The sequence below is a fragment of the Heloderma suspectum genome, chromosome 11 (assembly GCF_057233095.1).
Source record: "Heloderma suspectum isolate Gila_16-S chromosome 11, 16-S_ref, whole genome shotgun sequence".
Taxonomy (NCBI): domain Eukaryota; kingdom Metazoa; phylum Chordata; class Lepidosauria; order Squamata; family Helodermatidae; genus Heloderma; species Heloderma suspectum.
In genome coordinates this window covers 27,471,624-27,593,519 of record NC_139468.1, presented here as the reverse complement: position 1 = coordinate 27,593,519, position 121,896 = coordinate 27,471,624, and the positions used below count along the sequence as shown (strand labels likewise).

Sequence of the window (121,896 nt, the reverse complement as noted above, 5' to 3'; positions counted from 1 at the left end):
CAGATTTTCTCCAGTTTTCTGAATTTGAGCAAATTCGCAAATCCCCCCAAAATGCGCATTTTCATGCTTTAGCCTATGGGGGAAATGTGCATTTTCAGTCAGTTAAAAAAAAAAAAGGATTATTCTATGACTAAATTTCCATAAAATTCTGGGAAGAAAAAAAAAATCGGTCTCCAAGTGTGCAGACTCTGTGCGACTCTGGAAATGTTGGTCCACTGCGGAATCTGTGGCTTGGATTCACAGAAATCCAAACTCATTTGGTTCCATTGAAGATTTCTCTGACATCCCTAGGTACAGCTGGGGGTGTTGTGCATCAGTGGGGGTGTAGCTAGGGGCATGGCCCAAGAGCCCCTTTCTGCATTTATTGTCCCTTCATGCAAGTAACACTAGCTACATATTAGCTACCAAGACAAATACAAGGTCTTACTGTTGATATATAAAGCCCTGAACAGCTTGGGACCAGGTTACCTGGCAGATCGCCTCCCTAGTACAGACCTGTGCAAGCATTAAGATCATCAGTGGAGATCTTGCTGGTGGTACCACAAAATGCAACCAGGAAGCGGGCCTTCTCCATGGTGGCACTCAATTTATGGAATGATCTCCCCCCTGGTATTCAGGAGGCGCCAACTGTATCATGCTTTCGGCGCCAATTAAAGACCTATTTCTGCTCGGGTCTTCTCTGAGTGAATGTGCTATCCAGTCTGTTTGTTTGTAATTATGGTGTTGTTTTAATTGATCTTAATGTTTTTATTCATGTTTATATTAATGCTTTAGCAATTTTTATGTATTTAATTGCATTTTTTATGTATTATCATGTATATGTATTTGTATATAATATATAACGTGAACTGCTTAGAGGTATTTTTAAATATGTTCAACAGTAAATAAATCTATTAAATAATTAAAATGCAGTGGTATAGAGGTAAATTTTGACATGCAGGCACTCATCATTAGAGTTCCCATAACCACACCCTCAAGGTGAGTCCAGAATGCAGGCAGCTGTGTTGATTCACATCTGCCTATCTGCTGTCTGTCTGTCTGTCTGTCTGTGTGTCTTATTCGTTTGCATGTCTATAAATGTGTTGCTGGGAAAACCCATTACAACCCCACACCAAGCTACTGTGAGGATTCCAGGTAAGCTCAGAGGAATGCTGCTGGGGAACACTGGAAGTTGTGGGATTTTTTTCTGTCTAAATGTGCATAGGATTGCTCCCTCACCACATTTTTATCCTGCTTTTCAGACAATTATTGTCGCCCAAAGTGGCTCATGCAATTAAAAAAAGAAAAAGACAGACAAGCCCTGTTATCAGGCTTTTAGAACTTTTCTACATGACACTGTTAATTGGCTGTTAATTCGCTGCATCTACTTTTGGTTTTGTCACAGAATTGAGCTCTGAGCACTACACGAGTATTTCCTTTCCTGCTTTTCTGCTACATAACCTCTAGGTGGCATTGTGGTGTAGTGGAATAGCGCAAATACACAAGAGGAAATCATGCTTTCTTTCACATTCACAATTAAATGCCACTTTTTCCCTGCTCTAAAAAAACTCACTGAAAGTGAAAATGGAGGGTCATGACATCGTCTAAAAAACCTGTAAACAATTGTGAGTAGGGAATGTCAAGCACACGATACATGCCCCATGTAGAAAAGCTCACAAACTAAAATGACATGACACACAAGGGAAGGGGAGTGGTGGAGGGAAAAAAGAAGAGGAGGGAGATCAGTTTTTCAGGACTAGAACAAGGTACAAGCAGGCATTTGAAGGCACTTCAGGCCAGGCTTATCTTCCAGTGCTGGTGTTCCTGCTCTTCTTCTTTTGGCCAGAATGTTCTTTCCCTTCCTCCTGCAAGGGCAATTGTCAGTTGGAGCTGAGGGTTCTTTCTGGCTGGGAGGGGCAAGTGAGTACCCTGCAACTGTTCCTTCTCTGGTGGATGGATGGGCTAAGCTGGTCTCCCCCTTGGCTTGATGCTGTTCTTGGAAAGCAGGGGGTACACCCTCCCAGTGGCTCTCCATTTCCTAGCTGAACATAAAAGGGCACAGTGGGGGCAGGGGAAAAGAGGGCTTGAGAGCAGTCAAGTGGGAATTTGGAAGGGAGCATTTAAATTCCTCTCTGCCTCAGATATTAGTCAGAGAAGAACTTTTGGGGTCAAAATGCTTGCCTTGTGCTGAGGTAGCATTACGAACTCACCAAGGTTCGTATTTCTAAGCTAGGAAGAACGAAGTTCAGTGGCATTACTGATCAAGAGAGCTGGACTTTGGCTGCCAGGGTCGGGGGGCAGATCAGAGTTCAGATCCCCACTCACACATGAAGGCCACTGAGTGACCATGGTCCTGTCTCTCTCTCTCTTCACCTAACCTACCTTACAGGGCTGTTGTGGGGATAAAGTGGAATAAGCCACATTTTTGTATGCCAACCTAAGCTCAGTGGAGGAAGTGTGGGAACAACAACAACAACATAGCCCTTTTCAGGTTAGGCAAGAGAGGAGCAAAGAGAAAGTGCATCATATGAGGCAGCAAAATAACATTGTGTAGCTTGCTACTTGGGGGAGGCTTGCCTAGTGGTTAATTGCTGCTTGCCCCAGACCAGCCTTTTCCCAACCTGGTGCCTACCAAACAGTTTGGACTACAACTCCTATCAGCCCCACCCAGCATGAGCAATAGTCAGGGATGATGGGAGTTGGAGTTCAAAGCATCTAGGCAGACACCAGGTCAGAGGAGGCTGCTCAAGATAGTGAGGACTACAACTTCTATCAGCCCCAGCCAGCATGAGCAATAGTCAGGGATGATGGGAGTTGGAGTTCAATCTAGGTGGGCACCAGGTTAGGGAAGGCTGCCCAAGGCAAAGAGCAACTTACAAGCCTGCATTAATTATTCTGATTGTGAGTACAACAGGTCACTTAACGGCTAAGAAACGAAACAAAACAAGATCAGACTGCAGTACCCACTGGCAAATTTGTGACATCCAGTCACTAAGCCAGACAGCCTACATGCCATCCACCGCGGGACATCTGCAGGCGAGCTCCAGAATTAGGTAAAGTTCATTACCTTTTGGCTTTCTCAGGGGGAGGAGAGAAACAGGAAGGAGGCGGGGGGGGGGCAAAAGGAAGGGGCAAAGAGAGTAGCTGTAAGTTAGAAGAAAATAAAGAGACCAGCACTTGCTAGGGTAGTTTCTAACCTTGCAGACAAGTCCTGGAACCTGGGAAGTCACTTTAAAAACGGCCTCCAAACTAGGGGTAGGGAAGCTCAGGCCTGGAGGTCAAATCTGGCCAGGGCTGGCATCAAAGGTCGGCAGGGGCCCACGGACAGGAGCCCCCTGGACTTGCTCCTCCTCTTCCCCATTGCAACTTGCTTGTTCACCAGCCTCTGGCTCTGGCCCAGACAACAGCGGTGGCAGAGGGAGGAACAGCAGAGGCCCCTGCCTGCTGGCTCCCTGGCTCTCTGCCTGTCAAGCAAGCAAGTGGCAGCAAGGATGAGAAAGAGGAGGAGGGGCAAGAGCCGCTGGTGACCATGGTGGTGAGAAGATGGACTCACTGAGGGAGGGGCCCATGGAGGGTGGCTTGCCCAAGGGCCCTTCAAAACCTGAAGCCAGCACTGCATCCAGCTCGGGGTGGGGTGGGGTGGGGTGGGGCAATCTGACCTTCCAGAGTTCCCCAGACAGTCCTGCCCCCTTTCCCTGGCTCTGCCCCCTTCCCCCAGCCCCCAGTCATTTGGAGATTTCCTGGCTTTTGTGCTTGTTTTGCCCCATTCTAAATGGTTGGAAGTTTTTGTTGTTCAGTCGTTCAGCTGTGTCCGACTCTTCCTGACCCCATGGACCATAGCACGCCAGGCCTTCCTGTCCTGCGCCCTCTCCCGGAGCGTGCTCAAGTTCATATTCATTGCATCGGTGATGCTATCTAGCCATCTCATCCTCTGCCATCCCATTCTCCTTTCGCCTTCAGTCTTTCCCAGCATCAGGGTCTGGTATTGTTTGTACATTTGCTCCCACCCATTTTGCCCTCCACTAGAATGCGACCCCTGAGAGCTTCTCTGAAATTGAATTCGGGCTTGGGCTGAAAGAGGTTCTCCACTCCTGATCTAAGCATATGCAGAGTATTTTCCTCTTTGCTGCCACTGCCAGCTTCCACGTATCTAGGATTAGAAGGTAATATCAAACAGGGTGGGCAGACTTTAGCCTTGAGGGATCTACTTTTTTTTTTTTTAAATTAGAACCACATGATTGAAGCCTGGTGCAAAAGCCATACACTTGGAATTAAAGAATTCAGAGCCCAAGAATTTGTTCTGCTAGAGCAGCCATCCCCAACCTGGTGCCCTCCAGCTGTGCTGGACCCCAGGATTGAGGTGGCCTGGTCTTGAATGAGTGATTAAAAGTTAATAGCTTTATAAATGACCTGCTCCAGATAGAGATGGAAAGTGCTAGAATTGGTTTGTTAATATGGATTGATGCAGCTGCCTGCATTTTCGAACTCTCCTTGGGGGCGTAGCTATCCGACTGTCACAATGACTGCATGCATGTCAAAATTTACCACTACGCCACTGTTCCTGAGAAGAGTAACAATGTGCTCCTAGGCACGTCTACTCAGAAGTAAGTCCCACTGAGGTCAATAGTACTTACTTTCAGAAAAGTCTGCATAGGATTACAGAGTACATTTTGAAGCCATGAGGTTTTAGAAAGTGAAACTTTCAAAATGTGTATCACTCCAGGTTGTCACTTGCAGATACAGAAACACACAGGCTAAGGATGGGAGAACCAGGGATTTTTGAGATTGCCAAAATTCTCCGATCTTCACTTTGAAGCTCACTTCAGCTCGCTCCCATTCTCGTTCGTGATCTGTTTTTCTGTTTGTTTGAATGTGGAAAGTGTGCATTTTGCATGTGGAAAGTGTGCATTTCTGTGCACATTTTTCAAAAGCATGCACTTCCCCCCATTGGCTAAGGCGCAAAAATGTGTGTGTGTGTGTGTGTGTGTGTGTGTGTTTTAAATGTGCATTTCAAAATACACATTTTTGGGGAGATGTGAACATTTTTCAAAAAAATGCGCTCCCATTTGTGTTCGTGTTTAGGGTTGTGAATGAGGCAGGTTTGGATGATTGGCACATACAGACTCACACCAGGAATCTTGTGGAGTCTTAAAGATTAACAGATGTATTGCGGAAGATGGCGTTTTGTGGAGTCTTAAAGATTAACAGATGTATTGCGGAAGATGGTGTTTTGTGGATTCAGGCCCATTTAATCAGATAGGCAAAGTGTATCCTCAGTTGGCAGATATGTATATAGGTACAAAGAGGAGGGTGGGGTGAGAGGGGACATGAAACAGTGAGGCCCAAAGGGCATGTAAATGAGGCTGTGACATTGCTATGCAAATGTATACAAGATAAGCACAGAGGATACATTAGTGCACATATGCTTAGCTGTGACCCCGTAGCTGCCCCATGATCAGCACAAAATCAGCAACTGTGTACTCCAGAGATACCAGCCGCTTCCTGGCTTATCAGTCTCCACACTTGCCCTCCTCGATATGCTGAGATGCAGAATGCAGAATCTGTTTGGCTATGATGCTGAAGACGGAATCTGTTCATCTGTGATGCTGAGTGCACGGAATGCATCCAGCTTCTTAAGGAGGTCTGAGGCATGTGCCCCACCTCCTTCCCTCTAGCTGGTACGAGAGAGTGTGCAGATGAATGAAACTAGCTCTGAAATGGCCCTGGTTTCTCCTGTTCCCGAGTGGCTGCGATGACTGACAGCCCCACGGCCACGCCCCCGCCTCCCGAGATTGCATAAAATGCATGAACTTCCCCCAGCAGCCGGGACTGTCAGTTTGTACTTCTTGGCTCGTGCCACTCCTGTGTCCTGCCACCTTCACTGAACCAGCAGCAGGCGAACGACGGACCAATGGTCAGGACTACTCTGATGGCTAGGAACACTGATATGCGCTGGCGCCTGCCGCTGGTTTGTCTCCTTTGGGAGGTGGCCATGATTGTCCTCTTCGGCATCTTTGTGCGCTTCAACCCCGAAGCCGATGTGGTCGGCTGGGAGAAAGAGAAGCATGAAAAGAACATCACGAGCGACGCTGAGAATGACTTCTACTTCAGATACCCATGTGAGTAATAATGGTGTGTGGCACCCATGTGAGGGCTTCATTTATTCATCCCATTCAATTGTATCCCGCCCACCTTCTCAGGAGCTCAGATTGGCATATACTTGTAAGCAGGGCCAGCGTCAGGGGTTGGTATGGCCGGGCACCTGCCAAGGTTTCACACCCCAGCAGGGGCCCATGGAAAGAGCCCCCAGGAGTTGCTCCTCCTCTTCATCATTGCAACCTGCAATGAGGGAGGGGGGCCATTGAGGGGGTCTTGCCCAATGGCCCTGAAAAACCTGGAGCCGGCAATGAATGTGACTTCCCATTATTGCTATTCTAATAGGGGATTCTGTGACCCTCAGCCCTAGCCTGCATAGGAGCTGGGATGATGGGAGCTGTAGTCCAGCCACATCTGGAGTGCCACATGTTCCCCATCTCTGTTTCAACATCTGCATAGTGCGTAGAAAACCTTAGGTGCTTTATCAATGGTACCAATTTTATGATTCCCGTCCCCTTTCAGAACTTAAGCATGTTTCCTCTTGGTCCGTTTTCAGCATACGTTTCTGCCTACCTTTCCCCAGTTCCAACTCAGCACCAGAAGAAGTAGGTTGCTGCCTACAAAAGCTTCTGCCATTTTACAACAAACACCTTACAAAAACGTTCATCTCCAGGTGCCATCAGACACATGTCTTTCTCTGAATTGACTTGAGCTTCCTTTGTGCAAAACGGCATCTTCATTTTGTCTTTACTCCCTGGAATTCGGAGCATCATCCTAAACTTTGTCCTCAGTGCTTTGTTGCTCGCCCTGCTGAGTCAGGAGGACGCGAATCTTGTTCAGAACATAGATCAACCGTGGTGCCTTCAGGGTAGGACTTGGGGGCAGATCTCCAGGGTCCCCCTCAGCAGAAGGAGCAGCCCCCTCCCCCAACATTGGCTTACCACATTCTGAACTGAAGTAATACACGTTGCCATCTAAAAGTGGAGGCTGGTGGCTCCGAGGTTGGTGGGGATGTGAATCCGCTCTGGGTTTCAGTCAGAACCAGTCGGAGCACTAAAGGAGCTATCCAAGGTGCTGAGCCTATTTTAGGGATTGGATTCAGCATATTGAATGGCTCCTTTAGAGTTCTGACTGGCTCTGACTGGAACTTGGGGCGGATTCACCACCCCACTGACATCGGAGCCATCACTCTCCACTGCATCTAAGGAGGAGGGAGCCATGTAGGACAACTTGAAGTAAGCGAAGTAATATACATTACTGTCTAGAGAAGAGACCCCCATAAGACCACTACATCCAGAGTCTAAAATGGCTTAGGTCCACCACTCCAGGACTGATCCGATTGTGGGATGAAATCATTCTGCAGTTCCTTCTCTCATCGACCTAGGATCTCGGTCCCCAATTAACTCCTTTCTTGCTCCTTTGGGGCATTCCTTGCCACCTAGCATGTAGTGGTTGTGGTGCAATGCATACATGCAGTGCCAGCTCCAGGTTTTTGGGCCCCCTCAGTGAGTCCATGGGGTCACGAAGAGTCGGACACGACTGAACGACTGAACAACAACAACAACAGTGAGTCCACCTTCTCACCACCATGGTCACCAGCTGCTATTGCTCCTTCTCCTCCTTCTCATCATTGCTAGTTCCCCTCTGCTCCTCACTGGTTAGGCTGCATCTTGAGTACTGTGTCCAGTTCTGGGCACTGCACTTGAAGAAGGATGCAGACAAACTGGAGAGGGTTCAGAGGCGGGCAACGAAGATGGTCAGGGGACTGGAAACAAAGCCCTATGAAGAGAGGTGGAATGAACTGGGCATGTTTAGCCTGGAGAAGAGAAGACTTAGGGGAGATAGGATAGCACTGTTCAAGTACTTGAAAGGTTGTCACCGGGAGGAAGGCCAGGATCTCTTCTCCATCATTCCAGAGTGCAGGACTTGGAATAATGGGCTCAAGTGACAGGAAGCCAGATTCCGGCTGAACATCAGGAAAAACGTCCTGACTGTTAGAGCAGTACGACAATGGAACCAATTACCTAGGGAGATGGTGGGCTCTCCCACAATGGAGGCATTCAAGACGAGGCTGGACAGCCATCTGTCGGGGATGCTCTGACTTGGATTCCTGCAATGAGCAGGGGGTTGGACTTGATGGTCTTATAGGCCCCTTCCAACCCCACTATTCTATGATTCTGTGTTTGGTTGCTTGACAGGCAGACAGCCAGGGAACAAGTCAGCAGTGGCATCTACTCCCCCTTCTTCATACCACCACTGTTGTCTGGGCCAGAGTGAGACGCAGGTGAACAAGCAAGGTGCAAGGGTGAAGAGGAGGAACAACTCCCAGGGGGTCTTGACATTGGGCCCCTCCTGGCATGTGGGCCCTTGGCAGAGGCCCAACCATGCCCACCCTTGACCCTGATCACACAAATGGAAAGTTTCACCAAAAGGTCAATCTGCTCTTAGGGCAGGGGTTCCCAATGCAGCACCCGCAGCACCTCCAACAGCACCCGCACAGCTCTTCACTCCCTGCCCGCTTCAAAATCATTTTTTTAAATAAAAAACTGAAATACATTAGAGTGCCAGGTTCTCTTTCCAGTTCCTGAACCTGCCATTGATCAGCTGTTCAGTGGGGAGGAAGAGAAAACAAGGCAAAGGGGCAGGGGGGAGAGAAAGAGTGAAGCTAGAGGCTACAAGTGGAGAGAAACAGCAAGCTGAAGAGATGGAGGAGAGAAAAATAGCGAGGCTTGGAGCTACGAAGGGAGAGAAAGAAGGAAGAAAGAAGCTGGGGGAGAGAAATAGTGAGGCCAGAGGTTGGGAGTGGAGAGAGAGCAAGAGCAAGGGGGAAAGGTCTGTGTGGGCGGAAAGAAGACTGGGTGGGCCAGGAAGCAACTCTGTCCATTTCTCCCTCCCTCTCAGCCTCTAGCCACAATATTTCTCTCCCCCCACCCCCACCCCCCTCTCGCCACCACTTCCTGACTAGCCAGGCCCCACGGCAGTCATTATGTGACTAGCCACATCCTCCATGGGAGCCATTTTGTGGTGGTGCCCACAGCAATTTCTCAAATTCCCAAATGTGCCCACAGGTCCAGAAGGTTTGGGGACCCCTGTCTTAGAGTGTCAGAGATGTAATAGCAGGGGTCACCCAGGCTGCAGAGCTGTGCAGCCTGGATATATGCAGAGCAGACTGCCTACTAGTAGCAAGGTGGAACATTAAAACATTTTTGCTACTTTAACCAGGGCTGCTTCTTGTACAGAGAGAGAGAGAGACAGAGAGAGAGAGAAAGAAAAAAAAGTTCAATTCTAGTATCATTGTTTGTGTGTGCCTTTTGCAACCAAGTAAAGTTTGCTTTGCCAAGCCTTCACTTTGTGGACTCAGTTATTCAGCCATTCTTCCTAACATCCCCACCCCTGTATGAAAAGATAAAGAAGGAAGGAAGAGGAAATCAAGCACTGGAAGAGCTACGCCTTCATTGGCCAATGAAGGCGGTCAGGTTGTTCTTCCCTGTGCCGTAACGTTCTTCCTGGGGGGCAGGGACTGCAGCCTCCCAGTGGCCCTTGGCTCCCTGGCTAGTGGTGGAGGCTAGAGCATGCTTCACTTCAGCTCTGCAGCTCCAGGGCAACTGGGAGTTCGAGCAGAGTTTTCTTCCTGGAAGGGAAGGGGAGAAGCAAGCTCCCTACAGTTATGTGAAATCTTCACAGTGTGCAAGGAAACCATATTCCCTGTTAAGCCCCCAGTTGATCCAGTCAAATTTCTGTATGAACTCCTGTTCAGCTTTCCCACCTTTCCTGCATTCACACAACTCGACCTTCCTAAGAATAGTAACTTGGAAACCTGCAACACTGTGTCTAGTGAGATTAAAATGGGTGCTCCCTGGTTTCTTGCTGTCCTTGCTCTTTATATCCAACTTGTGACCGACCGTTCAGTCTTTGCCTCTGTCCAATGTAAACTGAATCTGGGTATAGCTACTTACGCCTGCATGCAGATCCTGAAACCCTGTGCTGATGGGTACTTTGTAGAACAGTTTTGAGAAAGCTTTGAATCTCAAAGGAATCATTGACCACAGGCAGTTAGGGAAGCATCACCGAAGGCTTCCTGAGCTGAGAAGGCTATGTGAGTTTCCTCCTGGGGAAGGATTGTACACCCAGTAGAGAGAGTCCTTCTAGTCACTAAGGTCAATTGAGGAGGATGAGTCATAGCAGGAGCCATAGCAGGATAGGGGTGGGCTAAGGTAGTTCGGGATCTGCTCATTAAGTCCAGGGTCATTTTGGACCCTGGACTTAATGGTTTTATGGGGGCTCCTTTTAGATAGCCATGTGTATTCTTCCAGTTGTGGAGCACACTCCACGCATTTCTCTTTAACCCTCAGGCACCATTCTGTGGTTTACAACCGCATCTACTTTCCTGATATGTTAAAATGCTAGCCGACCCTGATTAAAAACAACAACTCTGAGCACGTGCCATTTTGCATTTTAAACCCACTTAAATTATATTACCTTAATGACTACAGGAATAAAATGGAGTTTGCTTCAGCCACCCTGATACCCTGCCTGCCTGCCCGCCTGCCTGCTCCCGCTCTGTCCTGAATCTCCCACCAATCAACTTCATGGGATAGCCCATTGGATTCTCCCTCTCCAAATGTCTCCCTATCCACATTCTCCACACCATGCATAATCTTGCACACCTCTATCATGTCTCCCCTTCCTCGCTTTTTTCCCAAGCTAAATAATCCCAGCTGTTGTAACCTTCCCTCACAGGGGATTTGCTCCAGCCCCTTGATCATTTCAGCTGCCTTCTTCTGCACTTTTCCCAGCTCTACAGTCTCTTTTTTTTAGATGCGATGACCAGAACTGTACACAGTATTCTAAGTCTGGTTGCACCATAGATTTGTATAAAGGCTATTAGTATCTCTGAAGTATCAGTTTAGTGCTCTGAACTGAGTCCTGTAGTGCTCTGAACCGAGCACTAAACTACATGCTATGTTAAAATGCATAGCGGGTAGCTGATCCTAAACTTTTTTCTTTTTCTTTTTGTGTAAGCGTGGGGGCCCCTGATCCAGATCACGACCACCATGCATAGCTAGGGGGGTTAAACCTTCTTCCACAGCCACTTTCTCCCACTACATTTGCCCCCACTCTCCACATGGAGGCTAAAGAAAAGCACCTCCATTGGTGCCCGTGGAGGTTTTTCTTTCTGTAGCAACCCCACCCACACACACGTGTGTGTAAGAAGGGATGAATTTAGCGGGGAAAGCGGCTGGGTGGGAAGGTTTAATGTCTTCTCCTCATGCATGGTGGTCCTGATCCAGATTTGGGTCCTGCATGCTTACACTAAAGTAAACAAAAGTTAGGATCAGCGACATGCTACGCATGTAACATAGCATGCAGTTTAGCCCTCAGATGTACTTGTAATTGAATATATGCAAGCCTTATGGGTCATGAGGTTCAGTAGATAACTAACCTCACTCTTTGAGCCCCTATTTTGCACCTGGCTCTGTAGTTGGTGGACCTTGGTGTTGTAATACTCCCCCCCGCCCCAAGTAGATCCTGCAAGCCTGAAGTCTGCCCATATCTGCTCTAGGGAGCCAGTAACGTATGTGCTCCAAGATGGTGTTTGGATTCAAAATGAAACTCCTAGAAACTTGGGGCTTCTCCACACAGGGCTTTTATCCTGCTATTGAGATTGGTTACTCATGGAAGTTTGCAGGTCCATTACATGACATCAGCAGCAGGGCCTCTCCTGTGCTAAATGACCTTTATTCCATTTTTTAAAAGATTGGAGTTAATGCGCTATCAAATTGCAGAGCATTGGGTTCTCTTGTGAAAAGAGAAAATCTCGCAATAGGAGGCACTAGACCACAGTGCCATCTAGTGGTTTTATAACAAAACATATAGAACAGCAGATAAGGGGGGAAAGGCAGGGGGGAAGGGAAGCATGTGTAAAGGGATCCCGTCATGATCCTGCATTTAAAACACAAGCAGAAAGCCCCGGTAAAGTTGTGGGATTTTAGCCTGGTGTAGAAACGCTCTTGGGCCAATGTGTCTCATGAGCCAGGGGGTAGCAGGACTCCCACACAGAGAGAGAAAACCGACAATTGTAATGGATGAGGCTGTCATGTTGAACCTCTTCATCTAGCCTGGAACTGGCCCATCTAGGATTGTCTCTTGTGACTGGCACTGGTTGGGAGAGAAAGTTCTTTCCCAGTCTTCTACTCCGAACCCTTCCACTGGAGACACAAAAAGCTGAGACTGGGACTTTCTGCATGCAAAGCATGCGCTCTCAACCTATGGGCCCTCCTTGCTTCTGGGCATACTTGAGAGTAATCCCATTGCAGTGGAGGCTGGTGGCTCCGGTGTCACTGGGGCTGTAAATCTGCTCTGGGTTTCAGTCAGAACTCTAAAGGAGCTATCTAAGGTGCTGAACCCATTTTGGGGATTGGATTCAGCAGCTTGGATCACTCCTTTACAGTTCTGACTGGTTCTGACTGAAACCCAAAGTGGATTCATAGCCCCACTGACACCGGAGCCACCAGCCTCCACTGTCCCATTGCATCCTCATAACAGTCCTATGAGATAGATTAGGCTGAGAGATCGTGACTGGCCCAAAGGCACCCGGTGACCTCTCCGGATGACTTTTCTCAGTCCAGGTTGGCACTGTAGACACTACATTGCCCTGGGTCTCTCCTCAAGTTCATTTTACAACACTGGAAGCCCCAGTTGGGTTTCTGTAAGTGTTAAAAACATTGCTTCTAATGATTCCCCCTAATAGTGAATTTGGGTGGTTGAGAGCCAACACGACTGGAGCCAAAACAGGCCTGCCAAACAAGGAAGCATCAGCATGCTCTGGTGAACCCTGAGGTATCCCAAGGAACAAAACATTAGAAAAACGCACAAAGGGGGCACAGCCTGCCCCCAAAGCCCACTGAGGATGAGCATGGTTAGTGGCCTCCAGGAGCCATGGAATGTTGAGGGAATGTTGGGAAAGAAAAATGGAAAACCGAAACGGTGGTTTGGGAGTGAATGGATCTGCCCTAGCCCTTCACAGTCTCTCCTATCCTGGGGAATGGCACGGTTGGCTGGTTGGAACTAACTGCGGTGTGAAGAAGTACTTCCATTTACCTGCTGATATCACATGCATTGGGGCGGGGGAGAAGACCCACTACAAATAATAATGGACAGTTTTGGACTACAGCTCCCATAATCCCTGACTATTGGCCATGCTAGCTAGGGCTTATGGGAGTGGTAGTCTAAAACATCTGGAGAGCACCAGGTTGCCTAGCCCTGCCTACCTTTTTATTAAGAGCAACTAAGAAAGTCACAAAGAATTGAGTATGCTTTGGAGTTCATCAAAATTCTCAATCAGGGTGGATGTTAAGTGCGCTAAGGAGATACAAGGGTTGTTGGGCAAGATGATAACGCTCAGACCTGCAGATTAGCATTTTGCAGACTGCTCAGCATGAAACCTAAACATGTTCAGTCAGAATCAAGTCACATTTGAGTTCAGTGATAAATATGTATAGGATTGCACTTGTAATCTGGTTAGGGCTGGCTGTGGTTGGTGCAACCAGATCCCCACCTGCTGACACTGAAGGCTACAGGGAAAGGGTAGCGTCTTTGCACTCCCTTTGAAAATATAAATGCCAGCAATTATTGACTGTCCTAATGCTGTTTGGTACATGTGGGCCCCTTGGAAGACAGATGTAAAGAGAAACAGGTCATCTTTATATTAGCAAAGTTAGAGATAAATTTTAGGTAGTGCAATTGCTGTCCACATGTATTGAATGACTGCATTATTATTATTATTATTATTATTAATCATCCCCCCAATACAACTGCTTTAAGGTACAAAGAATAGAAGCATGTAACACATAAGGTCAAAGGGTACATTTCCCCATAGAAATCTGACTTATTTAGGTCTCTGATAATATTGAAGGACTGTATGATTGTATTTGTACTTAGCTTCATTTGCCCTACTCTCACCTATATGCCTGGCTCTTGTGCCTGGTTCTTCTCTGTAACAGTCCCTCGTGTACAGGAGGTTAACGGATGCATCGGAGTGTGCTGGCTTTGGCTAATTTGGACAGAGGCCCTAGTGGAGATGAGGTGAAGCTGGACTCAATTCAAGCATTCTAACTTACCTGGCACTACCCCCAAGCTATGTGGCTGGGGGGAGCAGAAAAGCACTTACGGGGGGGGGGACTTGTGGCTCTCCCAATGTTTTGGCCTACAACTCCTATGATTCCTGTATTGCCCCAGCTATAGGCTTCGAAGTCTTAATTTAGAGGTGCCAAGATAGTGATAAATCAGATTCAGGTTTACTTACAAGGAGTACTTTATTGAGTAACTAACAGCACACAGGCGTATCCAATGGTTGGATCAGACAGCTTCTCTGAACCCAGAGCCATGGGGTACAATGGGTTTTATAGCATACATGTTAGCAATGAGGCAGCATGACAGCAGCAAGTGCCCCCTAGTGTTCATTCCCAGCATAGACTAGCTGAGCTTGGTTCCCAGCACAGCCACCTGCCCCTTTAAGACAAACAACCTTCACTTCCCAGGCAAATCTTGATAAGACTCTCTCAGGCTCATTAGTATGGAATGTGCCTGGGACCGCTACTATTGGCTCTTTGACTCATCCTGGTAAATCAAGAGGCTTGTTAGGGAAAACAGCCTGCCAACTGACCAAAGTCAGAGAGCATCTAAGTGCCTCTAAAACTACTAATAGCTTAGTTCAGGCCTGGGGCCTTACAATCCCTCATTGCTGCCTAGGCTGATGGGAGTTGTGGGCCAAAACATGTAGAGGGCCATAAGTTGCCCTGATATACCAGTTTGGGAGAAGCTGGGGGCTCCTTCTCATTTTTTAAAAAAAATTGAGACAGAGGGTTAGGTTCTGGGAGTGCCTACTGCCCTGCTTTAAATGCAGGCACTCATACATTATATGAATTAGCATAGGTATTTGTAACCATCTTGGTTTTACAGAATTAGGGTGGCAACCTATGCATGCCAGAGGACACACAATTGCACAAAAGTTGTTTATCCTCATTTATAGGTATCGATGCAAATTTTGATACTATCGCTATACCTTAAATAGAAATATCACACATGATCTCACCATCACTGGGTGAGCAGGTGACCTGTGTGCCTACTCAGTCAGCTGTCCAGCTGTTAACTGTGGATGGGCACCATCAAGGCCCCCTGCTCTCCCAGGTTCTGATGGCACATTTATCTTTAAACCAGACTTGGACTGGACAGCTCTTCAAATAGTGGACTTGGTGCCCTCCAGAGGTGTTGGGCTCCAATTCTCATTGTCAATAGGCAGTCAATGTAACTGGTGGAGAATAGGTTGTCCTGCTGGGTGGGGATGATGGGAGTTTTAGTTCCCTCTGGTAGAGGAAAGACTGAACTCTGATATCAGACTGTTGTCAAGAGCTGAGGCACTTGGGTAGAATTGCCGGCATCATAGAAGGCCAGCCCTGAGTAGGGACTTCTGTCACTTGAACTGGATGTGTTGCCACAGGGCGGTTTGCCTGATTCATGAGCTGCCACTGTGGGACCCCAAGAAGGGGATCTGTTTTTTCTGTGACTGGCCTTCCCCCAATTTCCCCAGTCACCCAGCACTTCTACAATGGCCTTGACACTTCGTTATTAACCGAGTCCCAACCAGTTGTGCTTGGGAAAGTTGCACAGCTCTTTCCTTGGGTTTCGTAAATAAAACACCTCACTTCATTAAACACCAGTTTGAGATGAGAATCGCCTCGTTCCATCAGTCCCTGGAAAGCTTTGCTACCTAGTCCCACGGCAAGAGAGCTCCTGGATTAAGCCAGAGACTGTTTAATCATTAAACGTCTTCGGATGATGGCAGTACTGTTTCAACATAATTCCTCCTTCTCCTCTGGGGAGTCTATGCACAAATGTAATATTAGGGGTAGAAAGATGCTTGATAATTCATTGACTTGATCTTAGATGTCAAATGTCCTCAAAATGTTCTTTTTGTTAAGGAATACAATTCAGACCAAACAACCTTGTTTACTTGCCACAATTGACCAGGCGAGTGGATTTTACAAACTTGATAACAACAACAGCAACTAAAATCCAGTGCCCTTGTTTTGTAATACCCACCCCACAGAGGCCTACCTGGTGCCTACAACAGGGGTGGACAACTTGTGGCCCTCCAGATGTTTTGACTACATCTCACATCATGCCCCACCATTGGCGATCCTGGCTAGGGATGATGGGAGTTGTAGGCCAAAATATCTGGAGACCCACAAGTTGCCCACCCCTAGCCTACATAGTGATCTTTTCGGCACCAGGTGAAGACATTGTTATTCTCCCAGGCTTTTAAATCTTTCAATTTTAAACATGTATTTTTAGATCCTTGCACTGCTGTGGTCCCTGCTGTTCATTTCACATTGGTTTTATTCTGTTGTTGTTTTAATTTGCAATAAATTTTACATTGGGTTGGATCCCAACTTAGTCATACGTCAAGTAGACCCATTGAAATCAACAAGTCTATGACTAAGTTGGGATCCAACCCATTATCTTTCATTATATTTGCATATTTTATACTTTTAACCTTCTTTTGTGAAACATCCAGAGAGTTTTGGCTATTGGGTGGTATAGAAATGCTATTAATAAAGAAGCTAACAAAGAAATCTTCGATACAAGAATGTGCAATTTGACAAGATGAGGAATGAAGGTGCTCCAGAAATGGTATGTCCTTCTCTTTTTTTGCCAATGTTTTGTAGGGTAATATACATGAGGATAGCCAGAGGCATTTGTTTTGAAGTGATGCTTTCTGCTCTCTTTTTTAGCAGTGTTGGAATTTGCTGTAATAAAGAGAAGTTGTGAAATTCCCTGTAGAAACAGAGGAATCATTTTGCCAGAAGATAGTTACTCTATTCCTAATCCAAACAATTGGCTTCAATACCCAGATGAGACAGCTAAGGGAAAACACACCTATGTACTCCAAAAGCACTTTTTAATGAAGTGATCCCAGAAGCTGCCCACATAATAAATGAAGACTTAATCCATCTTCAGTCTTGAAGTAAGGCCTATTTATCTGATATATTTGTTTCTTTAATGCATGGTCATCCCACCTTTTCTCCAAAGAGGGGCATAGCATGCATGAGAAATGTATGCTTGACACAGCTTGTGCTGGCACCAGGTTTTTGAGGGCCCTTGTGGAAGGTACCTTCGATGTGCCCCCTGCCTCAGTGAGTCTACCTTCTCTCCACCATTGTCACCACCTGCTATTGCTCCTCATCCTCTTTCTCATCCTTGCTACCACTTGCCTGCTTGATAGACAGAGAGCCAATAAGCAAGTAGGCAATGCGGTTAAAGCTGCTCCTTCTCACCACTGATGTTGTCCGGGCCAGAGTGAGAAGCAGGTGAACAAGCAGGTTACAATGGCAGCTTGGGACTGCAATACCTGACCGCACGCCTCCCCCGAAATGAACCTACCCATGCGCTACATTCAGCATCTAAGGTCCTCCTCCAAGGTCCTCCCCCAAGGGAAGCTTGGAAGGCAGCAACAAGGGAGAGGCCCTTCTCAGTGGTGGCCCCCCATTTGTGGAAGGGGCTCTCTGATGAGGTCCGCATGGCACCAACATTGTTCTCTTTTCGGCACCAGGTTAAGACCTCTCTCTTTTCCCAGGAATTTGGCAGCACACAATGAGTTTTAATCAGTCCTGGATGTGTCTTTAGTTATGACTGATAGTTCAAAGTTGTTTTTAGTTATATGTTGTTTGTGCATATTGTCTGTGTGCTTTTATGTAAATGGCTTTTAAACTTTTTCATCCTCATCCTCATCATCATTTCATTTATATGCTGCTTTTCCACAGAAAGTGCCCAAAGCAGCAATACAACAACAACATTATAATGGGACCTCATTACAGTCATGAACAACTCATTTCACTGTTACTAACAAAATACCATTTCAGATTAATTGCAAAATAGGCAAAATCAAACATTGCAACACAATATGAATTAATATCTTTTAGTGGTGTGTAAACCAGAGCCCAATAAACTAAATATTGTATAAATATTTATATAAATATTTTATATTGTATTTAACATTTTAACTTCTTTAAACCACCCAGAGAACTTCAGCTATGGGGCAGTATAGAAATAATAATAATAACAGCAACAACAATAATAATAATAATAATAACAGTGATGAAGAGGAGGAGCAGCTCCAAGGGGCTCTTGCAGTGGGCCTTTCCTGGGGTGTGGGCCCTCAGCAGGTGCTGGCCCAGGTCACAGCTTATTGTTTATTCTAAAGAAGGGGCAGGCAGACGTTAGATTGGAATCTACGGTAGGTCTTTGGATATTTTGCATTATATCTCCAGGGCTTTCTGACTCCTAATAGTTTAAAAATTGCAAGTAAAAAAAATAAAACATTCTCTGCCTTGGGTAGTTAACCTTGCACTAATCATTTCTTTCTCTGAGTATTAGTTGGTGTCCTTTGATCACATCTTTGCAGAACTCTGCTGTCCGCTTTTAGAGTGTGTTGTGTAAGAATTCCTGATCTTTAGTAATGGAGGGGGTCAAACTACACAGTCCATTAAAAATGCAGCAAGCAGTGACCCTCTCTTTCTGATTTACTCTAAAGCAGAGTTCCCCAACCTTTTTGAACCTGTGGGCACTTTTGCGAATTTGAGGAAGCGCTGTGGGCACCACCACAAAATGGCCACCAAGGAGGATGTGGCTAGTCACATAATGGCTGCTGGGGTTGGGGACCTCTGGCTAGTCAAAACAGGTGTAGCGGGGAGAGTAATAGTGAGGCTAGAAGCTGGGAGGGAGGAGGAAATAGCAAGGCAAAAGGGTAGAGGAGAGAGAAAGAACAAAGCTAGAGGCCAGGGGGGTGGGAGAAACAGTGAGATAAAGAGGTGTGGAAGGGAAATGGTGAGGCTAGAAACTGGGAGTGGAGAAAAACAGCAAGAAAAAGGAGGGGTTGGAGAGAAAAAGCAAGGCTAGGGGCTAGGAAGGGAGAAAAAGAGCAAGGCTAGGGAAGGGAAGTGGAAGAAATAGCAAGGATAGGGGTTGGGTAGAGAGAAAATAGCAAGGCTAGAGGCTGAGAGTGGAGAGACAGAGAGAGACCAAAATGGGGGAAAGGTCTGTATGGATGGAAGAAGATTGGGGGGGGGGGGGCAGGAAGCAACTCATTCCTTCAAAAGCTCTGAACAAAGAGCTGCGCTGCAAGAAGACTTTTATATCATACATTTTGTTCAGGCATAGCAGTGAGATAATATGACAGGTGCAAGCATTAATCGTGTGTATTAAAGCTTATCTACAACTTTCTCAGCATAGCCTAGTAGTGCTTAATAACATATTTGGCAAAAGCAAGACTATCATCATTTTCGCAGCATGGACACCTGTAGCTTAAGATAAACATAGCTCCACTCTCTGGCGCATCCTAGGCTCTGATAAGATAAATGGTACCAGAGCTCATTAGCTCTGGAATGCGCTGAGGGGGCACTACACCGGCCTTTGACTCATCTTATGAGCCAAGAGGCCCAACTGCAAGGAATTGCAACTAATAATGAACCAAAGCAGAGAGCATTATGGATCTGTAAACCCCTCTAAGATTACTGTTAGCTTGCTTACAGGCCTGGGGCCCTACAGGGGAACAAGTGATGCTGGGAGTCTTAAGAGGTATCACAAAATGGCTGCCATGCTTCGAAAGTCCGATTCTAAATCCAGAGCTTACACATCCCTACTGGTAAGTATCTTGTAGGGTGGCCATGTGTCCTCTTTTATAAAGGACTGACCTCTATTTGAAGGCACCCTCTATTTGAACAGTTGTCCCATCCATGTCCAGTTTAAAGATAAAGAACCATAAGAAGGGAGTGCAGAGGCCTTGAATCTGCCTACCAACAGGTAGTACCTGGATAGCAGACTGAATTAGCATATGCAAATTTTATGAAAATCTGTGACCTTTTTTTTGGTGATGTATTTCCCTTTTTTTGGCGATTTGTAAGCGGCCATCCTAAGCAGGCTTGTTTTGATCTGTTTCTGAGTGCTTTCTGGCAGGAATGGGCATTTTATCTTACTGGTTATACAGCTCCATTTCCTAGGGAAGGCACAAATAAGGAACTGAATGAACTAATCTTGCCTTCTACAACCCAGGCTCCTTTTCAATGCATCAGTTTAGACGGGGGTGATGCATGTGTGTTTACTTGGTTGGATGGAGGGGTTTCCCAGGCCAATGATGGAGGAAACTTTACCCCCATCGCCAGCTTGCTCACCTGCCTAAGGACCTCCTGGACCACTGATAATTGCCAAGTTTCATTTTACCTCACTTGGGCTGATTTCTATCTCAAGAAAAGGGCAACAAGATTAGCTGGAGTTCTATAACCTTTTTTTGCTATGCAGACCGAAGTGTCCCCCAGGGGCATGGGTTGAAAATAGCTGTTCACTCACTGTGAACCTTATTTAGTGGAAGTGTCCAGTATATCTGTGGTAGGTTTTAAGCCTTTTGTTGAAAGAGAAGAATATACAACAATGAAGAAGAGGGACTTCAAGTTCCAGCCTTTTCTGACCTCTTCTAGTGGTTTCTGAACAAGAACTCTTCCATCCGGGATTTTAGGGACCTGCTGACTTTTCACATAATCCAGAGCATGCTGGCTTTCTTTTAAGAAAATGCTAGAGCTTCTAGTTCCTAATTTACAGGCCCATAATACGTAGTATTAAATCGTATAGCATATTTCAAGTGTTTTATGCACATCGCATTGCATGCATCAAGAATATAAGGAGAGCCATGCTTGATTAGACCAAGAGTCCATCTCATCCGGCATTCTGTTCACACAGTGGCCAACCAGATGCTTGTGGGGAACCCACAAGAAGGGCATAAGTGCAAAAGCACCAGTGCTGGCTTTCCAGGTTTTTGAGGGCCCTTGGTCAGTGGGCCCACTCCCTCAGTGAGCCTCTCCTCTGAATAGCTGCTCTTGTTCCGCCTCTTCTTTCCCATCACTGGGCTCTTGCTTGACAGGCAGAGAGCTAGTGAGGAAGCAGGCAGCGGCAGTTAAAGCGCCTCCTCCTCGCCACCACTGTTGTCTGGGCCAGAGTGAGAAGCAGGTGAACAAGCAGGTTGCCATGGTGAAGAAGAGCAACTCCAGGGGGCTCATGTCAGTGGCACCTACTGGAGTGTGGGCCCTTGGCAGGTGCTCAGCCTTCCTCCTTTAACACCAGCCCTGAATAGCACGCTCCCTCTCATGTTCCCCACAGCACATTGTGAAACTATGGAATTCGCTACCACAAGACGTAGTGATGGTCACCAATTTGGATGGCTTTAAGAGCGGATTGGACAAATTCATGGAGGAGAAGGCTACCAATGGCTACTAGTCTTGATGGCTATATGCTACCTCCAGGATCAAAGGCAGTGAGCCTTTGTGAGCTACCTCCAGGATCAAAGGCAGTACACCAGTTGCTGGGGAACATGGGCGGCAGGGTGCTGTTGCACTCATGTCCTGCTTGTGGGTTTGCCAGAGGCATCACGCAGTGCATAGTTCAACTATGGAACTTACTTCCACAAGATGTAGTGATGATGACCAATTTGGATGGCTTTAAAAGGACGTTAGACAAATTCCTGGAGGAGAAGGCTACCAATGGCTACTAGTCTTGATGGCTCCGTGTTACCTCCAGTACCAGAGGCAGTGAGCCTATGTACACCAGTTGCTGGGGAACATGGGTGGGAGGGTGCTGTTGCGCTCATGCCCTGCTTGTGGGTTCCTGGTCAACAGCTGGTTGGCCACTGTGTGAACAGAATGCTGGACTAGATGGACCCTTGGTCTGATCCAGCATGGCTCTTATGTTCTTACGATGTTGGACTAGGAGGAGCCTTGGTCTAACCCAACAGAGCTTAACTTATGTTCTTGTTCTCAAGGCACCATGTGATGTTGTCAGCATCAACTGATGAGCATTCGGGGGTGTACTAGTCCTCAATGTGAAGTGAGTTGCTTGCTAGACATGCAAATTGGTGTGAGATAAGGGGGATGGGTGAACATGCATGTCTGAATCAACTTGAATGGAACTCCTTTCTTTAATGCAGCATTCCAAGATGTCCATGTGATGATTTTTGTGGGCTTTGGCTTCCTCATGACATTTCTTCAACGTTATGGCTTTGGAGCTGTTGGGTTCAACTTCCTCCTTGCCGCCTTTGGGATCCAGTGGGCTCTCCTGATGCAAGGCTGGTTCCATACCTTTGAGCATGGGAAGATACTCATTGGAGTGGAAAGGTAAGATTGCATGGTTGGAACTTGAAATATCAATTTCCTTCTTGGCCTATAAGATTTTTATATGATACATTGATAAAAAAAAGAAGAAGAGAAGGTTTGTGGTATTTGAATGTAAAAATGCAATTTTGGTGGGGTAGAGGCTGGTTGAGATGGAATCTTTTATCTTTTACATAGCCAAAAAAATATGTAAGCTTTGGCATTTTGCAGAACTTTTAATTGGGCAAAATGCATGTTCAGAACATTAAAAGGTAGCATTTAAACTCAGAACAATAATCTGATACAGCCCCTCTTGGGACTGTACTACTTTAGATGAAAATGTGTATAGGGGGTGTCACATGACCGAGTGTGCCTCCCTGTATGTAAAGTTCCCTTCATGTAAAAGTAGCTTATCAGAAGGTTTCCCTGGGGGGTAACCTATTTTTCCAGTGGTGGGGAACTTTGACACAGCAGAGCATACATGCAACGCACACACATACACCTGTGTATTCTGAAGTGATGCAATCCCAGCAGAGCTGAGCCATGTGCTTCTTCTGAACATGTCGATCATCCCTTGGTGAAAGTACCCCCCCCCCAATCCACATGTTGTAAAATAGGCAACTTAAGAGGAGCAAATCTGGGTTATCTCCTGAAGGTGAGCTTTGAGTTATTATTTATGTAGCACAGAGTTTTACCAGGTAAGATAAGCCAGAAATATAGGTCTCTGCCCCAAGGAGCTTACAATATACAGTTTCACAGCAGGGAACACCAATGAGGGAGCAGGGAAGTTAAAGGAGATGAAAAGGAGATCAGGAAAGGTGAATATCTGCATGTGGTGTTTTGATTATCTCTATTTCCCTGGGAAGTTGAGGGCCTGCTGGTCCGAAGGGGTACAGCTTATGGGACAGATTGGTGTATCTGGCTTTTTTATCCCTCCTTGACTCTCCTCCTCCTCCTCTTAGCCTAATTGATGCAGATTTCTGCGTGGGTTCTGTTTGCATCGCCTTTGGTGCCGTCTTGGGCAAAGTCAGCCCCGTGCAGGTGCTCATCATGGCCTTGTTCCAAGTGACCCTCTTCTCTGTGAACGAATACATTCTGCTGGACCTGCTCCATGTAAGACAATTCAGACCTGTCCCTCTCTTTGACGATCTAAGTAGCCTAGTGCCTGTCTATTACTTATCTCATTTCTATCCCTCCCTCAAATCAACCCTGTGAGGTAGGAGAGGCTGAGAGACAGTGACTGGTGCAGCCTTATTCAACTGGGAGCATGTCCAGATGTGTTGGACTACAACTCCTATCATCCCCAGCCAGATAAGAGGGGTTGCTGTCCAAGACATCTGGAGGGGGCACCAAGTTTCAGAAGTCTGGTTTAAGGGTACTTATAAGAATGTACGAAGAGCCGTGCAGGACCCGACCAAAGGCCTGTCTCAGCTTTCTTCAAGCTGGAGCCCTCCAGATATGTTGGACTACAACTACCATCATTCCCAGACCGAATGTCATCCAGCATTCTGTCCCCACAGTGGCCAGCCAGGTGTCCTTTTGGGGCCCACAAGCAGGGCATGAATGCAATAACATCCTCCCACTCATGCCGGCCTTTCCCAAACTGGCATCCTGTAGATGTCAGAACTCCCATCATCCCCAACCAGCATGATCAGTGGCTATGCTGGCAAGGGATGGTGAGATTTGTAGTCCAGCACATCTGGAGGGTGCTGGGTTGGGGAAGGCTGGGCAACACACCAACTTAGGACTTTTCTACCCGAGGCACTTATCGTGCTTTCATCATGGTTGTATACAGGTTTATTAGACAATGTCGTGACTCTCCAGTTTCGCTTCTGTGTCTAACCAGCACTTTTGGCCAGGTTTTTTAGAGCAGAGAAATATGGCATTTAATTGTGAAAGTGAAAGAAAGTGTGACTTCCTCTTGTGTATTTGCACTATGCCACTATACCATAGTGCAACCTAGAGGTTATGTAGCAGAAAAGCAAGAAAGGAAATGCTCCTCAGGTAGTGCTCAGATACTTAATAGCCTCATATAGAAAAGCTCTCAGAGAGGGGTCTTCCCTTGACCTACCTGGAAATGCTGGGGATTGACCTTCAGCATTTACAGCATGGTGCTTTACCACTGAGCTACAGTGCCCTAATTCTGTGTCTTTAACAACAGCCAGCCAGCCAGCCAGCCAGCCAGATGTTTTTAGAAAATGAAGCTTTACCTAAGAACATAAGAAGAGCCTTGCTGGTCAAAGGCCTGTTGGCCAGCATTGTCTTCCCACAGTGGCCCACCAGATGCCTGTGGGAAGAGACCACAAGGAGAATATTTTATTTTATTTATTTATTTATTTATTTATTTATTTATTTATTTATTACATTTCTATACTGCCCAATAGCTGAAGCTCTCTTGTCAGTTCACAAAAAGGTGTGCCATAGCTCTCTCCAGCTCGTGTTCTCCAACCACTAGTATTGAGTGGCACACTGCCTCCGATACTTGAGGTAATATACAGCCCTTATAACTAGTAGTCATCAACAATGTACGATAATTTCATTTCAGTTCATTAAACATCAGAATTTGCCCAGTTCGCACCCCCGAAAGTGAGCACATTTTCTAGGCAAAGCTTGAATATTTCCAAGCTTGTGTTTGTGTTTGCAAAATGCATTTGTCAGAAACGGTGCACTTTAAAAAGGCCCAATGAGAAATATATATATATATTTTTCGGCAAAACTCAAATCCTTCCAAGCTTGTGATCGTGTTTGCAAAATGCATTCATCAGAACAGGCGCAGTTTAAAACTGCACAATTAGGAAAAAGAAGATGCATTTTCTAACTTTAGTCAATAGGGCAAATGCACATTGGGGGGGGTGCTTAAAAAATGTGCACCCAGATGTGCCCTTCTCCTATCTGAACAACTATAGCAACAACAGCAACAACAAAGCTCACATTCAGGAATGGCAATGAGGTGGACCAAGCTCAGAACAAGCGGAACTCAGAGAACGTTCTGCTCTCAGAGCTCGGAGAACAAGCAGAACTCGAAGAGCTCAAGCTTCGTTGATTTTCCCATCTCTAGTAGCCATTCACAGCTTTTTCTTCCACTCGGTGAGCTTATGGCTGAGTGGGTGAATTGAACCCCACAGTTCCTCCTGCTCACCCACTGTCAGCCCTTCCATTTGGCCCAGCAGGAGAAAGTGAGTGTCTGAGCACTGATGCAGCTTCTCTTCCTCCTCCGTGGGATCAGATCCAGTGAGGAAGAGCAAACAGTGGAGGAGACCAGCAGTGTAGTGAAGGGGGAGCACAACTCTGGGACCTTTTCTCAGAGCATGAGTGATGACCTCATCTGCCCACTATGCCAGGGTGGTTGACAGACCTCCCTTCCTCTGGCTAGGAGGCGATGACAAGGCATTCAAGTTGAACTGTTGTTTGTGGCAGATGAGCATAAAGAATGGGGAATGCCTTAAGGCTGGATTGGGACCCCAGGCCTGAGATTCTGTTGTTGTTGTTCAGTCGTTCAGTCGTGTCCGACTCTTCGTGACCCCATGGACCACAGCACGCCAGACCTTCCTGTCCTGCGCTCTCTCCCGGAGCGTGCTCAAGTTCATATTCATTGCATCGGTGATGCTATCTAGCCATCTCATCCTCTGCCGTCCCCTTCTCCTTTGGCCTTCAGTCTTGCCCAGCATCAGGGTCTTTTCCAGAGAGTTTTCTCTTCGCATTAGGTGGCCAAAATATTTGAGCCTCAGCTTCAGTATCTGTCCTTCCAATGAGCACTCAGGGTTGATTTCCTTCAGGATTGACTGATTTGACCTCCTTGCAGTCCAGGGGACTTGTAAGAGTCTTCTCCAGCACCACAGTTCGAAAGCAACAATTGTTTGGCGCTCAGCCTTCCTTATAGTCCAGCTCTCACAGCCATACATTACTACTGGGAAAACCATAGCTTTGATTAGATGGACCTTTGTCGGCAAGGTGATGTCTCTGCTTCTTACTATGCTGTCTAGGTTTGCCATAGCTTTCCTCCCAAGGAGCAAGCATCTTTTAATTTCATGGCTACAGTCACTGTCTGCGGTGATCTTGGAGCCCAAGAAAGTAAAATCTGTCACTGCTTCCATTTCTTCCCCTTCTATATGCCAGGAAGTGATGGGGCCAGATGCCATGATCTTCATTTTTTTAATGTTGAGTTTCAAACCAGCTTTTGCACTCTCCTCTTTCACCCTCAACAAGAGGCTCTTTAGATCCTCTTCGCTTTCTGCCATTAGGGTGGTATTGTCTGCATATCGGAGGTTGTTGATAATTCTCCCAGCAATCTTAATTCCGACCTGTGATTCATCCAACCCGGCATTTCTCATGATGTACTCTGCATATAAGTTAAATAAGCAGGGTGACAATATGCAGCCTTGTCGTACTCCTTTCCCAATTTTAAACCACTCGGTTGTTCCATGTCTGGTTCTTACTGTTGCTTCTTGGCCCTCATACAGGTTTCTCAGGAGACAGGTAAGGTGGTCTGGTACTCCCATCACTTTAAGAATTTGCCACAGTTTGTTGTGATCCACACAATCAAAGGCTTTAGCGTAGTCAATGAAGCAGAAAGAGACGTTTTTCTGGAATTCTCTTGCTTTCTCCATGATCCAGCAAACGTTGGCGATTTGATCACTAGTTCCTCTGCCTCTTCGAAAACCGGCTTGTACTTCCAGTAGTTCTTGGTTTGCATACTGCTGAAGCCTCGCTTGTAGGATTTTGAGCATCACCTTGCTGGCATGTGAAATGAGCGCAATTGTGCGGTAGTTTGAACACTCTTTGGCATTGCCCTTCTTTGGAATTGGAATGTAAACTGACCTTTTCCAGTCTTGCAGCCATTGTTGAGCGTTCCAAATTTGTTGGCATATTGAATGCAGCACTTTAACAGCATCATCTTTTAGGATTTTAAATAGCTCAGCTGGAATACTGTCATCTCCGCTAGCTTTGTTGTTACTAATGCTTCCTAAGGCCCACTTGACTTCACTCTCGAGGATGTCCGGCTCAAGTTCAGTGACCACACTATCATGGCTATCAGGGACATTCAGATCTTTCCTGTATAGTTCTTCTGTGTATTCTTGCCACCTCTTCTTAATCTCATCTGCTTCTGTTAGGTCACTGCCTTCTTTGTCCTTTATCATGCCCGTCTTTGCACAAAACGTTCCCTTGAGATCTCCAATTTTCTTGAAAAGATCTCTAGTCTTTCCCATTCTGTCGTTTTCCTCGATTTCTTTGCACTGTTCATTTAAGAAGGCCTTCTTGTCTCTCCTTGCTATTCTCTGGAACTCTGCATTCAGTTGGATATATCTTCCCCTTTCTCCCTTGCTTTTCGCTTCCCTTCTTTCCTCAGCTAGTTGTAAAGCCTCATCAGACAGCCACTTGGCTTTCTTGCATTTCTTTTTCTTTGGGATGGATTTCGTTGCTGCCTCCTGAACAATGTTACGGACCTCCGTCCATAGTTCCTCAGGCACTCTGTCTATCAGGTCTAATCCCTGAAATCTATTCCTCACCTCCACTGTATATTCATAAGGGATATGATTTAGGTCACACCTGAATGGTTTAGTGGTTTTCCCTACGTTCTTCAATTTAAGCTGAAATTTTGCAAGAAGCAGCTCATGATCTGAGCCACAGTCAGCTCCAGGTCTTGTTTTTACTGACTGTATAGAGCTTCTCCATCTTTGACTGCAAAGGACATAATCAATCTGATTTCGATATTGACCATCTGGTGATGTCCATGTGTAGAGTCACCTCTTGTGCTGTTGGAAAAGAGTGTTTGCTATGATCAGCGTGTTCTCTTGGCAAAACTCTATTAGCTTTTGTCCTGCTTCATTTTGTACACCAAGGCCATGCCTGCCTGTTATCCCGGTGATTTCTTGACTTCCTACTTTAGCATTCCAATCCCCTATGATGAAGAGGACATTTGGTGTTAGTTCTAGAAGGTGTTGTAGGTCTTCATAGAACCGATCAACCTCAGCTTCTTCGGCATCAGTGGTTGGGGCATAGACTTGAATTACTGTGATGTTGAATGGTTTGCCTTGGATTCGTACTGAGATCATTCTATCATTTTTAAGATTGTACCCCAGTACTGCTTTTCCCACCCTTTTGTTGACTATGAGTGCTACTCCATTTCTTCTAAGGGATTCTTGCCCACAGTAGTAGATATGATGGTCACCTGAATTAAATTCGCCCATGCCTGTCCATTTTAGTTCGCTGATTCCCAAGATGTCGATGTTCAATCTTGCCATCTCATGTTTGACCACCTCTAGCTTACCTTGATTCATTGATCTGACATTCCAGGTTCCTAAACAATATTGTTCTTTACAGCATCGGATTTTCTTTTCACCATCAGACACATCCACAGCTGAGTGTCCTTTCAGCTTTGGCCCAGCCGCTTCACTCTTTCTGGCGCTACTTGGAAATACCCTCTGCTCTTCCCCAGTAGTATATTGGACACCTTCCGACCTGAGGGGCTCATCTTCCGGCGTCTTATCTTTTAGCCTTGTGATACGCTCCATGGGGTTTTTTCGGCAAGAATACTGGAGTGGGTTGCCATTTCCTTCTCCAGTGGACCACATTTTGTCAGAACTCTCTGCCATGACCTGTCCGTCTTGGGTGGCCCTGCACGGCATAGCTTATGGCTTCACTGAGTTACGCAAGCCCCTTCGCCACAACAAGGCAGTGATCCATGAAGGGGATTCATGGCTATCCCTGGCTTTAGAAGAGGGAGGGGTGCAGATCTCTGCCCTGGACCTACAAAAAACCAAAGGCAAATCTGGCCTTTGTGGAATGTAGTTGCACAAGCAGGGCATGCTTTGATGGATGGTGTGGAAAGAGGAAGAGATTACTCAGACCATCAGATAAGGGAATCGGATAGGACAGTGACTTGAGGGCTTAAATAGAATGGGCATGTTTAAAGTAGATTTTGAAAGCATACGGGATGTAAGGATAGCTTTTGGAATTGGTGGGTCCACCCATTTCACAGGCACTAGGATGTGAGTGGGCAGAGATCAGTTTTGCAGGATCTACTTTTTTTACTCGAACCTCAAGATCTACCAACCAATGCCTGGTGTAAAAGACATATGCTTAGAATTATGAAATTCTGAGTCCAGGAATTCGTTTCAAGTACCAGAAATGAATGGAGCTCACAGTCCTTCTGCACAAAAATCCGTTCCTGATCATGTGTTCTTAGTTTCAGCAGTATAATTTAAGGTAGGGGGTGTGGAGAGCCCAAACAACTAGGAGTCTGAAATCCTTGATCTCCTGCAAATCACCCAGTAGATCCAGATTTATCTTTCACCCACCCCTACACTACCACATCTGGTTCATTTACTCAGTGCAGGTCAATTTCATCTCTGTGCCCAATCATGTTGAAATGAATCGATCCCAGGAAATTGATAACCTGATTAATTCACCCCCAGAAATGGTGGGGGTGTTGGGAAGTAAAAAGAAGCCCTTCTTCACGCAGTACATAATTAAACTATAGATTTTGCTCTCGAGGCTTCTTATGGTTCTTTGGACTGGAAAGTTGTTCAAATAGATCAGGGGTGTCGAACCTCTTTCAACCTGAGGGCTGAATTCCATTTCAGGGAAGCTCTCAGGGGCCACATCCCAGTGGTGGGTGGAGCCAAAGGCAAAGAGCCAAAGGGGTGAGAAGAAAAGACCAGCGTATTCTAGCTTAAAGCTCTTACTGCCAAGAACTAAGACTTAGGAGAGGTATTTCAACCTTTTAGTGTGTGTGTGTGTGTGTGTGTGTGGTGGTGGAATCCACACAAAAGCCAAGGAACCACCAAGAGGCTATTAATGGGCAGAAACAGATGCTGGATGGATCAGATGGAGCTTTTAGTCTGATGATCCAGGCCAGAAGGGCGTAAGAAGATAAGAACATAAGAAGAGCCCTGCTGGATCAGACCAAGGGTCCATCTAGTCCAGCATTCTGTTCACAAAGTGGCCAACCAGTTGTTGACCAGGAACTCACAAGCAGGACATGAGCGCAACAGCACGCTCACACCCATGTTCCCCAGCAACTGGCGCACATAAGCTCATTTGCCTCTGGTACTGGAGGTAGCACATAGACATCAGGACTAGTAGCTGCTGATAGCCTTCTCCTCCAGGACATTGTCTGACTCCCTTTTAAAGCCATCCAAATTGGTGGCCATCACTACATCCTTTGGTCGAGAGTTCCATAGTTCACCTATGCGTTGTGTGAAGAAGTCCTTCCTTTTATCTGTCCTTTTTTTAATCTTTCCTGGAAGTTCTTATATGCACAACATCCAACTTGTTTTCCGTTCTAATTGTGCTGCAGGTGCAGAAATCTGTCTGACTAAGGGTCTTGGAGAACGTCATCACACACACACACACACACACACACACACAGTGTGTGAACTATTTCTGGGGCTGAATTTTTCTTTTTCATCAGGTCAAAGACGCTGGTGGATCCATGTCCATCCACACATTTGGCGCTTACTTTGGGCTTACGGTGACTGCCATTTTGTACCGACCCAACCTGGAGCAGACCAAAGACAAGCAGGAATCTGTCTACCACTCGGACATCTTTGCTATGATTGGTGAGCTTTTGTTTTAGTGCTTCCTCTCCCCCGCCCCGCCCCGCCCCCCGGCACCCAAAGGTGACTTCAGCTTCTATTGTGGCAGCCATGCTTACTGAAGACAGGCTGCTCATGAGAAGAAGGCTCCTTTTCTCCATCTTTAACATGGCTAAAAGTAGCCCAGCAGACAGTTTCAGGAGGAGGAGGAGGAGGAGGAGAAGAAAAGGAATCTTTTGGAGATGAACAACACTGTGCTTCTTTGTTAGCTCTCATGAGCAACATGTTTATATACAGATATGTGCCATGAGAGCATAGAATCTGATGCTTGGCACATTTTTTTCTTTTTTAAATCCTGAGAATCTCCCCATTTTAAAAACACACAGGTCCCTAGTCCTTATGATCAAAATTAAAGGACAGCATGGCTCTTCTACTAAGATGTCTCCAAACTACATACCTACACTGTGGAAGAAAAGCAGTCTTCACTTTCAGTTTTGGTTAAAGTCTTTTATTCAGCAATGCTGGGAGGAGAATAGACCCACAGAGATTGACCGTCAGTTCTGAAGTCCTCTCTGAACGAACCTCAAGCAGATATATTTATAGTACAAGCTGTAGTTACACTTCTGCTTGTTTACAAAAGGGCCTTACAAAACAACACAGAGTTACATTAAGAAAGACAATGCTGCTTAAGCCTCAAACATTTGCAGAAGGGGAAGTTATACATACCAGATGTGCACAATCAACCATTGTCTTTTCTTCCTGGAATGCACTGAAACAACCCATTCAATGTTTCTTTGGCATTCATTTCCTTGACACCTAACTGAATTCTTTCTTTTGTCAGTTTTATTGTCCAATCTAGGCCTAAAGTCAGGAAGCATTTTTTCTGCTTCTACACACACACACACACACACACACACACACACACACACACCACATCTGAACCCCATGAAGTCTTTGGACTGTACCATTCTTATTTTTGTTAGCCACCTTGAGTTCCTATTTTGGAAATTAGGCAGGATATAAGTTTTTAAAATAAATAGAGATACATAAATTAGAGTATCTTTGTAAAGAAAGTGAAGGTATGATATTGGGAGACAGTGGGTGTGCAGGGCTAAACTAGTAGCTTCAGTAAGGCATCTCTCTGACTCTTTGTCTCTCGCTTATTGTGTTCCATTCTCTTTCTTTGGTTGCCCTTTCCTCATCATAGCCTCCCTGTGGGCTTCTTAGGGCTCAATCTTATGCATGTTTAGACAGAAAAATGTCCTATAAGAGCCAGTGTGGTGTAGTGGTTAGAGTGCTGGACTGGATCTTGGGAGATCTGGGTTCTAGTCCCCACTCGGCCATGAAGCTCACTGGGTGACTTTGGGCTCGTCGCTGACTCTCAGCCTAGCCTACCTCACAGGGTTGTTGTTGTGAGGATAAAATGGAGAGGAGGAAGACTATATAAGCCACCTTGAGTTCCTTGTGAGAGGAAAAAAGGTGGGATATAAATGTAATAATACATTTTAAAACATAATCTAAAAACTTGCCAGCACGCCCCAGCCAGCATGGATGGCTGGGGGAATACTGGGAACTGTAGGACTTTTCCTTGTCTAAACATGCATAGGATTGCAGCACTTTGGTGGTCCCACTTGCTCTTGCATCTAGAATGGCGAGCTAGATATTGGTCTGATGTGAAGCTGAGATGGAGTTTCTCAGAATAAATTGTTTTCGAAAAAAGATTCTGAGATTTTTCACTTTTTTTCTCACCCCGCCTCCACCCCTGGAAACCCCCAGATGAAGTCCATTTTGCACAAAGGCAGCCACTTTGCAGAATTTTCTCCAAATATTCTCCATCATTTTTTTTTTAGGTGGCAGCTGCTATTCTTCCCATGCCCCCAATGCCATAGAACAGGGATGCAGAATCTCATGCACGTGGGCCAAATCCAGCCCACCTGAGGTCCAGACCTGGCCCTCCAGAGCTTCCCAGCCACACCCCCTTCCCCTCGCCTCACCCCAACCACCAATCATTTGGTGGTTTCCCAGCTTTAGTGCAGTTTTCCCTCCATTCCAAAAAAGCTGAAATGCCTCTCCTGTGGCGTAGTGAAAGGCAGTAAGAGCTCTAAGCTAAAATAGGCTGGGTTTTTTGGTCATTTTGGCTCTGCCTCTTTTGCCTTCTGCTGGAATGCAGCCCCCGAGAGCTTTCCTGAAATGGAATTTGGCCCTCTGGCTGAAAGAGGTTCTGTACCCCTGATGCAGAATGACGCTTGGTCTGGGCATCGTGAAGGGCTGCAATGGAGGCTGGTGTCTCCAATTTCGGTGGGGCTGTGAAGCCATCCTGAGTTTCAGTCAGAACCAGCCAGAACTCTAAAGGAGCTACCCAAGGTGCTGAACTCTATTCTCCAAATAGGCTCAGAACCTTGGAATGCTCCTTTAGAGTTCTGGCTGGTGCTGACTGACACCCAGAATGGATTCACAGCCCCACCGAAATCAGAGCCACCAGCCTCCACTTGAGGGCTGTCAACATGGCAGCAAAAAGGAAAACTTAGTGAAAAGAAGAAGTGCTCTTACCTCAGCTAATGGTGAGCCCCCCTCCCCCCAAAAAACTGTAGGAGATCTTTTCCTTTCCCTGGAGAGATCTGGCAAAATGATTCTCCTCCCCCTATTTCTCTGCCCAGAAATAGGGTGGAGGATTTCGAGAGACTATCAGCTTTTGGTCTGATGTAGCAAGTTAATGCTTTCCTTCTCTTTCAGGCACATTGTTTTTATGGATGTACTGGCCCAGCTTTAACTCGGCTATTTCCAGTCATGGGGATGGTCAGCACCGAGCTGCCATCAACACCTACTGCTCCCTCGCTGCCTGCGTCCTCACCTCAGTGGCCTCCTCCAGTCTTTTGCAAAAGAAAGGCAAGCTGAATATGGTGAGCAAAGACTGGTGCCCTTCACACTGCCCCCAGCTTGCCCACGGGACACCTATGTATGCCTCCTCCTTTGCTGCATGTGTAGTATTTCTTTTAAGGATTTATTCGCAGCATTTTTACCCTGCTTGTCAGCCTGAAAAGGGCTCCCAGGGCTTCTTCACACGGCGCTTTATCCTGCTATTGAGATTGCTTGCTCACAGAAGTTTGTGGGTCCTTTAGACGACGTCGTCAATCTTCAGGGCATCCCCTGCACTAAATGACCTTTATTCCATTTGTAAAAAGATGGGAGATGATGAGCTATCAAATGACCGTGCTTGAGTTCCTCTTGAGCTCCCTCCTGAACAGAGGAAAAACTTGCAATAAGAGGAGTAAGACCACAGCGCCATCTAGTGGCTGTATAATGAAACACATGGAAGACTCGGATAAGGGGGGAAAGCTGTGTGTGTGGGGCGGGGAAGGAAGAGCATGTAAAGGGAGTCCGTTGTGATCCTGCATTTAAAACGGAAGCAGAAAGCCCGTCTTAAATGTGGGATTTTAGGCTGGTGTAGAGATGCTCCCAGAGTGGCTTACCAACATTAATACTGAGACAATCCCTGCCTTCAGGCTTACAATCTAAAACACATGACACAAAGGAAAAAGGATTAGTAGGGAAGAGGAAAAAAGAAAAACTCAGGCACCCGTTCTTAGTTTCAGAGTGCTTATAGGTGTTTTTTTCTGACAGGGAAGGGCAAAACAAGCTCCCTGAAGCTGTTCCTTCTCTGGCTGATAGAGAGGCACCAGTTTGGTCTCCCCCTTGCCATGCAGTTCTTCCTGGGAGGTAGGGGTGGGTGCAACCTCCCAGTAACCCTTGGTTCCGTGGCCGATGAATGAGGCCAAGAGTTTGCAGACCCAGGGAATGGTCAGTTGGAGCTGCGTGTCCTCCTGGCAAGGAGGTGAAGCAAGCTCTTTGCAAGTGCACCCTCTCTGGCTGACGAACGGGGCCAGGTTGGTCTCCCCTTGCCTTGATGTTCTTCCTAGGAGGCAGGGGGTGCATAGAAGAGTTCTACTGGATCACAGCAGGCATAGGGAGGTGAACATATATCTTGTCTCTAGTAAGTAATTATTTGGGTCTGTGGGAATGGTAGAGAAATGTATACCATGAAGTTAAGGTTTCCAGAATTCTTGAGTGTACTGGTTTGTAAACCACTGTCCAAGGATCATCAGTGGTGGTTCCACTGTAGTGGAGCAGGAACATGTGGGAGCACGGCTCCAGTACTTTTTTCACAGCAGGAGCGATGACTCAATCTGTGGGAGCGGTTATTTGCCAGTGTTGTAAGCTAACTTAGCTAAGGGGTTTGGAGAATGGACCACGATCCCTTTGTTGGGTAGGCTAGGCTCAGACAGTGACCGGCCCAGGTTCGGTCACACAATGAACTTCATGGCCAGTGCTGCCAGTTCCATGTTTTTGAAGGCCCTCTCAATGGGCCCCCTCCCTCAGTGAGTCTACTTTCTCACCACCATTGTCCCCAGCTGGTATTGCTCCTCTTCCTCTTCCTCATCATTGCTCCCACTTGCTTGATGGACAGGCAGGGAGCCAGGGAGCCAGCGGGCGGGGTCATCTCCTGCTCCTCCTTCTCACCACCATTGTTGTCTGGGCCAGAGCCAGAGATGGGTGAACAAGCAGGTTGCCATGGTGAAGAGGAGGAGCAAGTCCAGGGGGCTCTTGTCAGTGGGCCCCGGTGGGGCCACTGACAAGGCCACTGACAAGGGCACCTGCCAAGGGCCCCGGTGGGGGGTGGGCCCTTGGCAGGTGCCCAGCGATATCTACCCTTGACACTGGCCCTGTCATGGCTGATCAGGGATGAGAACTCAGGTCTCCCCAGCCACATATATATATATATATATATATATATATATATATATATATATATATACACACACACACACACATACATATATATATATATATATATAAAAATATAAATATAAAATTTATTGCATTTATATCCCACCTTTTTTCCTCTTACAAGGAACCCAAGGCAGCTTACACCATCCTCCTCCTCTCCATTTTTCCCTCACAACAACCCTGTGAGGTAGGTTGGGCTAAGAGTCTGTGACTGGCCCAAAGTCACCCAGTGAGCTTCCATGGCCAAGTGGGGACTAGAACTCGGATCTCCCGGCTCCCAGTCCAACACTCTCACCACTACACCACACTGGCTCCATATATAATCTACCTATGGATCAACAAAGTGACCTACATTTTTGGACTTGTCTTGGGGGTGTGGTTGTGGGGGGGCTGTCAGGATGCGCTTCAGAACTATCACTACAAATAATGAGGATAGTAAAAAGGTCTTTACGGAAGAGCATTTCTCATTAAATACTGAAGAGGCAGGTGTGTGTGTGTGTGTGTGTGTGTTGTTTTTAACTGAAAAGGCTTGCCTCTTTAGCAGCCAAGGGGCTTCCATGGAAATTCAGGAATGGAAGGGCCATGGACGGAATGAAACAGACAGAAACTTCAATAGAAAGAAAGGTCAGACAAAAAGTACAAACATAGCTGGAAAAAATTGAGAAACAATGCACAGAATAATAGTATAGAAGATATAAGTATTCATAACACAGCACACCAAAGTCGTATCCAGTGACCCAACATGGCAATAAAACAGCAGTAAAACTTGACAAGCTCCTCCTATGAGTGGTGAAGGACAAGAGCGGCTGCTTACTGTAAGCAAGCCAAGATGGACAATCCAATACTGGTGCACATAAATGAATGCCTGATGTGTTTCAACTCTCCAGTGGCACATTTAAGGATATAAGCAGACTTCTTTGGTATAGATCCAGAAGGCACAGTATCTGATTATCAGGGCACAAGCTCCTGTAATTAAACAAAAATATTATAAATGCTCATCTCTTTAGGCCAGCTAGATCTAGAAGGAAACTCTTCCAATAGAAAAATCCAAACAGCAATTATATATCACACTGATTTCCACCCATCTATAAAAAAGTATATATCCCTGGCCTTTCCTACTGTCCTTCATAGGTTGTGATTGTACAGTTAAAAGATGTTTTATTGCACTGTTTGGTCACTGTATATGACTTTGTTGTATTCTGGCATGGATTTTTATATATTCTATGGCAGGGGTCCCCAACCTTTTTGGACCTGTAGGGAATTTGGGAATTTGAGGAACTGCTGTGGGCACCACCCCAAAATGGCTCCCATGGAGGATGTGGCTAGTCACATAATGGCTGCTGTGGGGGCCTGGCTAGTCAAAAGTGAGCTAAAGAAGTTTGTGTGTGTGTGTGTGTGTGAGAGAGAGAGAGAGAGAGAGAGAGAAAAACAGTGAGGCTAGAGGCTGGGAGGGAGGGAGAAATAGGAAGGCAAAGAGAGGTAGAGGAGAGAGAAGGGCAAGGCTAGAAGCAGGGAGAAACAGCAAGGTAAAGAGGTGGGAGGGAGAAATGGCAAAGCTAGAGGCTGGGAGGGAGGGGGAAATAGCAAGGCAAAATAGTAGAGGGGAGAGAAACAGCTGTCAGGGTGGACACTGAGTCCATAGAATCCCAGAGTAGTTCTGATTCTGAGGAAGAGCAGTCGCTCCTGGGAGAGGAGCGCGCTCCTCTTTCCCAGGGCCAACAGCTGACGGAGATTCCTCCCACTGGCATTCCTAGCTTAGATAGCAGTCCAGGGAGTGACAGAGCGCGGGAAGCAGACTTGATGGACGCGTGACGCCGACGCAGAGAGCGGTGCCAAATGGAGGGCGCGGAAAGGAGGCATAGTGCCCGGTTGGCGCGCAAACAACGGCTGCGCCCAGAGGATCCAAGGGAAAAGGGGAGGGACTCTCCCTAGTCCTTAAGTTCAGGGATCTGCTAGTAATTCCCTTTCAAACGGGGACCAACTGTTCCAACTTAGGGCATGCTCATATCTAGTTGCTAACGGTAGAGTTGTTAAGTTGTAAAAGAGGAATAAAGCTTTGAAAAGAATCCCTTTGTCTGTGTCTGGACTTGGCTACTGGATTAGACTGAGAGAGGCCTCCAAGGAGCCCTTGACAATAGCAAGGCTGGGAGTGGGGAGAAACAGCAAGGTAAAGAGGTGGGGAAAGAAATAACAAAAGCTGGAAGTTGGGAGGAAAGGGAAACAAGAAGGCAAAGGGGTAGAGAAAGAGCAAGGCTAGAGGCTGGGAGGGAGGGAGGGAGGGAGGGAGGGGGAAATAGCAAGGCAAAAAGGTAAAGGAGAGAGAAAGAGCAAAACTGGGAGGATGGAGAAACAACAAGGTACAGATGTGGGGAGAGAAACAGCAAAGCTAGAGGCAGAGAGGGTGGGAAAAACAGGAAGGCAAAGGGGTAGAGAAAGAGGGGCTAAGAAAAGACTGGGGCGGGTAAACAGTGAGCTAAAAAGATATAGTGGGGAGATAGAAATTGCAAGACCAGAAAGGGAGAGAAAGACTGCCCTAACCTTTTCCAAGGTTTTTATTAAAAAAAAAATTTTTTTTTGCAGGGGGCAGGGAGTGGAGAGCTTTACAGGCACCCTTGGAGATCTCCAAGGTGCTATGGTGCCGACAGGCCCCGCGTTGGGGACCCCTGTTCTATTGTATTGTTCTGTGCATAGCTTTCTCAATTTCTTTCAGCTATGTTGGTAGTTTTCATTCTGACCATATATATATGGATGGTTTGGGTTTAAGTGGTCAGAATATTATTCCTCCTCGTTTGACTTGGGTACCAAGTACACAGAATCAGGTTCTGGAGAGGAGGAGGAGGAGAATCTATGTCCCCTTGGTGGGCTGCAGCTGATTAAACACACCCACTTGGTGCCCTCCATTTTTTCCATTAGAAAAAAAGAAAGAGATATATGCACTATTGTCAGGAAAATTGGTGTCCAGAAGCAGAGTCCTGGCAGAGTGTTGCTTACTCTTGCCTTCTCCTGATTATGTTTTATCAGACTGGGTTATAACTTCAATTGTGTTGTAGCTTCTGTTTTATACTGGTGTTTGTTTATTTTTTGGAACCTTTGCTGTTTTTATTACCGCATCAGGTTTTTTAGTATATAAATTTTGTTATATGCATGTTATTGTTGTACTCTGCCTTGGAAGGGCTCCTGGCCTGAAAGGCAGCCTAGGAATATTTTAAATAAATTAATTAAATAAGGTAGCTGGAGCAACTGCTCCACTGGAGGGGGAGGCCTTGGGGGGCAAAGGCAGGAGGCTTGGCAAGCTGGTTGAAGAGGCTCAGCTGGCTTGAAATGGCCTGTAGATAGAACAGTTCTTGAGACCCCGAGAGCTCCAGGAACAGCGAGGACAGAAGGAAAAGTGTCTGAGCTTAAGGCTGTAATCCCTACCTTGCGAGGGATAACAAATGTGAGCTTTCCTTTGAATGGTGACCCTTGTAAGAATTCCACAGTGTCTTTGTAGCATGTCCTTGCACAGAACAACTACCTGTGCCTACCTGTGCCAGATAGATCCATCAGGAACCCAAAGTATTTGTGACTTTCCTTTTCATTCCAGCCAATAATCCTGTTTGTTTGTTTGTTTTACTAAGGACCAACCAAGCTGTGAAGTTTGTCATGTAGCTCTTAGCTGATTTTAAAAAAGCGCTAGCCAGTGCAAAGGGGAGGTGAGATGGATCAGGACTGTTTAATGCACGGAGGGGGGCTTTCAGCCATTGCCCCTGCCATGGCCCTGACCGGAATCACCTCCTCCCCATAAACACCTCCTCCCTTGTGTTCCCAATGAGAGGAAAGCTCCAATTGGCGTCTATCAGGACGGGGGGGGGGGAGGCTTAACTCCTCCCTCCCCACATGCCACCATTCCAATCCAGTTTGCTCCTCACCCCCAGCCATCTAATTATTTTTAAATAATCACCTATGCCAGGGCAAATTGACTGACAAATGTCACGTTTCATTTGGCCTAGGGTGGCCACTTACAAATTGCCCCCAAAAAGGAAACGCGTCACCAAAAGAGAGGGTGGCAAAAAGAAAGGTAATTGATATATATCCATGCAAATTTAGAAATAATTATTGTAATTGAAATAGAAATACAGTACATCTCACCATAGAATTTTGCCAAGACAACTCACTGTGCATAACAAACACTCTCTTCCAACAACCTAAGAGACGACTTTATACATGGACTTCACCAGACAGTCGACACCGAAATCAGATTGAGTACATCCTTTGTTGCCAAAGGTGGTGGACATCTATGCAGTTGGTAAAAACAAGACCTGGAGCTGATTGTAGTTCAGATCACGAACTTCTTATTGCACAATTTAGAATCAGACTCAAGAGAATAGGGAAGACCCACAGATCAGTTAGATATGAGCTCACTAATATTCCTAATGAATATGCAGTGGAGGTGAAGAATACATTTAAGGGACTAGATTTAATAGATAGGGTCCTGGAAGAACTATGGACAGATGTTCACAACATTGTTCAGGAGGCGGCAACAGAAAACGTCCCAAAGAAAAAGAAAACCAAGAAGGCAAGATGGCTGTCTGCTGAGACACTGGAAGCAGCCCAAGAAAGAAGGAAAGCAAAAGGCAACAGTGATCGGGGGAGATATGCCCAATTAAAGGCAAAATTCCAGAGGTTAGCCAGAAGAGATAAGGAATTATTTTTCAACAAGCAATGCGCGGAAGCGGAAGAAGATAATAGAATAGGAAGGACAAGAGACCTCTTCCAGAAAATTAGAAACATCGGAGGTAAATTCCAGGCAAAAATGGGTATGATCAAAAACAAAGATGGCAAGGACCTAACAGAAGCAGAAGAGATCAAGAAAAGATGGCAAGAATATATGGAAGATCTGTATAGGAAGGATAATAATATCGAGGATAGATTTGACGGTGTGGTCAGTGAGCTAGAGCCAGACATCCTGAAGAGTGAGGTTGAATGGGCCTTAAGAAGCATTGCTAATAACAAGGCAGCAGGAGATGACAGTATCCCAGCTGAACTGTTTAAAATCTTGCAAGATGATGCTGTCAAGATGATGCATGCCATATGCCAGCAAATTTGGAAAACACAAGAATGGCCAACAGATTGGAAAAAATCAACCTATATCCCCATACCAAAAAAAGGGAAGCACCAAAGAATGTTCAAACTATCGAACAGTGGCACTTATTTCACATGCCAGTAAGGTAATGCTCAAGATTTTGCAAGGTAGACTCCAGCAATTCATGGAACGAGAATTGCCAGATGTACAAGCTGGGTTTAGAAAAGGCAGAGGAACTAGAGTCCAAATTGCCAATATCCGCTAGATAATGGAGAAAGCCAGGGAGTTTCAGAAAAACATCTATTTCTGTTTCATTGACTATTCTAAAGCCTTTGACTGTGTGGATCATAACAAATTCTTGGTGGTATGGGGATACCAAGTCATCTTGTCTGCCTCCTGAGGAATCTGTATAACGCCCCCCCAACCCACAAAAAACATGCGGGACGAAGTCCCCGCCGCCCCCAACCCACAAAAGGCGTGCGAAATGGAGCACTTACCTGCTCCCGTCCGCGCTGCTTTGCGAATGGCGGCCGTCCTGCAGCCACCATTCGCTTCGTCTTCATAGCTGTGATAGGCTATGTAAATACTTACATAGCCTATCACAGCTAACGCAGGGACGCCATTTTCATCCCTGCGGAGGCCGTGATAGGCTACGTAAGTATTTACATAGCCTATCACGGCAGGGGGGGAAAAACCCAGCATACGCAAATGGCGGCGGCTACTGCCATTTGCGTATGCTCGGTTTTTCCCCCCTGCCGTGATAGGCTATGTAAATATTTACATAGCCTATCACGGCTCAATACAGGGACACAAATGGCAGTGGCTATGACAGCCGCCATTTGCGTCCCTGCAGGGCTGCCCAGCGGCCAGATGTCTGGCTGCGGGTGGCCGGGCAGGATTCCGGGGGGGAGGACCAGATCGCCTCCCCACCCATCGAGGATTCCGGGGGGAGGGACGGAGCGCCTCCCCCCCCCGGATTGCCCGGTGCAGAGCCAGGTAGGTGTTTCGTACATCCCTACTTTGGCCACCTAATGAGAAGACAGGATACCCTGGGGAAGATGCTGATGCTAAGGAAAGTGGAAGGCAAAAGGAAGAGGGGCCAACCAAGAGCAAGGTGGATGGATGATATTCTGGAGGTGACGGACTCGACCTTGGGGGAGCTGGAACAGCTGACAGGAAGCTCTGGCATGGGCTGGTCCATGAAGTCACGAAGAGTTGGAAGCGACTGACAGAATAAACAACAACATCTCACCATAGTGTGGAAGACTGTGACCCGGGGACCTGTGTGCTGGCCCTGTTCAACCTGCTGTTCAGGTACTAACTCTTGATGGGCAACTGTTCTTACGGTTCTTTCTCTTTAAACTGGAATTGGACAGGAGAGCTCTTCGAATAGAGGATGCCTTCAAATAGAGGATGGCCTTCTGTAAAAGAAGACACATGGACACCCTAGTTGGTACCAAGTCATCTGAATGACTTCAGTGTGCAGAAAATGAACCCTTGAGAATAAGGAGATGGAGCCAAATCCCCCCCCCCCCCGTGTGTATGTGTAGCTTCTCTGGATTCTTGAGAATTATTCCATGGTGGAATAACCATTGTCTGGTTGCAAACATATGTTCCACTTCCACGCAAGGTATTCAAGCAGGTGGCATTGGCCCAATTTCAGGCTCTCTTGGATGACACTACTCTGGGTCCCTTTCAATCTCGTTTCTGGCCTGGGTTTGGCACTGAGATAGTGCTCAATTCATATTTGAATTAATAGGGCACGTTTCTGGCTAGGATGGCCACCTGAGAACTGCCAAAAAAAGGACATGGATCACCAAAGAAGAGGACACCGATTTGCATAAAATTTGCAAATGCTAATTTCTATGTGCAGATGCAAATTTAGAAATAATTATTATAATTCAAGAATCTCACCATAGTGTGGAAGATGCTGACCGGGTGACCCCTTTTGTGCCCTGCTCAGTCTGCTGCTGTCCAGGTGCTGTTGATGGGCAGCTTCAAAGCCCAGCTCTTCCTTCTGATGGTTCGTTATCTTTATGCCAGACTTGGACTGGGCAGCCTCTTCAAATAGAGGACACTTTTAGAATAGAGGATCGTCCTCTGGCAGCCCTTCAAATAGAGGACTGTCCTCTGTAAAAGAGGACACACAGCCACACTGTCTGTAGCCCACCTTGCCAAAAAGAGGCTTGCTTGCTACCATTTTCAGATAATTTTTTAAAAAAATCATAACAGTAAAATCAGGAACTAAGCAGAGTTGCAAAAATGAAGACAGAGCAGCGCCTAGGGAATAAAAATCAGAGTTCAAACTGGCAGGCCTAAAAAGCCTGGGAAAGTTTAAAGAAATGGTTAGCCTGATGCTGAAAAGATAAGAGACGAAGCTCCAGGCAAAACTCCCTGGGGCAGCACAAAAAGAGGAAGCCCTATCCCTCACCTCTGAAGGATAATCCTCAGATGAAGGAACTTAGAGACAGACATCTGAGCTAATACTAAGATGGCCACGTGGCCTGATTTATAAGGGTAGCCCTCTATATGAAGCAGTCGAGTCTGGTGGCTCTAATTTCAGCAGGAGTGAATCCACTCTGGGTTTTGGTCAGAACCAGCCAGAACTCTAAAGGAGCTATTCAAAGCGCTGAATCTTATCCCCCCCCTGCCAAATAGGTTCAGCACCTTGGACAGCTCCTTTAGGGTGCAATCATTTATGCACACTTAGTGTTGTCTTTTGTCCTCTTTTGGGGTGTGCGCATGATGCGTTTCCTCTCTTTTGGAGATGTGTAAGTGGCCACCCTAGGTAATGCACAGGCAGTGGTGCTGCCAGGGCAAGACTATGGGTACCACATTTCCAACTAAGCAAAGCAATATTCATTACCACTTAAGGAGGAGGAGGGGGTGGGAGGCTGGAAGGCCAGTGAGGCCAGAGTTTTAAGAGGACCTAACTGCACCACAGCATACAGGCTCATGTAGGTGAAGGTGGGCCATAAGGTCCTTCAGCAAAGATCAGCACTGAATGGACTGCGGTGTTTGCACAGGTCCACATCCAGAATGCCACCCTGGCTGGTGGCGTGGCAGTGGGAACGTCTGCAGACATGATGCTGACCCCGTATGCCTCCCTCATCGTTGGCTTTATCTGTGGCATTGTGACAACTGTTGGGTACGTCTACCTCACGGTAAGGGCACCTCTGAATGCTTTAGAGCAGACTTTCCCTCCCCCTCCCAGATGTGTTGGACTACAACTCCCATCATCCTCGCTCTCATCACTGCTTGTCATTGTTTAGAGGGGGCAGGGGAAAAGGCAGCCACAGCAAGGAGGCGCAGGGCCGGGTGGTGGGGTGTCAGCATGGGAGCTGGCCCTGCTTGGGTAGTGGGCCTTGGCAGGTGCCCAGCCATGCTGATCCCTGGCGCCTGCAAATGAGCCAACAATGCAGAAGTGAGGCTGTTGCTCCCCTTTGCTGGGAAATCAAAATCCCTCCTCGTTGTTTCACATCAGCCACTTTCAGATGCAACGGTAAACCGGCATTCCGGGGGAATCCTGGCTTGCTGTGAATTCTGTCGTATTGATAATGCACACAGGTCAAAACTAGTCAGAAATAGGAAAGCTTAGCAGGTTGTCTGAACTGAGGCTCCTGGCTTGTTGCTCCACATGATCAATAACCATATTTGCCGTCAGTGCCAGCTCCAGAGTTTGGGGGGCCCTTGGGAAAGGCACTCCAATAGGCCCCCTCCCTCAGTGAGCCTATCTTCTCACCACTTGTCCCCAGCTGCTCTTGCCCCTCATCCTCTTCCTCATCATTGCTACCCCTTGCTTGCATGACAGGCAGAGAGCCAGTGAGCAACCAGGCAGTAGCATCTCCAGTTCCTCCTTCTCACCACCACCATTGTCTGGGCCAGAATAAGAGGCAGGTGAGCAAGCAGGCTGCAGAGATGAAGAGGAGGAGCAAGTCCAGGGGGCTCATGTCAGTGGGCCCCTGCTGGGATGTGGGCCCTCGGCAGGTGCCCAATCATGCCTATCTTTGGCACCGGCCCTGTTGGTAGTCCTGCCTTCCACAAATTTCCTTGATTCGATAGTGTGACTTAGGAAGCTGGTCCTATATATGGACCTAGTCTCCAAGCATGGATCCTTATATAGCCAAAATGGCACCATCTGCACACAAGAAGTAGGTATCAGTAGGCGCAGGGGGAACACCAGGGTTTGCAGAAATACCACAGACACAGACACTTTTAGAAGATAAATCCTAAGGAGGAACGAAACCCCCAAAGAGCCCAATGAGAATTAAAGGCAGGCATCAGTGAGATCACATCACTCCAGGGCCAAAGGAGTTGCACTGGTTACCAGTTGTTCTCCAGGCCCAATTCAAGGTGTTGGCATTGACCTTTAAAACCCTATATGGTTCTGGCCTGGTCTATCTTAAGAAGTGCCTCCAACAACACCAGGGATGCCACTCATTGAGATCAGCTTCGGTAGGCCTTCTAGGGAGGACTAGGACTAGGGAGAGGACCTTTTCTGTGGTGGCCCCCACTCTGTGGAATTCCCTCCCTAGTGACCTCCGCCATGCCCCCTCCTTGATGAGCTTCCACCAGGCTTTAAAAACCTGGCTGTTCAGGTGGGCGTTTGGGGTGGGTTAGGTGTTTTTTAGAGCAGTGTTGTTTTGTTATGTTGTTTTGTTCAGTTGATTATGTAAATTCATTGTATTTCATGTTATTAGTATTGTATGCCGCCTAGAGTGGCCAGATGGGTGGCTAATAAATCTAATAAATAAATAAATAAAACTGGCTGACTGTTGGGGAGATGGAAACAGAAAACCAGGCGGAAGGGGGAATGGCATGGAGTATCCTGGAAGAGGGCGTGGCTGGCATCCTAAGCAGGAGCACTCCACGCTGCCGCATTTTGTTGCAGTTCCGCACTTGTCAATATTGAATCGCCATGTGTTGTCCTTGTGTCCTTCCTGCCAGCCTTTCTTAGAGTCCAAGCTCCACATCCAAGACACGTGTGGCATCCACAACCTGCACGGGATGCCAGGCATCATCGGAGGTATTGTGGGGGCTGTCACCGCTGCTGCTGCTACCGAGGGTGTCTACGGCAAGGATGGGTGAGGAGGAGCAGAGGAGCATCTCTGGAGTGGGGTTGTGTTTTGTATGTTTTGAAGAAGGAGGAACGATGGGGGGATATGACTGTGGACAGTCTAGTTTATAGAATGACTGGTGTGTGTGTCTGGGGGGCAGGGTCACATTTTTGCTAAACTCATCCGTGCCGCTAAGCAATAGGCTTTTTCTGAGTGGGGGGATTTTATGTGGATGCATTTAAGGAAGAGTATCATCATAATCAGTGGTAGGAAAACCCAATGACCTCCAGATGTTTTGGACCACAGCTCCAATTTGCCTGTCCCTGACCATTTGCCATGCTGGCTCAGGGCAATGGGATTTGTAGTCCAAAGAATCTGGAAGGCACCTAGTTGCCTACCCTTGGTGTAGTGGTAAATTTGGCTGTCTAGGTGCTCATCATGACAAAGGAGAGACCCAAAATGCAGGCAACTGTATTGATTCATCTCTCTTCCTCTCTCTCTCTCTCTCTCTCTCACTCCCTCTCTGTATTATATATGTATTTTGTAAAGGTAATGGGGGTTAATTACCCACTCAAGACCAAGCCACCACAAAAGACTTCACATTACAACAGGGAGAGCTCACAAAACTCTATTGGGGTTTTCTGCCTGAGGCATTTATCATGCGCTTGTCATTCCCTACTCATGGTTGTCTACAGGTTCTTTAGGTCTTGTTGTGACCCTCCAGTTTCACACTTTCAGGGAGTTTTTTTTCAGAGTAGGGAAAATGCGACATTTAATTGTGAAAGTGAAAGAAAGTGCGATTTCCTCTTGTGTATTTTTGCTGTTCCATTATACAACCTAGAGGCTACGTAGTGGAAGAGCAGGAAAGAAAAATGCTCTTCATGTAGTGCTCAGATCTCAATTCTGTGACAAAACCAAAAGTGGATACAGCAGATTAACAGTGGATTAACAGCCTAATGTAGAAAAGCTCATTGTTGCTGGGAAAATGCATTGTTCTGTGAGGATTGCAGCTAAGCTCAGAGAGAACAGGGAATCCTGAGGGAGGTAGTAGCTGACATCATCACCTCTGCTAATCAAGAAGTCCTGGTGCTTTGATACTTTGAACCCCGGCTCCACTACACCCCTCGCCATATGTTAACTAGCAGCCCAACATCTGAGGGAGACCTAGGCAGGCTCTGCAAAATGGCAGAGATGATTCCAAAAGAGCTTTGTTTTGTGGTTTCCCTTGACGTGGAAGAAAGCCTCACTGGCTCCTCTTTCCTTTTTGCTTCCCTTTCCATCGCAGGCTCATCCGTGTTTTTGACTTCACGGGAGACTACAGGACTAGGACGCCCAGTGTCCAAGGCGGTTTCCAGGCAGCTGGCATTGCTGTGTCGCTGGGCATGGGCTTGGCAGGGGGAGCCATCGTAGGTGAGTGGCGGAGGGCCATCTTTTCCTGCAAGGAGGCCCCCTCTCCCTTTCAGTCCTTGGCATCTCCAGTTAAAAAGATTCAGGGTGGGGCTGAAGGGAAAGATCCTTCTTCTCCTGAGACCCTGGGTGGCCACTGCCTGGCGGGGAAGAGAAAGCTGGGCTAGGCTAGATGGACTCACCTGGTGTGAGGCAGCTTCCTGTGAGCATGTGACAGATGTGGAGGAGGAAATGTCACAGCAAGTTCCGGTAGGGCCAGCCCTATCATTAAGCACAGTGAGACATCTGCTTCAGGCAGCAGATGCTGTGAGGTAGGGTAGCAGGCTCCCAGCCTTTCCTCTTGCACACACACACACACCCTACCCCAGCCTTCCCCCTCTCTCAGAGGTAGAGCTGTGTGTGGCACATGTCTGTTCTGCACCCCTAAACTATCCTGCTCTGTTAGGATGCAATGGAGGATGCTACCCCGTTACCAGTGTTGAAGATTCAACTGCCAATCCAGTCTGGTTAACTTGGGTAGGTTAACTTTGGGCTGTTTTACCTACAAACAACCCAAAGCATCTGGGTTTGGACGTCACACAGCAACCTACAATTAGGGATGCTGGAGAAATTCAAGATGGACTAAAATGAGCTGGGATTTCTATGAATCTGACCTGCAGAATCCACTATGGACTGGCCCCCTCAGGCCACACAGAATCCATGGACTTTCAGTTCTTTCTTTTTTACTTTCTGGAAATTTATGCAAATTTATTCATAAGAAAATACGCAAATTTTTGCTGAGACTGGTAAATATACATAGGGGAAAGCTGAATGGAATGAGGGACAAGTCGCTAAATGTTACATACTAAGATAAATTATGTAAATTGTTGCGAAACCTCTTACAGAATTATTTGCATATTTTTCTGCACACACACACACACAAAGAATCCGTCAGTGAAAGGACAACGGAACAAAAGGTGCCTGACAATCTGCAAAACACACACAGAACCGATTTCACACACTCTGTACATCCCTACCTACAGTTGGGCTGATTGGAAGCTGCATATTTAAAGAGACAAGGGCAGGTGATACGGCAAATTGTGGGTTAATCAACCCATGATTTGTCACCATCACATGCAAACAGGTCCATTGAGTACACAGTGGCATGTCTCTATCCCTTGGTGAACAGCCATTAATTAACCCATGCTTTGCCGCTGTTACATGCGAACCGGGTCATAGTGAACCTGGCTACTGGCAATTTGGATAGCGTTTCTCTTTAGTCTTTCCCTCCCTCTGTGAGCCATCAGAGAGGGAAGTCTCTTTTGTTCGTGTGCTTTGTGTGACTGACCTGGGGAGGGCAAGGGGTGGGGTTAGTTTGGCTTTGGCCAGATCGAAGTTGAACCTCATCCAGCCTGCACCCCCCTGTACCCCACCCCCGGTTCTGTATTGTCTGTCCCAGTGACTGCTGCCCACCATTTTAGTTCTATACAGGGATGGGTACATCTGTCCGTTTCACTTTCTCCTGCATTTGAATTTTTAAAAATCTCAAGTTCTTTCTCTCCCCAATATGAAGGACTTTGAGAATGATGGTAAATTCTTATCAAAAACAAACTGAAACAAAACTCTCACCCATCTGCAGCAGCCCACATTCAATAGGTGCAGCTATTCCCAGCATGGAAAGCACCATGATGTACCTGCCCTTCATGCAGCTGTTAAAGATGAGGAGCCTATCAGAAAAAAAGAGGTGGCGACCCTGATTCAGCACTAACATGGTTGAATACACTGGGATTAAAAGCCAGGCTTTTAAGAGCCAAGCATTCAAAGCCCTGAGCCTGAATAGATGGATCTGTCACTTTCGGTTGTCACTTTCGGTTTCTCCTGCATTCAAGTTTTTTAAAATTTCAGGTTCTTCCTCTCTCATATATGAGGAACTCTGAGAATTCGGGTACATTCTTACAAAAAATTAACTGAACTGAAATTCTCACCCATCCCTAGTCCTATGGCAATCCTTGCTTCTGATGTTTCACTGCTGCTATCTTGTGGCACGTTGGGATATGGCAAGAAAGTTAGTGGCGATGTTTCCGCTCTTCCTTCTGCAATGGTTGTCTGCCACTCATCCAACAGTCTTGTTGTACAGAACAAAGCTCTTGAGGGGTTTCTCCTCTTAGGTGATCTCTTATGAATCCTACAAAGCTGAGGGATGAAAGTGAATCTCCTCATGGTTTCTAGTAGAGGTTGATGCTCTGTAACCCAACTGGGCTATTGAAGAACCATCTTGCCCTGAGATGGGAGGCCAGTGGGGAGGGAAGAGGAGACGGAACAACCTGTCAGATTACCTGATTAAAAAGAGCAATCTGAAAAGACCAAGCCAGAGCCCATATATACATATGATTAGCCTATGACAAGCAGGAATGCAGCGATTACAAGGCAAGTCTTTGAACCTAAGTAATATATGTTAATATATGTGCCGCGGTGGCTTAGTGGTTAAGATGCTGAACTGCAGACCGGAAGGTCAGCAGGACAGCAGTTCGAGACCCGAGTGCCGCGTGACGGAGTGAGCTCCCGTCTTCAGTCCCAGCTCCTGCCCACCTAGCAGTTCGAAAGCAAGAAACTGCAAGTAGATAAATAGGTGCTGCTTCGGAGGGAAAGGTAACATCATTCCGTGCACCTTGGTGTTCAGTCATGCCGGCCACATGTCCACGGAAGAGTCTTTGGACAGCGCTGGCTCTTCGGCTTAGAAATGGAGATGAGCACCACACCCTAGTGTTGGACACGACTGGTTGGGGACACCTTTACCTTTACCTTTAATATATGTATTATCAGGCCCACTTCAGATTATCACCTAAACCAGGGGTGTGGAACCTTTTTTCTGTTATGGGCTGCATTTCCTTGGGGGCTGCATGTGTGTGGTGGGTGAGGCCAGAGCCAAACGTGGGCAAAGCCAGAGCCAAACATGGGCAAGGCCACCCCTTTTCTCTCTTTCTTCCACCACTTGTTTCCCCCCGCTCTCCCCCTCTCCCTCCCTCCCTCTCTCCAACCCCCTTCTCTTCTTCTTTCTCCCCTGTTAGAGGAGAGATAGATTCACTCTTGCCAGAGGTCTGAACTAATCCTTTGCAGTGGGCTTTTGCAATTTTGCCTAGGGCTACATGATTTAGGCCAAGGGCTTAGGATCACAGGTTGCTCCCCCTGCCCCCCCCAACCAAAACCATAATTTGTGATCAGAAGGGCACTCTGGCAAACCTCAAACTCACATGCTCTCCCTCGCCACATCTCCTCTTTCATGAGTGAGAAGAGGAAGAGTGAAAGCGTCCACTTCCACTTAGAACCAGGCAGAGTTCTGTGTTACATATGAACTCAGCAAACTATGGTTTGTTCTAACCAAAGTTAGCTTAAGCAAATCTGGATTGCAAGGAGAGGAGTGTGAAAGCACCCCAGAAGAAGTATGAATAAGCTTAGTGTTTTATTTTCTTTCCTTAAGGTGGGATTTTGAAATTGCCCTTCTTTGGTGACCCCACAGATGAAAACTGCTTTGAGGATAATGTTTACTGGGAGGTAAGTGCTGTAGACCTTTAGGTAAGGATGCCTGTCGAATTCTGTCCTTGTGAATTCTGAAACAGCTGACCTGCAGACTAATGTTGCAGATCAGAATGGTAGTTATCCACTGGCTTTTACACTTTTTGAATGTTCTGATGCACTCCTTGCCTCAAACATCTCCCCAGTAGACACTGCATTTAGAAACATATGTGAGAAAATTTAGAAATGTGTATTGTAAGAGAAAATATAATTAGAAAGGCATATTTTGAGAGAGAATACATTTCAAAGGTGTTGCAGCATCCTAGTGGTCAGGATATTATTTGTTGATGCACTCCATTTCTAAAAATAAAAAGCAACTCTTAGCCTTAGTATGTTTGTTTGTTTATCAATTACATTTCTATACTGCTCAATAGCTGAAGTTCAGGTTGGGGAGTATTTTTTGGTAAAGCCCTATTGACCTCTATATTTGGAAGCCTATGCATCCCCCCACGTCGCCCTCTCCTCCCTCCTCAGACTCATCTTTTGAAGCCCGATGGATTGAAATGTGCTCTGACACAAAATTTGCCTTCAGAAAACAACAACAAGTTTTCTAGTAAACAGAGCTCCCTAAATATGAGTGGTGCATTAAAATCAGAATAAAAATCTACGTAAGGAGATCTTCTCGCTTGCTTGGATTGAACCATCTCTGGCGTGGACTGTTATATGGCCACTCTACCAATTGGTGGCACTGTTGCCTGCCCTGTTAAGACCACATTGAATATTATGAAGGCCTTTGCGTATTAAGAGCTCATTTTTCCGCGTCTTCCATGGCCTTCCAGGGCACAGAGGCTTTTGATGATGATAATGATGATAGACAGACAGACAGACAGAGGAGATGTTGTGACCCAACAGATGTTTTGCTGTCTCTGCACAGGTGCCTGGTGATGAGGAGGGCAGTTTATACTGTATGCATGACTCAAACGCTAAGCCTATGGCAGACCCCTAATCCATCTGAGCAAACACACAAAGGGTAAGATAGGGCCATGCATGATTCCAGGGAAATTCTGGTTCTTCCTTTTTTTATTTGCACATGTTTGTTTCTGTTTTTAACCTGCCGTCTCCCAAAGAACAGGGGTGGGCGACCACACTTGAGACAACATCTCAGTAAACCCCACAGGATAAATCAACCACTAATAATAGAACAACCTGTGTATATATACGTACAGGGGAGCCAATGTGATGTAGTGGTTAGAGTGTTGGACTGGGGCTTGGATGATCCAGGTTCGAGTCCCCACTCAGCTATGAAGCTCACTGGTGAATTTGGGCCTGACTCTCAGCCTAACCTACCTCACAAGCTTGTTGTGGCAATAAAATGGAGAGGAGGAGGATAAGGTATGCTGCCTTGGGCTCCTTCGAGGAAAGAAACAGGATATAAATGTAACAAATGACGACAACAAAAACATATATACATACATATGGATCAACCCATATTTGGTTATGTCATGTCTTTAAAAGCCAACTGAAACACACACACATGCACACCATGTCTTGCACAGTTTCTCTGAGCAACATTTAGCTTCTGATTTCGGTAAACTCCTTCCAAGGGAAGGAGGCAGTTATGAAGAATCATTCTTTGCATTCCCTTGCTGTTCAGATAGTAGAAAAAGAAAAAAGAAGAAAAATAAGGCATTGAGAAATCCTGCATCTTTTACTTGCATTTTTTTTAAAGTCCTGAATTAAGTAATCTGGAATAACTACCACTCGTCTTGTCACTCAGATTAATTAGAATGGACACACTGAGCAAAAACCATGCTGTTGAAGGAATGGGAAAATTCACCCCTTTTGCACTTCCTTAACAGCCCAAATTGTGATTATAAAAGGGTGCTTAAAGTAGGTTAAGAAGTAGCGATCTGGATATGTGACCCTGAGCTTGTATTACAAGAAGTCACAGAGCAGACTCCCACTGGTCTGCATTTATATTATATGGCAGAGTAGGTGTTGTCAGACTACAACTCCTATGATCCCCAACCATTGGCAATGTCTGGGGCTGATGGGAACTGGAATCCAACATCATCTGGAGGCCCGTGGGCCTCTGTGAAACATTGACCCAGGTCACACGTAACAGCAACAAATCGTCGGATAATTAACCTACGATTTGCCATGACACCTGCTGGGCACATTCCGTGGCCATTTTGAATATTCAACCCTCTACTATGTGACGTCCAAACCCAGACACTATAGTTTAATTGTGGGTTAAACAACCCACAGTTAAGCTGCAGTTAGTAGTTAGGTTAACTGGGGGTTGTTTAAACCATGATTAACCTATAGTGTCCAGGTTCAGATGTCACGTAGCAACTCCTGATTGAGGGGGGGAAATTCAAAAAGGTTGCAGAATGCAGCCAGCATATGCCATGGCAAATTGTGGGTTAAGCAATTAACCCATGATCTGCCACCATTATGTGCAAACAGGCCCATAAAATATGAACCAACTCTATGTGCAAAAGCTAATGTGGGGTTCCCACTGTGGTGCCCCCAGACTTCTCCCTTTGGAACTGCCAAAGCTCCCTCCTCCTTCCAAATATTTTAGTTTGTGTGTGCTAGAAAGCACTGACCTCCAGCTGCCCATGCCCACTTCTTTTCCTAAGAATGCCTCTGGACCCAACCTCTGTATACTTTTTTTTTGGTGGCGGGGGGGGAGCAAGTGATGTTTCTCTGAGCTTCATCGGTTTGTCTTTTGTAAAATGAGTACTTTGTTGTGCTTTGTGGTATTAATACGTGGTTTGGTATTTGGGGCTCACACTCAACCTCTTCCTTGTACTCAGTTTCTTGGACAAGTTGGTTGACCTTGGCAACTAGGCAGGCCCCGCATGGAGGCCATTTTGTAGTGGTGGCTATGACAGTTGCTCAGAATTCCAGATATGTCCACGCAGGCTCTAAAAGGTTACTGACTCCTGAAGTATACAGCCATGAAGATTCTGCAGTTCTTGTCATGGCAAAGGGGAAAGGAAGAGATGGAAGTTCTGTGTGAGAGAGGTTGCGGCATAGAGGTTAAGAGCCTGAGCTACAAATCAGGAGGTTCTCAGTTCAAATCTTCCTTCCAAAATCAGCAGGTTTCCTTTCAGTGCTCCGTAGTGATAAAACTGCCATTTAAAACAACAATTTTACTTTATTTTTTGCTATGGCTGCCGAATTTGGCAGGGGTGGCTGCACCAGGAGGCAGCAGGGGCCCGGGGGCTTGTTTTGCCAGTGGAGGCTGGTAGTTCCAATTTTGGTCGGGCTATGAATCCACTCTGGGTTTCAGTCAGAACCAGCCAGAACTATAAAGGAGTTATCCAAGGTGCTGAACCAATTTGGGGGATAGGGTTCAGAATGTCTGATAGTTCCTTTAGCATTCTGGCTAGTTCTGATTGAAACCCAGAATGGACTCACAGACCCCCCGAAATACTGTGTATGTGTGGAGGGTTGCAGGGTTGTTGTAAAGGCAACAACTAGATAATGCATGTGATGTACTGTGAAGGCTCGAAAATGCTACACAAATGTTAAATATTTATTAAGTGGCCTTAGGTCAACAAGGCCTTAAAACAAACAAAACTCATCTGCAGGGGCTTGTGTGGTACCAACTGGGAGATCAATCAGTTATTTTATTTATTTCATTTTTACTATGCCCTTCATCCAGACAGCTCAGAGCAGCTCATGCAAGGTTGCAAGATGATCTCCCATCCAAGTGCTTACCTGGCCAACCCTGTCTAGTAGAAACAGAACATTCTCTGAGCACATACAGAGGAGGAATTGGTGTCTTATCTCAGCAACTGACAGAACGTCTCTCTTTTTCTTTCCTTGTAGGACACTGCAGACAACCAGACATACCATCAGCCTCTTCATTTGGGATTCTCTTGGGTGACTGATTTTTGGTCTCCTTCTATACCCTGGGTATCCCCCCCCCAACCCCCACCTCAGGAGAGGTTCATGGTTTTTTGGAAAAGACAAGATCTGGTACCATCATTCATCTGGATGCAAGATGTTCTCCTGAAGGTTGCGTGCCATGCAATGTATTATTCCAAATCCTTGGATGGGTTTGGGATTTCCCTTCTATTTTTCCCAATATATATATTTTTTCTCCTGGGGAAGTTGGAAAATTCTCGCGCCACAGCCAATCCAAAGAGAGAACTCTCTCCTCTCTAAGTGGAGTGGACCCTCTTGTGGCAGCAGCATCTAGGGCCAGCCCTGGCCAGGAATACCAACATGCCCAAGACCCAGAACGTCAGTATGTGATTAGCGTGTTGAAAGACCCATGAGAGTTGAACAATGGGAGACTAACGGCCCATGTTCAAATCTCTCCCACTGAAATAAATGGATCTTCAAAGTGCTTAACATTAGCTAGATTGTGTCCCCAACTGTTTAAAACAAACACATCTGGAAAGGGATGCTCTTATGCTGCTGCTTGGTTATATCCCACACTCATGTCAAACCATCTTTTTGCCATGGAGTCTGTATCCCTACAAGAGGGGTGGGGGACCTCTTTCAGCTCGGGGGCTGAATACAATTTCAGAGAAGATTTCGGGGGCCGCATTCCAGGGGTGGGCGGGGTTGAAGCCAAAAAGGGGTGGAGCCAAAACTGCAAAAATGCCAGCATCTTGTACCTTAAAGCTCTTACTGCCAGAAACTAAACCTTAGGAGAGGTATTTCAACATTTTAGATTGGGGGAGGGGAGCACAAAACCAGGAAACCACCAAATGACCAGTGGTTGGGGAAAACATGATGGGGCCGGGGGAAGGGGGCAGGACCATCCAGAGGGTCAAATTGGGACCCCAGGTCAGCAGATTTGAGCCCCGAGCTTGAGGTTCTGTAGTGATGGCCACCAATTTGGATGGCTTTAAAAGGGGGTTAGACAAATTCCTGGAGGAAAAGGCTATCAATGGCTACTAGTCTTGATGGCTATGTGCTACCTCCAGTACCAGAGGCAGTGAGCCTACGTACACCAGTTGCTAGGGAACGTGGATGGGAGGGTGGTGTTGCGCTCATGCCCTGCTTGTGGGTTCCTGGTCGACAGCTGGTTGGCCACTGTGTGAACAGAATGCTGGACTAGATGGACCCTTGGTCTGATCCAGCATGGCTCTTCTTATGTACCCCTGCTCTATAGAAAGAACAGCAAGGACCATATTGGGGTGGTGGTGTGGTGCTGAATGTCAAAGAGTCCAGTGATGAGATGATTTTAGGGCACCCTTCCTCCACCTGGTGCCCCTGCAAATGTTTTGGACTACAAATCCCATATGCTCCAGACAGCATGGCCAATGGTATGGGATTTGTAGTCCAAAACATCTGGAGGGCATCTACCTTAGAGGGGCAGCCTCCTCCACAGAATTGCCATAGTTGGTAATACCAAAGTCCCCCTCCCTTCCATGAAAGTAATTTAGTGATAAGGCTATACTATTGACTCACTCTTGACCAATATGACTCTTGACTCACTCTTGATGGTGATATTGAGACAGAGAAAGAAATTGGGAAGGCATTGAAAGTGGAAAGCATTATAATAATGGGTGACTTCAATTACCCTGCATAGACTAAGCAAATGCATGTTTGAGTCACAACAAAGAAAAAGAAATTCTAGATATCCAAAATGAATTAGAACAGTTGACCATGGAACCAACTAGAAGGAGGTAACTCTGGACTTAATCCCACTGGAAACTGTAACCACAGTGCTATCAAATTTAAAATTAATGTAGGTGGGAAACTGCCATGAAAGCCCAATGCCGTCACATTTTTACTTCAAAAGAGGAAACTTCTAAAAAATCAAATAACTGAGGGGATAATTTGAAAGGAAGTTGAAAGGAAGAGTCAAGAGAGCCAAAGTGCTCCAAATGCTTGCAGGTTATTTAAAGTTACAATAACAGAAGGTCAGCTAGAATGTATGCTACGGGTGTGGAAAGTTAGCATCAATACCTAAGAGGATGCTAGCATGGTTAATGAGCAGAGTCAAGCTATGAAAGGCTAAAAAGAAGCTTCTTTCAACAAATGGGAGTCTTGCCCAAATGACCAAGGGTGGACAACTTTCTGAGGGCCATTCTCCCCTCCAGTCCCATCCCCCTTAGGGACCACATGTTGTCCACTCTGTAGTAGACAATGAGGGAGTGAAAGGTGTTTGAAAAGAAGCTGACAACTCTTTGCCTCTTGACTTCATGGTAGAAAATGTAGGAGCAATATGTGAACCTCAACTGAATTTTTCAGGGAGGAAGTTGAAGAACTGTGTCAAATAGGGGTGAAGAGCAATGAAGTTCTAAGGCTTATTAACAAATTAAAAATGAATACATAACCAGGGTCGGACGTTATCCACATAAAAGTTCTTTAAAACTCAAATATAACGTTGCTGAACTTATAACAAAAGTATGCAACTTGTCATAAAATTGGCCTCTGTACCCAAGGACTGGAAAATTGCCTATGTAACACCATTTTTAAAAAATGTAGTAGGGGATCTAGGCAATTACAAGCCAGCTAGATTAACATCTATTCTGAGTAAATTGGTGGGAAGCATTATTCAAGGTAGAGTGATAAAGCATATGGAAGAACAAGCCTTTCTGAAGAAGAATCAGTGTGGCTTCTGCATAAGTAAGTCCTGCCTCACTAACCTTTTAGAGTTCTTTGAGGGTGACAACAGGCAAGGGAACTTGTATACTTGGCCTTCAAAAATGATGAAGGCCTTTTGATGAAGGCCTTCAAAATTTCCTGAGTAAACTTAGCAGTCATGGGTCCTTTTAAGGATCTGTAACTGTCTAAAAAACAGGAAACAAATAGCAGGAATAAATGGGCAGTTCTCACATGGGAGGGAAGTATGAAGTGGGTCTCCCCAGGATCTGTATATGGATTGGTGCTTTTAGACTTTTTCTAAAGGAAGTCAACCCTGACTGCTCATTGGAAGGACAGATACTGAAGCTGAAGCTCAAATATTTTGGCCACCTAATGCGAAGAGAAAAGTCATTGGAAAAGACCCTGATGCTGGGAAAGATTGAAGGGAAAAAGAGAAGGGGACGGCAGAGGATGAGATGGCTAGATAGCATCACCGATGCAATGAATATGGACTTCAGCACACTCTGGGAGAGAGCGCAGGACAGGAAGGCCTGGCGTGCTATGGTCCATGGGGTCACGAAGAGTCGGACATGACTGAACGACTGAACAATAAATGATTTAAAGTTTGTGGTGAGCAGTGAGGTGGCCTAGTTTGCAGATGATTCCAAATTGTTCAGGGTGGTGAAAACCCAAGAGGATTGCACAGAGCTCCAAAAGGATCTCTTCCGTCAGGGTGAACATGCAACAAAATGTCCAATGCAGTTCGATGTAGGTCAGTGTAAAAGAATGCCCACTGTGCAAATATCGTAACTTTACATACACACTGTTGGTGTGTGTCTGAACGACAGTGACTAGCCATGAAAGAAATCTTGGGGCTATGCCAAATAGCTCAATAAAATGTTGCCCAGTGTGCAGCAGCTGTGGAAAAGGCAAATTGCATGTTAGGAATCATTTGGAAAGGGATTGAAAATAAAACTGCCAATATAAAATGCCATTATGTAAATCTATGGTGAGATCACACCTTGAATACGATGTACTATGGAATACCATGTATTCCAGGTCACTGTGTCTCTAAGAAGGATATCATAGAGCTGAAAAAGGTGCAGAAAAGGGCAACCAAAATGATCAAGGGGCTAAAGCAACGTTCTTATGAAGAAAGGTTTGGGGCTTTTTAGCTTAGAAAAAAGGCAAGTAAGGGAGGGACATGACAGACATAAGTTTTACTCCCTATCTCATAATACCAGAACTCAAGGTCATCCTGTGAAACTGCTTGATGGGAAATTCAAGGCAAACAAAAGGAAGTCCTTCACCATAATTTAATTTATGGAACTCTCTGCCACCAGTTAGGGTGATGGCTGCCAACTTCAAAACAGGGTTAGACAAATCCATGGAGGAAAAGTCCATGGCTACTAGTCACGAGGATGGGCAGATACAACCTCCAGATTGCACACTTCCTCTTAATGCCATTTACCAGAGAGCAGCAAGAGATGAGGGGTCTTGCCTTTATGCCCACCTAGTGGGATTCCCAGAGGCATCCTTTTGGCCACTGTGGGAAACAGGGAGGATGTTGGACTAAATGGTCCTTCTGATCCAGCAGGGCTCTCCTTATGTAGGGACTGCATATGTGGCGTGGGGGAAAGTGAGTTGTTTTATGAATTGGCTGTAATAGATGCTAGACAATAGAAGCTTAGCAGAAGCATCCTTGAATGCTGCAAGCATCTTGGACTCTGGTTCTCACACCAAGGATTAGTGTTACCATCCTGCTTTCTTTGTCCCTGTCATTCTTTCCTGAATCTGTAAATGTTGTAAATAAACAAATTTTCACAAAATGCAACCAAAGTCTGCTGTATTTTATCCTCAAATTTTATCCTCAAATAAATTTTATCATCAAAGACCCCTAAATTCCTCTTCCCACAATTGGAGATGGATGTAGTATGTTTTTTTCTCTCTTGTAAGCTCCCCACAAAAAAGGTGGCAGGTGGGGGGAAGGAAAATACTGTAAGATGCAGAAATTGTCCTTCTATGTGGCAAAGCTGTCTCTGTTGATGGAAAGGGGGAGCCATAAGGGGCAGCAGAATGGGAAACAGGGAGGTGGGGTACACTTTGTTGTTCCCATGTCAGGCAGCAAAGTATCCCAAGGCATTCCTTGTAAGATCAGTCTGGGGCTACAACTAGAGAACATTAAAAAAAGCAGGCATGAGAGAGTGTGAGTTTTAAAAAATGTGCAACCTACCAGACTCAAAACATGCAATTATATCAACAACATGTGCAGTTCCAAAATAACATTTGTGCAGTTCAGACATGCAAATCCTACAAATGTTTCAGGACTTAGATTTTTGAACTGCACAAATGTTCTTTTGGAACTGCACTTTTTTTTTCATTGAACTGCACATTTTGGCTCTGCTTGCATGTATATTTGTTTTAAAGCCCTGAATATAGAAGAAGGGGGGAAGAAAAGGAGCCCAGATGAAAGGTAAGAAAAGGTGGCTGCCCTTCTCTGTGGCTGCTTGTACTTCTCACACCTGAGGAGAGAGTTAAGCGTAAACTATTCATGTCCCCTTGGGATACAACACCCTCATTTTCCATGCTGGATAAAGACACACTCAAAACCTCCCTCTTTATAACATGTTCCTAGAATTTGTCAGCAGCTGCCAGCAGCAGCATCTTAATTAACTGTCGGCAAAGATGGAAGCAAAGAGACCCTGTTTTAATTGGACAGTTTGCTTTGTGGAAATGGGGGAGAAAAATGTGACAAAGGCAGAGGCTCCATAGCGACGTGTTCCAACAGCATGGCATGGGGACATGGGCTGAAGACAACCCGGCCTGCTGTGATAAGCCAGGATCTGGCTTGAGTTGACCTGAGATTACTTTTATTTAAGCAGGGGGAGTGGGGGGGTCAGAAAGTGCTTCGAGTCCTGGCCAGCAACTAATTTTGCTCCCATGCTCCATGTCAACCACTGTATAAAAGAGCTGGTGTAGGGTAGTGGCTAAGAGACTGAATGACAAACCAGGAAGTTCGGGAAGGGTTGTAGCTCACTGATAGAGCACCTGCTTTGCTTGAGAAGGTTCCAGGTTCGATCCCCGGGATCTTCAGGTAGGCCTGGAAGAGTCCTGCCTGAAACCCTGGAGAGCTGCTGCCAGTCAGTGTCGACAATACTGGGCTGGATGAACCAAGGGTCTGACAAAGTATAAGGCAGCTTCTTATTAAGTTCTTGCGTTGAATCTTGTCTCTGTCTGGAACTCACTAAGTGGCTGTAAGCAAGCCACTGTTGTAACCTCAATGCCTCCTGCCAGCCAAGGCTCCATGTTTGAGGGAGCTCTTGGTAAAGTGCCCTGGTTGGGCCTCTCCTGTGCGGGTGGATCCTCACTAAACTATGGGGGGAAGGCTTCTCTTGCAGGACAGCAGAACAGCCAGCTTGCTTGTTTTCTTTTTGTGTTGATATCAGGATATCTTCTGGTGTCCACCATTTTGTTTCTCCCCATTGTCCCAGATTTTTAAAGCATTAAAGTCTAGAGCATTGTGCGAAAAAACAAAACAACAGCCTCCAGCTGCACTGTAGGTATTGGAGTCTAATCCTCTGGATGGGCTGAAAGCCAGGCAGGCAGGGAGCATGTTGACAGTGGGCCAGCCCCTCCTATAATTTTACTGACATACAGGGTTGTCGTAAGGGTTGCAATAATTAATGTATGCAAGGGGGGAGCAACTGGTGCCCCTTCGGGTCAAATTTGCCCTCTTAAGGCATGCTATCTGGTTCACTAGATATCTTTATAGAGATCAGGGCTGGCATCAAGGGTAAGTATGGTCAGGCACCTCCTGAGGGCCCTCACCCCACCAGGGGCCCACTGGCAAAAGGTCCCTGGACTTGCTCCTCCTCTTCACCCTTGTAACCTGCTTGTTCACCTGCCTCTCACTCTGGCCCAGACAAGGGTGGTGGTGAGAAGAAGGAGCAGGAGATGCCACTGCTTGCTTGCTTACTGCTTCTCTGCTTGTCAAGAAAGGAAGTGGGAGCAATGGTGAGAAAGAGGAGGACACCGCTTTTGACACTGGTGGTGAGAAGGTAGACTTCCTGAGGGACAGCCCCATACATTGAGGGTGCCTTGCCTAAGAACCCCCAAGAACCTGGACCACTGATCGAGATGATCATCTGTAGCAGAGGTAGTGAGAGTTATGGCAATGGGACTTGTTAGTAGAGTGGCCATGTGCCCTAATTTACAGAGAACAGTCCTTGATTTGGAGGCATCCTCTCTTTGAAGTGCTTGTCCAGTCCTGGTTTAAAGATAAAGAACCAGAAAAAGGGAGAGCAGCAGGGGGCCTAGAAGTTGCCCATCCACAGTGAGCACCTGGAAAGCAGACTGAGCAGGCAAGCACACTGGGGACCTGGTCACCATCCTCCCCACTATGGTGTGAGGTATCGTATTTCTATTTAAATTATAGCCATAATTTCTAAAATTGCCTCTATACCTACACATTAGCACATGCACATTTTACGTACACCTGTGTCCTCTTTGCTGGCGATATAGAAGTGGCCACTCTATGAAGACAACCTCGCATAAAAGGATGTGTAGATTTACTCATAGTACTCTGGTGCTTTTAATGTGCAAAGTGTCTGACTCTCTCTATTATATTTTTGTCCACAACTGCTTAGTGCAGTTGCTACTATTTAAAGATGAGGAACAAAGGCCATCTGAGAGCATGAATTTCCCAAGGCCAGAGAGTTTGTAGCAGACACAAAGTTGAATCCAAGCCTCTTTCCTTTGCTGTTCCCATGTGTCGTCGCCATTCTAATATATGTATCCTCACCATTCTAATTTTAATTTATGTTGCTCATATCTTTGGCAGACTTTTAACCGCCATGGTTTTCCTCTCACACCAAAAGAGTCCTATGGCACTGTTGTTGGGGAGGCTGCTGAAAATATTCTGTTAGAGATCCATAGTCATTGACTATGTGTGTGTGTGTGTGTGTGTGCATGCGTGTCCGTCCCTGCCCCAAACTTTAACAATGATCAGGAGCTGTCAAGACTAGAACCAAGAACCCAGAGATGTGTGTTCTTGCTGTGCGTGGCAGTTTTTTCTAAGCCCTTTCTCCCTCTGCACAAGCATTTGGCATAAATTCCCTGCCCCCACTTAGGGCTAATTAGTACTCTGGAACGGGAAGACAAGAAGGAAAGAAGAGAGAGAGAGAGAGACAGGAAGGAAGGAAGGAAGGGAGGAAGGGAGGAAGGAAGGGAGGGAGGGAAACAGAAAGACAGGAAGAAGTAAATTGACAGAGAACATGGAAAGCAGGCAGGCAGACATTGACAAAGACCAGGAAAGGTAGAAAGAAAGAAAGAAAGAAAGAAAGAAAGAGGTAAATTGACCGAAAGGAAGGAAGGAAGGAAGGAAGGAAGGAAGGAAGGAAGGAATATTGACAGAAAGCAGGAAAGACAGAAAGAAAAATGAGAATGAGCAGAGACAGGATGAAAGGAAACAAAAATAACAGAAAGAAAGAAAGAAAAACTGATGGGAAAGGAAAATGAGAAAGAAAAAGAGGAAGGTTTTAAAAAATTGACGTGCCTTGAAAAGAATGGGAGAGAAGGAGAGGCTCTCCTCTCTCTCTCCAAATGTGCTAATTATATGATTAGGATAAAACTATGAAGATTCAGGAAAACAGTATTCTTCTTTATTTTCTCTTTCTTTTTATCATCTGTTTCTTTTTAAATAAACAACCTAACGTTTTATTAAAAGTTATGCTCAACGGCACATAAAATTGGTTCCCACTGCACAAAATGTCTCTCTCTCCACATTACGAATAAACTCTGTTCCTAGGGAGTGACCAGGGCTGCAGGTCAGAACAGCAAAGTGCTTTGAAGTGAATCTGTCAAGTCAGGCCTGGCTAGGCTCCCCAATTTCCCCCTGGCCCAGAAGGGCTATAACAACTTCTGGGTCAGGCTGGAACTTTTCCTCAGCAAGGTTTCCATTTGCATCTGCCTCCTGGCTTTTGACTCCTGGCTTTTAACTTCCGATGACTCCTGGTTCCCAGCTCCTGGATCTCATGCTACCTCCGACCCAGCATTTACACAAGCCAATGTGTCCAGTATTATAGATTTGCCCTTTGGGATAGAGTTGCCGCTTCACAACCTAGACACCACCCTGTGATTCAAAAGACAAGGCTGCCATGAAGACTTGCCCTGGGCTGGCCAGAAAAGGTGTAGGTCTCGTTTCAGCTGAAGAAGAGAGGGACTGAACAACCTCACCCCTGCTCCATTTACTGAAAGTGTCAAGAAGGTGGAGTGAGCCTTCATCACTTGGTAATGATTATCCCCTGTTGTGCCAGGCACTGACCTACTGGGCAGATCGATTGCAGTAGAAGCCTTGTGGGCAAAGCTGATTGTAGTGAAGCTTTGTGGGCTGACATGGATGTACTTGCAGGAGTTCTATTGTTGAATAAAATGGAATCATACCTTTTCACATTTGTGTTCCAGATTTCTGTTCCCAAGTACACAGTCTGTTTAACTGCTTGGGAAGGGCCATGGCTCAGTGCTAGAGCACCTGCTTTGCATACAGGAGGTCCCAGGTTTGATCCCTAGGGAAGGCGGAGAAATCCACCATGGACTCCAATGAGGAGTCCATGGCAGAACGGACTGCTCCCCCCCACCACCCTGTGAACTGAGGTCAGCCGGTACGGGTCCGTCATCTTCGTTCCTCAGCCGCAAATGGCATCTGGCATAGCAGACACCATTTGTGTCCCTGCCCTTTGCCGTGATTGGCTATGTAAATATTTACATAGCCAATCATGGCAAAGGGCAGGGATGCAAATGGCGTCCCCTATGCTGGATGCCATTTGTGGCCGCAGCCTGGCAGTGGACGGAAGTCCGGCTGCGGCCAGCCCTGGCCGGCAGCTCCGTGGACTCACCATGGAGCGGAACTGGCTGGGGAGGATTCCAGGGGGAGGGACGGATCTCCTCCCTCCCCCCCCAGCAGATCCCAGAGCAGACTGGTAAGTGGGGTTCATACACCCCTATCAATCCCCAGCGTCTCCAGGTAGGGCTGGAAAAATTCCTGCCTGAAACCCCGGAGAGCAGCTGCCAGTCAGTGTTAACAATACTGGGCTAGAAGAACCAGTGCTCTGAGTCAGTATAAGGCAGGTGCTTATGTTCCTAGCCCTTACACCAACTGGTGTTAGTGCTTAATCGTGCTCCTCTGCATTGTAATGTCGGCACAGCTGTGTGCAAATGGCCTGTCAAAATTCTCCACCCTGTTTGTGGGCAGAGAAATTAGAGAGGCCCATTTTATCAAATTTCTCCAGGAAGAGAGAAAGAAACATCCAGCAGTTTGTCAGGGATGGGACTCACCATTAGCAGTGGCAGTAGCACAAGGAATTTCCTTCATTCCTTCCTTCTGTGTCGGCTGCGTAGCCACTGTTTTGTGTCCTCCGCAGTGTCTCAGGCTTAGCATCGTTCCAGGTGTTGTGGGGGGAAATGGTGGCTGCCATGAAAAAAAAAAAAATGGTGGGGAATATTGTGAAAAAAAGGTCTGCAAAATGGCCTTCTTTTTCTAGTGTGGGGGAGTGGGTGGGTTGATGAAAAGCACAATCTCTGACATTTTCCCTGCAAAAAGTTTTCTGAGAAATTTTGGCTGGGCTGTGGCATGGAATCATGACACAACCTTACATTCTCTTCCCGGGAATGATGCCACTCTGCCCCTATATGGGCAGAAGGAAGGGAGATCCCACGCTGCGTACAGTCTCCTTGCTCTGGGGTGTCCTATAGTCCTGGAAGATGGTGGTTCAGTTTTTCCACACATGCTTCACAGGTTCCTCTTGTGGGTGACCAGTGTGAGCCAGCAAATAATTTGGGAATTGCTGGTCTAAGGGAAGCCATTTTAATATTTCATCTATGGTGGGAAATTCCCAAGCTCTGCTACTGTGCTAAATATTTGGCGAATGCACATAATAATATGAAATGAAACCAGCCTCTGTGAGGTGTTGCTGTGGAGATTTTGGCTCTCAAGAAGGATGGAATTTCTCCCTCCTGGCTGACTGTTAAATTTGGTTTGTTCTGGCTTCAGGCGCCTTTGGCACTCTTCTATGACCCCTCAACTCCCCCGCCCCCCCTGCCAATGCTTGTCAGGAGCTTAAGTGGGAAAGCAAGTATCTCCCCCCCCCCCGCCCCTATACACACAGGGTGTTGTACAGAGCAAAAGTCTATCCTGTTTCAGAGAGCAAAGTGCATTTGAGGAGGGTCCCCACCACAGGCATGTAGGAAAAGGAGCCATTGAAACCTCAGGCCTAGTCTTTGGTGGTGGTGGTGGGGGATTAGGAGGTACAAATTGAATGTGAAGGGATGAAGCCATTGACTGAAGCTGTCCTGCGACAGGTTCCCATGGGGTGATGGTGGTGAAGGGGGTGGGGGGATAAAACAAGGCACGTTCAAGTAGGCTCTCAGGCCCAGCCTAGTGGCTAATCCCCTGAGAGCTGAAGGCCAAGAAGCAGAAATGAGGTTAAAAAAATTATCATGTAAAGATGGCGGCTTACCCCCAGGGGACGATGTTAGTATAGGAACGGGGAAGGAGGCGGGACAGAGAACAGCAGTCTTTAATCCTGTGTTTAGTAGGCAGGCGGGTGGGCTTAGATCATGATCCAGTCCCTGAAAGGGCTGCTGCAGAGCTACTTATACCGAGAAAGTCCTCATTCATTTCAATAGGCCTCCTCTTTAAGAACAAGAGAGACAGTGTGCCTATGGCTGAAGTGTCGACATGTTTAATCCCTGTGTGTGTGAGAGTAACTGGCTAACAGCCAATTGTATTTTATTTTATTTATTTATTATTACATTTACATCCTACCTTTTTTCCTGTGGAGAAACCCAAGGTGGCTTACATGATCCTCCTCCTCTCTATGTTATCCTCCCAACAACCCTGTCAGGTAGGTTAGGCTGAGAGTCAGTGACTGGCCCAAAGTCACCCAGTGAGCTTCATGGCCGAGTGGGGACTAGAACCAGGATGTCCTGAGTCCCAGTCCAACACTCTAACCATGACATCATACTGGCTTGCCACACTGGCAGTTTACACATGCATGTATGTTTGGTTTCTTGGTTCTTGCCCCTTGACTACTCAGCACTTCATGGCTCACAGCTGAGTTTGCAAACATCCTCCATTGCAAAGCAAAGCAGTTCATTTGAGGTGATAGGAGCTGATAGCCATTGCAAAGCCTTTTATCTGTGATGGCACATTCGTGCATGTGGGTTGAGACTAGATGCTTGCAATCCTCAAGTAATCAAACATGCATGTGTGGGCCATGTGTGAATTTACTTACTTGATTTATGTTTGTGAATGTGTATACTACCCTTCAACTCCTTGGGTCTCAGGGCAGGGGATGACAAGATAAACAACAATAAAAGCAACACAAAATCAACATCAAAACAGCCAATTTAAAAAAAATCAATAAGAGCAGTAATTAAAAGCAGTAGATTAAATAAAAACTCAGGTCTTAAAAGTCTTGGGAGAATAATTAAAAGGTTGCTGCCTGGCACCTAGGTGTGAACATTTGTTTTCATTGTGAAATGGCCTTTATTGTTTTCTCAGTTGCATTCATCTTGGTAAGTCCAGGAGTGTTTCCCAGTCATCAGTCTTCATGGGGCTTCATTTGTTGTTCTGTGTGAGTACAGATATATAGTGTATGGAGTACCTATGCAGTGAGCACATGTCCATGTGAACTTATTAAGTGCCCATGTTTGTGTGCAATTATCTCTCTGTGTGTGTCTATCACAGCTCTTGGCTTTTCGTGTGTGGGGGTAAATGTGTGTGAGAGAAAGTACGTTGGTCCGACGGTGCATAGAAATCTCTGTTACTGCATGTGCGCACATGTACACGTATACCTGCAGTTTCTACTACATATGGGGGAGAAATCCATTTTGTTCTTGGTTGAATGCAAACATACCTAATTTCACAATTTTAAACCAATATGCAAACTGAAATTCAAGTTATCCTTCAAAATTTGCACTTCTCCGAAATTTTGCACTGGAGTCATCCAATCAAAAGATCCATAAACAAATGTGTGTATTAGTGAAAATAAAGTTAGAACTGGCATTGTATTAGCAACATTGCTTGCAAAAATATGTATACTGGGCAAATTGCATACAAAAAAGGCATGTATTAGGAGAAATGTGCACAAAAATACATACGAGTTTTCATGAGAACTTTTAAAAAATTCTCAGAGTTTGGGACAAACCAAATTTACAACTGGAAAAACCAGAAGCTGAGAGAAACCAAAATTGATAGATTTGTTGCTGGCTGTATCCGGCACATGCCATCTTCATGGGGGTGTCATGTGCCATGCAAATGGACTTGGCCGGTGCTGGGAGGAGAGGCCACTCCCCCCAGCACTGGCTGAGTGCCCTGAAGCCTGCTGTTATCCCTAATATGAGATTGGAGATAACAGGGTGCACCAGTAGCCTAATCCAGATGTAACCAAATTTGTTCATCTTAGCATTTTTGTACCTTTCATGGTCTGTTGCGGTTTCATATAATCAGCACTCAAATAGTTTCATGTTGGCCTCACTTTTGTCTGTGTTTCTGTGAATGTATCTATCAACAGGCCCATGTTCTATCTCCATTTGGATATATGTGTGTGCATATTTGTAGGTGTATGATGCAGGGGACACATCTGGTTTTGGCATTCATTTACAAGTACACATTAGTATGTATGCATGCATGCATCTGTGTGTCTTCACGTATGTGGTTCTACATGTCAACAGCTATGTGAATTTTGATTGTTCCATGGAATGTTGAGTGCAAGTCACTTTTTCACTTCTGCAGGTTAATGTGTGCCAGATGTGATTTAGGCAAATGCCAAGCAGTGTGTGTGTGTGTGTGTATTAATGTCTAGGTGTGCATATGTTTGCATGTCTGTACAGGCTTAATTTATGTGAAAGCATATATGTTAGGGTTGCCTGGTGTTGGTGTTAATACCTTTTGTTGTATGCGCATGTATACATGAATAAATATTATATAGCTGTATGCAAATGGCCTCTCAAAATTCTCCACCCTATTTGTGGCCAGAAAAATTGTGGGGAACCATTTCACCAAATTTTTTCAGGGGGAGGAGATATTCTCCATCAGTTTCTCGGAGTGGAGCTCACCATTAGCAGTGGTTATAGCACTGCTTCTTTCTTTTTTCTCATGAGTTTTGGGTCTTTTTGTGCTGCCACCATTTGGGTGTTGTTTTTGAGCTTAACCTCTCATTGTGAGGTATGTGTTCTTGTTTTCTATTACATATCTTTCCATCACTCAACAGCCTCCTTGGCTACCCTCTCTTCCTGATCTGAAAAAGCCCCGTAGGTGAGGAGTTACCTCATGGTGTCGCCTCCTGAGCTTTAATTGAAGTGTGGGAAGTCTGGGAGGCTGCAGAGTACCCGCGAGATGATTGTACAATGAAAGACAGGACACCTGCACACACACTTTGGCCACCTCATGAGTAAGGTAAGAGCCCCACCCATGAGAATTTCTCTGAAATTTTCCTCTCTTTTGAACATTTTTGAAAGCAATTTCTTTTCTATCAAATTGAGTGAGAAGGGTGGGGAAAAATGTGGAAGAAATTTTTGGCACAGCGCTAAAATGTACCCATAAATCTGTATGTTTGGATGTCCGCCTGTGTGTGCATGCCAGTAGCCATGTTCCTTCCTACGTATGTATCAGTCACTGTGCTCTTGACCCTGTGCTCATGCCTGTGTGTCCACCATATCTGTATATGTGCTTGCTGATCTTCCTCTATCAGTGTGTGTGTGTGTGTGTGTGTGTGTGCAGGACGCGCTCTCCAGGTCCTTCTGCAGGAGCTTGGTAAAAATTTGTAATCAGATTAAGGCAGCCAATCACTTAGCACCCTTGAAAAGGACATACGGTTTCTAATCAGTACCTAGCACAGAGCCTCACAAAGGGTCTAAGTAACTCGGCAGGGGTCAGGCCCTCCGGAGCACAGCAGAGGGAGGAGGAGGTTCATTTTCTCTTCTCTTTCTCCCTTGTAATTATGTCAATTTACTTGCGAAATTGTTTGCTCGAGTGGTCAGTGGGAGCTTGTCCACTCTATTCCCAACCCATCGTATTCATGTGCTAATGTGCTAAGAAGCATGGCCCCCTCACTTCACGAGATGCCGCTGGCCTTTGGAATCATTGTGAAGACTTTCATTGCAAAACCTAACACAAGGAATCACATTGGGAGTGGAAGAGATTTAGGGTCCCTTCCAAAGGCGGTCTTATGCCGAGTCAAACCATTGGTCAGCATTGTCTACATTGAGCATCATTGGCTATCCAGGGTGTCAGGCAGGGGTCTTTCCCAGCAGTAGTTGGAGATGCCAGGATTGAACCTGCGACGGTTCGCATCCAAAGCAGGGGCTTTGCTACCAAACTTCAGCCCTTCCACACCATGGGGCAATCACCTTAGGGGCGGGGACTATGGGTGCCCCTAAAAGTGGCACAGTGGTAGCTCGATAGATCTGTTCCCAGGGAGTGCAATCCACTGGGCACTTCTCCTGCATGAACCGGAGGAGCTATGGAAGAGCACAGGAACGGATTCCATGGATGGATTCCTGTGTAATAGATTTCTGGTGGATCATGTGCATAGTGGGAGATGGAGCCATTGAGATTATTTTCTGCTTCAGGCCCCAAAATGTCTCAGTGACACGGTGCAGGGGTCAGGCCCCCTTATCTGAGGTGGGATCTGAGGATGCAGAATATGAGCATTCTTCAAATACCTGATAGGGTGTCATACAGAACAGAGCCAAGACACAGAGGACAGGACTAGGCAGATGGGCTTAAATTACAGGAGGTTGATTTTGGTTAAACATTAGGAGAATTGTCTTGATGGTAAGTGTCAGAAATGTATCATCCTTCCCCCTTTGCAATCAACACCACAAGGAGACAAACTTCAGGCTCATACTACTGTATTTTGCTAGAAACTAGCCTCTTTACAAATGCAGATTCCAGGAAACTCTCAGGCCCCTAAACAACTAACCTGCAATCTCTAATTAGAGGAGATGAACCCAATGGTAGTGAAGTTGCTGACAGTTTGGGCGTGGACCTCAGGGCAAGACTTGCTTCACGGTGATGCCCCTCACTCAGGGTGGCTCCCTCCTATGTTGACTTCCAAGAGTGGCTATCCTGGCGGAGCGTCTGAGCCCTGCCCCTAACTTTTCCCACTTTCCTTTACAATGTGCCCTAGTGTCTCTCAAGTCACGCCCCTCTTCTTCCTTCTCAGAAACTTGAGTTGGTACGGTGGAGGGTGGGGGCAGGGACTCAGCCTGGGCCATCTGTTTGTCAAGATCTTTGGAGGAAACTCTCCCAGTGTCTTGGCTCACCGCTGGCCTCTGATCTAGCTGCTCCTACTCTGATTCAGAATCGGAGCTGTCAGACATCTCAAGGTGCTTGGACTCATCCCTGACAGTAAGAGCAATCTGACAATTAAACTAATGGTGGTGAACTCTCAGTTCTGCATGCTCTAGCTCAGGGGTGGGAAACACAGGGTCATGGGCCAAGTCCAGCTCTTTTAGGGTCATGGCCCCACCACTTTCACATGACCACTGATTGTTTGGTAGTTTCCTGGCTTTTGCACCATTCTAAGTGTTTTCCCCCCATTCTAAAAGTTTGAAATGCCTCTCCTGTGGCTTAGTTACGGGCAGTAAGAGCTTTATGCTACCACATGCTGGCATTTTTTGTGTTTTTGGCTCCACCCTTTTTGCCTTTGGCCCTGCCCACCACAGGAATAAGGCCCCCAAGACCTTCTCCAAAACTGAATTTGTTCCTTAGATTGAAAGACGTTTCCCATCCCAGGTCTGGCTGGATTTTCTGCATCAAGTAGCGGGTTTGGTTCAATAGCTTACATGGCCCCCTATAACTTTATGATTTTAAGACTGGGGGCAAGAACCAGCCCCAGCAAGAGTCCCAGAAAGCACCACCCAACCAGCAACTCCTAGGGGAGAAGAGCAGGTGAAGCCTTCAGCTGTCTCGCTCAGAAAGTCACTCTACCTTCCTCCTCTGAGCCTGAGGACTCCTGCTTGGGCCTCTCTTGGGCTCCCACTCCACCTCCAGGAGCAGCAAGGGACAAGGCGTAGCTTCCGGCTGAACATCAGGAAAAACTTCCTGACTGTAAGAGCAATATGACAATGGAACCAATTACCTGGGGAGGTGGTGGGCTCTCCCACACTGGAGGCCTACAAGACGAGGCTGGACAGCCATCTGTCAGGGATGCTCTGACTTGGATTCCTGCATTGAGCAGGGGGTTGGACTCGATGGCCTTGTAGGCCCCTTCCAACCCTACTATTCTATGATTCTATGATTCTTTAAGCACCAGCAGTGTCCTCAGGGGTGACAGCACTAGGAACACCAAACTGCAGGACTACTTAAACCAGGCTTTCTCAACCTGGGTGCCATCCAAATGTGTCAGACTAACTGTCAGGAGCTACCAGAATTTGAACTGGGAAACTTTGGGTCTGTGTGTGGCTGTGCCACATAGTGAACCACTGAACTATGTGTTCCAGCATCTGTCTAATGCGAAGTACCAGTGGGGGATGTCTGCCCCTTACTCCTGGAAGCAAATACCAGCTTCCAAAGAGAGATGTCCTTCAACAAGACCAAACCAGGGGAGGAAAGGCTTAAATTCCATCTTCGTGCTTGCTCTCACCCTGTTAATTATGAGCACACACCCCTGCTCCCGCCAATTCAATTTGTGTGTGTGTGTGTTTTAAAAACAACAAAATATCCACAAATTAGATGTAAAGACATGTTTAACATCACATGAAGTTTGGCCTCAAGACAAGCAACATTTAGAGAAACGTGGCTTTGGCTGTTGCAGTCAAGGTTGTCCATTTGTCCCTTTTTGTGAATCGCCCAGAGAGCTCAGGCCATTGGGTGGTATAGAAATGAAATAAATAAATAGATGGTAGGTAGATAGATAGATAGATAGATAGATCACAGTATTTTTTTTAAAAAGAAAGGTGGGGCCTAATAATTATAGTCCATATCTCAATGAGGTTGAGTTGGCATATCTTTTCATAGGCCAACTATCCGCATAATTTCTGTATTCAAATCTGCTGGCACCCTAAGATTTGGTGTCAAGGCCCTTCTCTATACCCCAAATATGGTGGGGGCTTAATTGATGGTATCAAGAGAAACAGCCTTTTCTGTGGCTGCACCCAAAATGGCACCCTCTCCCCTGGGTGGCCCAGCTGACTGGCTGTGTTTCGCCAGATGATGAAAACTTTTTTGGTTCAGCAGGCTTTTGTTTTGCCAGATAGATAGTTTTCTATCTGATACTCTCGTATCTGCTAAACCTGTCCCTGTTTTATTAAATTATTATTTTATGGACTGTTACTGTATTTTATAGTTGGTTTTGGTTGTTGTTAGCTGTCCTGAGTGGTGTGCAAACACTAGAAGTGCGGAATGTAAATCCTTAAACAAACAAACAAACAAACAAACAAACAAACCTCTGTTTGCTCTTTTTGAAACCAAGACAATGACATCACATTTCCTAGCAATTTGCTTAGACTTGTAAATAGTTGCTTGCATGCTTGCGTCTGGCAAATATAAATGTATTGCAGGTAACCAGGTAGGGAAATATTTGTAGATGAGAAGGGAATTTGTTGGTCTAATAAAGGTATTACACTATATGGATTTTGGAATTGTTCTTTTATACTACCAGGCTGTTAATTGCCAGAAATAACTGTTTGAAATATATAGGAAATCAGGCTAATCAGAAATAAATATGAGGGCTAGTAACTTTGTGTGCATTTATTGAATTAGCTTCCTTTGGATTTCTTCTTCCTCACCACTTCATAGAACAGTGTGCCACAATCTTATCTCCAAGTTTTAATTAAGGCAGGGCCAAGAATGGAAGTTTATTATTCATGATTTCCATGGCAGGCCAGAGGCAAGGTTACGGTGATATCTAACCAGTAGGTTCACACAGCAATCAGCAATCTGGAAATGTAGACAGTGAGGGAAATAAATAAGAATCAGAATATGGCTTCAGCAGACTTTATTGTCTTCTCCACCTCCCTCCGTCTTCCTCCCAGACATAACACACACACACATTCAGTAAAGTTGTTTGAAAGTCCGCTGGCAGTTTTAGTGGCAACGAATAACAGATTAGCCATGATCTGATCAGCTTTGTATCTAAGCTGTATTCTCCCTGCTGACAAGTATTTGAAAGAGGGGAGGGACCACTTTCAGCCCAAACGATGAATCTTTCACAGACAAGAATGGGCCTTTTCTCTCACGCTGTTCTGTGGCCTGTTGCTAGGAGAGGCGGCATGAGGCTTGCTACTGCAGGCTGGGGCCTAGTCTGGTAGGCCTCAGGTTAACAGGATAAGGAGACTCAGACCAAATGCCTTGTTTTGTAAGGTTTTCCCCCTTCTTCGTCTTCATTGGCATTTGATTGGCAGATAACATCTCGCCTTGAATTCCAACCCAGATAATCTCCACAGCTTCCTGTTGCCTTGTCAGTAGCTTTCCTGAGTTATGGGCTGTGGGAGGCAACATAAGGATTGTGGCGGGAAGGGAACAGTGGGTCATTTCCCTCCCTTTGCCCCATGACCATAAAAAGGAATTCATGGAGGCCACTGTGAATAACGGTTTGCTAGAATTTGGTTATAAACTTTCCAGCTTTGATTGATTGAATAAGCTCAATCCCCCAAGGAACAGTTGTTTTGTCCTGTCCCATTCACACCAACATCCAGTTTTCCCATTTCATGAAAGCATCAAATGCCTTCATGGAACTCAGTGCACTGTTAAAAAAGGCATCTTCAGCATTGGTAATAATGAGGAAAGGAATTAAAAATTGATGTGGTGTGGTTCCCACATTTGACATACCATTTGTACCATTCTGATCATCATCCTGTCTTCCCCACCCCCAAAAAAGTATGGTAGAGCTCGACATGGTGTTGAAAATGGCAACTAAACTGATTAGGGGATGGTGGGGTTTTCTTTTAATGAACAATAATATGCTTAAAAATGAGGTTCTTTTTCATTTAGGAAAAAAGGCGACTAATATGGAGATGTTGAGAAGTGAATAGAGATAAATTATTATCTCCCCTTTTCGCAGAATCATTGAATGACATTAATTGGTCATTGGTTCAGGACGAGCAAAAGGAAAGATTTTGTCACACAACACCTGCATATCATCTTATAGAATTCATTGCCTGATGTTGTGATGGCCATTAAAAAGGGTTACACAAATTGATGGAGGATATGTATGCAATTGTCTAAGTGCCTACGCTTATGGAAGCAAAACTGCACTATCCATACACTAGCAGGAGGCACCAACAGGCTTGGGGAAAATCCCAGGGTTTGTAGAAGTACGAAAAACATTATGACCCCCACCCCACCCCGCCGACAGTCGAATGAGCACTGAGCATGCTTGGGGGGCGGGGGCACAGAATGATAACTGATGGTTTATTCCTTTTTGTTTATTTATTTATTATTATCATCTATATACTGACTTATTTGCTAAAAAGCCATCAAGGCAGCGAACAACCATTTAAAACAATAAAACCTTTAACACAATAAAAAGAAGATTCAAAACTATAAAACATTAAAAACAACTACATAATTTAAAAGGCTAAATTAAAAAGATGTCTTTACACCCTTTCTAAAAACCAAGAGAGTGGGGACCAATCGTAGTTCTTGAGAAAATACAATCCACAGTTTGGGCTACCTCTGAAGAGTATCCAGAAGCTTCAATGAGTGCTAACTGTAGCAGCTAGGCTGCTAACTGGTGCATGGGATTAGGACTAGGGATGTCAGAGAATTCCACCATGGATCTCAGTGAGGCCGAATGCCAGTGCATTCGGCCCCCCGAAATCCATAGTGGAACGGCCTGCCACCCCCCCCCCATGGATCCCCCCCGGGATGAGACTTACCTGGGGTGGATGTTCGGGACGGCGGCGGCTCCAGTGGCGGCTTCGGCAGCAGTGGCGGCTGGTCTTCCGACCGGCTGCCGCCACCGCCATTTGCAGTCTTGTCTTTTTTTTTTTTTTTACATAGATGTGATAGGCTACGTAAAGACTTACGTAGCCTATCACAGCTGGGTTAAAAAAAAAAAAAAAGCATACGCAAATGGCAGCGGCTATGGCCGCCGCCATTTACGTTCCTTATTTTTGGTCGTCTTAGTCTACGTAAATATTTACGTAGACTAAGATGGTGAAAATAAAGGAGAACGCAAATAGTGCCCGCTACGCTATTTGCGTTCCCCTTTCTTTTCTTCGCCTTAGTCTACGTAAATATTGACGTAGATTAAGATGGCGAAAAATAAGGAACACAAATGGCGGCGGCCGTAGCCGCCACCATTTGTGTACGCGTTTTTTTTTTTTACCCAGAGCCCTCCGTGGCCGGAAATCTGGCTGCAGACGGCCCTGGCCTGGGCCTGGCCGGCTGCTCTGCAGAGCTGCCGCGGGGCACAGTCAGCTGTCGAGGATTCCGTGGGGGAGGACCGGATCACCTCCCCCCCTGTCGAGGATTCCAAGGGGAGGGACGGAACGCCTCCCCCCCCCCATGAACAGAATCCGCGAAAAGGTAAGTGACTTTCATACATCCCTGATTGGGACCATATTACACCTGTGCTGAAAGACCTGCACTTGTTGCCAATTGCTTGCTGGGCTCAATTCAAGCTGTTGGTTTAACTTTTAAAGCCCTAAATGTCTTTGTGCCTGGCCACTTTCTGTCCTGTTATGAACCTGCCCAGTTGTTAAGTCCTCTTGAGGATACCATGACCAGCAGAGGCACATTTGTCAGGCACATGTGAAAGGGCTTTCTTCTGTGTTACTCCCAAGATACTTTGCTCCTTGAGGGAAAACACAAAATGGCACCCTCGTTCCCATTCCATGTACTGTCTCACTCTGCCTAATGTGGCTAGGGCTGGCCCTGGGAACTATGAACCAGATTTTAGGTAGCAGTTCATACTGAAAATGTCTGTCATAGACATTCATTTGGTGATATTTGGATTCAGGAGGAAAGAACCGAGTCATTGGCCAAATCTGAATCCAAGCATTAGTAAAATGTTACGGGATGAAGCCACCTCCCACATCAGTATGGTAAAATATGAGTTTGCCCCCAGTGGATGTGCTTGATTCATGTTTAGGGTCGGTCTCTAAGAGACAATGGCTTGTTTTCAGATAGTGGAAGGTGATTTCAAAAATGGACTGCTTCTTGTTGTCTATACACTTGTATTGTTCAAAAACACACCAAAACTGTGCAACATAGGTTTGACTAGAGGTAACAGTGAGACAAACAAATGTGCATACCCCTTTGGGAATGTGTAGCCTCTCTCAAACCACTTCCATCTCCAATAAGGTTGGCCTAGTTTGCATGATCACTGCAGATTAAACAAGCCATGGTGGCTCATTTAACCCGCAGTGCATGCTGGTGTATGCCAGGCACCATTTACCTAATTACTTGCCCAGGCACACCTTGTTGTAGCATCTGAACCTGGGTGGGATGGCTTGTTGGAGGGGGAAACAACCCTCAAATAACCCAGGGACACAGGAACATCGGAAGCTGCCTTATTCTGAATCAGACCCTGGGTCCATCTAGCCCAGTATTGTCGACACTGCCTGGCAGCGGCTCTCCAGGGTTTCAGGCAGGATTCTTTTCTTGCCCTACCTGGAGAAGCCGGGGATCGAACCTGGGACCTTCTGCACACAAAGCATGTGCTCTACCCACTGAGCTATGGCCTATGGGCTGTTGGATCTGAAACCGAATCTGTTGTCATTTTTAGGATTGGGAAGAAATTGTTCCTCAGATTAAATTATCTTCATAAACCCATGCTGTCTTTCATATGTCCATAATCTAGGGACTGAATCAATACTCTTGCCCCTGTTTTCAACAATATTTATGGCATAAGAAGTGATTTCCAGATATTCTCATGAAACCAAGATTCCCACAGCATGAACATGGAAGTCAGAAGAATATCGTACCCTCATGTCTGTAGCTCCAAGCAATCTTATTACACACAATTTACCTCATTTTCTCCCTAGTTTTCCTTTATTTTCTCCCTTTCCCACTCTTGGCCCCTGAAGTTCCAAGACACAAGAGAGTAGCCTCTCCCAGAACCCCCTGCTCTCATTCATTTGCATTTTTGCCAGCCTCCATTAATGCTGGGGCTTGTTTATAGAGTTGCAATCTCCAAATTAGGTTGCTGAAGGCATCCTTGGCTGGCCTTCATTTTTTTAAAAAAAAAATTTTCTGTGGCAGAAAGAGCCCATAACTAAGCCTTAGCAGACGTCTTTATTCAGCCATAATTGACGTTTAACAGACATTTGTAACTTCGTCTGTACTTCTTTTTTTAAAAAAGCTCTCTCCCATTCCTTTATGCCCCCCCCCCCCGCTTTTATCCAACAGTCAAAAGTGTAAGAAACCAACACAGAGGCCCTTCTCTGTCACTGTTCTGTGGGGGCCATGACAATAGAGGCCCTGGAACAAAGAGGCATCGCCTCACGGCACACAGTGGCTGCTTGTATGTCTATTTACCTCCTAGAGTGTTTTATGCTAATCCCTTGGCAAGTGGCTTCCACTTCTGCATACTGATTTGACATTGCTTCAGTCTAGGCCGGGGCGTGTTGTCTGGAGTCCGGGCTGTGAAGAGCCCAGTAGAAAAGGACATCTATGTTGTTTGTTAGCATTGGAGTGAAAGGCAAAGTCTCGCCCCACCTCCGCCCCATAGGAATCGCCATTCTGACTACATTAGGCTTCTTAAAAAAAATAAAAATAAAAATCCAGTCACCTTTGGTCAAGTCACAACGGAGTTGACAGGAGCAGACTGTCCAGACAAAACAAGAGATCCCAGCCTAAGATTCCGCCAGTGGGAAGAAGGAACTCCCACAGAGGAGCAGACGGCTGCCAATGGAAGAAGATGGTGAAAGAAAATCATTATACACCATTTGCTTCCAGAGTTCCTCATACGCATTTACTTGCTGTTGTTTTTGTTGTTTTTCTTTCATGGAGTCCAACTTCTTCCATCCTTTGCAAAGAACCAAACATGGTCTCCTGAAGGGAAGGTGTTTTGGATAGGGACCTCACTGTGCTTGATCTTTGAAGGACAACAAACAATGAAGATAAATGCAGATGAATTAGATAGTAAGGGTAGATACCAGTGAGGTGGCGGCGATGGTGATAAATACACGTAGTATTGCTGGTTTGGACACAGTCTAACGTTTACCAAGTCTTAAACTTTGCACTAGTCACTTCCCCATCTAGTTTTCATAGAAGGAGGGATATTTTGATAGAATGAGAGGACGATGGGATTTTCTTTTAAAAGAGGAAAACATTTTAGGAAGCAATCTAGTTTTTTTTGCATAGAGGATAATAGAAGGTGGATGGAAAGTATTTTGAAATAAGCAAACAAGTAACCATCCTGACCTGTATGGGGCTGCAGAGCCCTTCTTCAAGGGAATATTGTTTGCTGAGATGCCACTACATAAAAATAATCCATAAGAAGAGCCATGCTAGATCAGACCAAGGGCCCATCTAGTCCAGCATTCTGTTCACACAGTGGCCCACCAGCTGTTGACCAGGAACTCACAAGCAGGACATGAGTGCAACAGCACCCTCCCACTCACGTTCCCCAGCAAGTGGTGTACATAGGTATACTGCCCCTGATACTGGAGGCAGCATAGAGCCATCATGAGTAGCACCCATTGATAGCCTTATCCTCCATGAATTTGTCTAATTCCCTTTTAAAGCCATCCAAATTGGTGGCCATCACTACACCTTGTGGTAAATTCACTAGGTCATCATTGCCTTAAGTTCAACAGGTTTAAACCCTTCCAGCTTATTCTGCCTTAAATTCAAGCAGGCCACTTTGACTCATCTGATAATGAGTTATACCTGGAGAAAGTCTCTAGTAGAATCTTCTTTGTGACAGAGCTTGGAATCACCCTCTTTCTGTGTGTTTACCAGATATGAGCCAACTGGATTTCCAATGTCCTTAAAGTGGGTGCAATCAATGTGTAAAGGGAGACTGGGACTGCAGCATCAGGCACCAAATGTCCACACATTGATAATTCCTAGTGCATCAAGCTCGTGGGATCTATTTTGTCGCTTACTGGAACCCTGAGGTTCCCTGACTGGAGTGAAGGGAAAAAAGAGTGGCTAAGTGAGGTGGAACCTGATGCAAAATGGATGGTAGCTCAAGTGGCCGAGCCAATTGCCTGATGCACCCTTGGATGATGATGAGCAGTACACTGGGATGACTTACATCACCCTTCCCCAACCTGGTGCCTGCCAAGTGTGTTGAACTACAAGTCCCATCATGCCCCAGCCAGCATGGGGCATGATGGGAGTTGTAGTCCAACATGCCTGGAGGGGATTAAGTTGGAAAAGGATGCCTTACATATAAAAATATCATTTGACATCCAAGTTAGTACAGATGAGGAATCCTAACACTGAACTCTTAACACTGGCCTGCAGAGCAGCAGAAAAACCTGGTCAAAGTCAGCTAGCTAGTATGAGAAGTACCCCTGTGAATAAGGAACCAAGTGATTCCCGGATCCTTTCCCCATTCTCCTGGAGCATCAGTAACAGTGCAATCCTATACATGTCTACCCCAAAATAAATTCCATTGAGTTCAATGGGGCTAACTCACAGGTAGGTGGATATAAGATTGCCTTCTTAGATGTGATAGTTGCAGGGATTAACTTTAGGGTGGCCACTTATGCATTGCCAAAACAAAAGAAATGCATAAGAAAAAGAGGACAAAAGAGGACACAGGCCTGCATAAAATGTGCATATGCTAATTTATAGGTATAGATGCACATTTAGAAATAATTAATATAATTTAAGTAGAAATGCAGTTCATCTCACCAGAGTGGGGAAGACTGTGACCAGGTGATCTGTGTGCCTGCTTTTTAGTCCATTGTTCAGGTGTTAACTTAGGGTTCTTTATCGTTAAACCGGCCTTGGACTGGACACATGGCCACCCTAATTAGGTTGAGGGGAACACAGGACAGGGTCTTTTCTTTGGTGGCACGCTATTTGTGGAACTCCTGTCATTGTTTGCCTTTCGGGGAATGGCAATGTCATTTTTCTTTTGCTTAGTTTCTCATCATGGTTATGGCTCTCACTCTTATGTATTGCAGTGCTATGCTGGTAAAGTTTTGTGTCTGTGTGTTTTTAAATGTCATATTGTCTACCACCTTGAAAGCCTGTAGGCTGAAAGGCAGCATAATTTTTTAAAAAAATAAATACATAATAAATAAATAAATAAATAAATGTCCTGATTTGTGCTAATTGTGGTGGTTATCACTAGAGGGCACTCTTACACTCTGCCTAACAAATTCTTTTCTGTCTATCATATCATCTTAGATCTATAGTTCAAAGTCGGGAGTTAGTTGGTCATCCTTTTTTGACTGTCTTCCCATTGACCAATTCTCATGAGACACCCTTCATTGGAAAGCTCTTGGCATGCAGATTCCACAAATAAGAACAGTTTTCACCACAATTTGAACTCAGGAGTTTATTTATGTCCATAAAGCTAACTGCTTTTGTTAGATTTGATTTCCTCCCCACAAACTGTGTTTGTGGGGAACCAACTGCTTGTTCCATAATAAGCGAGGCCACTGGATGCTATGTCTGAGTTGGTTTCAGTGAGATTTCAGAAGGCTGGTGTGAGAACAGGGTTGCTATTCCCCCCCCCCCAAATGCATCTGATATGGCCCATGAAAGCTTAACATAAGAAAAGCTGTGCTGGAGCAGACCAAAGGCCTATCCAGTCGAGCATTCCACATTGGCCAACAGGATGCCTATGGAAGTCCGATCCTGTTTGCCTTCACCAGCAATTGGTATACAGAGGCATACTTTCTCTGATACTGGAAGGAATGTACAGCCAGCATGAATAGCAGTACCCACTGATAGCCTTATTCTCCATTATGATGCCACAATATATTAGTTTAGCCTTTAAGCACCACTTCATGGACTATTTATTAAAATATTTATTTTATTAATAATATTTATTAAAATATTATTTTAAATGTTAATAAAATAATAAAACATTAAAATATTTATTCATTTGATTGTACCCCACCTTTCTACCAAAACAATGGCGCTCAAGGCGACTTACAGGCACAATTAAAATGGATTAAAGCAACATACAACAAAAACATAACAATTGCAGAATAGAAAAAAAACAAAACAAAAAAACAGCACCCAACCCACCAGACCCACTGAAGGCTTTCTTGAATAAAGCTGTCTTTGCCTGGCAGTGGAAGGACAGCAGAGAGGGAGAGAACCTAGCTTCCCTTGAGAGGGAGCTCCACAGCCGTGGAGTGCCCACCGAGAAGGCCCTCTTTTGTGGCACCACCAAACATGCCTCTGAAGGCAACAGGCTTGAAAGAAGGATTTCTCTTGAAGATCTTAGGACCAGGACAGGCTTGTTGGGGGGGAGGCGGTCTTTCAGGTAGCCCAGTCCCAAGTTGTATAGGGCTTCATAGGTCATAACCAGCACTCTGAATTCTGCCTGGAAACAGACCAGTAGCCAGTGAAGTTGTTGTAACGAGGGACTTACACACTCCCTGTAACTGGCCCCTGTCAACAGCCTGGCTCCAGCATTCTGGACCAGCTGAAGTTTCTGAACAGATTTTGAAGGCAGCCCCAAACTGAGCATGTTAAAGTAGTCCAAATAGGATGTAACTAAGGCATATGTGACTGGGGCCAGGCAGATGTCTCAAGGAACAGGCATACTAGCCTCAGCTGTGCAAACACACTCCCTGGCACTGCTGAGACCTGAGCATCCACATTCAGGGCCGAGTCTAAGAGCACACCCAAACTGCAAGCCTGAGTCTTCAGCGGGAGTGTAACCCCATCCAGCACATGTTTAATCCTTATTCCCTGATCTGCATTTCGACTGAGCCGAAGAACCTCTGTCTTAAGCTTGTATTTGTTTGCCCTCATCCAGTCCATCACCAGCATCAGGCACTGATTTAGATGGGACAGAGAGAGAGAGAGAGTTGGATGTCATCAGCATACTGGTGGCACCAAATCCAAAAACTCCATGGGAAAGGACACTCAAGAGTTGACTTGTGTCAACTGCCCAGGCCATTTCTCCATTCCAGATATCAACCAAGGCTTCAACAGAATCACCTGCTGAGGTGACAGGAAAATCCCCAAGAGCCATCAGAAAGTCACCCAGATCCATTAGTCTGCTGGGGCGGACCATCTTAATTGCCCCCCACCCCTGCTGAGTGGGGCCAGAGGGTAATTGGGCCAGACCCATGGTTGCCACAGAGGCCATGAATTCCTGAGCCACTCCTGACAAGGTAGCCTCAGCATATAGGGATATTGTGGGAGCCCAGGAAGGGGGTGAAGTCTGGTGGACATCCCCCAGTCTGCAAACCCCCCTCCAGTCTGCAAACCCCCATGCTTGCCTGGATCCCTGATCCCTTGCCGAGTGTCATTTTGCATAAAAACGGCAGCTCAGCCTTTTTCGTAAATGCCCATGTGTGCAACTAGTGGCTGTAAAGCAACCATTTCCACAAAATTACTGGTGTAACTGGACCATCTATGCCCATAATTTTGCATAAATGGCTGCTTTATGGTCGCTATTTGCATATATGAACGTTTATGGAAAAGGCCAAGTGGCCATTTTTATGCAAATGGGGGCTCGGCGAGGGATTGGGTGGCTGCGTGCCTCTCACCGGGCACCCACGGACTGCCCGGCAGCTTGCCACATGTGGTGAACAGGGGCAGGGGGCTGGTGGGGGTCTAGCAGATGGCACATGACATGACCCAGACTATGGTGAGTTCACCCATCCCTATCAGCATGTATATGTCATGACTGCGAAATGAAATACGGGTCTATATCCAAAGGCAGTACTCATGCTGGGGAATAACTATGGCTATCTGCTGATTGCTGGCAAAAAAGAGAATGCCAGATTAAATGGATCTTGGTCGTAGAATGATGGGATCTTGAGTTGGAAGGGACCTCAAAGGCCATCTAGTCCAACCCCCTGCACAGCATCCTTAATCGGTGGCCATCTAGCCTCTAGTTTAAACACCTCTAATAAAGGCGAGCCCATCACCTACCAAGGCAGTCTATCCAACAACTCATACCTTCAGGAAAAACAACAAAGAGTCTTGTGGCACCCTAGAGACTAATAAATTTATTCTGGCATAAGCTTTCATGGACTTTAGCCCACTTCATCAGATGTATGGAGTATTATGGGAAGACTCAGGCTTCTATATAGTGCATATGGTGGTAGCAGGGGCAGTGGGGGAGAAGAATTATAAACAGTAAGGTCAGAAGGAAATTAAATGCAAGACGTGACAATCACATTATTAACAGTGGTCTTTCACCATGCAGCTGTTGCTGATAGCACAAGCACCCTGATCACACAACAGCCATCAGGATGTTCTTCCCAATGTTTTGTTGAAATTCCCTTTATTGTAATTTGAACCCATTGCTTCATGTCCTACCGACTGGAGCAATAGAAAACAGGAAACCAATTTGCCCCATCCAATTGACCTAGCAAGGCAAAATCCTTACGTTCCCATATTCTGCTTTTGCTTCTTGATGGAACTGCTAGCCCTCACAGGACAGGAAGATAAGCCCTTTGGTGGATCACACATTTATTAGCACAGGCTGAGCTGACACAGCTATTGCTGAGCACTACTCACACCCTTACTCCTTGCAATAACTGGACATCTGGAGAGATCACCATATAGAAGGACAGCTGTGAAAGATTTAATTGCTCCTCCCATCTGTAGCAGCTCTCCTCAGCTCCCTCCCCCCTCTCTGATCTGCATTTCAATGCCAGAGAAGAAATAAGTGGGATGCTGCTCAAAGGGGTTAGAATGATTAATCATTTAAAAAGCAAGATCTTAATTACAGGGTGCAATTTTTGCTATTTAAGGAGTCCATTAGTTTCTAGAAAAGGGGAAAAATACCACAGGTTATTCTCCTTCTAAAGGAAATTGAAGAGGGAGAAGGGGGGAGGGAAAGGGGGAGAGGAATCTATGGGATGGGCTAGTGGTTTTTAAGGATGTAACCAGAAATTTTGACTGTGCACTCAAGTCTGCCAGACAGAGCATTCCAATTCCGCCCCCCAAGAGTAATATTCAGCTCATGATGACTGCAGAATTGATATGTTTAAAATACAGTGTGAAAAAATAAAAATGCAATTATGTTATTATTTAAGGACGTAACAAAGATTAATAATCTAACACAGGCACATGCCCTCATGATGGTGGAATTAATGTGTTTAAAATTTAAAACATATGCATTTATTTATGGTATTTCTGTGCCACCTGATACTTATTTATTTATTATATTTCTATACCACCCAATAGCTGAAGCTCTCTGGGCAGGTTGCAACAATTAAAATAATAAAATACAATATAAGATACATGATAAAAATTTAAAGTATAGAACTACCGTATAAAATGAAGTAAAAACCAGAATAAAACCTAGCTGCAGTGCAGAGATTTAAAATACAATAATGGAATTGAAACAACAGGGCTAAAAGACTAAAATCAAAGTTCTCTGGGTGGTATACATCAAAGGTTGTTAAAATACAAACTGAAAAAATAAAAATGCAGTTACTTAATTGTATTTAAGCACATAAAGAAGACTAAGCACCTAACACGTTATCATGCACATATAAAACGCATAACAAAGATTAAGCACATAACACATGTTGTGTTATGCACATATAAAACGCATAACAAAGAAGATTAAGTACCTAACACATGTTATGTCATGCACATATAAAACGCATAACAAAGATTAAGGTATACAATTAAAAACACAGACAAGTCTTACAACTTTAAAAAGCTAAACCTCAAAATACATTCACCCCCCCCCCCAAAAGGGCTCCTAAAAGAACACAAATTAGGCACCAGGTGAGATTCTCTGTGGAGGGCATTCCACACCTGGGGTGCTATCACAGAATATGTGCTCTGTGTCACAGCCATCTGCTAGATCTCACTTGGTGTTGACACTCAGATAAAAGGCCTCTAAGGACCATCTCAACGTCCGGGTAGGAATGTATGGGAGGAGACCATCCGTCAGTTAACCCTGGCCTCAAGACATTTAAGGCACAATCCTATGCATCTTTTAGGGATGTCAGAGAATTTCACCACGAATCTCGGGGAGGCCGAATGCCAGCACATTCGGCCCCCCGAAATCGGTGGCAAAATGGTCTGCCCCCCCCCCCCCCGGGACAGGACTTACCTTGGGCGGATCTTCCTGGTGGCGGCGGCTCCGGCGGTGGCTCCGGCAGCGGTTCGGTGGTGGTGGCTGCGGCGGCCAGTCTTCCGACCGGCTGCCGCCGCCGCCATTTCCAGTTAAACAAAACAAAACAAAACAAAAAACATGATAGGCTACTTAAAGATTTACGTAGCCTATCATGGCTAGATTTTTAAAAAACACCTTGATAGGCTATGTAAATGTTTACGTAGCCTATCATGGCTGATTTAAAAGAAAAAAAAAATGCGCGTATGCAAATGGCGGCGCCCGTGGGCGCCACCATTTGCGTTCCTTATTTTACACGTCTTAGTCTACATAAACATTTACGTAGACTAAGACGGCGAAAATAAGGGGAACGCAAACAGCATAGCATCTACGCTGTTTGCGTTCCCCTTATTTTCGCCATCTTAGTCTATGTAAATGTTTACGTAGACTAAGACGTGCCAAAATAAGGAACGCAAATGGTGGCGCCCATGGGCGCCTCCATTTGCATACGTGCATTTTTTTTCCTTTTAAATCAGCCGTGATAGGCTACATAAACATTTACGTAGCCTATCACGGCTGACTGCAGGAACGCAAACGGCGGCAGCTACGGCCGCCGCCATTTGTGTCTCTGCTAGTCAACGGCCGGATGTCCGGCCACTGGCGGAGCCGGCCGGCGGCTCCGCAGAATCCCTGCGGAGTGGAGCCAGCCGGCCAGAATTTCTGGGAGGAGGGACAGAGCACCTCCCCCCCCGGCCAGAATTTCGGGGGGAGGGACGGAGCGCCTCCCCCCCACCTCGAATCAATTTCGTTAAAAGGTAAGTGACTTTCGTACATCCCTAGCATCTTTAGACAGAAAGAAGTCCTACAACTCCCAGCATTCCCCAACCATTTGTTGGGGATACTCTTGCCCTGGATTTCCTTCATTCAGGTGGGAATTGGACTAGTTGGCCTAAATGACTCTCCTTCTAACAGTTATATGATTCTAAATGCCCCTCTCAGGGTTCCCCTTATGACCTGGATGCCCTGAGCAACTCCTTAAGGATCTCTTGCTTCCTTAAGAGTCCCACCTTCCTTTTTTTAAACTTTCCCTTACCAATAATGTGGGGTCTAGGCTGTAGATGGGGAGTGATTGGCATTCCAAACACGTGGGTTTTTAACCACAACAGTTTACTGGTAAATTAAAGCAAGCAAATCACAACCAAAGCTATTTTCACAATAGAGCTGAGTGATTCAAAAGGCATTAAGAGAAAATAGTTGCAAAACACAAGTTCCTTTACCTTAGCTGTACTTAGATTTCTCCAGGCTGCTTCTTCCTGCTCCCTCTTCATCATCTGGTCTCTCTGACCCTATTCTTACTGGCTCTCTCACTCTCTGTATATGCCTTCCTCCCTCAATCCTGAAGAAGTGAAACTTCACTGGGGAAGTGAAACTGAAACTTAACCGGGGAAATGAAACTACTCCTGTCAGGGATACCCCCTCCCAACAGAACCCCCCAGGCTTCTAGTCCGGACTCTTTTCTTTTCCTTGCCTCTGTAGGCCTCAAACCTTCACACCCCTGTAGGCCCTCAAACCTTCACCTTCACAGGTGGTGGTCATCCCTGGGGTTGGAGTAGGGATGTACGAATCCCTTACCTGGCTCCGCGTAGGGGCATCCATGGTGGGGGGGAGGCACTCTGTCCCTCCCCCCGGAATCCTCCCTGGCCAGATCCACTCCGCAGTGGCTCTGTGGAGCCACTGGCCAGGGCCATCCGCAGCCGGAGTTCCGGCTGCGGCCGGGCTGCGGCGACCGCAAATGGCAGCCGTTGTAGCGGCCACCATTTGCACCCTTGCAAGCAGCCACGATAGGCTACGTAAGTATTTACATAGCCTATCACGGCAAAGAGCAGGGGCGCAAATGGTGTAGCAGCCGCCATTTGCATCCCTGCTCTTTGCCGTGATAGGCTACATAAATACTTACGTAGCCTATCACGGCTGCAAGGACGCAAATGGTGGGGAGACCAGCCGCCGCTGCTGGAGCCGCTGCTGGAGCTGCCGGAGCTGCTGCCGCCGCCGCATCCACCCCAAGTAAATTCCATCACCGGGGGATTTCGACCGGGGGTATGGGGAGGGAGGCCGTTCCGCCATGGATTCCAGGGGCTGGATTCTAATGAATCCGGCCTCACTGGAATCCGTGGCGGAATTCTCTGACATCCCTAGGTTGGAGGTGACCATTGATCTTGATAGGATTGCTCCCTAACAGGAGTATCATGTATGTTATTTCTTTGTTTCTCTACCTGGCTGATCTTGCTTCACAGAACTTTTTTTCCCTCTCTACTCAGCACTGGTTAGGCCTCATCTGGAGTACTGTGTCCAGTTCTGGGCACCACACTTTAAGAAGGATGCAGACAAGCTGGAGATCATTTAGAGGAGGGCAACAAAGATGATCAGGGGACTGGAAACAAAGCCCTATGAGGAGAGATGGAAAGAACTGGGCATGTTTAGCCTGGAGAAGAGAAGAGTGAGGGGAGATAGGATAGCGCTCTTCAAGTACCTGAAAGGTTGTCACAGAGAGGAAGGCCAGGCTCTCTTCTCGATCATCCCAGAGTGCAGGACATGGAATAATGGGCTCAAGTTACAGGAAGCCAGGTTCTGGCTGAACATCAGGAAAAACGTCCTGACTGTTAGAGCAATATGACAATGGAACCAATGACCTAGGGAAGTGTTGGGCTTTCCCACACTGGAGGCATTCAAGATGAAGCTGGACAGCCATCTGTCAGGGATGCTTTGACTTAGGTTCCTGCATTGACTAGGGGGTTGGACTTGATGGTCTTATAGGCCCCTTCCAACCCTACTATTCTACGAGTCATTTTTCCTCCTCAACGCTCACTTTCATTTTCAGAGCCTGGCTTTTGGGGAGGGGGTGTGTGTGGAATGAAAAATGGTTCAGAATTAAGGGTTGAGGGGAAGGATTGGTGAGGGAGAGGGTTAAATTAATGCAGAGAGGATTTAGAAGAAAAAGCAAATGCCCATCCCAAACACGTAGGATTTACATTCATGTTCGGATCCAATTGAAAACAGTCTTAACAAAAACACTGATGTGAAAATGGCTTGTGATTCTCCACAATGACACAGCAGTTGCTACAGTTGTCATTTTGTTTGGTTGTTAACAGCCATGCAGTAGACAGAAATCCACTGAGTGCAGCTTTTCCTAGCAGAGAGATATTCTGATGGGAAAGTCTGCTTTTGTTGATGTGTACATGGTCACACAGCTGTGAAAATGTTACCTATTGAGCATGGATCTTCTAGGACAGGAGTGTCAGAGTGTTTTTTCTTTAGTGTAAAGGCAGCCAAAATGTCTCTCCTGAGGCTTAGTTACTGACAGTAAGAGTTTTAAGCTAAAATAGGCTGTTATTTTCCGTACTTTGGCCCCACCCCATTTGCCCTCAGCCCTGCCTTCAGCACTACTGGAATGTGATTCCCCAAGAGCTTTGCCAGAACTGAATTTGGCCTTCAGGCTGAAAGAGCTCTGGCTGCCTTTACACTAGGGATGTACGAAAGTCACTTACCTTTTCGACGAGGCGATTCGCGGTGGGGGGGAGGCACTCCGCACCTCCCCCCAAATCCTTCTCCAGCCAGCTCCGCTCCACGGAGATTCCACAGAGCCGCCAGCCAGGGCTGCCTGCCGCCGGAAATCTGGCCGCTGGGCAGCCTTCCTTCAGGAAGAAAAAAAACAAAACCTGCATACGCAAATGGCGGCGGCTAAGGCGGCCGCCATTTGTGTTCCCTTTTTTTCGCAGTTTTAGCTTATGTAAATATTTACGTAAGCTACTGCGGCGAAAAAAAGGGCAACACAAATGGTGTAGTGGGCGCCATTTGCGTTCCTTTTTTTCCTGCCATTTTAGCCTATGTAAATATTTACGTAAGCTATTACGGCGGGAAAAAAAGGAACGCAAATAGCGCCCACTACACTATTTGCGTTGCCCTGTTTTTCGCCGTTATTATTATTATTATTATTATTATTATTAAATTTATTAATCGCCCATCTGGCTGGTCACCCAGCCACTCTGGGCGATGTACAACATACAATAAAACAGTTTAAAACAATAAAATTCTACAATAAAAACATTTTCTAAAATACCCTAACCCACCCCAAATGCCTGCCTGAACAACCATGTTTTTAATGCACGACGGAAGCTCATTAAAGAGGGGGCATGATGGAGTTCCCTAGGGAGAGAGTTCCACAGAGTGGGGGCCACCACAGAAAAGGCCCTCTCCCTCGTCCCCACCGGTCCAGCTGTCCTGGCTGACGGGACAGAGAGAAGGCCATCCGAGGCTGATCTTGTTAAGCGGCCTGTCTGGTGCTGCTGGAGGTGCTCCTTAAGATAGGCTGGGCCGGAACCATATAGGGCTTTAAAGGTCAAAACCAACACCTTGAATTTGGCCCGGAAAACAACTGGTAATCAGTGCAACTCCTTCAGCACTGGAGTGATGTGATCTCGCCGGCGGCTGCCTTTAATCAGGCGAGCCACCGCGTTCTGTACCAGCTGCAGTTTCCGAACCGTCTTCAAGGGTAACCCCACGTAAAGCGCATTACAGTAGTCTAAATGAGAGGAGACTAGGGCATGTATTACTAATGGGAGCAGATGGTCGGGAAGGAAGGGGCGCAGCCACCGTATCAGATGGAGTTGATACAGCGCTGTCCGGCTCACAGCTGACACCTGAGCCTCCATGGACAGCTGGGAGTCCAAAATGACCCCCAGGCTGCGGACCTGGTCTTTCAAGGGTAGCCGCACCCCATTCAACACCAGGTCAACATCCCCCAACCTCCTCTTGTCTCCCACCAAAAGTACCTCGGTCTTGTCAGGGTTCAGCTTCAGCTTATTCCTCCCCATCCAGCCACTCACCGTCTCCAGACATTTGGACAGGGATTCTACAGCCAACCTTGGTGAAGATTTGAATGAGAGGTAGAGCTGCGTGTCATCTGCATATTGATGACACTGCACCCCAAACCTCCTGATGATAGCCCCCAGCGGCTTCACATAGATGTTAAATAGCATCGGGGAGAGGATGGAACCCTGTGGCACCCCACAAGTGAGTGGCCACGGGTCCAAAACCTCCTCTCCCAGTGCTACCCTCTGGTACCTGCCGGAGAGGAAAGACCGGAACCACCGCAATACGGTATCTCCAATGCCCAACCCCTCCAGGTGGTCCAGGATAGCTTATGTAAATATTTACGTAGGCTAAAACTGCGGAAAAAAGGGAATGCAAATGGCGGCCACCGTAGCCGCCGCCATTTGCATACGCGGGGTTTTTTTTTCTTGGCTTGCCGTGATAGGCTATGTAAATACTTACGTAGCCTATCATGGCAAAGGGCAGATGGTAATGGCGGCTGCGGCAGCCGGTCGAAAGACCAGCCGCCACCGCCGCCGGACCCGCTGCCGCAGGACCCGCCGCCGCTGGACCCGCCGCTGTCCAGAACATCCGCCCCAGGTAAGCCTCGTCCCAGGGGGAATCCGGTGGGGGGGTGGGGGGTGGCAGGCTGTTCCGCCACGGATTTCAGGGGGCCGAATGCCAGTGCATTCGGCCTCACTGAAATCTGTGGCGGAATTCCCCGCCATCCCTACTTTACACTAAAGAAAAAACCCACAGTCCTCCATTTGTGGAGCCTTTCCACATTTACAGTGGGCTCCCAGACAGCAACCATGTGATTGCTGAGAGGGGAAGTTTTTAATTTTCAAAGCTCTATAGAGAGCAATGAAACAGCAATATCTAGTGGCTGTTTTAACAGCGTTACAATCCAACTTAAATAAATAGTTCATTATTTCCGGACCTTTCTGAAATGGAATAACCAGGAAATACCTCTGGATGTGCCCTGGAGGTTAACAACATCATGAAAAGTACCCACAAACATCTGTGAGTGAGCAATCTGAACAGCAGGATAAAAGCTCCGTGTGAAGAAGCGCTTTAACCTTTTAGAGTTGGGAAAAAACCCTCAAAAGCTGGGAAACCACCAAATGATTGGCTGTCTGGGGAAAGGGGATGAGGCATGGGGAAGGCACTGTAGTCATCTGGAGGGCCCTCTAGAGGGCCGGATTGGGACTTCAGGCAGATGGATTTGGTCCATGGGCCTGAGGCTTAATATCTATGTTCTAGGACAGGGTCTGGAGGGATAAAGTATGGGGGATGAATTTGGTGTGATTGAGGCAGACATAGAAGAGGGTCAGAATCAGTCTCCACAAACAAACATTAATTTCACAACCAGTCTGCTAGGAAGGAGGCAGATCAGAATCCACTCTAGACCACGGGTAGGCAGAAGTTCCATCTGGATCTTCTGGTAGATCTCTGGGTGATCTGAAGTAGATTGGCAAAGGTTCCAAACTCCCAGCTGTTCAGCAATAGCAAAAACAAAATGACAGCCGCCCACCCCCATAAAACTGCTGAAATGAAGAAAGCTGGGGAGGGGGCATAACCAGGCATGGATTTCTGTGCGGAAGGAGCATGAGCTTTGTTCAGTACTGGCACTGAGAACAAATTCCTGGGCTCAGAATTCTTTCATTCTAAGTGCATTTCTTTTGTACTAGGCTCCGGCTGGTGGATCTTGGGTTTCTAGTAAAAACAACAATGGAGATCTTGCAAGCCTGATGCTTTCCCACCCTTGCTATGGACTGTGCATGCAGAACCCTAGAAAACAGACCAGAGACCTTCCACTAACTTATATTACAGACAGTCATCAGGAGGTGGCAGCTTTTGCTTAGTATTAGATGTCGAGTTGAAAGCAGTGCTTGAGATCTCCTTGTTCCCCACCCTCTGGTTTGAAAATTGCATTTATTTTTCACCAGAAAAGCAGACAAAACCAACGGGTAGAATATAGGAAAGTAAAAGGCATTAAATAAATAAAAGGACACAAAAGTGTTAAAACAGTGGCTCATACATAACTGCTTGTTGCTACATGGATAGTAGTAGATTTAGTAGAATTTGGGCTGCTGCCGGCACCCTTCTCATGCAGTTCCCAATGACTCATTTGGATTGTCTCATTATCCTCCGGTGCCCTCCTCCTCTTTCTCATGCAGTGTCCTGGAACATACATGCTGCATCCTCTTGAAGGGGAGTTTCCCACTGTTTGGGTGGAATGGCCATGCGTCCTACTTTACAGAGGACGCTATTTATTTGAAAGCATCACCTGTCTGAAGGGCTGTCCAGTCCAAGTCCAGCTTAAAGACAAAGAACCATAAGGAAACAGGAAAGCAAAGGCCTTCAAAGCAAAGGCTTCACACCTTGAAAGCAGAGGCTTCACACCTTGGACAGGAAAGCAGCGGCTTTGCATGCTGGAGAGCTCCTGTAGAATTCTGACTGGCTCTGCCAGGAACCTGGAGCTGATTCACCACCCCACTGACATCAGAGCCACCAGCCTCCGCTGGGTTACTGTACAGATGAGGTATTGAGAATTGCCATGTGAAAGCGGTCTACCATGAGGCAATGGCGCTATGCAGACACACCCTAACTGAGGGCCAAAACAGACATTACTTTAAATTAGGGCTGTGCACCGCTTCGGCCTGAGGCCTGAACCCCAAGTTCGGGCCATTTCGGGCCCCTTCCGAGGCAAAGCGGAGGGAGCATGAAGCGACCCGAAGGAGGTCGGGGGCTCTCTGAAGTGCTCAGCTCCTTACCTGAGGTGACTCACAGGAGTCACTGCCACTGCCTCCGTTGCCACCGTCGCCTCCATTGCCACTATCACTGCCACTGCTGCTGCCGTCACCGCCAGCTCCAGAGCCCTGGATGCACGTTGGCTCTTTTGGGGGGCAGTTGCCATTTTTAAAATGGAGACTCCCTGCAACAAGAGCTGATGCATGTCCAGGGCTCTGGAGCTGGCACTGGAGGGTGGTGATGATGGCAGCGGCAGGCCAGGTAAGGAGCTGGGGGTTTGTGCGGGGACATCAAGGGGAGCCCGAAGCAGGATTTGGATGGCCGAATCCTGCTTTGGGCTTGGGGATGAGTGGGGTCGGGCCCCCCGAATCAGCCCGAGCAGAATCCGGCCCACCTCCGAAGCCATGAAGCAGCTTCCGAGTCAGATCGAGGGTCCCTGCATGGCCCTACTTTAAATACCTATCTAGCAGCTATGTCTTTTTTAAAAATGACTTTTACTCTGAAGTAGGCATAAGGGGCCTGATCTGGATTGGGGGCCTGGCATGGGGGAGTTAGGGGGATTGGGCTCTCTGCACCTATTCTAGAGTAAAAATGGAAAAAAGATGTAGCTGCCACGTATGGATTTAAAGTAATGTCTGTTCTGGCCCTGATATACGGTGGTGGTGAGGAACAGTTCGGAGAGGAGTAGGGATGTCAGAGAATTCTGCCATGGATCTCAGTGAGGCTGAATGCCAGTGCATTTGCCTCCCCGAAATCTGTGGCAGAACAAAGCCCCCCGCCCCACCACCCTGCAAAAGGCATGCGAAACGGAGCACTTACCTGGTACCGTTTGCGCTGCTTTGCGAATGGCCGCTGCGTCTGTGGCCGCCATTCGCTTCCCCATTTTTGCCGTGATAAGCTACATAAATACTTACGTAGCCTATCATGGCTAACGCAGGGATGCCATTTGCCCTGGAACGCAAAAGGGAACGCAAATGGCTGCTGCTGTAGCCTCCGCCATTTGCGTTCCTGGTTTTTTTGCCGTGATAGGCTACATAAATATTTACATAGCCTATCATGGCGAAAGACAAGGGTGCAAATGGCGGCCACTATGCCATTCGCGCCCCTGTTTTTTTTTACCGTGATAGGCTACGTAAATATTTAAGTAGCCTATCACGGCAAAAAACCAGGAACGCAAATGGTGGCTGCCATAGCCGCCGCCATTTGCGTCCGCAGGCTCCGCAAGCCTGCGAATGCACCCGGCCGGTGGCTCCGTGGAGTTGCTGTGGAGTGGAGCCAGCTGGGTTAGGATTTCGGGAGGAGGTGCAGAGCACCTCCCCCCTACTGCGAATCACCCCCTTCGAAAAGGTAAGTGACTTTTGCACATCCCTAGAGAGGAGACAACTGGAAACAACTCTATGGCAGCAGTTTCACAATGGTGTTCTGGGGGAATTCTGTGGATCCTAGGGATGGACGAAAGTTCCTTACCTGTTCTCAAAGCTTGCTTCACGGTGGGGGGGAAGCACTTCGGTTCTCCCCCCAAAGTTCAGGTGAGGGGGGGGAGGCACCCCGCCTCGCCCGGCTGAAATTCAGGCTGCGGGGGAGGCACCCCATCCCTCACCGGCAAAATTCAGGCCGGGTAGAAGTGCCCTGTCTACCCGGCCGTGAAAAAAAGTAAAACAAAAAACAAAAACACCCCCGTGATAGGCTACGTAACGATTAACGTAGCCTATCACGGCTAGGTTTCCAAAGTCAGCCGTGATAGGCTACGTAAATCGTCACGTAGCCTATCACAGGTGACTTTGAAAAAAAAAAAAGCACGTACGCAAATGGCGGCCCCCATGGGGCGCCGCCATTTGTGTTCCTTATTTGGTCCCTGTAGTCTACGTAAATCTTTACGTAGACTACAGGGACCAAATAAGGAACGCAAATGGCGGCGCCCTATGGGGGCCGCCATTTGCGAACGCGCTTTTTTTTTTTTTTTAAGTCACTCGTGATAGGCTACGTGACGATTTACGTAGCCTATCACGGCTGACTTTGGAGATCTAGCCATGATAGGCTACATTAATCGTTACGTAGCCTATCACGGTTTTGTTTTGTTTTTTTACTTTCCTTGTAATGGCGGCGGCGGCAGCCGGTCAAAAGACCGGCTGCCGCCCCCGCCCCTGACGAAAACCCGCCGAACCGCCACTGGGACCCGCCGCCAGGAGGGACATTCGTCAAAGGTAAGTCCCGTCCCGGGGGGGTGGGGGGGTGGCGGTGAATTTCACCGCTGATTTCGGGGGGCCGAATGCGTTGGCACTCGGCCCCCCGAAGTTTCGGCGAGAAATTCTCCCCCATCCCCAGTGGATCCTCAGAAATCCATTAGGGGTTCCCGAGCTGGAAGGAGAGATGGATGAGAAATTTGTTTCAGTACACGTATGACCGGAGTTTACCTCATTCGCACCTCCCGAACCCAAATGCACTCTGCAGCCAAAGCTCATACATTCGCAAATTTGTAATGCTGTTTGCAGAGGGCAAAAATATATTAAAATTGTGTATGTTAGAAAAATACACATAAAAATTTGTACTTTTATAAAAGTTTGCACAAACATGGTTTAATCAATGGGAGAAGATTACAACATCTGATGGAGCACCTCTCCTGGCAGGAACCTACTCATACACTGCTCATAATCTAAGGCCCTCCTCCACATGCCTCTTCGGTGGGAGGCTTGGAAGATGGCAACAAAGGAAAGGGCCTTCTTGGTGGTGGCCCCCCAATTATGGAACTATCTCCGCAGTGAGGCCCTCCTGGTGCCAGTACTGTTATCCTTTTGGCATCAGGTTAAGACCTTCCTCTACTCTTATGCATATGGCAGGATGGGCGAGGTTTTTAATCAGGTCCTGGGATTTTGTGTTGTTGTTTTTTTAAAATTGTTTAGATATGTGCACGTGCTATCTGTTTATATGTTTGTATGTCAATGGTTTTATATTATGTACAGTAGGTTTTAAACTTTGTGAACCACTCAGAGAGCTTTGGCTATTGGGCAGTATAGAAATGTAATAAATGAAAACGCATGAAATGCGTTTTTTGAATGCGCACCGAAGCATATCACAATTTTCACGCAGGAAGATAAGCTTGCATTCTGATATGGACATGAGTTGGGCTATACTTCGAGGTGGAATCCGGAGTACCTCAACAAATTGAGGTCTGGTGTTTTCCACATCCCTGGTTCAATCTATCTTTACTTACAGTCAACAGATCATTAATACAACATATTCAATATACACGTATTAATATTAGTAAAATGGAAGGATACAAAATCTGTAAAAAACCAAAACAGTCCCTACTTGGAAGACCACTAATGGTGGACAAATATCTCTGAAAGGTGGTATGGTAGGGTGGCCATGTGTCCGCTTTTACAGAAGACAGTCCTCCGTTTGCGGGGCGCCCAGAAGACCGTGCTCTATTTGAAGGCGTTCCCCATTTGAAGGGCTGTCCTGTCCAATTCTGGTTTAAAGTTAATGAGCCATCAGAACTGTCGCCCATCCACAGTTAGCGCCTGGGCAGCAGACTAACCGAGGCCCACAGGTCACCCAATCACAGTCTTCCCCACTATGGTGAGATGTACTGTATTTCTATGTGAAGTATAATACTTATTTTGAAATGCACACACACACACACACACACACACACACATTTAAACATGCAAACCATGGTCCTCCTCTGTCTTCTTCTTTGGTGATGCATTTCTTCTTTTGGGGTGATTCATAAGTGGCCATCCTACAGCTTGGCCACAGCTTCTGAATGTTCCTGGCAATGTGGAGCCATAGGGGACTGCTGGATGTGTCCTTGGGTCACGCCCAGTTGACAATGAGGCTAGTGAAATGTCTGAACCGAACTGTGCATGGGCTACAAAACATGCCTCCCAAATCCACTGCAGTGTGTACGGGCTCAACGGCGGACAGGCAGGGGTTCCTCCAGGCCAGGGCCGACCCAAGACATTTGGTGCCTGAGGTGGAATTGCAGAAGGCACCCCCTCCCCACTCCCCAAGTCCAGGTGCCTAGCATCCGAGGCTGGCCAAGGCACTGTGGCACCCGAGGTGGGAGTAAAACACAAGAATAATAATTTAGATAAGCAACAAAGAGCCGGCGTGGTGTAGTGGCGAGGGTGTTGGACTGGGAGCCAGGAGATCGGGGTTCTAGTCCCCACTCAGCCATGGAAGCTCACTGGGTGACTTTGGGCCAATCACAGACTCTCAGCCCAACCTACCTCACAGGGTTGTTGTTGTGAGGATAAAATGGAGACGAGGAGGAGGATCATGTGAGCCACCTTGGGTTCCTTGCAAGAGGAAAAAAGGCAGGGTATAAATGCAATCCATCAATCATTGAAATAACAAATTGCTGTCTTTTCATGACACCCAAAAGCAGCTGCCTGAGGAAGCTGCCTCACCCTCTCCAATGGGAGGGCCGGCCCTACTCCAGGCCTGGCATCAACGGTCAACGTAGTTAGGCAACTGCCAAGGTATGGGCTCCAGTAGGGGGCCCTTGGCTGATTGGAGCAGCAGAGAGCTTCAGCTATTGGGCAGTGTAGAAATGCGCTGCACTGCACAGTGCACTGCACTAAAATAAACAACGCACCTGCTTCAACAAGTGCACAAGTCTATGGAACAGGATTGTTGAACCTCAGGCCTGGGGTCAAAATATGGCCCTCTGGGGTTCCCCAGATAGGCATGCCCTCTTCCCCTGGTCCCATCTCATTTCCCTCAACCACCAATCGTTCGGTAGTTTCCTGTCTTCTGTGCAGTTTCCCCATATTCCAAAAGGTTGAAATGCCTCTGGTAAGACTTAGTTACTGACAGTGAGAGCTTGGAGCTACAAGATGCTGGTATTTTTGTCCCTGACCCTCTTGCCTTTGGCCCCACCCACCACTGGAATTCGGCTCTTGGGCTGAAAGAGGTTCCATATCCCTCTGGAGGCCTAGCAGAGCTCCTGCTGCGCTGCTCCTCCTCCAAACCAGTCAATAGGAGAAGCTGTAGCTATTGCCAGACAAGCCAGAGGCCTTGTTCTTGGGCCTCCGCTGCCATGCTTCCTCTGTGCTGCAAGTGGGAGGGGAGAAACAGAGGAAGAGGAGATGGTGCTGCCATTATCCTCCTGGTGGAGAAGAAGTGAGCCCCAAGCCAGCCAGCCGACCCAACTCTGCATTGATGAGGGGGAGAAGAGAGCCCACCGGACGTCCCTTGCTTGGTTTTCCCTCCCCCCGCAAAAGTCTGAAGGCAGCCCTGGGTTCTGCAGCAGAAATATCTGTTGGATAATAGCAACAACTCCACATGCTTCAAGACACTAGGGGGCAATAGAGAATGTCCTGTCGCTTGGTCAGTTCCTTTTACCTGCTCCCTCCACTTCCTCTTCCTTCTTCCTGTGCCTCTGCAACAAATGCCATGTGCTCTCCTCCAAAAGGTAGCAAGTAACCATAGCTCAGGCTTTTGCTTACTTACACTCACACACCCAGTTTTAGTGGGTGCTTGTAGTTAAAACTGTGTTCGATAGCCTTCTCTAAGTTCTAAGCACTAATAAAATAAGTCTATTTGAACGTCTTCTAAACTGGCTCTAGGCTGTGTTTATTGCCTCTGACTGGTTCTGGTTCTGACTGAAACTCAGAGAGGATTCACTGCCCCACGGACATCAGTACCATCAGCATCCACTGTTTTCCACTACATGTGAGACAGCAGGCTAGCTTAGGGGATCCCGGTCAGGTTGCATAGCATAAGCATAAGCATACACAGCTCTGTTCTCCAACAGCGGGAACAGCTGTGGAGTTTCGGAGGAACAGCCGGGAGGCTGCTACTGCTGCCCCCCAGGATACGGAGGGCAGCAGTATTCCCCCCCATCCCGCTCTTCAGCAAAAAAAGGCACCCAGAACAACTTCCAAAAATTAATACCGTGACAGATTAATAGATTAATCATGGCACCCTGAGCTGACCAAACATGCCAGTCAGTAATTTGATAAGATGTGGGAGGATGGGCCTCTGAGAGAAAATCCAGCAGCCCAGGAATCTTTGGACAGCTAATAAACTTTCTAGAGCCAGTGGGACAAACTGGAGTGGCTTTTCTAACTGGACCTAATTTGGGGGCAATTTGGAGATATATATATATCTCAGAGGTAATATCCATAGGAACCAAACAGTATAGATGAGGATGGTGAGGATAAGGATGAATGGGATCTGCAACAAAATGTTGCAGTGTGGAGTGTTGCTGTGCAGGATCCCAGCCAGCCACTGATGCCCTTTTCCTGGACACTCCATTCAATTTCCCTTCCCTGCAGTTTTCTGTTCCCTCCCCCTACCAACAGTCAATCTGCATTCTGTGGCCAATCCTCATTGGGCTACTTTGCCCTTTCCTTCATTTTTTTTTTTTTTTTGTGAATCTTCTTTTTGTACTACTCTAAATCTTGGGATTCTTCCAAACCTGCCAATACCTCCCCCTTGTACATGGATGAGGTCGTTTTAGCTACATAATCCGTATTTAGAGAATTGTGTTTCTTATTAATATATAGATGTGCTGTTGTTACTGTTGTTGTAGTTGTTATGATTATTATTATTGCCATTAGATTTATTTTCTAGTTCACCTGCCTGTAATTGCTAGTCGTATTTCCTGACAGTATCTTGGCTTCTGGTCAAGCCCTTTGCTCTAGTGACTGAGAGGTTAGGAGGGTTAATTGTCCACTGAATCCCTCTTTGACCCCTGTGTGGATTTTTCTCTTTGTACCGTCATTTAGCCATGGCCCTACACAAAAGAGAGGGTGATTAAACACAGCTCAGGTCCTTCATGCTTTAGTGGCTTAATTTACTGATCCCTGTGGATTAAAGGTCTCTACAGGCCTGCCCCCCAGGCCCGACAGAGTGAGCCAGCAGTAGTTCAGGGGGCCCCCTGACCACGGTGAGGAGAAAGCCATTTCTCCTTGCCAGATATTTGCTTCCATCTCCTTTCTGCACCGCTGAGCTGTGTCAAGGTTCAGCTAATCGATTCGGAAGCTGAATTAAGGAGCGCTTCTCCGAAATCATCTTGTTCGCTTACCAAAACAAACAGCCTGTTTCCCTTTGGAGGAGCGGGGGGGGGGGGAAGAAAAGAACTTGCTATACAGTGAGATTGCAACTGTCCTGCCCCCACCTTAGCTTGTGATATAGATTGATCTGCAGCCCTCAAGGGCTGATTTGGGCTGATTTGAGCTGTGAAGAAAAAAAAAAGCAGAACGAGAGCGAAGGAATTGAGGCAAAAAGTCCCCACAGTGTCACATTAGAACCTAAGAAGACATGCGGTTCAAAGTTAGAGCGGAAAGGAATATTTGCAAATCCTTGAAAATTTGCAAAAACTTCCACTTTCACCATTTGGGTTTGAAATTCAAATTCACATTCTGAATGTGGAATTCTTACTTCTAGCTATGAAATCCCATAAACTGCCACCAGTCAGATACTAGCAGACATTGCATGTCAACTGTCCAATGTTGTCATATATTAAATGCTGCCAGCTATTAAATACAGTCCAGTATTAAATACTATTGCATGGCAATTGTCAAATGTAAATTACCATTGCATTTCAGTTATCAAGATACTAAATATCACCAGTAAAGCACAGTGTTCAAGAAGTCTCACATTAGACTACTATATTGTAAATATTTTGCATCTCACCTGGAAACAGGTGTGGGGTTGAGCAGATGCTGTGACCTCAAACAAAGAATTTAACAGGCAATTATGTTGTTGTTGTTCAATCATTAAGTTGTGTCCGACTCTTCGTGACCCCATGGACCATAGCACGCCAGGCCTTTCTGTCCTCCGCTCTCTCCCCGAGTGTGCTCAAGTTCATATTCATTGCATCAGTGATGCTAAGGCAATTATGAATAATCTGGCTTTATTCATTCATTCATTCATTCATTCATTCGTGTTTTATGCCACTTCTCTATTAATATGTGTATGTATCTATATCTATATTCAAAGAGGCTCACCAGAAAAACAGTTTATCTGAAAGGCAAATGAGCAGGAATACAATTGAGGTTTTGTTACTTTGTTTTGTTTTTTAAAGTTTACAATCTTTAAAAAGCAGAACAGAGTTCAGTAAAACTTGCCAGGTGGCCTACCTCACAGGATTGTTGTGAAGGTAACATGGGGGGGCAGACCATGAATGCCAGCTGGAGTTCCTTGGGGGAAAGCTGGGATATAGATATAGTAAACAAACAAAGAAACACAATATGTCCCAGGGCATAGTCTGAAGGCACATGAGGCAGCCACCTTGCTGAAGCTAAGCAGGTTTGGGTCTGGTCAGTGCTTGGAGGGGAGACCAATGGGAACTACATGTAGCCACCTTGAGTTCCATGATGGAAGAACAGTGGGATATAAATGTAATAAATACATAAATAGCCCATAGATCAACACATAGAAAGGGGCTACAGGGAGCCCTAACTTCCACACGTGGATGTCTGCAGGAAAAGGTTGCATACACAGTCCTCTATGCACATAGGGCTTCCCATGTGTTCTGGAATCCTGCATGATTCAGAATGCATGGAAGTGTATCTACAGCCCCACTTTTTGATCTAAATGTTTTGTTTTTTTTAACAATTTACTGTTTTTAAAGTTGTGTTTTTTAAACAGTTTTAAGACTTTATTGTTTTAAATTGTTGTACACTGCCTTGATGGCTTTTCAGCAAATAAGGCAGTCTATAAATGTCAACAACAACAACAACAACTGATCCCCAAGGTCTTTGAAATGATCTCCAAGATGGATTACAATGTATTATTAGTGGGGGCTGGTGGCTCGGATTTCAGTGGGGCTATGAATCCATTCTGGGTTTCAGTCAGAACAAGTCAGAACTCTAAAGGAGCTATCCGTGGTGCTGAACTTATTTTGGGGTTAGGTTTCAGTACCTTGGATAGCACGTTTAGAGTTCTGGCTGGTTCTGATTGAAAACCAGGATGGATTTCCAGTCCCACTGAAAACAGAGACACCAGCTTCCACCGTATTATACAACTCAATACAAAGCTGTTCACTCATCTCAGTGGTGGGGCAGATAAGGGAAACCTGGAAGAGCATGATTCCCCACCCCAGCTTTCTGGCATTCCAGTCCCCCCGCCCCCTAGCAGCAGCATTCTGTGGACAAGTTGAGGCACGTACAGGGCACATAGCTCTATGGCAGATCACGTGCTTTGCATGCAGAAGGTTCCAGGTTCAATCCCTGGCACCTCCAAGTAGGGCGAGGAAAGAATCCTGCCTGAAACCTTGGAGAGCCGCTGCCAGTCAGTGTGGACAACACTGGGCTAGATGGACTGATGAATTGAATCAGCATAAGCAGAGGAAGCTGGTGGCTCCCATGTCAGTGGGGAGGTGAATGTGTTCTGGGCTTCAGTCAGAACCAGTCAGAATTCTAAAGGAGCTATCCAAGGTGCCAAGGGCTGTATCCAGCAGGAAGATCTGCCCCAGACAGTGGGCAATATACCAGATCAAGTGTCCTCTACACACAGCTTACCTTTTACCTCTCCTTGAATAACTCTGCGTATATATCCCCAGAATAACGTGACTAAATAATCTGTTGCTGAGGTTTGAAGCCGTTATGAGCAAGAACCTAAGATCAGATGATGGTTCCTATTATTGCAGCATCAGTGTGAACACGGCTTCGCATCTTGGATAGCTCCTTTAGAGTTCTGACATGTTCGGACTGAAACCCAGAGCAGATTTGCCGCCCCACTGACATCAGAGCCACCAGCTTCCACTGGGTAAAGGGCTGGATGCGCCCGATCTCATCTGATCTCGGAAGCTAAGCAGGGTCAGCCCTGGTTAGTGCTTGGATGGGAGACTGCCTGGGAGTCAGGCTTCCTGCACTGAGCAGAGGGTTGGACTCGATGGCCTTGTAGGTTCCTTCCAACCCTATGATTCTATGACCCTGGGTATAAGACAGCTTCCTAGGTTCCTATCATTCGTGACCCTCATTGGGCTGTTTTGCCCCCCACCCCATAGGGTTCTCTCCACCCCTAACTTTTTTTTTTCTGTACTTCTGGAAGCCTCAGGGTTCTCCCCAAGCTTGCTGATACCTCCCTCTTGTGTGTGGATGAGGCCATTTTGGCTACAAAAGGACTCATATTTGGAGAATGAGTTCACTATTAGTATATAGGAAGCCTGAAATTAGCCGCAGAGGCAGCTGCGTTTGGAGCGTCTCTGTGCTCTGTGTTTTTAAAGGATGTTCTTCCCCCACCCTCAAATTCCCTCCTGCCTCCCCAAAAGCATCTGCCTTTAATTACTCTCTCTCTCCCTCTTTCTCTCCATACATATCAGATGCGCTTTGCACCTTCTTCACATGAATGCTGATTAATTGCAGGGTTAGACTCCGAGGCAGGCTGGACTGCATTATTTCTGATGTTTGCTCTTTTCACTGGGAGAATAAATGCCATGAATCCACAGTAATCAGCGGCTTTTAGCTTGTCACTCTTATGACACTCTTTACTTAGACCAGGAAATGGCAAATGTGCTGGAAATAAGAACTTTATTATCAGGGTTGTTCCCCACAATCCCCCCCCTTTCTCCAAAGAGGGAGGGCATAAGAAAGAATAGAGTTTGTCTCTTTCACATGCTTGGAGTGAGGGGCGAGAGAGAAAGAGGCCACATGGACAACTTGGACATGTGTTTTTACAGCCTCATCCTATAATGGTACATCCTATAAGGCTCTTCTTCTGTCTTCAGTGAGTGAAACCAGGTGGGTGTATCTGCTCCATTTATTTATTTAATTACTTTTTCAGGAGGTACAGAAGTGCTAGCCAAATCATTAAAAAGAATTCTATTAAAAGAAAAGAAAAAGAAAACAGCTCCACAGTGCTTTAGACTTAGAAACCAAAAAGATAATAATTAGCCTCTAGAGAAAACAGCCATCCCCAAAGACATGGATCAGCTGCTGGAGTGATTTAGACATAACAACAAACTATGGTTTGTTGTTATGAGCTTCAATCTCTGCATAAGCCTCAGGCTCACACACTCCCTGATCTTCTCCTGCTTGAATGAAAGGAGGGATTGAAAGGTTCCACTTTTGAATAAACCACAGTTTCCTTTTACTTCAAAATGTAGGAAACTATGTTTCATTCTAACTATGGTTAATTAAAACATACCATAAGTTGACAGACACTTTTGTTAAGTAACCACATTTAGAACATACCACAGTTTCCTCAGTTCAGACATAACAGGAAATTGTGGTTTATTAAAAAGTCTCCTCCTCTCACATGTGAAGGAAGAGGAGAGAGGAGTGGGGGAAAATGCAAGCCTAAGGCTCCTTCTTGTAACAACCATGCTTTGTTGTTCTGACTGAACTGGGCTGCCGTCTGACCACTGGTGGTTTCCTGCAGTTACATCACGCTGAAACCCCAGTACACATTCAACTTGCCACATCGTCACAATTGCCAAGCCTGATTTTGATGGCAGCCATTGGTTTTTGTCTCTCTCATGGGACCAAGGGCACATTTCCCTGGTCAACCATCCTCTTCGCATGAAGGTGGAACAGGTATGTGCTCCTTTCCTCCATCAGTAAAGTATGGTACTGATGCTCTTCATAGAGACCCATACACGTAGACTCACATCGTGATTGATGCAATTCTTCCGCCTCAAAAAGTGAGGCAGGAGTGGGGGGAAGACTGCACGAGTCAGGCTTATGCAATGCATACATATGGACTGAATGTGGAGTGTTGGCATCACACATTACTTTAGGCATATCAAGTCCATTTACTATCAAAAGCTTTTGGTAGCTGACCTGGGGAGTTCCAACCAGCGGGTCATAATACTGAGAGTGAATGAATTACAAGATTGACCACTCACTGCCTTTTTTAGATAGATAATTTGTTGTTAAGAGAATATTCTCCCTCTCTCAAAATACTAGAACCCGGGGTCATCCCATGGAGCTGATTGGTGGGAAATTCAGGACAGATAAAGGGAAGAACTTCTACACACAGCACATAGTTAAACTGTGGAATTCTCTACCACAGGATGTAGTGATGGCCACCAATTTGGATGGCTTTAAAAGGGGGTTAGACAAATTCCTGGAGAAGGCTATCAATGGCTACTAGTCCTGATGGCTATATGCTATCTCCAGTACCAGAGGCAGTATGCCTATGTACCCCAGTTGCTAGGGAACATGGGTGGGAGGGTGCTTTTTCATTTATGTCCTGCTTGTGGGTTTCCCATGGGCCGCAGATTGGCCACTGTGTGAACGGAATTCTGGACCAGATGGAGCCTTGGTATGATCCAGCATGGCCCTTCATGTGCATGTGTGTGTATTGCTTTCATTGTTTTCCAATCCACCACAAATACCAGGAGAAGCAGGATGTAAATATTTGAAATAAATGAATGAATTAGAAGCATGGTTGATGGGGAGCCCCATGCAAAAGTGATGGTCAGCCCTAAATAGTTTAGGAGCAGATTATTTTAAGGGCTGCCTTCCCCATATTAATCTGCACACACTGTGTTAAAGAAACCTTGCTTCCTGTTGCTAATCTGAACAGGGATGCAAGATGGGGATGTCTTAGCTCTGGCTGCCAGATTGTGGAACTCCCTCCCCAGAGAGGCCTGAATGGCCCCTTCCTTAATAGCCTAAACTGTTTGGTTTCACCAGGCCATTAGTCCTTCCCTTTTTGTTAAATCTTTCAGGGCTGGCCCTACCATTAGAAAGGATGAACTGGACATCATAGTCAGCTGAGTTTGGCCGTCATGAAAGGGCAGCAATGTGTTCATTATTTAATTTATTATTGTTGTATTTTTAATGAGAGGGTGTCCTGCTTTGGTGGCAGGGTCAGCCAAAACACAGAGTTCCAAATTGAGGCAGAGATCAAAACTGGAAGGGGCAGTCTGACAGAGAGTGTGATCCATTAGCAGGGCCATTGAGCAAAGCCAAGTTCAAACACTGAGAAGAAAGCCAAGGAACAACCACAAGCTCAGGGACAAGGAAAGCTGGTAGCTTGGAGTCCAAAACATGGGACATTTACCAGGCAGCTGGGTTACACAGAGCATAGGACCTGTGCTGTTTCAGCAGTAGATAGACCAAAAATAAATATTTATGCAGCCTGGTCTTCAGAGCCCCATCCAGACCCAGCTGCAAACAGCCCAGTCTTCTAGATCCTGAGGAGTCCCCTACTCTTGAAGAGTCCTATGTCCAAGGAGCCCCCTTACTCCTGAGGAGTCTGGTTTCTTTAGGCCTCATGCATGCACTTTGCCAGTGGGAGGCCACCTGCCAAATCCGATGTACGTCTCATATGTATGTACATATGCAGACGTTCCAGGGCAGTGACCTCCTTTGGGAGTCTGCGTGGGCTGAAAGCAGGGTGAAGTAGATAGACAGACAGACAGATAGACAGATGAACCAGCACCACTCCGCCCAATTGTAAATTACATTTGCCATTTTAATTCTTGTAACTTGTCAGGATTCTTGTCCATTCTTTTGGAGACTTAATCTTAAAATTTCTGGCAGCCATTCCAAAATCCATCTCACTGTTTTGGCAATTCCACTTATATCACACTATGAGCCAGGCTTTCTTCACATGGGGCTTTTATCCTGTAATTGCTCCTTCACGGAAGTTTGCCGGCTCTTTACATGATGGTGTGAACCTCCAAGTCGCCTCCTGCACTAAATGCCCTTTGTTCCGTTTTTAAATAAATCACAGATAATGAGCTATCAAATTATCCTGTTGTGTTCTGCTTGAGCTCCCTCTGTGAAAAGAGGAAAAGCGGCAAGAAGAGGAGCGAGCTCAATGAAAGATAATAGAAGACTCAGATACAGGGAGAGGGAGGGGGGAAGGAAGCGGGTGAAAAAGGGGGCCGTTGTGATCCTGCATTTAAAACGGAAGCAGAGAGCCCTGTTTTAAATGCAGGATTTTAGGCTGGTGTAGAGATGCCCCTGGTATTATTACATATTCTCCTGATGTATGTAGGGATGTACGAAAGTCACTTACCTTTTCACAGGGGTGATTCATGGTGGGTGCATTCGCAGGCGTCTGGAGCCTGCAGATGCAAATGGCAGCAGCTACGGCGGCCACCATTTGCTTCCCCATTTAGGCCATGATAGGCTACGTAAATACATAGCCTATCACGGCCTCCACAGGGACACAAATGGCGTCCCTGCGTTAGCCGTGATAGGCTACGTAAGTATTTACGTAACCTATTATGGCCTAAATGGGGAAGCAAATGGCGGCCGCATCTGCGGCCGCCATTCACAAAGCAGTGTGAACGGCACCAGGTAAGTGCTCCGTTTCGCATGCCTTTCGTGGGGTGGTGGGGTGGGGGGCTTTGTTCCGCCACGGATTTCGGGGGGCCGAATGCACTGGCATTCGGCTTCACTGAGATCCGTGGAGGAATTCTCTGACATCCCTATATAATGTATGTGCTTTCTGCAGCAGCCCACCTATGTTTACAATCACGTCTCCTTTGGCCCTAAGACAGTCAGTTCTGTATCAACCAAAGAGGTGTTGTTAAAGAGTCTGTTCTACAACATTCAGAAATGAATGGCAGTTCAGAACACACCCAGCACGAAAACAGCTTTAAATCCTGAATAAATAGAAAACTGCCTTTGAAGCAGATATCCTGGCCACCATCGTAGCAAATTGGTAGCGTGTCATTTTCAGGCCTGAGCCCGCCCCATTAGCTCAGGTGGATGCCCTTTCATTGCTCCTTTTCAATATCCTGTTAGTGATCTGATTGCCACCTTATTAGCCCAGTCTGTAACATCTGGTGTGCAAGTCCCAGAATGGCAGTGAGGGACGGGGGGCTCCCATTTTCCAAAACCCTGGCCTCATGCTTGGATGAAGCTCAATGGACAATGAGGGGTGCCCTTCTCCCAGCACAACACCCACAAACATCTCCTTTCTAGAATCTTCCCAAGCTCAGGTGAGCACCGTAGGCCCCACAAATCAAGATGAGATTAAGGTTAATAAGAGGGTTGTTTGGTTAGGGCTATGGCAAGGGAGAGACAGTGAAGATATAATGACTGATAAGGTGGCTATGTGTCCTGCTTTACAGAGGATAATCTTCTATTTGAAGGCATCGTCTATTTGAAGGGCTATCCAGCCCAAACCTGGTTTAAAGATAAAGAAACCATGAGGAGGGAGAACAGGGGCCTTGAAGTTGCTCAGGCACAGAACCTGGAGAGCAGACTGGGCAGGCAGGGACAGAAATCATCTGGTCACAGTCTTCCTACTATATAGAATTTAGGAGATATATCCTAAATAAGCATAGGGAAATTTTATGCAAATCTGAGTCCCCCTTGGTCTTCTTTTTTTGGAGATGCAGAAGTGGCCTTTCTAGCTGTGAAAGAGGGCTTAATGAATGAGGCAGGCAGCCACTAACAAAGCTTCTTCCTGAGCAGCAGTTCTGGTTTGTTTGACTGAGGGATCTGTAAATGCTACTTTCCTGTTAACTATGTTGCAGCATGTGATGTGCTTGGGGGTAGGCCACTGACAGGAAGGTGTCACCCCATTCATCCTCAGACGAAGAGATGCACAGTCCAGAGCTGTGATGAAAATTTCTTCCAAGTTTTTCCAACCATTCTCACTCAGTTCGACAGAAAATGAATTGCTTAAAAAAAAAAAACATTCAAAAGAGAAGAAAATGTAAGAGAAATTCTCATGGGTGGGGGTTCAGGGATCTTGTTCTTACATTACTTATGAGTTGCCAAGGAGTGTGTGTGTAAGTGCCCTGTCTTTCATTGTAGAATCATCTCTCTGGCAGCCGGCAACCTTTGTGGCTTCCCACACTTCATATAAAACCCAGGGGGAAACATCCTGAGGTAACTCCTCCCCCCCTTGGGCTTTTCAGACCAGGAAGTGAGGGCAGCCAGGGAGGCTGTCAAAGAACACCCTTAGCACCCTCTGCAACTTCACAATTATAAGGTAGGGTCAAAAACACCACCAAAATGGTGACAACAGTACAAAAAACAAAAATCCTTTAAGAAAGAAAGAAAGAAAGAAAGAAAGAAAGAAAGACGCTGTCCTACAACACTGTTAATGGTGAGTCCCACTCTGAGAAACAGTTGGAGAATTTCTCTTTCCCCTGCAGAAATTCAGTGAAATCCCCGTCCCCCACACACACCAATTTCTCTGCCCACAACTAGGGTAGAGAATTCAAGAGGCTATTTGCACACAGCTATAATGCATTGGGTCAGCCTCAGAGGCAGGCATGGATGGGCACCTGCCGAGGGTTCCCGTCCCAGCAGGGGCCCACTGACAAGAAACCTCTGGAGTTGCTCCTCCTCTTCACCATGGCAACCTGCTTGTTCACCTGCTTCTCACTCTGACCTAGACAACAGCGGTGGTGAGAAGGAGGAGCAGGAGATGCCCCGGCCTGCTTGCTCGCTGGCTCACTGCCTGTCAAGCAAGCAAGTGGCAGCAAGGATGAGGAAGAGGAGGAGGAGCGAGAGCAGCTGGGGACCATGGCAGTGAGAAGGCAGACTCACTGAGGGAGGGGGTCCATGGAGGATGCCATGCCAAAGGTACAAAAAAACCTGGAGGGCACTAATAATACACACAGCATCAGGGCCGGAGGTGGGGCTGGCTCCAGAGTTGAGGGAGCACGGGGAAAAGTGTCCTCTGATGGGCCACCTCCTCTGTCAGCAAGCCCTGGGGGGATCATTTGGCTGCAGTGGCATTTCTGCAAGTAGCTTTGGGCACCTAACCACCTTTGATCTCTCACAATGCCCCAGAGCAAAGACGGTCGTTTGAAAGGAGGCTAGATCCAGCTGCCTGACACTCCTCAAAATTCTGAGCCAGGAAAAAAAAATGTGGGGGGGTAGGCAGCAGGGCTCTGAGACCTGGCCAGCTACCCAAGGATTAGGATAGCCACTTAGACATCACCACAAAAGAGGAAATGCTTCACCAAAGAAGAGGATGCAGATCTGCACCAAATTTGCCTCGGCTAATGTAGAAGTATGCATGCCAATCTAGAAATAATTTCCATAATTTAAATAGAAATACATATATCTCATCATCATGGGGGAGGACCGTGACCAGGTGATCTGTGTGTGCCTGCTCAGTCCACTGTCCAGGTGCTCACTGCGGATGGGCAACTTCAAGGCCCCAGCTCTCCCTTCTGAGGGTTTTCTATTTAAACCTGACTTGGACTAGACAACCCTTCAAACAGAGGACACCTTCAAACCAAGGACTGATTTCTGCAAAGTTGGACGCATGGCCATCCTATCAAGGATAGATTTCTGAAAAATGGCCTGTTGGATGAAAGCCTCAGCTATATAGCTCAGAAGAAAGCTTCTTTGACTCATATCAGGGAAGGTATGAAAGAAAAAGCCAAAAAGAGGAGAAAAAAGTATATCCCAAGCTGCCCAGTTCAGGACTGGGCTGCAAGCTTGTGATGTACACCTTAGCAGAAAGTTTCAGGTTGTAATTTTTAAAATCATTTTCAGTTGTTTTTAATTATTATATTTTTAAATAATAGTGTTAGCTGTTTTCGCCTTTGGCTGTACAAGCTGCCTGGAGAATCCTTGTTGATGGATGGTATGAAACAAATAAACAGTTTCCCAGATAATATTTGCTGATGGAAATGATTTCCTGCTGAAACATAGGAAGCTGCCTTATTCTGAGTCAGACCCTTGGTTCATCTAGTGCAGCATTGTTGACACTGAGTGGCAGCATCTCTCCAAGAACCTAAGAACAGCAGAATTGCCCTGCTGGATCAGACCAAGGGTCCATCTAGTTCAGCATTTTATCCACACAGTGGCCAACCAGCTGTCAACTGGGAACCCACAAGCAGGACATGAGTGCAACAGCATCCTCCCACTCATCTTCCCCAGCAATACCAGTGTCCTTAGGCATACCACCTCTGGTGCTGGTGGTTGCAAATAGCTATCAAGCCTAGTAGCCATCAACCTTCTCCTCTAGGAATTTGTCTAACCCCCTTTTAAAGCCATCCAAGTTGGTAGCCATCACTACATCCTGAGGTAGCGAATTCCATAGTTTAACTCTGTGCTGTGAGAAGTCCTTCCTTTTATCTCCACATTCTCCACATCATGCATAATTTTGTACACCTCTATCATGTCTCCCCTTACCCTCCTTTTTTCCAAGCTAAACCATCCCAGGTGTTGTAATCTTCCCTCATAGGGGAGATGCTCCAGCCCCTTAATCATTTTAGTGTTCAGGCAGGCATCTTTCATGTGCTCTACCACTGAACCATCTTTCCAAGTTTCCCATGCTGGAGTAACCACACCTAAATCAGGCTAGAAAAATGGAAAGGGATTGCCATCTGCATTTCAGACCTTTTGGATCCTACCTTCCAAAGGACATCCCCCTGCTCCCCTCAGCTACCTTCTTATCCATCTTTGAACAAGATGGTTCAAGCTTTTGTCCCCAAAGTGGGCATGAGGGGGATGTCATGTCCCAACTCCCTAGTGGCAAGGGATGTGACACTGATGGCGTTCCTTCTCTACCCACCACATGTTCCTCCTCAGTCTGTAGGTGCCTCGTCAAATTCTCTGGGATTCTTTTGAGGGAGAATGAAAGCAGTGGGCAGGGGCTTTTCCACCAGATGCTTTCGTTTCCCACGCCTGCCTCTTCATTATACAATTCCCCCCTCCCCAGCTCCCAGCCCCTCCACCTCCATTCCCCTCCCACCCTTCAACCCTCACTCTTTGCACCAACAGTGCAGTGATGTTATCATAATCCCAGGCCCTGGGAACATGCATTGTTAGCTCAGCAAATAGAGAAATCCCCACTCAAGCATTGCAAATGAGGGCAGAAGGGGATCTGGAGGCGGTGGCGGAGGTGGGGGGGGATGCACACGCCATTGGGGATAGCAGGTTCTGGCTGTCTGTCGCGTTCTCTCTCTCTTTCTCTGTCCAACTCATCAGATGAATTCAGTGGTTAACAAATAACGGGTGGGTCGAGTTGCCATTGCAGCTGGTGGAGACGGAGAGGGGGGAAGTGGAGAGGTGGCTGGCAGCTACCCATCCTGCTCTTCAAATAATATGCAAAGATGGGTCTTAGTTGCCTGGGAGGAACAGAGAGTGGAGAGAGCTCAAGAGCCTGTCCTTGATTCTCAGAAGAAACTCACTGGGTTTGTGAGACAAGAGTGTAGGCCACAAACAGAAGCCCTGCCCTGGGTTTCCCCAACCTTGTGCTCTCCAGGTCTCCCATCCATTCCTGAGCCAGTGAAGTCATTGTTCATGCTGGATGGGGATGGTGGGAGTTGTGGTCTGACATATCTGAATTAGGGTGGCCAAATGTCCTACTTAACAGAGGACGGTCCTCTGTTTTGGAGACCTGGCAGAGGATAGTCCTGTATTTGAAGGTGCTCTCTTTATGATGGGATGCCCAATCCAAGACCAGCTTAAAGTCAAAGAACCATAAGGAGGGAGAGCAAGGGCTTTGAAGTTGGTTGCCCATCAACTGTCAGCATGTGGGCAGCACACATACAGGTCACCAGTCCAATCTCCTCCACTGTGGTGAGATATACTTTCTATTTAAATTATAGTTATTATTTCAAAATTTATACATACATATTTGCACATGCAATGGTTACCCAAGTTGGTGTCCTCTTTTTTGGTGATGCAATTCCTCTTTTGGGGCAATGCATAAATGGCCACCCTACACAAGCTTGGGGAAGGCTACCATATTCAGATGACGTACACTTTTTGAAGAATCCATATGTGGGAGGAGAGGTGGAGTCAGTCACCTCTCCTGACCTCCGTGTGTTGATCGGGTCTTTGATACAGAGAGCCTATGCTCATACAAATTGTACGTGCCTAGGCTCTGGATGCATTAACACACATTTTGCAGGGCCCCAGATTGTATGGAGAGAGTGTTCTTTTGTGTATTTATATATGCAGTTAAGCATTATTTATGGAACATGCATAATCTGATCAGCAGGTGGAATTTGGGAACTGGGACAGCAGACATGATCCCATTTCCCCCTCTATGTGTTGAATGTCTTCAGATATATCATCTAAATAAGGGCTCAAGGATGGTACCCCTGAAACCTGATAAAATGTGGTCTGAGGCATGTGTGAGGGGGACTAACTCCTTCTGCCCTACCTAAATGACACCCTTGATCATAGACAGGGATGCAAGGAACTCACTTTAGAAATATTTCTAGTCTTTTTTTTATACATGTCTGCTTCCCTTCATTCCCTCTGGATGTTGCCGCTGAATTTGCCTCAAATTTCCACATTAGTTGGGTGTTTATCAGAGAAATTTTGCCAGAGTTACTGAATCTCCTCACCCCATTTTGCTTCGCCTTAAATTCCTCGAATATTTTGCCCAAGTACCAGTCTCCAAACTCATGTTGACATTTCACTTTAGGTGAAATTCAATGACTTCCAGAAAGAAAGAAAGAAAAAACCTAACAGGATGAGGGTTTTATCATTTTATTGGTTGATTCCTTTCTTCCCATTCCTCTGCAATGTATCTGGGGGGAGGGTGTGCTGTTCAGTACAGACAAAGGTCAAGATCCTTTTTCTGAGGTGCTTGTGAATTAATCTTGGTCATGATGCAATTAGATGAACAACAAGACAGTAAGGCTGGAATAATTCAGGTACTAGCGATAAGGCTGTTTGTGAATATGCCACAACTTGAATCCCCCACCCCATGTGTTAAATCGCTAAGACGAATGGCTACAGTGTGAATTAAAAAATGGCTGGTGTAGGAGAAAGATGATACAATACACAGACAGTTTGGAAGATGCAGGTTCTGCGTGGATTTAGCATCATTCACAGGGCCAGACTCCCCATGCACTGCTTTCACTGGGGGATATTAGTTCCAGAGTCACTGACAACCAGGTGGATATCTGTGGAAAACTGTATGGTGATCTCTAGGGCCTACAGGTGTACATTAGCCTATAGAAAAAAAAAAAAAAGAAGAAAGAAAGATGAGAGTCAATATCTAGTTTTGATTGATTTGCTGTTCGGGGGGGGGCATTTCTCACTGAGCTCATGGGCCTGTTTTGAACGTATTATTTATTTATGTAATACAGGGTTTGGCAAACTTTTTGGGTACATTTGGCAGTCTGAAAAACTATTGTGGACACCGCTGCAAAACAGCTGCCATGGGAGGCGTGGCTGAGGGGCTGGTGTCAAGGGTAAGCATGGTTGGGTACTTGCTGAGGGCCCACACCCCAGCAGGGGCCCCCTGACAAGAGCCCCTTGGAGTTGTTCTTCCTCTTCAGCACTGCAACCAGCTTGCCCACCTTGACTCTCACTCTGGCCCAGGCAATGGTGGTGGTGAAAAGGGGGAGCAGGAGATGCCATGGCCTCCTTGTTCCCTGGCTCTCCGCCTGTCAAGCAAGCAGGTGGTGGCACTGTTGAGGAGCAACAGCAGCCAGTGACCATGGTGGTGAGAAGGTAGGCTCACCGAGGGAGGGGCCCACTGAGGGTGTCTTGCTAAAGGGCCCTCCAAAACCTGGAGCTGGCACTGGTGTGGCTAGTCACAAAAGACATGTAACCTGTCTCAAAGGCCAAGCACACGGCAGGGGTGAGGTCTGAGCCCCAGCACACTAAAGAATTCCTTTGAACCCCACTATTCATCTGGCTTACCATCTTCCTAGATGAAAGAACCCCCCTCACTGCTCTCCCTCCTTGCCCCCTTGCCCTCTTTAGCCCCCCAGCTCCCAGCCCACCAGACAGAAGTGACAGGAGTCTCATTTTCTTTTCCTACTTTTCTTCTTCTTCTTGGTGGCTGGCTGTGCTGCAGAGGAAAGCATCCATCTGCAGCCATCCGCCATCTTAGTTTCCTAAGAATGTTCTTGAGCCCCTTATCTGGCCCAAAGGCATCCATGGGAAATGAAGATGGCAGCAGCTAAGAGGCCCTCACTTTGCTTTGAAGTGATCCTAGCTGCCGGCAAGGAAATCTGTTAACAAAAAAAAGTAGGGACAGTAGGATGCTTTGGTGGGCACCAAGAAAGGTGTTTGGGGATGCCATGGTGCCCATGGGTGCCATATTGTTTGCCCCTGATGTAATGGGTGAAATCCGATGTAATTCCTACTTAGAGTAGACCCACTGAAATGAATGGGATTTAAGTTAGACATGACTAACTGAAATCCCATTTATTTTAGTGGGGTTAGTCTAAGTCGGAGTCACGTTGGATTTTACCCAATGAATTTATATCAGGCCCAGCATCAACATCCAGTATGGTCAAGCAATTTCTCCCCAGTGATTCTGACCCCTGCCTCCAATGCTATATCAAGGACCAGAGGCATTTGGTGGTGGAAAGATGGCAGTCACTGCAGCTGCCCAGCCTGGTGCTTCTCCTTTCAGTGTCCTTTCCTTGAAAGGGAAGACAAAGGAGTGGTGCCAATCTGGAAGGGATCGTTGTTCACGCATCCAGCAAGCTTGCCCAAAGTGCTCACCTGCCCTCCTGACAAACTAACCAGGCCTGGGGGCGATGATCCCACCTGGATTGGCATCTAGCCCAGTGGAAGAGCGTCTGCTTTGCATGCAAAAGGTCCCAGTTTCGATCCCCAGCATCTCCAGGTAGGCGTAGGAAGGAATCCTGCCTGAAACCCTGGAGAGCCACTGCTGCCAGTCAGTGCTGACAACACTGGGCTAGAAAAGCTCGGTATAAGGCAGCTTGCAGTGCAGGCTGGTGGCTCTGATTTAGGTGGGGCTGTGTATCCATTCTGGGTTTTGGTCAGAACCAGCCAGAACTCTAAAGGAGCTAGCCAAGGTGCCAAACCTATTTTGGAGATAGGGTTCAGCATCTTGGATAGCTTCTTTAGAGTTCTGGCTGGTTCTGATTGGAGTGGATTTGTTGCCCCACTGACATCGAAGCCACCAGCCTCTACTGGTTTACAAAGATTAAAAACTTTAAAAATACAGTACTATGCATAATATAAGAACAGTTTACTCACAAACATATAAACAGAGCACACACACACACACACACACACACACACACACACATCTAAACAATATCCTATGACCTGATTAAAAACCTATCATAAGCTGCTAAATGCCTGACAGCAGAGGAAGGTCTTAGCCTGACACCAGGAAGATAATAATGTTGGTGCAGGCAGGCTTCTCTGGGCAGTTCATTCCACAGTTGGGGGGCCATCACCAAGAAGGCCCTCTCTTCTGTTGCCACCTTCTGAGCCTCCCTTGGAAGGTGTCAACATTCAGATGCCTTAGATGCTGAACATAGTATCTGGTTAGGTTCATGCCAGGAGAGGTGCTACATCGGGTACTGCAGTCCCAAGCCGTGCAAGGCTATATCAAGCAAAACCAGCACACTCTGCATGTATAAGCAAGAATTTGTTATTTCTGTATGAGAGCTGGCAAGAATGACTATGTATATTGTCTCTGATCCAGCTACAGTTAGCTGTGACTAAATACCATCAAAACCAAGAGAACAAGTTCAGTCATGACTAAGGTTTAAAGTACACATTACATGTTTTTATTTTACTCAATAGCAAATGTATCTGGTTCAGGAGGGAGATTTAATCCCTCCCTTTCCAGTCACCCCCCTGAAATTGCAACCCCCCACCCAGGGCAGAAGGTACCAAATAGTAAAAAGCCCCCATATGTAGCAATAGGGGCTTTAAAAAATATCTGCTGGGGGGGCAGCTGGAGATGGAAGGATTAAACCTCCCCACGTGTTGCAGTCCTGATTCAGGTGGCCCGCTGCAATTATTTCTGAGTGAAATAAAAACAGAAATGGGGCTGCATATGATATATTTAATGCAATGTGTCATTTGCCCCTAAACTTTTAGCTGGAGAGGATCTGCAGGATTTTATTCCATTGAATAAAGAAGCATGGTTCATGCAAAGCTTCTGTTTCATTATCCCCTCCCCTCCCATTTCTCTCTGTCTCTCTGTTTCTCACTCACCCCACCCTGCCTCAAAGAGAACCTGGGAGCCGGGATGGCAATAAGTGGCTACTTATGCACTGTCAAAAAAGAGGAAATTCTTCAGCAAAAAAGAGGCGGGGAGGGGGGGGGAGGAGAGGACACGGATGTGCAGAATATTTGCATATGTTAAGAGATGCAAATGTAGAAACTATGACTATAATTTAAGTAGAAATACAATCCATCTCACCAGAGTGGGAAAGACTGTGTGCTAGCTCAGTCTGCTGTCCGTGCTCGCTGTTGTTGGGCAACTTCAGGGACCCCATCCTCCCTTCTTATGGTTCTTTATCTTTACAGTGGATATGGATGGGACAGCCCTTCAAACAGAGGCCACCTTCGAACTGAGGACTGTCCTCTGGCAGCCCATCAAACTGAGGACTGTCCTCTGAAAAAGAGGACACCTGGCCTCCTAGGGTAAGTGAAACAGCCCAGAATGAAAAGGGGCCGTTGCCCGTGCCAACTAATTTATGCAACTCAGTGTAAAACATACAAGCCAATCCCCCAAAGAGAGACACACCCCTGAAGCCAGAGCTTTTCTGCTCATCCACTGATTAACCATCTCGTGGAGCAGATGCACCCTGTGCCATGATTGGCTGGCACACATTGGCTGTTTCAGGAAAGGCCCCTTCAGCTGTCTGCTTGGTTTCAGAGGAAGCCGCTTATGTGAATTGAAATCCAGAGTCCACAAACAGGCAGTTTTCAACGGAGCATCCATATTTTTCGCACAGGCTGATTTAATGGCAGCGATCAGCCCTGCCTGAAATTCAAGGCCATGCGGGCACCGCTGAAGGAAATGGGAGTGAAGCCAGCTGTAGGCTTTTTAATTAGAGCCATCATCATGCTCCGACTAATGCAACATTTTCAAGGCAGATTTGTACATTTCTGTTTGGGTGAAATGAAATCAGTGCTAACTCCAGGTTTGTTGTTTTTTTTAGGGGGCAAGAGACCTTCATCCACAGCCCAGAATGAGCTGCAGGCTTCGTTCCCCCTCTCCAAGGCACGGCTGCCCACTCGCTTGTCCTCTCTGTCTGGGCCCAGTCCTCAGAACCGCTTCATCTTCTCACTCTTTTCATTGCTTGTAGGTTCAGAAACAACAAGAGTCAGCGAGAACAAGGAGGTTGAAGGCCTTCGTATCACTTGTGCTAGGTCCAGAACTGGATTTCACGCAGACACCCTGTGCGCACCCACTCTTGTCTTCAAAAAGCCATCTGTGTAATTGCTGATCGTGTCAATGGCTTCCCATCTAGTTTGTCCCCTTAGTACTTTACCTAGGATGCAATCCTATGCACACTTACCTGGGAGCAAGCCCTAGTGAACTAAATGGGGCTTACTTCTGAGTAGACATGTACAGGATTGCGCTGTTAATGGCTTCTTTTCTTGAACTGGTAACCTGCCCTACTTCCAAGGATCTTGGGATATTGTACATGACCCCTTTTCATATTTTATCTTCACAACAACCCTGTGAGGTTGGTTAGGTTGAGAGAGAGAGAGAGAGATTGGCCCAAGGTCACCATCATGACTGAGTGGGGATTTGAACTGGGGTCTCCCGGGTCATAGAATCATAGCATAGTAGGTTTGGAAGGGGCCTATAAGACCATCGAGTCCAACCCCCTGCTCAATGCAGGAATCCAAGTCAAAGCATCCCTGACAAGTGGCTGTCCAGCTACATCTTGAATGCCTCCAGTGTGGGAGAGCCCACCACCTCCTTAGGTCATTGTCATATTGCTCTCAGGACATTTTTCTTGATGTTCAGCCGGAATCTGGCTTCCTGTAACTTGAGCCCATTATTCCGTGTCCTGCACTCTGGGATGATCGAGAAGAGATCCTGGCCTTCCTCTCTGTGACAACCTCTCAAGTACTTGAAGAGCGCTATCCTATCTCCCCTCAGTCTTCTCTTCTCAAGGCTAAACATGCCCAGTTCTTTCTGTCTTTCTTCACAGGGCTTTGTTTCCAGTCCCCTGATCATCTTCGTTGCCCTCCTCTGAACCCTCTCTGATTGGCTGCATCCTTCTTAAAGTGTGGTGCCCAGAACTGGACACAGTACTCCAGATGAGGCCTAATCAGTGCTGAGTAGAAGGGAACTAGTACTTCCCGGGTCCTATTCCAACAGTCTAACTACCACATCAAAGTTGCTCCCTAGCTATTTTGCCCTGTGTACCCAGTAAAATAAGCATGTGCTCTCTGTATGTGTGGGTGTACCTGTGAACTTTCTCACATGGAAATGTTAATGGCACAGGAAATCCATGTTGCAGGAAGGCAGCCCAGCCCAGCCCAGCAATAGCAACAGATATTGCATAGAAAAAGCCATCAGGTTTCCACAAAGCTCTGTAATGTGTATTTAAAAGGACATTGTGTGTGTGTTTAAAAAGACTCCTTCCGTTTGCTGGCCAGTTCTTTTCCTCCTCACAATATGGAACATGACAGGGTATTTTTCTGTGCTATTTTTGTACGTTCTATCACAGCCTATATTTAAAACAGCATTTAAATCTGCCAAATGGAGCAGCATTTTCAAATGGTTGTCAGATCACCTCTCGTTCCTCCCACGTACAGTATATTTCTGACATGGTTTGGGGGAGCAAAATGGAAGAAACTGGTAAAATGTCCACATTTATCTTGCCTAAGAAGGCAGTAAGTATATTTATGATGACACAAGGGTGGATGGGAGCAAGAATGGAATCAAGGGATTGTTTACTCAGTCACTTAGAATGGGATTTCAGCTGGTTGGTTCTTGGACTTGCTCACAAAATGAAGGAGAAAATCAGATGACAGTGACTTCAAAGTGAGGAAATTAGCCCCTGGATAATGGGGGCTCTTTCTTCCCCTCTGTCATCACCAGAGGATGAATACCAGCCAATAACAACACATTCATTAGTTGAAGTTGGGTGAAGCTAGGGTGGCCAGTTGTCCTACTTTACAGGTGACAGTCCTCTATTGAAGATGTCCTCTCGTTGAAGGGCTGTCCAGTCCAAGTCTGGTTTAAAGAAAAAGAACCATAAGGAGAGCAGAAGCCTTAGCACCTGGACAGGAGACTGAGCAGGCACACAGGTCATGTTGTCACTGTCTTCCCCACTCTGCTGAGAAGGATAGTATTTCTATTTGTAGTCATTTTTTCAAAATGTGCATCTATACCAGTGGAGGCTGGTGGCTCTGATATCAGTGGGGCAGTGAATCTGCTCTGGGTTTCCGTCAGAACCAGTCAGAACTCTGAAGGAGTTCTGCTTCGCACCTTGGATGGCTTCTTTGGAGTTTTGACTGGCTCTGATGGAAACCTGGAGTGGATTCACTGCTCCATGACATCAAAGCCACCAGCCTCCACTGATCTGTCTGTCTGTCTGTCTGTCTGTCTGTCTGTCTGTCGATCTATCTATCTATCTATCTATCTATCTATCTATCTATCTATCTATCTACATGAGTACATGCAAATTGTCTGCAAATGTGTGCCCTCTTTTGTCCTCTTTTTGGGTGATGCATTTCCTCCTTATTGGTGCTGTCTTAATGGCCACCCTAGGTGATGCTTACAGTTCACAGTAAGTATAGCTGAGAAAGGGAATGCATCAGTGGTTTGGTGATTTCCCAGTTTTTGTGCAGTTTTTCCCCATTCTAAAAAGTTGAAATGCCTCTCTTAAAGCTTAGCTACTGGCACTAACAGGTTTAACCTAAAATATGCTGGTATTGGGGGGGGGGGCTTTGCCTTCTGCCCCACCTGTCACTAGAATGCAGCCCCCAAGAGCTTCTCCAAAATGGCATTCAGCCCTCAGGTTGAAAAAGATTCAAGACCCCACTATAGAGAAACTTTTTTAAAAAATCCTCCCCCTCCCCAACATCCTCAAAAAAGGATTTATTCTCCCTGTGTTTTCAGACTGAAAATGGACAACTCTATGTGCAGCAGTCCTAAGACAGGAGGTAAATGAGTCTCTGTGTTCAAAACTCTCCCAGCCACATTTAAAGGACACAACGACACTTCGCTGCATTGAATCTTGCAAGAATTGGTATCCAGGGCAGGTGTTGGAAAGGTTTCAAGCAGCCCAAGTGAGAGAGTGCATTGGCGAAGAGAGGAAGTCCTTTCCGCTAGTGTGTTTGCGCTGCAGTGGCCTGAAGCCAGGGAGTACAATGCACCCTTTCTTGAGTTGTTGGCACCCTGTCCCAAGGGCCTGGAGTCACCCCCAAGCATCCTGCCATATCGGAAGGACAGAGAGTCCCCTCTTTCTGTTTGCTAAATCCCTGCGGTCTCGTTGGACGAAGGGCTTTCTTTCCCTTGCTTTGCCATAGACAAAAAGCCTTACAAAGAACAGCCATTTTTACCCAGCAATGGCCAACTCCCCGCTCCCTCTATCCAAGCCCCCACTTTGCTTAGGAAGCAGAGAGATTCAAACTGATTTCACATGCCATTGGTTGATTGTATTTTTATCTGCCTTGTTTCAGCAAGAAAAATAAAAATACAAAACAGAATAAAAGGGGCTTCCTAAGTGACTTGCAGAATTAAAATCCAATGCAAACAAGTAAAATGCAGTACAAAATCCTGCTGGGGGACAAAGGGTCCATAGCTGGAGATGGGTCCAGAGACCTAATGGAAGGGTGCCTGGCTGAAGTCCCCCCCCCCCTTGCCTCCAATGAACTCAGTGATGGCAGCTAGGTGAGAGGAGGTTTCTCAGTTGGAGCAAACATGATGGAGAGTTGTCTGGGTTTAGCCCCCTTTCCCTCTGATTGTCTCTGCGATGGCCTGGCACACCGCCTTAAGGGATTTTGAACATCACTCTTGCTATTGGTCTGCTTGTGTATGAGAGAGAAATGTGGGTTTTCAAATGTTTGTGTTGGGGTTTTACATTAATTGATGCCCATGCAGGAAAGTGGATTTACAATTGCATTTCAGCATCCCTGCAATGCATATGTTGTGTGACCTGTGAACAGAAGTGTTCTATCCTGAAATAAATTTGCAGTCCTTCATCCAGGATCTCACCCCCAACAAACTTCTGCACATTTGTCAATGTTTTGTTCAGCATTTTAACCTCTCCCAGTATGGAAGTCTGACTGTTTCTCATCTCTCTAATAAGGACAGTATTAATGAGAAACAAGGGAGAAAAAAGGACAAGTGAAGGGAGGAAATCTTGTTTCT

The 121,896-nt window shown here is 46.4% G+C and overlaps 1 protein-coding gene across 4 annotated transcripts; it reads left to right on the top strand.

The window, feature by feature from the left end:
• The first annotated feature begins 2,977 nt into the window (after nucleotides 1-2,977).
• RHCG (Rh family C glycoprotein) lies at nucleotides 2,978-59,089 on the top strand. 4 transcript variants are annotated; one of them, XM_084817302.1, is made up of 12 exons: nucleotides 2,978-3,032; nucleotides 21,941-22,005; nucleotides 22,106-22,292; nucleotides 23,231-23,381; nucleotides 30,682-30,829; nucleotides 33,539-33,705; nucleotides 43,679-43,816; nucleotides 45,600-45,736; nucleotides 46,995-47,119; nucleotides 50,574-50,647; nucleotides 51,543-51,638; nucleotides 54,452-59,089. In XM_084817302.1, exons 3-11 carry the CDS (start codon nucleotides 22,126-22,128, stop codon nucleotides 51,612-51,614), a joined length of 1,179 nt encoding a protein of 392 aa, XP_084673428.1. In that variant the 5' UTR covers nucleotides 2,978-3,032; nucleotides 21,941-22,005; nucleotides 22,106-22,125; the 3' UTR covers nucleotides 51,615-51,638; nucleotides 54,452-59,089. The 4 variants fall into 4 exon arrangements, with proteins under 4 accessions (XP_084673428.1, XP_084673426.1, XP_084673425.1 ...); XM_084817300.1 differs by lacking the exon at nucleotides 2,978-3,032 and adding an exon at nucleotides 5,805-6,098; XM_084817301.1 differs by lacking the exon at nucleotides 2,978-3,032 and adding an exon at nucleotides 16,652-16,767.
• Nucleotides 59,090-121,896: the final 62,807 nt, after the last annotated feature.

Excerpts from the sequence above, each read along its gene's own strand:
- RHCG (XM_084817299.1), top strand. The coding sequence starts at position 5,891 with ATGGTCAGGACTACTCTGATGGCTAGGAACACTGATATGCGCTGGCGC. Across the intron at positions 23,382-30,681 it reads TTCTGCTGGACCTGCTCCAT|GTCAAAGACGCTGGTGGATC; the intron begins GTAAGACAATTC and ends CTTTTTCATCAG. Across the intron at positions 43,817-45,599 it reads TTGGGTACGTCTACCTCACG|CCTTTCTTAGAGTCCAAGCT; the intron begins GTAAGGGCACCT and ends CCTTCCTGCCAG.